This window comes from Drosophila eugracilis, unplaced genomic scaffold, assembly GCF_018153835.1.
Source record: "Drosophila eugracilis isolate 14026-0451.02 unplaced genomic scaffold, ASM1815383v1 contig_1873, whole genome shotgun sequence".
Taxonomy (NCBI): domain Eukaryota; kingdom Metazoa; phylum Arthropoda; class Insecta; order Diptera; family Drosophilidae; genus Drosophila; species Drosophila eugracilis.
This window is the reverse complement of record NW_024572725.1, coordinates 91047-230446: the sequence shown is the minus strand read 5'-3', so window position 1 is coordinate 230446 and position 139400 is coordinate 91047. Positions and strand designations below refer to the sequence as shown.

At 40.0% G+C, this 139400-nt stretch overlaps 6 protein-coding genes and 1 non-coding gene across 11 annotated transcripts; 2 read left to right on the top strand and 5 right to left on the bottom strand.

Annotated features, from left to right (window-relative positions):
* The first annotated feature begins 20864 nt into the window (after positions 1-20864).
* Positions 20865-20937, top strand: Trnam-cau. The gene has a single exon. It is a non-coding gene; the product is annotated as a tRNA-Met (tRNA).
* Positions 20938-21966: 1029 nt separating this feature from the next.
* LOC108116143 (verprolin) lies at positions 21967-30756 on the bottom strand. The gene is given in 9 exon segments (XM_041817726.1): positions 21967-23342; positions 23473-23685; positions 23687-24211; positions 25627-26114; positions 26184-26193; positions 26195-26632; positions 26711-26934; positions 27405-27493; positions 30423-30756. Coding segments are annotated over 9 exon segments (2784 nt in total). The 5' UTR covers positions 30503-30756; the 3' UTR covers positions 21967-22625.
* Positions 30757-47904: 17148 nt separating this feature from the next.
* LOC108116144 (neurochondrin homolog) lies at positions 47905-50509 on the bottom strand. Its single transcript, XM_017227880.2, has one exon. It carries the CDS (start codon positions 50239-50241, stop codon positions 48070-48072), a length of 2172 nt encoding a protein of 723 aa, XP_017083369.2. The 5' UTR covers positions 50242-50509; the 3' UTR covers positions 47905-48069.
* Positions 50510-61477: 10968 nt separating this feature from the next.
* Positions 61478-63246, bottom strand: LOC108116117 (zinc finger protein 155). The gene is made up of 4 exons (XM_017227841.2): positions 62970-63246; positions 62297-62913; positions 61989-62123; positions 61478-61924 (listed from the first exon to the last, which is right to left on the bottom strand). Exons 1-4 carry the CDS (start codon positions 63111-63113, stop codon positions 61654-61656), a joined length of 1167 nt encoding a protein of 388 aa, XP_017083330.2. The 5' UTR covers positions 63114-63246; the 3' UTR covers positions 61478-61653.
* A 559-nt stretch (positions 63247-63805) lies between these two features.
* On the top strand, positions 63806-70640 carry LOC108116135. Its single transcript, XM_017227863.2, has 4 exons — positions 63806-65052; positions 65110-65352; positions 65648-66083; positions 66140-70640. Exons 1-4 carry the CDS (start codon positions 64286-64288, stop codon positions 68540-68542), a joined length of 3849 nt encoding a protein of 1282 aa, XP_017083352.2. The 5' UTR covers positions 63806-64285; the 3' UTR covers positions 68543-70640.
* Positions 70641-72382: 1742 nt separating this feature from the next.
* LOC108116134 (histone-lysine N-methyltransferase, H3 lysine-79 specific) lies at positions 72383-115852 on the bottom strand. Of its 5 annotated transcripts, XR_005993632.1 has the most exons (10): positions 115639-115852; positions 114941-115257; positions 82606-83964; positions 81802-82385; positions 81549-81724; positions 77152-80796; positions 76870-77088; positions 76271-76789; positions 74364-74939; positions 73818-73929 (listed from the first exon to the last, which is right to left on the bottom strand). XR_005993632.1 is itself a non-coding variant. In XM_041817721.1 (9 exons), exons 3-9 carry the CDS (start codon positions 82882-82884, stop codon positions 72899-72901), a joined length of 6453 nt encoding a protein of 2150 aa, XP_041673655.1. In that variant the 5' UTR covers positions 82885-83964; positions 114941-115257; positions 115628-115852; the 3' UTR covers positions 72383-72898. The 5 variants fall into 5 exon arrangements, 4 of the variants coding, with proteins under 4 accessions (XP_041673655.1, XP_017083349.2, XP_041673656.1 ...); XM_041817721.1 differs by lacking the exon at positions 74364-74939 and having other exon boundaries at positions 72383-73929; positions 115628-115852; XM_017227860.2 differs by lacking the exon at positions 74364-74939 and having other exon boundaries at positions 72383-73929.
* A 12769-nt stretch (positions 115853-128621) lies between these two features.
* LOC121529771 lies at positions 128622-135134 on the bottom strand. The gene has a single exon (XM_041817727.1). The coding sequence runs from the start codon at positions 134127-134129 to the stop codon at positions 128622-128624; it is 5508 nt and encodes a 1835-aa protein (XP_041673661.1). The 5' UTR covers positions 134130-135134.
* Positions 135135-139400: the final 4266 nt, after the last annotated feature.

The following is a 139400-nucleotide window of genomic DNA, read 5'->3' as shown; positions in this document are numbered from 1 at the left end:
CCCTGGGTCACCACCCACAATGCTACACACATGACCATGCTCAGCTCCCGTGCGTTGGCATGACAGTGAGCTGCTGCTCCTGCTGATGCTCAGTTCGCCTGGCATTTTGCTACTTATTTTTGTTTTGCCCCAAGGCGCTGCATTCCATGGGCGGCGTGGGTAAAAGGGTCGACGGGGGGCTGGGGCATAGCTTAGACGACGCCTAATCTTACATTCGCTGCATATCGAGGTTAAAACTTGACAATAGTTCAACTCGACTCGGCTGCCGCTCACCCGTATCTTTGTTGTCCTTAGACGTTTTTAGCCTGGCCCTGTTCAGGGGTTACGTATACGCAGCGTTAACTTGTCAGCTGCTGTATGGCGTACAATCTTTGGTAGGGTGGGTCGAATTTGGTGGACAGAAATCATTGGCACACAACTTTAAGAACTCTTTCCATTTAGTGTGTTTTTGAAGTGTGTTTTTTTCATCAAATAAATCTTTAAGATAATTAAAACCTTTTGAGTCCTAAATTTATCAAAATAAATTTTAAAAATATTTTTATTTTAATTTGGAGAAAGTTAAATATTTGATCCATATTGCGATCTACAAATACTGAAATTGCATTCGATCAAGGTTACTATTAGTATGACTTTTATAGTACCTTCGTTGAATGAAACCCTTGCATCGGTATCACCCTCCTGCTTGCCCCTCCCTTATCCTAATCCGTATCCCTGTTGCTTGCTCAGCTCGTGACCCAAATTATTTGCACAAACACAAGCACAACGCAACGCAACGAAAGATGGTGACTCCCTCGATTTTCGGGGTGTCTCTGCAATTGCAAATGTCTTCAAGTTGCACACAGATTTTCGAGGTTAATGCGTGCGAAACTTTGAAATTAGTAAATTTCCGTTCTGGCATTCGTTTGCCAAGTTTTTCGTATAAGAAACCAAGACAAGCCAAGCCGAGCCAGCCAAGCAACCCAAGCAATCTCTACGTCTTTGCCAATCCCATCCGCCTTGAGTGCAACTAATTTATTTGTACTTTGTGTTACACTGCGTATACGTGATGTTGTCGGGTCCTTTGCCCGCAACAACAAGACCAACAAAGAAGGCACAACAAGTATCAACACACAGCAGACCAAAGACGACAACAACACTTGTTTAAATTAAACTTTTTGACCCAAATTTATGTTTCGAGTTGATATGCATTTTCTTGTCCTTTGGCTGCTGCTGTGGTAATATTCTAAAAAGCAAAACATACGTGACAGTATTTCGTAATTTTGCAACACGAACCAAATGAGTTACTTTTAAGTTTCGGAAAACTTTGGAACACAAAAAGGGATAGCAGTCGTCTTGCAATGTTGCCAATGTTTGCTTGAATTTAATGAGATTTTTGCTTAAGCAAGGGCCATTCGCCTGCAAGCCATAACTAAGCCCATATTAAACCAAGATCAATATGAATTTAGTTTGGCTCATATTACTCAACCAATTAATGCGATGAAAGCCAATGGATATCAAAAGACAAAATTGCCTCATTTGAGCTTGAGCCATCTTCATTGGGTTGACTTTTCCGCCCTGATTTCATTATGATTTCCATTAAACAGAGACTCCAGCATATTTAAGAGAATTTCTATCTATTCGCTCAATTAACGGACAGGGGGCGGGGAAAAACTGCCAGAGGGGGAAGGGCGATGTCGCAAATTGTTGAAAATAAGTTAGTCAAAGGGCCCAAGGCCATGGAAAACAAGAACAAAGAACATGTAAAAATAAGAGCATAAAAAATTGGATAAAAAGGGAGAGGAAAAAAATTCCAAAACGAAAATGATGCGAAAACAGGGCACGACGCGAACTCACACACATATATATTCGAGTATATATCTACATATATATATATATATGTATGACGGCTATATACATGTGTATATATGTATGCGTAGTGGACAACTATACGTTGGAGGACGGTCCACGCCCCTGCCACACCAACCGCCCCTTTTCGCGCTTTGGCGCGTGCCTGCGCCGCGTGCTAATTATGATGAAAGATTTCTGCATCTTTTAGCGTTAATCCATTTGGAAAATTAGAAATGAAAATTTAATGAAATTTCCACCAACTTCCACTGCGTTTTCCATACGATTTTTTCTCTCTTTTTTAATTGAGAAGAGGTCAAAAAAAAAAGAATGGAAGGTTAGAGCTGAGAACCGATGGCTGAGCTACTCTTCTCGGTAAATAGTAACTATGTAGAAGAGTGCCTAACAAATTTACATTGCCATTAATAGAATTGTAATTAAGCAACCTTGTCAATTTGGCTTGTATTAGTTAACTTTATAGATCCCATAAAGGTTATTTTTTAAAACAAAAACTCGGGATGTCTCTTATATGGCATTAATATACCCATTAAAACTGGAGCAATGGGAGGTCCCTAAAATCGATTTCCTGTTAGAAAGAAGAAATATTTACGTAACCACCGGTTCTTTCTTTATAGTTTCATTTGTGCGTTTATTGGCGCCGGAAATAATTTATAACCTCATCAGTCATTCGGTTTATGCAGTAAATTCTCGAAAAATGAACATTTATTTCTGCCAAGACTGGCAATTAACGCTTCCCTCTGTTTGCCCAACCAGCCAAGTTTTTTCCAACTTCTTCCGTTCCTTTCCCACTTCATAACACGTTTTTAATTACCCATTCTTGGACAAGGCCCTCCCCGAGGGGGTGGGTAATAGAAGGGCAATGGTGCTACAGGATGACAACTATACTGGCATTTCTATATAGCGCTATATAGCGCGACTTGAAAACAATTAAAAACATCGTAATTGTCGCATTAATGTTTTTCTGATCACATTTTCGCCCGCGCTCTGGGCACTTGGAAACCGGCCAAGGACAGGACGACAATGCAGGATCCAGCAGGACTCGGCACGCACAGCAATTCGAGGGCAATAAAATTACACAAAATTCGAATTAAAGTCGACCAGTTGAAGTGCTTGTACCAAAAATGTATTTAACTGTCAAAAATCATGCACACTTCCCCGTCAGCCCCTGTCCGCTCTCATTTTAAAATAGCAAAAAAAAAGTTTTTCGGTTCAAAGAGGCGGCTGGTATTCAATTTGAACGTGTTCCCGTGGCCATAAAACATGGCCGGGGCCTGTAGTTAATGGCCTATCCGATGGTCTAGCTGGACTAGCTTTGAATCATTAAACGCACTTGCGGCATCGACGAAGCGGTGGTCGGCGGGCTTCTCCTCCGATATTCAGTGACCAGCAGCCGCTGGTTTGGCCTAATGGATTCAAAGATTCTGCCATGGAACTCCAAAAAATGTTAAATTTTTTTAGTTCATAGGGATTTATTGTATATTCTTAAAACTAATGGCCTTTTTTATAGTTTTTTTTAGAGCAATATAGCAATATAGCTAGCAGCATTTACAAAGCAGCCCACTTTCCGACTTTAGTTGTAGATATAAAAAAAAAATACTAAAATTAATTTCTGATTGTATTTTTTTTTTTTTTTTTTTAAAAATTGAATTATTCACACATCTTATACATCAAATTCTCCCCAATTGAAATACATTTATCAAAAAACATTTGAATTTCTTTCATTTCTAAATTAAATACTTCATAAATCTCAGCAAAATAGTAGTTTTAAGACAGGTAAAAGATAGTAATAATTAAATCGATTAATCGTTTATATAAGCATTCACATAAAGCAAACCCCTTGAATGTCCTCAATCTGAACGACTTCCTACGACAGTTTATATATTTCATTCTTAATGAGAATGGTTTCACTTTCCCCACTCCTTCGTTGGGTGCCTATGTGTGCTGCATTAAATGTAATTACCGCAACATTTTTCATACCTCATGCAAGAATGGAAGGACACGAGCCACGCAATAAGGAGTATTTCCTCAAAGGACACACACATGCCGAAGGCAAGAATCTCTTTAAGAGTCGCAGCGGTTCGATTGGCAGGATGGACTTATATGTGCCACACACACTGGCTTTCCCTTCTGACCTTTTCCCCTCTCGCACACACACACACACATGTCAGTGTGATTCCCCTTCTTATGTATTCCCATTAAAATTAAGCAACCATTATGGAAGAAACGTGCCCATCCGACTCTGCCTGACCTGGTACATTATTTATAGCATGTGAACTCCTTTCGGTCTCGCATTTTATTGTATTCCTTTCTGCTGGCTGCGCTGTATTTATTTAGTATTTTAACAGCTTCATTAACTGCAATTACATTGTCTTGGCCCTCTCGTTATCTTATTTTTTGCAGTTTTAACCCCTTGTGCCCCCTTGTGGGCAGAAAAATATTTAAACTCGCTAAATGAAATTGCTGTCTGATAATGCAATGAAAATTATGAAGCGATGCTGCGAAACTTTTCCAACTGAAAGTGGAAACGTTTTGACTTGCGATAATCCCAGGAGATTACTTATGAGATTGAGTTGAACAAGATCGAAAAACATTTGTCAGACTCACCGACCGGCGATTTAAATTCCACAAATATTTTCACACTGAACGCGAGGGGAGAAACACAAACCATTTGGCTTTTGTTTGATTTGGAAGAGCCACAGCCACAGGCACAGGCAAAGCCAAAGCCAAGGGCAGGACTTCAATTGGGCGCCTACATCAAAAGTGACGTGTCTGCACTGAATGCCATTTCGGTCGAATTTTTATAAATCATTTGGCGTTTCCATGGCCTCTTTTTATGGGCAGAGCTCGCCGGCAAGCACAAGCCACAAAACACATTCATCAAATCCGCAGAGTCATTCATCATGGGCAATATATTTGACATTGTCAGTGATGGATAAATACTACGCACAGAAACTGCTAAAACGCCATGGAATGGGATTGGATGGGCGATGGTAAGGGATTTGGGAAACGGGATAGCAGAGGCAACAGGATAAACAAAAGGCAGAAAGGGCAGACAGGATAAGGAACACCGGAAGCACATGCTCGTCTGCATGTTGAGCTCTGAAATTTGCACGATTCGATGCATGAAAATTGGCCCTAAATGAATTCGTTTTGGCCAGCTAAACAGCAGGTGTTTCGACTGCAATCCAATTCCGCATGTAGGATTGCTCTCTAAGACTAAGCCATCACAAATATTTCATTTCATACATGGCAAGTTGATTTATTAGTTTGCTGCCAATGTGATAAATAAAAGGCAAGAAAAATATTTTTTGAAAAATAATTTATAAAGGGAATCTTAGAATTGCTTGTAAAGGAAAAAATAGTTTCCATTTCTTTTTTATTTATTCTTCTTAAAGGTGGATTTCCAAAACTAAACAAAAAACCATTTCCATTTAAGCACTCTCTTTATTCTAGTTTTACTCTTAGACTTTTTAACGTAGCCATGGCACTGGGAAAGTAGAAAGCTTGTGAAATATCTTAAAGTCGAAGAAAGCGAAAGTTGTAAGAAAATCAAAGTTAGTTGGTATGCATTTTTTCTGCTCTTTGATGGCAACAGCTCGCGAAAAGTTTCCCATCTTCTTGTGTGTATTGCGCAACGAGGATGTTGGAAATATATATTCGAATCGCAGGCCTGGAACTCATCGTGCTCCAAAAATGTCCCCCAATTCGGTCCAACTTACGTCGTATCTGCCCCACCCGCCGTTTTCCTTCTCACTAACCCTGGGAAATCATCGCTGTTTTTCCGACGCGCTGCCACATTAATTTTACTTCTTATAAATCTCGCTAGATGTTTCAGTGGCCCATCTAGATGGCCTGACATTAAAGTTGTTTGGGGCCTTAAAGTCGCGAACTGTGGGGCCATAATTTATATCCTTATCGCCTGAACTTAAGCCAGCAGAATTTTGTTTGCCCGACTTTCAATTAGTGTCAATACTTTAATCGCTTTCGATTAATTTCGATTTGATGTATGTTATTTTTAAGCGCTCTGCAGAGATATGTTGCTGTTTTTCACCATTAACTGACAAATATTTACAGAAATGTAATTTAAGCTAAACACAGCTGCGGGCTCTGTCTCATCCCGATGCCCTACCTCTGCAGATGTTAGGGGATTTGTAGGGTATATACATTTGGGGTTTGGCCAAAACCCATCTTTTGAACCTGGCTAACCGTAAACTGCAAAAAGAGAAAACATTTTTGCTTGCATGTTTACATTGGCATGTGTACGTAAATTCATATTGTCTAGTTAGCAAAAAATGTAGCATGCTTTTAAGGGTCGTTTAATTCTTGTTTGTTCCGAGGCCAGGCTGGAGTGTTTTGTGTGTTTAAATCGCATGAATTCCTTTTAGGTGGTCCATTTTGTAGTATCACAATCAAAAACCTAAAAAAATTTTTCTAGCCATTTATTTTTATATTTAATATATGCACAAAAGTCATCTATGTACCAAATTTGAAAACTGAAATTTGATTTTTCGTTTCTGGTTATTGGCTTAATTTGCAATTACTTTCAGTGTATGCCTACAAAATAGATATTTCGAGGAAATAATAATTCTTTCAGTATTCAAATATGAAAGTGTAACCAAAATACGGCTTATAACTATTCCACCCCAATTGCCCTCGTCTGTCAATGTTTAATTTGCTCATTTGAAAATAAACAAAGAAATCTAATTTAAATGCATTCACAGGACATTGTTTTGGATTTTTTCCGTAACCTCAAACAGAATATAAAAAACACTGTAAATAAAACAGCTTTAAGGGCGGTAAATAATATTTTCGGGTAACTAGGTTCCTTTTTTTAACAGGTTCCGAAAAACCTATAAAAGTGTATAGCTTTTGTACACAATTGACATGTTAAATGTGAGATAGGGAAACTATTAACAGTGGGCAATAAAAACTATATAATGACGTTCGGCAGTGAAAAAATATTGAGCAATAAAAGTCGTACAAAGTCTAATGAAAACAAACAGAACTATAAATAAATTCGAGAGCATAAAACTCGCGATTGGCAAAGCATTTAATAGTACAAATAAACATTTAAGTTAAGTGCCATTATCCCCCTCTCAACCTAATCATGTTAAGAGCCAGTCAGTGTAACTTCGTGCCAATGAAGTCACTACAACTTCATCTTAGTAACGAACTAAAAAAAAATGCATTAGGGACTGTCCCGAAAACCGAGGCATTTTCAATCCAACTCTGACAAGCTAAAGTCACTCAGCTCAGGCGGAAAAACAGCTTCCAGAACGTTTCCCAAAAATCAACTGATGCCACATCTGCTTTTCATTCCACTCCACTATTGCATTTCTTTTTGTTATTCCTTTCGATTGACTTGTGGTTGCTGAATTGTATGGTTACAGATACAAATTGTTCTCGAAATACATATAGATATGTATACTCGTGCAGATGTATATATGGGTCAGTCGGCCAAGGAATGGCGATTGTTCGGCATGTCGAGCTGACAATATGATTCCTTCTATCTGCCAATGTGGGTTCTTGATTTTATGTGGTGAAACGTAAAATAAATACTCTGAACACGAAATTTTATTTGGATGACAGTTTTAAAATTGCAAGTTGTTGTTCTTTAAGCAATTAATAAAGAGGTATTCTGAATTATTATTCAGATATTTTATAACAAAATCTCTACTTTCTCGTAGTTTAAATAATATTAAAGTTCTTTATGGACCCCTTTGGTCAATATCAGTCATTCAATTTCCCTAATAGAGTTGAGCAGGAAGAAAAGCTTTAAATACTATTTGTCGAGAGGCTTCTTAATGGCAGCAGACCCAAATCAAATGACTACTACTTCCCCGTGCCCAAGACATATCAAGTCAGGCTACCTCAACTATTAGGCTTAAACGGTTGTTTGTGGTCTCGGCGACCGTAATTATAAGTTAAGCCGCTATTAATTATGGCGCCCAATCAGTGGAGTGGGGGGCCCTTTCATACTCCACATATATGCATTAGCCAAGAATACAAGGATACACACAACGACACACACACACACATAAACCATGCCATGATGCTGGCATCGGCTAATCGCTTCGACAGGCAAAAGTCGCATTTCGGGGGCGCAACCCAAACGAACCCGCAATTAATTTGCGAGTTCGGTATCAAATTTGCATGGTTGTGTGGGTCTGCGGACACGTGTGTGTGTGTGTGTGGGTGTGAGTGGGACAGGACTTTCGCGGTAATTAGCAATAAATTTGGTTTTTGAAAAGGAATTGATTGAGCCACCAAACTCCATTCTCGACGCATTATGATAAATTACTGTTGATGCAGGAGAGCTTTTTGCTGTCACTCAAATGGCATTTTAAGAGCTTTTAAATATATGTGTTTTCCGCTTTTTATACAAACTATATTTATTGACTTTATGTAAATATAAAAGCACTATATAAACAAAGTCGATTCACACAAGAAACATATTCAGGATCTGTAATAATATTGATACCAATATTTTTCAAATGATTCAAGCACAAGCAAATTAAATTTCTATCGGTTATGTATTTATTTTTAATACATTTCTATATATCTTTGCTTTATTTTCAGGAATAGCAACCTTAAGTTACTTTTAAATCAACTTTTTTGTCACATTATTGACTATCTACTATTTTTGTACATTTGACGCTATCTTTGGGCACCTGTCCTTGGCAGACTTCTTTCCCGGAACGCGTCTGCTGCCGGCTGCTGCCGTAGCCTTGATTACCACCACCGTCAGCTGCCGGGCCAACCAATTCCGAACGTAATCAAGCATACGGGGCCCAAACTCTCCGCAAGTTGAGGGCCGGAAAGGAAAAGGAAAGCAGGGAAAGTCTCGCATAAATCAATTTGAAATGAAACGTACACTTCGTGTACTTTGTCGCTACTTGTAGTCATCCCCTTCCTGTAATTCCCCTCCTTCTTCTTCACAGATAGAGGGGAATCCGCGGATCGGCAACAATGTATCCGCGTAGCTCTACATAAATTTACCGTGGAAATCTGCATAAAATCAGCGCTAACAAGCAGCCGCCTCCGCGGCTAAAGCAGCCGACATCTTTTCCAGCTACACAAGACTTTCCGTCTGACTGAGCCGGAGAATTGGTTGAGGGGGAGTGGGAAATACGGCGTACAACGTCTCAATATTGCAATCTTGTCAAGGCCGTGAAATTGACTGAATGAAACTCACAAAACTGTCGAGCGAGCCCAGCAGTTGACAGAGTGCCAAGACAGCCAGAGGAATTAACCATGTGTAGAGCATTGATGGGTGCACTGCGAGAAATGGGAATTAACTTTGTACATTTATTCATGAACTTATTGGAAGATGAAAATATTAAAGAATACCATATCCATTTATATGTATAAATATTATAAAAAAAATATAATTTAAACTTGAAAGTAAAAGCATTAACTATGATGATGTAAGATCATCCTCACTATAGAATTATTCCAGATTATTTTATTGAGTTCAAAATATTATTATTTCTAATTTTACGAACTTAATCGATATCTTCTATATATCAGTATCAAACTAATATATGATTTTAAGACCAACTTAGCTCTTACAACTTGTACCTGTGCAGCACTAAAGATTCCCCCTGCCATGACCAACGTTTGTGCAATTTTCAAGCGTAAAACCATTGCAACCGTAAGCAAATGGAAAGCGATATAAATTACGGTTTCATGGGCGGAACGCAACTGAATTGGGCCTTTGGAATTGGGTGAGAACGGTTTTGTTTGCACTGAGTCTGATGCCTGTGACAGCAATCACTAATTGCCAATGCGGTGTCCGATGGCCAGAGGGCTGAGGGTAAATGGGTTCCTGGGGGGAGGGCTACAAAATGGGTGACAACTTGTTTACAGACCATTGGATACATGGAGGGGACACTGCCATTCGAAACTGGCCATCCGAGGCTCTTAACACTGCGGCTTGTTGACATGGAAACTGACTTAAGGTTAGCTGCTGCTGCCGTAATCCGAATGTAACACAAACTCCGCTGGCAAGTTTACGACAATTTGCAAAGTCATAAACTTGGCCCACAGAGCAAAACACTAGACCCGAAGTAGAAGTCCATGGATACGGGGCCAAAACTGGAAGCTGGAACTAAGGAACGGGACTGGGATTCGGGACTGGCCTGATGTCCCTGCGGCTGCAGGGCAAACAAACATACGGTAACTGGCAGCTGGTCCTGGAGGATGTGGACTTTATGCTTATGCAAATTACCATTTCTTCCGGAGAGTGCGAAATATGATACACACACATAAACCTTAAAGCGCAGCACTCCCAAGTAATTCCGATGGAAATAAATAGTTGAGCTGGCTAATAAAACAAAGGCGGCAATACATCAGAATTCCATTTGCCCAGCGAGACATGCAAAGTGAGTTGCTCCTAGTAACTGGCGAAATATGCATAATCCCTGTATCTTTGTGTGCATGCCAAAATTTCCGCCCATCCCTACGTTTCCTCCCCGGATCGGGACACTCTCGAAGTGTGAGTGCTCGAAAAACAAGTTTGTCATTACCAGGACAGCCCGAGACGGAGATGAAGTTCTCCGTGTTTGCCCTGCCACTACTTTACTTTATTCAGCTTGTTTTTTATTTCGTTAAGCCAAGGCTACATTTGCATTTGCATTTGACAATTGCGCCCGTGTTGTAAAATTTGCAATGTAAAAGTGTACAATGGGCCGCAGGACAAAACAGTGGGATTTCCCGGGGTAAGACGGAATTTGATATTAAAATTAAAAAATATAAAATTATTAAAACAAGTTTACTTCACTCGTGATCGAGTTAAATTCCAAATTGAGGACTCCTTCTAATGATAATTTTTAGATTTCAATAAGCCCTTCCACGGTACAAAGGCAAAACCTGACACACTTTCGCAGCAAGAGGAAGTGGGAGGATGGGATCGTGGGGTGTAGAGTGGATGTGGATGTGGGTTGGGAAGATAGGAAGAATAGGGGACTAAGCGGAAACTGGAATCGAGACACCGACTGGCAGATGCTAATCCAGTTGCGCTTTTGTGTCATTCGCATTGTCACATTTGCTGGGCCCTCGTTGATAATGGCCCCGGGCTTTATTGTTCCTCCGCAGCCAGACGACGGCCGTTTCCCCCCGTGGAACACCCAGTCACGCCTCCTCGTCACCCACCTCCCCTGTCACATTACACACGCCACTTGGCAGAACTCATCTCATTAAGCTCTGCATGTGCACATGCTGAAGTTGTTCTTCAATTTGCGTTTGCTTTCAATCTACAAGCCAACTTACAAGCCCGAACAAAGCATTTTTAAAATTCCGTTTTTACAGCCTTCAGCAGTATTTTTAGTTTTTTCGGAATTTAATGTTTTTGAAAGTCTCCTCAGTCTGTTATTTTCATCAACTAATGCGGCTTAAGGGAAGTCAAAACGGCAAGACCCTTAAGAAAAAATAATCTTGATTGCAAATAAATATCTTTATTTAAGGGCTTAGGCTGTTCAGAAAATATTTCCTGATATCGAAGCATTTTCACTTAAGAGTAGAAAGAACGAATAACAAATTTATTTAACAGTACAGGTTCTCTTATTTGAACTTTTCGGAGAGTTAAAAAATTGTTCATAATACTTTAGAATGTTTAGGAAAGAAGTTTGTGTTGTGAGTCGTTGGAGTGAATGTTGGCAATCGACGTTTAAAACTTTAAAAATGTAACTAAACCATTTTTAATTAGTTTAAAGAAGGGTCATTTATCTTCAGAAGTTAATGATTACTAATTACATAAAAATAATGAATATTTATATATTGTTTGTAAACAGAAATATATATCCTGACATGCTAACAATCATGGTTTCTCTCTCTGTTAAGGCACACCTTTTCTCCTGCTGTTGATGGAGACAAAAGGTAATTTATTTATTTTGTTTCATATTAATCGCAACGCATGCGAGAATCTCCAGTGTGCAATTTCCATTATGGGAAAGGAGAGGGGAATGAAACAATCTTCGGGACATAAAAAACTATCTGACCATATATATCTGGGGTTATATGCGAACGCACACATGGCATCAGCAATTACACGGGATCCAGGCCTTTTTACGATATCTTACTTATTTGCTGAAGCGGGTCAACGCTGCGGCTACTCAATCAATATTGGCTTTTCCCCCGCACACTTCGTCGTATTTCGTATTTCGTATTTCGCATTACGTATACGTAGTCGAACGTCTATACATTATGTGCCTTCTGTTTGCTGGCCAAACATCAGACCCATCGGAACCCAACCAACCAGGCAAGAACAACATCGAATAGAAGTGAAATGAACAAATATTCCGACTCGGGCAAATAAATTAAATTAAAATGTATACAAACATAAATTATTTAGAGATAATGTACTGAGGTCAGTCGACCGGCTAACAATAACCAGCAGTCAGCAAGGAGCAGACGCAGCCACCACAATAAATGCAATAAAACCAAATTCAATTGGCGGCCATAACAAAGTAGAAGAAGACAAAGTGGGAAGAAGCTAGAGTGGGCGAAGAAATGGTGGGTGAGGTGATGTCCAGAGGGCGGTGGACGGTGGACGGTGGGCGGTGAACAAGGCCAGCAAACAAAGACAAATAAGCGAGCGGCAGAGTGAGTCCCAAAAGTAAATTCCAAATAAATCACCGGGAATGAGAGAAAAAGTTGGCTAGTAGCCTGCTGGAAGTTGGCCTGATTCGCCATTTGTTTTTCAGCCGCTGTACATTTCACTTTGTGTGTTTTCTGGTTTACTGACTTTGACCTGGCAGCAGAAATCATTTATTGAATTGTCTCTTTCCCGAGGAAAAAGAAATGTTTATTAACTAGCTGCGGGAACTTGCTGACTTTCTATTCGCTTCTAAGCCTTTAAGATCTGGCAGGAAAAGGATCATCTTGAATGTCATATATTTGTATTTATTTATCGCTTTACTCAGCCACATTTGCACATTTGATTTTATGTATTTTCCGATTTTGTGACTTTTAACAAACCTGTGAAATATTTAATTGAATTGTCCAGCCAGTTGATATTCATTTTTCTCAGCTGTACAATTTAAGGCTTTTATGCGAATAAATTCATTTTTCGGGAATATTTGTGGGAAGCATCTGCTGTAGAATTTTACATTTACTCGTATTTTCTCCATTTGGTAGCAAAAAGTGAGGTAAGTAGCTGGCATAAGCTCCTTTGCGATTGTTGCAGCAGAAACTTATTTAAATGCAAAACACCGAGAACAGAGCACTGCCATTGAGTGGGACTCCTCTTCATATCCTTTCTTTTCCAACTAAATCTCGAAATTTCTGCATTACATTTGCCTACATTCAATTTGAATGTCAAAGTGTGTGCTCAGACAGATTTTTCCAGGGAATTTTCTCTTGTAAGTCCAGCCTTTCATAGCGCTTCTAAAAGTTTTACCTTAAGAAATACAAAACTTCGATTGACTGCATTGGATTTGCTTTTATTATTTTAAGAAATAGAAAGTTCTGCGTATAACAAAAAACCATAATTGCAGTTCCTGTTATTTTTAATGGCTTTTTGTATGCATTCGATTTTGGTAAGAAGTATTTAAGGTAGTAAAGTTAATAGTGAATTTTATTTATATTATTGAAGAGATAAATCGAATCTTTGAAATCCATTAAGTACTTCCAACTTAGTCAATGCCTCTCCATCTGCTAGCTCGCCTTTTTAAACCATTTTTCCTGGTCATCCATCATGGCCATTTCTGCATCAGTAAAGGCTTATTTATTTATTGGACCCGACATATTCTATGCGACAACTCGCCGCTGTAAGCTTTTCCCGCCGCTGTTGTAACTCCACTTTTCTTGTGGTCCCAGCAGTCGTCCTTGAAGGACGTGGAGTGGGCATTTGGAGTAAAGACGAAGTGCTCGCCGAGTTCATAAAATATTCAGCTGCACTTTAGCCAACAAACTGCCGCTAAGAAGTTGCCTGCAATAATGTTATTTTCCCGACCGGAGTCCGGGTGACTGGAGTACGGGGTAACGGAGTTCTGATCCCTGCTCCGGGCGGAAGTTTTGCGGTGGGTGGTTCACGGAAGTGGTGCCAAATGGCAGATTAAAACGGTGTTAAGTTGCGGCTGACGGAGATTTCACTTGCGGCAGTCAGGTGCTTAAGATTACGCAAAGCGAATAAATAAGCTCAGTCCGCAGAGGATAAACGGCTGTCTCTACCGCTTGGTCCTTTGCCCAGCTCCCGCAGGACTCGCTACGCATTCCAACTCCTTTCGGCCGAGTTGAGTTATGTGTCCTTGTGCAATGAGGTAAATGCCTGGCAGGTCCCTGGCATTTGGCCCTCACCACTTGGCACTAATTGCGCTGAAAATGCGATGCGACTCTGCTGTTGCTCCTTTGTTTGAGCATTTAAATGAAAACTCCAAACATGTGACACCCCATTCATGTATGCAGCTCCCAACGCCAAATGCCCAGGGAACATCGGAGGCTGAATGGGCCCGTACAAGTGCCAACACACTGGGAGAATTAAGTATTATAATAATTTAACAATAAATATCACGAAATACGTTACATAAGTTAAACCTGCTGATAATACCATTAAAAAAATCTTAAGAAATTCATCACTTTAATATATTATTTAGTGTCAAACATTCATGAATATTAAATGTTATATTACTCAAACCATTCTGAACTATTTAAGATTTTCATTATGCTGTCAAAGTGCCAATTGAAAAGATGAAAATTCATATTTTTAATTGTTTATTTTGCCCCTCTCCTGTTGTGATAATTTTGTGTGCTTACTGAGTACCCATTTCTAAAGCAAACATAAACATTGACATTTATATTTCTGTGTAGGAAGAACAAGGGCGAAGGTGTCGCCTCAGCCACGTCACTGGCAGGATAATGTTTGATGCTGAAGGACACCGAGAGCCTGAATGCTAAAACGTCGTTGGCATTCGGTTGTGTAAACATTTTAATTTCTGCTGCTGCTAACAAATGTGCAGCTCGGGCCAGGGAGCTGGGACCCAAGAACCGCAGGAACCAAAGCCAAAGGCAGCAGCCAAGTCACCTTGCATTCCCTTCCCAATGTTCCATACTCCATATTCCGTATCCGCCATGTGGACCATGGTCGACCGAAATGCCTTTGTCCCTTTCGGCACCTCTCTCCCTAACCCTCCTCTTCCTCCCTCATCTGCGGGACATGGCCAAGACAAGTGCTGATGCTGATGTTGGCTCTACAATGCTGGGAATTCACAGCTTCAATTTCAGTGGTAAAACGGATGTCAGGGATGTGATAAATTGCTCGTTTCGATGGCAACCGAAAACCGGAACTCTCGAGGGAATAATCAGGTGCGATCTGATTTGATTTGGTGATTTCTGTTTTTGGACCCAGGCTCACGACTCACGCTGCCATCGCTGCCCATGGATCAGGCTGCGGGGGTCCTTGGGCAGTGTATGAAATCTGAGGCTTTTGTACATTTTTGCTGCAGTCTCAAAATGCCGTTTATGCTGCATGCCTGGACCCACTCGCTCACACTCGCTTGCAGGCGGCAGAATGTGTTTTTGTTCATTTTATGGCCTTTTCTGCTGCCATAAACACCAACACACCAACACCTCCCTCCGCCAAAACGTTTCGTCGTGCATGGGTAAAGTGCAAAAAAGAGAACAGAGAAGACATCTGAAAACCGCATTGGGTTTCAACAAACGCACATACACAGCCAGGGAATCTAATGTTTAGATGTGTTTGCATATAATATTTATAAAATAGAGGAGGGGCGATGGCTCTAAGCTCTTTGCAAAAATATCAGATATGCATTTCAAGGATACAATTACAAAAGCGAGCCCCACAAAGCCCCACAGCTACCAAAAACAGAAGCACACCCAGGATGAGTACCAGTAACAGAACCAGAACCAGAAAACTTTTGCAGTTGCTCATCCTCATTGTGCAATTAATGTTGAAATTTGAAATTTAGCAACAGGAGGAGAAACTGAAGAGGCGCCAGTATTTGCCATTCGCCTTCATTTGGCTGACAGTTTATTATTTTTAATGAGGCATATTATAATCAGAATGCCACAGCCGCAGATGCATATACATTTCCAAAGTGAAAGAGAAACCCTTTGCTAGTTGCCACCAATTTTGACAGCGAAATTAAAAACAATGACAACAGCCATTAAAATATTTATGTTAAAACTGTAACGCAAATTGCGCAAAATAGAGTATATACCACCGCTCTGGATAAAGCCCGAAGGTCACTGCAATGCAAATGCCGAGATCTTTAACGGAGGGGCGAAAAGTGCTCCAAATAGGTAGCGGCTGTAATTTATGTGGGCCAAATACTTTGCCCTACCTCCACACAGGATTCACGGCAATAATATTCACCCGGGAAAGTTTCGCACCATAAATTAAATCTCAATGTGGCGTTAGGTAAGTGCAATGACATTTATTATAATTTAGCAGGCAACAAAAGAAAGAAAGAAGAAACAAAACAAGGCAAGGCGTAGAGAAAGTGTAATCGGAATTGGGTATACACTTTCCTTTGAAACTTAAAAGAAATGTTGGCTTAAAAACACTTTCTAGTACACAAAGACGATGTCTTTAAAAATCTTAAATATATAATAATTAAGGTACGTAGAGGACTGAAAACTATAGCTATACATTTATAACTATATAGCTTGATATTGACTTAAGATCCTTAAACTAATGTTCACAAAATGATTAAATTTTTTGTGCATTTCAAAAAAACTTAAAAACAAATACTTCTTTCAGCCGTTTCCTCTCGAAAGACTGGGCTATGGAAAAACCAAGCGAAATATATTCATGAATCATGATAAATTTGAATGTATTTAGAAGGGAGCCTTGAACTTTTTCCTGCTCGTTCTTAGCGCAGACCACTTCATGTTGGGAAACTAGAGACGCCTGTAAACATGGACCCACATACAGGCCATTTGATCTTGAGCAAACAATTCGAATGGGTCAGCACGGAGTACACGACGATTCCGGGCGACCTGTGACCCCAAGGCAATCCAGCCGAGAACAGTGTGCGACTATTATCCTTTGACCAGTGGCCCTAACCATAAATTGGCCACATACCCAAGTCCTGGCCAGGGGTTGACAGCGGGTTTACTACGCCTGACCGCCGATATGAATGTTGGCCCGAAGGACTCCTCCCTGTGTGTGTGTGTAGTCCAATCAATTTATCACTCGAGCAGCGTCAAGGAAGCAGCTTCGACATGCACAAACACCAAAAAGGAAAAATAATAATTTGCCCTCCATTAGAACATTTATAAACAATGGATATTAGGGTGGGTGGTGGCACGAGGAGGAGGAGGAGAAGGAGGCGGTGGCCAGAGACAAGGTATTAGGGAACACGTTATGGGGCTCATTGAATGTGTCGCCAAAGATTTAATGGAGCACGAGAATGATGGCAGCCAAGGTGAAATTGCTCGGACCACGTCCACTGGCCAAACACAATAAATCATAAAAAGGAGTCTGCCATTGGGTTTATTGATATTGCATGTCCTTGCTCTTGTATTATGATTATACAGCGGGGGTAAGGAAAATAGAATATGAATAACAAAAATTTAGTTAAATGAAAAATAAGGAATGGAATTTCACGTTTGTTTGCCTAAAAACTTTCTTCGCTAACATATATTATATATTTTTTAGACATTCTTATTTAACATTTCCTTTTGACCTTAAATGTATTTCTGCAGCACTAGCATTAATATTAATCAAATTCATTCTCTATCCCCGTCGTCCAATCACATGTGTGTATTAAAGAGGAGTGTATATACAAGAAGTGATGATCATCGGTTGGATGGGAAAAGTTTTTCCGCTCGCCTTATTGACTTTCAGCTGTGGCCTTATCAATACATTTTCTTCTCCGCAAAAGTTTTACAATTTATTTGCTTCGGGATGAACGGACAGCCTGTCCTGCTAGCGACTAAATTATGTTAATTTTGTTTTTATATACGTCGCCTGCCTGCCTGAAAGGGCGGGTCATAAGTCATAACTAACAGCCAAGCGAAAGTTATTATAGCTCAGCCAGATTAAGCATACGCAGCGTGTAGACTAGACACTGGACACTGAACAGGAAACGTGCGCATTCCACATACCGAATCGCATCATTTGCAGCATTTAGTCAAATGAAAAACGGGTGCAACAAATCACCAGTAGGAAACAGCGCACTTTCTGGCGACCAGTTAGCAGCTGACAAATTGCCCCTCGGCTTAGAGGGTTCGAGGCGAAAGCATTGTTTATTTGGTTTTCATGTCGCGCATGTTAAATGCAAATTATTCAGAGGCACTCTTAACCTGCTCCTGCTTCTGCTCCACCGCCCACAAAGCCGTATATATGCACTTGAAATAATTGTTATCTTTAATCATGAACTTTTTACTGATAAAATCAGGAAGATTAAAGGTACCGCAACCTTACTTTTAACTCAGACTGTGGACAATTTTTTCATTAAGTCGAACTAAGGGGTATACTCTTAAAGTTAAGTGATGTAAGTAATATTTTTAATACTTAAATAATTTGTGCTTTATAGAAGACCCCCCGTTTTCTCCAAGTGCCTGTCCATGGCTTAGTACACGAATTCTGCGCATTGACCGAGGATTTCCACGAAGTCCCCACGTTGTATGTAATTCCTGACATTTTCTGATGTACCTTGCTTGGCTTTTATTTTACAAATACGCTTCACGCGATTATGCAAATTCAGTGAACAACAAAGGCTCAGGCGGGACAAGAAGGAACCTGGCTTGTTAGGCATTCGAAAGGTCACTTAACTTAACTTAACGCTTGACGTGAACCGCGCGACTCGTATGAATAAATTTGCAATTTGAGATCCAATATTTGGAATTTCAACTGGCAAAGAAGAGGTGACTGAGCGCCAGCTCAATCATGGCATTTAGGGCTTAATTTAATAGAATCCCGCATAACAATGAAAATAATAATAAAGTGTCATTTGGCTAGCTCCCAAGTCCCTAGCGGGTTATATATGGCAGCTGGGAATGTGTGCATTATGTGCATTTGATATATTTCTTAATAAAAATATCACGCAAGTCCGACGCTGTCAGCCCCCCTCTCCCACACACACGTCCAGGAATCCTGGAATCCAGCTGCAGACATCATCCTGCTAGATGGGTTGGGAGAGCTCATGTGTCGCTTTGGAAAATGAAAAATGATCAAAGTGAGTGTTTGGCTCAAAGCGGAAAAAGTGCTGCACCAGCAGATGGTGCTGCCCATCTGCCGCTCATGTGGGCAAGGGAGGCGCATCGCCTGGGACGTCATCAGTTGCTAGTTGCAATTTTTAGCAGCTCCCCATAGAGCTCCCTAGCCCAGGACATCTGTGGATGCCCACTGGATGGGTTGTCCACTCAGTTAATGCGGGCAAACAAAGCAGCGCCAGCTGGTTTGGGCGACATCAGTTGGGGCGTGTCACATCTGCTCTGGCTGAGTAATCAGCAGATGCACTTTCAAAAAATTCTCTATTATAGGAGATTTTTGTAGATAATTACTCAAGATTTTATTGCAATAAAACAAAAATGTGTTAAATGTTTTAAAATTATTGTATTGCATTTTGTAAGCGTATTCATTAACTTAACCTTAGTTAGTAAAAAATGTAAATGAAATATTTATTTTGGGTATAAAAGGCTGTAATAAATTCTTTAATACATTAATCAAGAAAAATGGTACTCCATAAAATTTAAATCAATCTTTTTAGCCTATTTTCTTTCAGTGTTCAGTAAATGCAACTCAGACAGAAAAACATTCTTAGCCAGCAAGTAATTAGTTAGCATGCATTGATTTTTATCCTGCTGCTGGTAAATTTCGCTTGACAAATTGTTAATACGTCAAAGCTCGGCGGCTAAAACAATGAAAAACCATCGTAAAACAAGAGTGAGTGGGTTGGGCAAAAAGGCGACAGAATTTATGGTAATAAAAGCAGTAGACATTCCCTCCGCAACAAAAGCAACAAACAAGCGTCATAAAAACTCATATATATACATATGAAAGAGCGTGGTATTGTCTGAAAACTCGGAATGATTGAGAAATATGTGCAGACACAGCTCATTGAAGGCGCCAAGCCAGGGCACATCAAAAAACGAAAACTAAACAAGAACCATAAAATAAGTATACGCTATGTTGAGCGCATAAATCAAAAGAGCAATGCTGGGATACCTGTCAGTCTGAGTCGGTCTCGGTCCCAGGAATAAACCTTTTTTTACGATACGCAGAAACAAAAGTTTCCTCATTAACGTCAAAGCAATTACAAATTTTATAAGGGAATCACGCCGCAGGATATATTGGATCATAATTACTTATTGCTGTTTTGAGCTCATCGTTTTCATTGAGGTATTATGTCTATAATAGAAGGCTAATAAACCATATTGTGTGCATGCGATTAAGTTCTGATAGTGCATTCATAAGAAGCTTATGCTTAAATAACTTTTTTTTCTTATTTTCAATAAGTTACCTTTTCACTTTTTTTAAGTTAATGACAAAAATGTTGAAATCAGCCTTTAAATTATTTAATATTGTTTGTGTTTTTCTTTAAGTAGACGTCAAAAATTTGATTGAAATTGTAAACTACGATTTTGTAAGGAAAATATTTAAAGGACACTATCTTTCTGTTGACCTAATATTTGAAATATTTCTGTATTTTTGAGGTATAACAAATATATTTTTCTGACTAAAATTATACTTGTTTCTATGAAACTATAAAAAATTAATTGGATGAACCGAAATTATCATATCCTGATATTAAAAAAAACAATGTTTTTCTTCCTTATTACAAAATATATGAAGTTAATGTCTTAAGAACATAATATACGAGTATATTTCCAACAATCATTTTAAAGAAATTTTCAAATTAAGAAAACGTCGCAAAAACGTTTGCGATGTTAATGATGTTAAGCCCATTAACAAAATAAACAACGTATATATTTAATGATAACAGCAAAGTTCAAGTGCATATGATTAGCACTGTCCAAATTAAGATTCCCAAATGTAGATCAGCTTATCCGCTTTCTTTCATTTTATCTCCATTGCCACGAGTGCACTCGAAGCCTCGGTGGCGCAGTTGGCAGCGCGTAAGTCTCATAATCTTAAGGTCGTGAGTTCGAGCCTCACCCGGGGCATGTAACTTTTTTTTTTTTATGATTACATTTAAATTAATAATTTTGCTGAGATAGTTAAAAGCTGACTCCTATATGATTTTCCATTGGCAAATAAACCAAGTCGTAATGATTACAAATTGATTTGTCATGTCCCTCTGAGATCAAAAACAAGATTGGGATGCATCTGGCAGCAGTAAATGGCCAAAACAAACACATTGCCATAAAATAAAACTCGCGGCAATCTGGCAAAAGTTGGCAACCAATCAATTAAACTAAGATGCCATAAGCTCTGTTATTTCTAAAATGAATTCAAGTGGCGCACAATTGATTGGCAGCTGGCCAGTGGTGGAGTCCAGTGTCCTTCAAATGTGGGATAAACAAGGGGAATACTACAATAAACTGTGCTCTGGCCCTTGGCTGGGTTACATTTTCTGGCGCACTGCGGTGGAGCACTCTGACCTGAGTCTTTTTTCATTTTGTATTTTTTTTACCACGATCCCATCACCTTCACGCCTTGCACTGCAACCGCAATTTGCACTGGTACATGGAGAAAATTTAATTTGTTTCCTGCATATATCCTAGAGGCGTTTTGTGTGTCATGCATTTTTACACCTTAATTTGCGGCTAATTTGCATATTGTATATTTTCGCTTGTTGCGCAATTTCAGTTGCAGTTGCAACCGGCGTTTCCTGCCCGCCACCCGTCGCGGCACTTCATCCTTATCCTCCCTCGCGTCGGCGTTAAAGTCAGCGGGATCCGTGCGGCCAAGTGCAACTTTAGAGCGGCTAACAAGCGTGAAATGAAATTTTGCTGAAAAAGTTCTGATGGCGGAATGAAAATGGAGAACAAGAGACGACTTAAGCCAACTTATGCTGCCATATTGTAATCTCAATATTATAATAACGGGCCACTATGCACAATTAATCAATACATGCTAGAAGCAATTTTAGTATAAATGCTTGTGATTACTTTTAAAGCCTTAGTTTAAAAAACCGCATTAATACAGCCATAAATTCTCCCTAAATGCAATGAAATAAAAACCACTTTCTATTTTATATTTCTGATTTGTATTCTCTCCGAATTCAGCAACAATTATAACATAGGTTTGTTTTTGTAGAATTCACATGACTTCCTTTTCGAGACCAACATTTAAATGCTACAACTTAATCGCGTCTATCAAAATATTTACAACAAAGTTCGGGGTTAATTTCGATTCAAGTTGGTTAAATTTCAAAGGTATTTTTGTACTTTGTTTCTAGAAACAAAATGCTGGGTCGCTTTCCTTAAACAATCTACACTAAGTCATATACAAACACGTAAATTGGTTATGCGAAGATCTAGAAATGTACACTCAATAATGGAATACAGGGTAATTCACTTAGCTGCAGTCGAATTCTTGGTCTTCGAACTATGGATTTCTTATGAAATTAACCTGTTAATGTGCAGAATAATTATAAAATTCAAAACTTAATACCTTTGGCTTCTTTTGTGTACTAATCATTAACATTCTTTTAAATATCCATTTAAATATAATTTGTAATTCAACAATCTTGGAAAAACTAAATGTTTAAAATTAAATCAATGAAACTAAATGCATATTTATTTTTAATTAATTAAGAAGGGGTTTTGAATCTCTTAAGAATTAAGAACTGCCAGCCAAGTGAATTCACTGAGTTTTGTTCCTGGACGGTAAATGAAGAACCCTCAATCTAGAGGCAGCCATTGCCCCAGCAGCCGCACCACGGAATCTTTCCACCCGTGTGCGAACTAACCGAAATCTTTCGGCGATTGGAGCGCATGCTGAAGCTCGTGGAGGACTCGCGGGAGGAGGCGAAGCTGTTGGAGTTACGATCGGACAGCGAGGTGACCGTTTCGTGGTTGCTGTCCTGATGGGAATGGTGGCTGTGGTGCGGGTTGCTACTGATCACCATTCCGCTATGCGGATGATGATGGCTATGGCTGTGATGGTGGTGACCTCCTCCTCCGCTGGCGGAGCTATTTCGATGGACGGTGTGAACTGTGCCCTCAGAATGCCGCCTGGAACACTTGGTCCGACTGACAGTGGCTGTCATGGGAACTGGATCACTGCCCTCCTTGCGATGGTGGTGATGGTGGGTGGTGCTGGGCGGTGCCGACGCAGTGGCCCCGAGCTCGGGGTGTCCACCATTTACCGGCAGTCCCGGTGGAGGTCCCATCGAGTTGCTGTTGGTGCGACGACGCGAGGAATGCGGCGAATTGGGAGTGCTGTGACTCATCTTGAAAGCCTTGATGGTCGGATGGGTGAGCACGGTGCTCAGATCTACGCAACTGGCGGTAGCCATGGGCACTGTGGTCACAGGCGTGGCCACGTCATCTTGCTGTGTCACCTGACCAGATGCGCAGACGATGGACACGCGTCGCGCCTTTCGTCTCGTCAATTCATCCAACTGAAAGTGTATTTAGAGATTAGTTTATAGGATTATCAACCTTTAAAATCTTTTTATTGCTTAATCAAGCCTAGTTAATACTGTGTTATTTTTTTTCCAAAATTATCGACTTATTGTTTTATAAACTCACATTTCCAGCAGCTCCCTGTTCCGTGCCCGCTTCCCCCTCCGTCCCCGTGAGATCCACATCCAGGGATCTGGTTAACTGCGATGGCGATGAGCGGAAGATGGCTCTCTTGGCCGCCGCCGAGGCGAGTGACTTGTACAGGTGGCTCTTATTGGGCGGCAGGCCAATGACTCCGGAAGTGGAAGTGGTGGGTGGCGGGGGCGGTGGCTCTGTCGGGCATGGTGGGCCTGCGGGCAGGTGGCAGCGGTGGCGGTGGCTTAAGTGGAACATTCGGCTTGGCCGCAATGGGGGGCCTCTGGCCATTCGGTGACTGAGGAGGCAATCCCGCTACACCGGCTGCCTGATTCACCTGTTCGAATCCCAGATAGGTGCACTTGTCGGGAAACGGTGCCATGGGATCCGGAATGTGCGGTGCAGGACTGTCTGTATGCTCCCTCTCTAGGGATCGGGTGCGACGCACTAATTTACCGCTCCCACTGTTTCCCGACTCACTGGACGTGGTCACCGCCGGTGTAGCCCCTTCCGTTGTGGCTGGTGAAATGGTCGGATTTGTGCCGTCATACTGCAAATACAGATTCATCTCGGAGCGATAGGGTTTCTTCACCCGATCGTCGTCCTTATTGTTATTGTGGTTAAGGTTGTCGCGCGACTTGCTTTTCTCCAGCTGAATGGCCAGTATGTCCTCCGAAATGGTCTCGATGTCGTTCAATATCGACTCCAAGTTAACTGAATCCGTCTGCTGCTGATGAGGTAAGACAATTATTTCCAAGTACTAAATTATTGTTGATATTCAAATATTAATTAAGAGCAAGCAATGGGAACAAAAGAGTTTAAGTTCATAAGCGGAAAAGGGAATATGATTTGAAAAATCGAATTTAACATTTTCATTTTATTGTCAAAACATTAAAATGACTGTCTAAGACATATGAAAAGGGAAACTTTACTAATCGGTTGTCACCTTTATTGGGACAATAGTAGTTATTGAACTTCGAAAAGATAATCGATTAGGTGGGTTAAAGACTATCCTATAAATATAAAAACAAGTCCATCAGGGGAAGTCTAGCTAAAAGAATGTTTTAAATATATTATCCATAAACTAAAACGAATAAAACATAGAAATACATTTTTTAAACATGAGTTTTTGAGAAAATACAATATATCAGTTATTTCGAGTTAAACATTTTCCTTCAATTTTAGTAATGGATTAAAGGGAGAGTGTTGCGAAATGAGATTAATGATAATTGACAATTTTCAAAGCTATCTAACATATTTGTTCTCATATAAAAAGGGAATTATATTACTCTCAAAGAGAAAGTAATTTCTTCTAATCTACTCTTATTGACATCATCGTTGATTTTACAATGATATAAACAAACGGGGAAAGTTATTGCTTTTACAATTTGTAAAAGTAACACCATCCAAATTAGGAACTTGGGAAAGTACTAAACACTAAATAGAATATTAAACAATCAAAATGAATTATATTTCTTTATCTATATCCTTTTAAGAAACTTCATAATGACAAATAAAATTAATGATTGGAGTATCTCTGAATATTCTACAGAAATATAAATGATTTTAACAAGAACAACAACATTAATACAAGCCAAATGGAAACTAAACATTGAACACTGAATCTAAGCCAATTTGAGATGAGCTAGTCTGAAGATCTATGTGACTATGACACGAGGATGATCGTCTGCTGGCCAGAGGATCCCTCACCTGACTGACGTTCTCCGCGGACTTGACCACCCTTTTCGCTTCGCCGACGGCCTTCTTTTTGCTGGCCAATTTCAGTGACGAAGAGGTGGTTTTGGTGGACTGTGTGGTGATGGTCATCACCGGCTGAGTGAAAGCCGTGGCCGAGATGCATGTATTCTGGCCAGGCTTTTGTGCTGTGGCGTAGATGGGATCTACCGATCTGGCCGTCGGAAGCGGAGAACACCTGGCAGCAGCGGCTGCTGCCAATGCAGCGGTGTATATATCGAGGACGCTGGAGCCCGGATGCGGACCCACTTCCCCCAAGCCAACAGCAGCTGCCACATCCACTACCGCCCGATGTAGGGAGCAGTGCGTGGGCTGTAAGCGTTGCCGGCTACGCTGGTGGCTGTGGGCGTGGCAATGCGAGTGAGTGGACCGTCGGTGTCGTGGACTTACTTGTGGGGAGACTCGCCGCTGATAGGGCGAGGCCAGGGCGTTATTGACGAAAATGTCTGGTGGATCTCGTATGGGAGGCGGCGGAGATCCTGGCGGCAGGTCATCCTGTTCCAGGTCCTGTCCCTGATTGGCCAACTTGGTGTTGAGCTTCAAACGCGGCTTGATCGGCGCAAAGAAGTGCTTCGGACTGTTGAGCGCATGTTGCGTGGCATTCGTGGTAATGGCCACCGTTTCGATGTCGCCACCCTCTGGCAGATGCGGTGGCGCATTCAGTGCGATCTTGGGCATCGTCTGCAGCGTGGACGTGGGCACAAACGTGGTCATCGTACTCACAGGCGGCGGTGGAGAGCGGGGCGGTGATGTCACCTCGGAGTACTTGCGCTGCGTGAAGGGCGACTGTAGGTTGTAGTCCCATCCATTCGTGTGCCGCATAGTCTTGCCGGTGGTGGTGCTAGAACTGGTTCCCAACTCCGGGGAAGGCGTTTGGGCTATAAAAATGTACTTTAGTAAATATTCATTCTTACTTTTAAGGTTATTATAGATCAAGGACAACTAACCTGCATTACGAGGCCCCCATATGTTGAGCCAGGATGTTCTCAAAATAAGACAGCGGTGGCACCATCGCCTGGAGATCATTCAGCTGGTTAGCCACCAGTTCAATGGGCGTCAGCGGGGTAAGTGGTCCCATCAAGCTCGGCAGCGTGCTTTGTGATCCATGGGAATCTGGCGGGCAGATGGTTAGGTGCTCCTGCTGCTGGGCGAGCATAAGCTCTGGATTACTGAGAGTCTCCTCGGAGACCACCGACAGATGATCGAAGTGCATGGGCTGCGGCTCCTTGTTCTGGGTGCCAGAGCCGTTCTCTTCGTTGTTAGATGGAGACGGATGGCTGGGCACCTCCGGTGGCAGCGGAGGCTTCAGCGGCGCACAGGATCCACCCTCCTGGCAACACTCGTCGCTGCATTGGCCATCGTCTGCCCCGCGACACGTATCACATGAGTCAGAGTCCTGTGAATAGGAGAACATTTTAAATAATTCTTATTTTTATTATTTGATAACCTTTTAGGTTTCGCCATTAGGTTACTCATCACTGTTTGCATCACAACCTCCGCTGCCACGCCCTCCGCCACTGCATCGATAAGCGTGACAGGTACCACCACTGCCTCCGCTGCCCCTGCATCCCCCAAACTCGTGTTCGCTGAGCTTCGCCTTGAAGCGTTTGTTGAGCCTATCGCACTCGTCCCGCAAAGTCCAGATTTCCCGACGCAGTTGCTCATTCTCTCGCCGCAGGCGCTTAATGTCCGATTGCCCTGGAAATGAGAAAGCATATTATTGGCCTTACTCGCCAAGGAGCCTAGGACAAGTCCAAGAATGGAAAACTTTAAAGAGTATTTGGATGAGTCTAAAGAACAGCACGTGGACATCACGCAGAGCTGTCAGACCTTTAGACACCTCAAATCGCATTGTTTACATTCGCTTATCTTGTGTTTTGGCAATGAAAACATTTTTAATGAATATTCCGACAGATATATCTGAAGAGGTGGGCAGATATTTATGTACGAGTAGGTGCGTGTAGAGATATTTCTTTAGCTATATTCTGTAGGATTATTTTGGTTTCCTTGGCCACCACCGTCTAATGTCTTTTTAATTGGCTGTTTTCAGTTTGTTTTCTGGGCCATTTATTTAACGATTATTTGATTTCCTGTTTGCTGTGGTATATCTAAATTAATGGCGCAATACTGGCCAGCTTTTGATCAGCTCTTATCATATTTGGCCATACCTCGTTCCACTTCTGCATTAATGTTAATGGTGCGCAGCCTGAGCTCCTCATTTTCGTATATCATGCCCCGCGATGACTTTCTGTCCAATCTGAAATTGTCCAAATCAATTTAGTTGTTATGTTTAGGAAGAGTTAGTATAAGGGAACTAAAACTAGTGATTTGCCTTCGATTGGTAAGCGGTTGCCATGGCGAACGGCAGCCAATCAACATTCCAAACTCTTTCCCAACTTTGTCTTGTGGAAAATATATATCTAAATCCCCAAAAAATGCGGGTCGTTCTTCAACGAATGCTGTAAGTCAACTGAACCGGATAGGTCCAGCATTGGTACCAATTGTTAGACGTTCTCCTCGACTATATGGCTGGGGCCTTTCAACACTCGCCACGTATAAATAAATAATAATAAAAAGCAGCGTTGTAGAAAAAATAAATATAAATATATCACCGATTTGGTGCGCTTGGAGGTGGTGCTGAAGAAAAAACACCAAGGAAGAGGAATATAAGTTCGGAAAAGCTATAAATTACAACTACGAAACATAAATAAATTATTATATCCAATCAACGGCTGTTGGCATACGTAAAAAAAACGTAAGGAAAAATTTTATCAGAATGGGGAATAGGAAAATAAACATGAATGGGGGGTCTACAAAAAAGAGTATTCCTAAGTTTCCCATCGACTTTTCATCGCACTTCCTCTTCTCCGCAAATCAAATTAAGTATTTTAAAAGATCTATTCAAATCCCAAATGATCCATAAAAATGGGATGCTTTGCAGATTTTCCATAACTTACGTTTTTTATACTAAGCGATTTGACACTCCTGTCTGCGTTGAGAATTTTTGACAAACTGCCGATCGCTTGAGAGACCCCAAGTCTTAGAGCCATCGCATATGCTCACATAAACAAATATTTATGAATTCTATACATATATCTTAACGCACATACGTATCTCGTCTGGGAGGCTGTCTCCCAACTGAATTGTGGAATGCGTAGATCTGAAAACATCGCCCCGTATTTATAAAGCGTCAAGAGTCTTTGGTCTTCACATATTTGGCCGACACACTCGCCTCGGACAAGTGTCATTTATTTTGTCTGATTGAAACAAAGTTTTCTTTTTAAATACTTTTTCGAACACTGAACAGGTTTTAATGCTCTCTCGAAAATCATATGGAACAATCAACAAAAGTGTGGCAGTCTTTTAGGCGTTAATAATAATAATCAGCCCTTAACCAAACATTTTTGAAGAAAATATGCACGATGATATTTGAAATAAATATTTCTTTAAAAGACATGTAAATAATACAAATAAACATAAGTTTATATTCTAACACTGCAGCGATCAGAAGGCCTTAGCTGTTCTTGCTCCTAGCCCTTTGTAAATTTTTGGCCTTAGATAAATAAAAAAATAACGATTTAAAAAGAACATTTTTAACGGACTTTTTAAAATTATTTGATCAGATGTTTACAAAAAGCGATGTTATAATGAAATTACGAGGCGATTTACGTATGGTGTGGTATATGTATTTTTAAGAGGCAAACATTGGAAACTATTTCCTATCCCAAATATACGTATAATTAAACAATAAGTTATTTCTTATGTTTTAAAATTTACACATACGATCACCCAGGTTTTATAATTGGAAATATTTCAAATCAATAGTATTAAAACTGATCTCGACCTAATTCAAAACAAAAGGACTTAACCAAACAAACTTAAGATAAACGTATATTACATTGAAATAAAGATTTCATTTCACAGGCAATACTTTTTATCTTTGCCTGTGTTTAGTCCAGCATAGAAAGTGCTCAAATTTTAAAATGTATATAAAAAGTTTTCTATTTATAATATTTAGCAAAAGAAGCACTGCTTTGTTAAGAGGACAGTCAAATTGTTTACACAAAATGGACGCAGTCCTTAATGATTTAGATTTAAAAAAAAATAAATAAAATAAATAAATAAAATAATAAAGAAAAGAAAAGTGCTATTAAACTTTTGCTAAATGCATCTTCTGATTTCACACCTCAAAGGTGTATGTGACACTCTGAATTTTCTATAATTTACAAACAAAATTTTATTAATTTAAAAATTTTAATTTGTTTTGAAAATTTTAAATTAATTGTCTTGATTGCTAAAAAATTACGTCTTACAATTGATTTCTTTAAATATTATTTTATAATTAAATATTATATTTATATTATCGTTAATCTATTGCTTAATACAAAGTAAAAATTAGCCGATTTTTATAATTGCTATAAGTAATTTCTTTATAATAATAACAGTAATAATAATTATTATTATTAACGTTATTAAACCATAATCTGATTCTAATAAAAATAAAGTTTATTTTGCCTGTTTAAATACGTTGACCAAAAGATAAATGTTTATAATCAACTACAAAAGACCTTTTAGCATTATAAAATGAGAAATTAACCATCTAACAATTACCGAAAACATTTATTTTTAATGAAAAATCAAACAATCTGGTTCAAATCTTCTGGTTCTGCTGGTTCTGCTGGTTCCGCTAAGCAGCCCAGCCCTAGTTTCTAAAATATAATATATCTCTTGAACTTTCATTGTACACAAAAAAACGCTCTGTAGCATCACGTTTGGCTCTGAATATACTAAACCATAAAATCGATAAACTGATGATCGATAGGAAAGCTAACTATGGCAGTTTTATTGAAGTCCACATACAGAGGCACTAAGGAAAATACAGACTTTAGATAGATCTGCATAAGTAAACATTTTTAGCGCGCTCTGTATACAACTTTGTAGTGTAAAATCAAGTTGGACAATGTACACGAATCGATGATAAACAAACTGGAATTATTTTTAGTTCTTGTCTGGCCATAAGCGAATATTGTTTATTTTACGACCACTAAAGAGTACGGATATTAGAAGAAATGTTAATGACTTTAAATAATATTCGAGGGCCAGATGTCCGTGCTCGGAATTAAAGTGCATTTGCGAGGAAAATGGAATGAAAAAGAGAAAGAATGACTGTTGCCCTTTTCGCTTACTTGGCCGACTTTTCCGAGCGTTTGTTGCTCTTACTCTTGCTCCTTTCATATTGAGTTCGAGTTGCCTTGGCGCCTTTCATTTATTGAAAAAGCTCGTAACTTTCCGATCACACTTTGCACTGGGTTTTCTTTGATTTATGCAATCATCGACGACAATTTCACTACCGAACTTTGCTCAGCGACTTCACATTAATTTGAAATAATTAATTATAGTTTTCGTTAACAACCAGCCGCGTGACAATGTGAGAAATGGGCGGACAGAAGACAATTTCACCGCAGCAAAACCGCACGAGTCGACTATAAACCGAAAACTGACAGTTAGGCGAGATCAGTTTTGGCCAAAAAACAAAGCGACTAGAACAACAAACGCCAACGACTGGCATTGAACGCTGCCGCCAAGAGCAACAAGCTTTGTCTGCATCAATTTTTATACAAATTAAAAGGAAAATTAAAAACGAAAACGAAAATGAAAATGAAAAGCGGGCGCAGCAAAAAAGTTTCATAAAGCAAATTCGGGCGAGTAAATCGAAGGAACAACAAATCATCGTTCTCAATGAAATGTACGCATGCTGTGTCGAGAATTCGTTTATAAGATTAACAAAAGCCCCAGTAAACCATATGACTAAAGAGCGCAGAAAGCTGAGGGGTCTGCTACAAATTTAAAGGACAACGAACTCTAGATGCTCTTCTCAGCCTAAATCTTGGGAAACAATGGCAAACTGAGTACTATAATTAGATTAATCAATTTAATTGATTTGATTGTTTACAGAAAGACGCCAATGTGTTTCGAAATTTTAATTATTTATCACTTTATTTGCATTGCTTAATTAAATTTCTAGCACGGAGATTTAAAATTTGTATACAAAATGTAATTTTATAAATTTTACATATTTTTTTTGGTTTTAGGAACGTAACCGAGGAAATGTACTTTATAGGGATTATATTATAATATTTCAGAAATAAAAGATTAATAAAGTTAAAACCTTATAGTGATAAGAAAAAAAAACAACTATTAAATAAGGAATTATTCTATTTTTATAATTATTTGGAATGATAACATTAAAATACATTAATAATTTTTGACAAATCAATATAGAAAGTGTATTAAGGGCAATCCCCTTGGTAGGTTTTTCAATTTCTCCATAAATCCCCTTGATAAATTATTAAAATTTTAATTAATTGACAAAAAAACCATAACAATTACACAAATATTTGAGATTTTTTGCACTCTCCTTAGGGCAGGCTAAAAAATAATATAATACGTATTGCTTGCATAATCAATTATCCATCTAATTATGCCAATATTGTTTTTAAGTTTTTTTGTTCCCAAGCACATTGACTATATTTACTCGCAAATTTATTTGTTGAATGAAATTTCCGTTTGGAGAGTTTTTTTGTGGGGACCCGACCGGTCGGTATTAATAACAGAGGAAATAAATGGAAATTAATCAAGCCTTTAATCGCATTCCGTGCTGCATTGGGTTTGGGTTTTGCCGACTGGCATTGTGGATGATGTAACCCTGGTGTAGAAGAAATTAATTTATTTCTTTGGTAAGCAGCAGATGATAGAGTAAATTAACAATAACCGCATTTTCAATTAAATTAACAGCTCTTTTATTGAGATCCGAATGGAATAAATTGCACGGCTGGCCCTGCCTTCTCTCTCATCTATTGATATGTATCGCGACATTGAAAGCCTAAATAAAACTATATCTGGCACCGACACATCACCCCGGCGGATCCCATTAAATCTTGGACATATGTGATCTTCTACGCGCAGCATTTTTAAAAATAAGTCCCACTCTTAGTTGCTCTCCGGCGTTTATTCATTATGTAAAGTTCACACGATGGCCCCCACTTTCAATAAATAATATTTTGTGCTTTTTTCGGATATGAGAAATGTGTGTGTGAATCCGCTTATTTATCAGCCAATTAGAAAATTAGCAAAGGTTAACTAAGCGCGGCAGAGGCATAAATATAAATATTATTTAAGAAGCCCGCAGTTTTTCCCAACTCGTGCCAATTTGTTTCAAAGCTAATCGCCGCTGTCATTTACCGCCGCTGTATCTATTGTTTATTTTGACATAAATCTGACGGGGACAGTTTAATCTTGGTCTTTAAAACTCACCAACTTGTTTGCCCAAGCAATAGTTTGCGTAATTTAAGTAAGTACCTGAGCATTTTGGAATGCGACTGGAATTTATGGCTCGCCGAGATGCAAATGGACATTAATGCTAGCCATTTATTAGATCAAAGAGATTATGGGTTAATTATTGGTATGCTTTAAATGAGTTTATATAGCTGGAAATCATATTTGTATATAGATGGGTTCATATTTATATATTCATAATTTTTGCAAACTAAAAACTTATAAACAAACAATACAGCTTTTATTTTTAATATAATTTACTATAAAATACAGTACTAAATGCCATATGTTGGTAAAGTTTCTCGGATCATAAAAGCTTTTTCATAATCTTAAATATAAGAGAAATCACATTTCCCCTCCTTCAAAGCTTCTTGCCAAAGCTTTTTCTCTTATACTTCCGATCGCTTTTTATAAGGAATACACCATCATCTGAGTTTTTGGGACGTAAGCTTAAAGCTAGTGCTTAAGGCTAGTAAAAGAAATTATTCAGTTAGGATTACCTGCTGTTTAGCTTATAGTGTGCATGACGTCTTCGTTCTCGGAGCATAGTCGTGCATTAGTTTTCCCGCATGTGAAAGAAAAACCAACAAACAAAAAACAAAATACACATAAAGTAAAACAAAAAAAATCCACAAAACCAAAACAAAACAGAAAAACAAGAGGGGGTGAGGATAAAAGTAGGAAAAACAGGGGCAAAGACAAAAGCATAATAATGAAAATTGAAAATTATTTTCTTGCTTATTTGATTTGGTTTTTGTTTGCCAGTGTGTGTGTTTTCTTTTATATTTTTTTTTTTTTTGGTTTTGAATTTATATTTTGGTTCTGTTTGGTTTTTGCTTCGATCGCTTTGTTTACAAATAGCTGAGAGCGTGTTTATTTAGACAAGAGCAGAGTATGTAAGCGCATTGAAAAATTGCATATTAGAAAAACATGGTCTGGGAAAAAATACTTCAGCAGGATGGCAATAAAGTAATAAACATAATTATTACACATGAAACATGAATAATAATTCATGGCTCTCTAAAAATATTACATTTGTCCATCTTTTTTCGATGTAACTAGCCCAATCTGTTTAGCTATCTTTATCAGAGACGGTTTCTTTCTAGGTTTACAAAAAGTATAAAGTAATATTTATTGATGTATAGTTATATGTATAAGGAGGGTGCCACAGAAACTTCTTACTTAAAATATTCTTTAAAGAACACTCCGACGTGAATTTGTCATTTTAAATCAGCATTAAAGACAACCTTAACCCTAACATCCATCTAAATAACTTTTTTTCCTCAGAAAAAATAAAAAAAAATATTCAGAATGGGTGATTATTGATTAACTATATGATATTACCTTCAGCTTATACTGACTACATTTTCCTATATTTGATAAGCTTTGAGCATTCGAGAGACATTCTTCCTGAAAACTTTTATACTTAAAGAAAACTTAAAAAACATTCTTTGGACCATAAAAAAACAAAACTAAAACTAAAGCAATCTTGGATGTTTTGTTTTTTAAATCTTTTCATTTTATAAAAAATAAAAAGGTCAAACATTTGGATAATTTTTCTTCTTTCAGACTATAAAATGAGTGTTTTTAAAATTGTTAGGGTATTCAGAAAATTTAAAACTAAATATTTTCAACATCTTTGATGAACAAACAGGAATAATTGTATTATTTTGGAAACCTTAGTAACACTTTTCAGTACTTTAAAGTCGTCAAGACTGATTGAACTCTTTGCATTGTGTAAATAAACTTTTCAAGTGCCTTTGAGTTTGGGGAAACTCGTTTTGTGGCACCTTGAAAATCTTGGGCTCGGCGGGTTGCCGTTCAGAATACTGATTCCCGTTTTAATATCTAGATGTTCAATGGCATTCCGTTCTTTATGTCTTTTGCGGCGACGCTGTCTGGACGGATTGTGGGCTGTCGTTGTCGGTTACACAATGTACCAGCGCCAGGATGTATGCTACACACGCACAGAATGCCACCCGAAGACCCAACCTCCTTACGAGACAGCCACAAAGGGCCAGACAAAAAAACTGTAGCGGAGCACACATTTTTTTTATTCAAAAGGGGTGAAGCATTATCTGGCAAGGCAATTGATTTATCGATTAAGTTGTCAAGTACACATTGTCATCCTTCATTAATATTTACATGTGTTACAATTCAGCCTCACTCCTTGACAGCCTACCCCTTAGCCATTCCATCCAGCCCACCCATTCCACCCTTACCACCCTCTTGGAGACTTTTTCTCTCGGGTAGCATTGAAAGGATTTTCTTTGTCCATTACATAACTGGCACACAGGACCCTATATAATGGAATATATATATATATATTTGTATATATTCCTTTCAGCTAATTTATGGCCGGGGATCGTAAATTTAACAAGGTAACAGATTCTCTAAAGATTCCGAAAAGATATTGCAGACACGTTTTAATTCCATTCAAAAGATGCCAATTGAAGGAAGATAAACTGCAGAGTTATGATTGAATTTGCGAATTCCGCAAATTTATATACAAAACAAAGAGAGAGAGAGAGTGAGTGAATTTATTTCATTTATAAACTTACTCAGTATCGTAATAAGAACTCATAAATATTTGTGTTAACTTTTATGAAAAGCTATTTTGAGGCGAGAATTATGACCACCGACAATCCGCAATTAACCAGCCGCGCATTAAAAAATCAATTCGTTTTATGGTAATTCATTTCGACCACTTGAGCATTATCTGGCGTTAAAGATGATGGCCAGGTGACTACATCTGCACTTTTGGACACATATATATATATTTATATTTCTGGAGAAGATATCTGGATATTTGCCACGACACCCACGCACCGTTGCAAGAGGTGACAAAGAGATACGCACTGCCCCGGATTGAAGATACTTGCCACGGACGGATTCGACTGCGGATTCAGATACGATGTGGCCTGCGAGGCACGCGACTGGGAACTGCAACCACTTGGCTTCACCATTGGATTTTGTGTATTCTGCGTTTTCGTGTTAAATATTTTGCGTAGCCACAGTTTATTTGTTGTTTCTCCTATGTGTGTGTGTGTTAGCTTTGGGGGCAGAGGGTGGATAACGGGAACGGGGGGCGGTGCATTCGAGCGGGCCAGCATACGGCATGCCAATAAACTGACGGAATGTGCGTGAGCTACTAAACCGTCTGCAGACAGTGCCTCTCATAAATATGTTCACTGGTAATAGAAATGGATTGGTTTTCCTCGGAACCGTTGCTGTTTACAAAATTCCAAATGCTGAATTTGAATTCTTGATGGGGAATAAAACAATTAAATTTTGTTAAAGGGGAAATAACTTTATTTAATTGTGGTGAACTATGCCTTGTCTTGATATTTTATTATAAATAAAGATGAATAGGAAAAGTATATAGCTAACGTTGGCCGAGAACTTAGGTATTTCGAGTATCATAAATGGTTTTACTTTACCCCTTTAGAATAATTGATATAGCCTTTATGTAAATAGCTAAACTTATAGAGGTTTGAACATTAAATATTAATTAAATATTTATAATCCTCAAATAAATCATTTATCTATATAAAAGCAAGTTCAACCTCTAGGAGTATAAATCAAAAATCTATTTAACCTTTTAATAGGGATAAAAAATACATAAATAACTTACAAATCCTAATCGTCCGCATAATAAAGATCAGCACTGTGCCGGCTAGACTAGAGCCCAAAAAGAACAAGAAAAATGTGAGAGAAATAGGGGAACACACTGGGATACAGAGAGAGAAAATAAATGATGCGTGAGACAGGGGCGAGTAAACAAAATGCACAGGCAAACTGTCGGACAAATAAGAAAAATGAACAAGTTTCTGTCTATTTCTGCCGCCGCCTGTTGCAGTTTATGGTTCTATTATGGGGCAGTGTGCCTCCTGGTGGCACTTCCATGTCTGTCAGGAGAGGATCTTCCGAACGATTTCATAAATACACATTATGTGCCTGTACTCGTTGGGCACAACTTTCGAGTTTGATGTGTGACCGCAGCAGTTAAAGTTTCTAATGGCCGGCATATGAATTTTCTAAATCACTGGTTGAAGTGCGGCAGGAAAGGGGGGACAGCGGTTTACTCTTATGGCCCATTGTGTTTTTAATTTTATTGGTCTTTCCGCGGTCTTAAGAGGCTTTCGTTTAATCAATAAATAAACGTATTTAATGACCTGCAAGAGCCTTCAAATACTAATCGAAACAGGCATTAAAATGAAAAACCGTTTTACATTTTTTCTGGGAGAAAGGTGACGGGCGGCACTCCTTAAAAATATTACCTTCAATGAAATGTAAAATGTATTAATTTTTCTATTAAATAGTAATGAAAACCATCTAATTCACTTTGAAGAAAAATTCATATTATTATTAACATAATTTCTTATTAAAAGATCAAACTAAAAATACAAACGCGTTTTCACTGACAGAAAGGAAAATATATTTAGGATTACCTAATAAAAGACTACTCTATAAAGCAGATGATCGTAAAAGAGTAATTTGAATGAAAGATATAAACATTTTATAGGCAATCTTACTATCAATGTAAATTGTAGTAAATCTGCTTATATGGAGACGATAGACTTTCAGATATCAAAGTTAGTCCCTCAAACAAAACAGACATTTATTCGTTTTTCTGTGTAATAATTTCCCCACAATAATAAGTCTCAACAACTAATTTAGATTCTCGAGATTTCCATGCTGACAAATGAGCTGCTGCTCCGTGGCATTACTGGGTCATCCGCAGTCGTTCCAAAGAGGTGAGAGACTTGTGTCTATTTTCAGCAACATGCCACAAGTTGTAATGTTTGGACGTGGCAAAGAAACGCTGCGATACAAAACGAAAGCAACAACGGGAATGTGTAAACAATAAATTACAAATTAAATTGCCATATGCCGGCCTTTTGCCGCCTTTGCTGAGATTTACAGGGGCCAGCACTTTGCAATTTGTTGTTGCCACGAATTATTTCCAAAATAAAATCAATGCGTCAAGCAATTTCGATCCGGCCGTGCTAATTGAAAGCTTGCGGAATATGGGATATTGGGTGAATAGCGAGCGGAAAATTTGGATCAATGCGGCCATTCCTGGTGTATGATCGATGGACGATCAAGGTAACGGAAGCGAGACCGATTTAATTGCCCCCACAAGTTTGCTGGGGTAATCGTTAGCCTAACGCCCGAATCGATTCATGAAGTATATTTTTAAAAACACCCACAAACAAGTTCAATGAGCCACATCCGCATAAAATCGAAACGGGAATGATGTACAAACGATTCTTCTATTTGCCTTTCATTCATCGCTAATTGCTCGGACTAAATGATGAATATGTTTTTAATAATTGAAACTGAATTATGAGCAAGCCGCGGATAAACACACGCGGGCGTGGGCTTGAAATCTATATAGCTGAAATAATTTGCTGGCCAATTAAAAATGAATACAATCCATTTTCCCCGCCTCCTTACTTTAATACCATTTTCCCCGCTCGGCCAAAGACAAATTTGGCTGGACTCCCGCTGATGGCAGCAGGCTGAGTAAATCGGGTAATTGGGTAAAATCGTTTTCAAGTATATTTTATGGCCTAATTGGAATATATTTTTCAGATAGTGCTTTTTTTCGCTTTGACCCGAATATACTTTTGCATTCTCCTTGCCGCACGTCTCTCGTTGCAATTCTTTTTAGCAAATGGCTGTTCATGGCAATTCAAAATGCATTTGTCTGTGGCAACAAAAATTCTGTTTTCATTTATTATTGCGTTTCACGTATATTTTTTAAACCAGTTTTATTCACTCACTATACGAGTATAAATACATTGAAGCCAAAGGAAATCTCATAAATAAAGGCAGTATCTATTTCGCACCAGGCCAATTATTTTATTTTATTAGATTATGAATAAAGAGAATTTATCCAGAATAGGAACTGCCAATTGTGGATTGACTTTTAAGCTGTTAACCTTTGTTAAAATAAGACTTAGCATACATCAAACTAATCTTCTTTGTTTTACTTAAACTGAAGTTTTAAAAATTGATTTTAATCTCTTAAGAACTAATGGTCCCTACATTATTTTGTTAAATAATGATAAATTGATTGAATTTAATTGAGTGCTGCTGCCATTATATTGCTCTTTAACTGTGAGAATGCAATTAAAATATATGTCCAATAATTTCTAAATTATTAGTCTATCACTTTCACAAATTGGTGATTTTTTGTTTAGCGCCATAGATGGCTATTATTAGTTAAGCAATCATAGAAGTTTGCTCTTCAAAAAGGAAATTTAGGAGACTCCTGCATTTAACTTCCTACTAGCTTCTGATTACATCAACCTAACCAAGTTCCAACTGGCACTCCTTGGGGATATAGATTACATGGATAGTTTACGCTTTCCTCTCGCTCTAAGCCAAATAAACACGCTCGGGTGGGTCACGCCAACAAATTAAAGCTTGTGGATGTATGTACATACTGCGGTGCTGCGGTGCGCTGTGGCACTGTGTAGCACTCTGGCACTGTGGTGCAACCTACTTGCTTTGGTGGGCGATGAGCTCGACTGCGTTGATTTCCGCTGATTGCCGTCGCTGTTGTCGCCGTTGCTGCCGCTGGCGCGTCCGCTAATTAAATTGTCATCCAAAGAAATGCCGTCGAGCCAATGCATGACATTATTTCCCTTTGTTTTCTACACGTACACACGCACTCACACACACACACACACACTAAACAGCACTTGGAGAACACCTCACCCGCAGGCAGGTGGATAAATCACATTTCAGCAGCAGCTTGGCCAATTGATAATTTCATCCCAAAACGCTGACACTTCATTTTCGTTTTCCCCGGTTTCCGATTTCGCTTGTGTTTTTCACATTCTCCCCGTTACATTCTCTCTCGGGGCATTGGCAGTTGACATTTGTTTGTTTCCACAATCGCGCACAGTCACACACACACACACACACACTCACAAAGAGCTAATAATTCAACAAGTATGGAATGGCCGTTTAGACCTTTTCCTTAGCCACCTTTTGCTTTTCTATTTTCCACTTCCCGTTTTGCGCCTTTTACTTTGGCTTTCACTTGCTATTGGCTTTCAACAGCACGCATACGCCCCGTGTGACATAATTAGCACATTGCACTTTAACACTTGTCACCTGCCTGGATGCCAGGCAAAGGTGTTTTCGAAAACTCAGCACGTTCGCCGCACACTTGGATACTGTTCGAGAACGAAAAATAAAAGGAAAATGGTTATCGATCTGATGAAAATTTCACTATTCTCGTACAAATATTTGTTATTTTAGTTTAACATATTAAATCGGAAATTAAGGCACTCTTTTAGATTCCTCACATTTTGACACAGGTATTTGACCTCAAAGACTATGAATAAAAAATCATGTCACTGACTCCTTCGCATAAACACAAAACTTGAATTTATTTCGGCACAGAAAGGTTTTTGAAATATATGATTCAATTTGATCGATTTTTTCGATATTTTATCGATTTTTATTTTTCTGATTCTTAAGGTAACACACACCGACGTATCACATAAGGATATAGACGTTATGTCAATTTCACTGACAATCAACTCTGAATATTACATACAGAAATTAAATAAAATTTAACATCGATAGGTTTCTAAACTGACTTCCATTCACCGATAGAATGTTATGATTACGTTTATCATTTCTATTGATTGGTTTACCGATCGCACTTTAGAATTGATCTTTCAATCTAGTCGTCTGATTCTCAGGACAAATATTTAACCCGTAAGACCTTTAAAATTCGAAACGATTATTTCGATAATTCCAATCGATTGCCTTTTCCCGCCTGCGACTTGTTGTGGGCCCTCCGGCTAGCCGGCTGCTTCTGACTGAGAATCGGACGCTGACCGGACTGGGCCAGAGATATTGAGATATAGACAGAGACCGAGACTGAGACAAGGCAAGAGAGGGCAACGTCGGTGGAGACAGCGTCAGCGACTGTGGCGCATTTCCAATCGTTTCGCACATTATTGTTTCCATTGTGTTCGATATTTGTATTTTCTTGTACTTTTGTTGCTCGGGCACACACACAAATAAGTTTGCCTCAATTTATTGTGCCTTCGCCTGTTTATTTTATACAAGTCCGGGCGTTCTAGTATTACGATACCCCCCGACCAGATCCGAGGAACAGAGGGAAACTCAAATAGTTAGCCGCTTCTGGCCAATTTCCTATTAGACATGTCGGCAGATACGATTCGTGTGCGTGTTTACCTCCGACCACGTATTAAATGTGAGCTCATTGGGGGCGGACTGGAGATAAATATTACCTGGCTGCCCTTCGGGGGCATTCTGCGATTTCTACATTAGCATTAGGGAATGAAAATCGAACTGAGAATTCAATGAAAATCCAAAATTCGAATAGAACACCTACACACGTTGCCCCAAGAGGCATAAAATAATGTTTGTAAAGTCGCCAAGATAACAGTTCCTATTATGTGAAATAAATATTCAGAAATCCAGAGCGAAGCCCACTCAATAAATCATTCATTAGCACTGAAGCTGTCTTGCTCCCAAAGCATTATGTCAGAATGTGTCAAACAAGAATTTAGCCATTTTGAAAACATTCATCTGCATTCTAGAAGGGTGTGTGGACTCAAGTAATAGAATTGTTTTATCGTTCAGTTAATTTGAGAAATTCAAAAACGATTTTCAATGGTCTTAAATGTCTAATTGCTTGGGTTGCTCCAATGCCGAATGCTTGTTTACCTAATAGCATGTGTAATTTATTTAAAACATCTGACTAAACAATCGAACCCGTCAATGAATGATACACAAAAGGCCAGAGTTTTGCTTTCTTGAAAATAACATATCGATGGTCGGCTGTCTGAAGGTTAAACTAAGCTAGAACTGTTGCATTTTGAGTTATGTCGCAAACTAATTTGTTGTTCTCTTTCATAATTTAATATAAAGATATTTAAACAAAGAAATATATCTATTTTTCAATTTGAATCTGATATTTTTCTACCCATTTGCTAAGATATCTCAACCACTGTGCACTTAATGGCAGCTCGTCAACAGTTCAAGATGGCTTGTTTCTTTCTCTCGATTTACTTTTGAAATACTGTATTTTGTCGGTAATTTAAAACCCAATGTTTATAAAAGTGGAACGCCCAGCGTAAGGCCATTAAATTATTCTTGTGAGAGTTTCATTTCAAATTGATATTTTAGTGAAATTAGAAAATGCACATTCTCAGAGCTGATTTATTAAAAGAGACGTCACGGCTGCAATGCATTTTCGATTTCGATGCCTGCGTCAATCAGCGGCCAGCACTTTCACATATTTTCGATGATAAACACGATATTTGTTTTGGCAGGCTTTGCTTATTTACATTTCAATCAGAAAACAATTTCACTTCCGCATCGCCAGTGATCGCGCCACGCGGCGTATGAGTAATATTTCGTTCAGGGGTATGAAAATTAAGGCACAAACAACGTCCGCTGGCGTTGAAAGACCGACTTATTCTGCAGTCGCATCGAACCCATTGCTACAAACAGCTGTCTTCCAGGCAGCCAGACACCCCGCCTCCAAAATACCACCCCCTCCCCCTTGGATACCCCTTGCCCATTGTAAATGTGTGCGTGCGTAGGCCGTAAGTACTGCCAGACGAGGTAGGCATCTGTATTAGTGGCCCCATCCAACGTCCCTTATGCTATGGAAAATTAAAAGAATCAAAGGCAACGGCAAAGAGCAAAATTAAGTATTTAGTTGTAGTATCGTATCTAGTGTAGACATGCATACTGGCTTGCATTCTGAGACCAAGGTGGCGGGAAATGTAGGGGTGGCAGGCGGATTGCCAATAGGTTGTCTTCTAAGGGTGGCACAGAATAGGAAATATATTTCATAGCTTAAATTACACTACTTTTTTTAATTGATTTCTGCTAATAACTACGTTGGATTGTTAGTTTCAACTGAAAGTTCTTCAACTCGTAGACTTCCCTTAAGTACCAATAATTGTGTTACTTTCATAATTTGAAAAAAATACATTAAACGTTCATCTATTCTGATTAGTTTCCAAATTAATGCAATAAATATTTATCACATAAGTTCCAAATGACTTTTTTAAATAATATTCCTTCCTGGCCATCTGAATTACCATTTGGTCCACCCCAAAATGCAAGACTCTCAGCTTCTGCTTCCATGTGCGTTTCCACGTTAAACTGTGTATGTGGGTGTGAGTGTGTGTGTTCTTATGTCAAAGCTGAATGGAAAAGAGTAAAAATAAAATGTGTAAGAGCCGAGATAAAATGCATTGTTTCAGGAAGGCGAGAGAAGCAAAAAAAAAAATGGGGAAAGGAAAATACTTTTACACAAAATGTGTAAGAATTATTGGGGGTGATGGTGCATGCAAGGCAAAGGAAATTGCCTTTAGGGTTGACAGGCCCTAAGGCTTTCCTTAGATATAAAAGACTAATGAATATTAGACTACTTACTAAGCGGACGATAAACTAATAGATTTAACAATATGTGTTTGATCAAATAATGAAATTAATATTCATCCGCTGAGCTGTAGGCAACCCTGGCTTATCTGATTGCCTGTTTCCTTGGCCTCCTTGGAATTGCGGCAATTAACACATCAATGTACGGCGATATCGATGGTGTGCCTCCACCATCCACCATCACCTCCCATTTCCAGACCCGTTCCCACGCCCAACATCAACCCACCGCCTACCACGCCCACGTTACAGAATCGCCTCCAGAGAGGGAAATAAATTATTCTATTTGAAAGCTTTTAAAGCGTCCACACTCGGCTAAGGCAGCTGGCATTAAAATGCATTTATTTGAATTTCTTGTTGATATCGAAGAGCACAGAGCTGGCAAACAAACAGAACCGACGCCCACTTGCAGTATTTATTGTGTTTTGAATTGGATGGAGGCATAAACTAACCTTTGACGCTGCCTTTTGAAGGGTGGAGAACCACAGCCAAGTGCCCCTCTACCCAACCCCTTCTGAAATTGAGCCCCTCCATCGAGCGGACTTTTTGGGTACCTTGATAATTTATTGTGTTACGTATACGCAGCGTGGGCGGGCAATTGAATTGAAATGAATTCCGGAAAAGCAATGGGGGAAAATGTTTCATAAATGTTGCCGAAGGACTACCAGCACTCCTCACTCTCCACTCCACGGCAAAAAACTGCAATCGTTTCGTTTTGTTTTCAACTTCGATTGCTAGGTAATTTAATCCTTGTTTTGCGTTGGGGGTTTAGTTTTAGTTCTGCCACCTCAAAACCCACCGAAACTGTAATAAAAATTATTTATTGAAAGGCAACAAGTGCACCTACTGGGTGGCCTCCTGGGCCAAAATGAAACTACTGCTTTCACAAATTCTGATTAAGATATATCATGGCCTAAGGGGTAATAGCAGCTATTACTGTAAGCATAATGGCATTCATAACTATGTAAATATTTCAAATTCCTCTGCCCAACTCTAAATAACCTTATAGATAATAACTTAAAAAGCAATTATCGTTAATTGTTATGGCCATTTAAATTTAACGCATCATTAACAGCGACCAAAAGAAGGAAATAAAATAACAGAAACAGAATCAAAATCAAATGGAGAGCTTTGCAATATGCAAAACAAGCTTTGGGACAAAAGCTTCTTCCTCCTCCGAAAATATAAACCAAAGAGAAAGTCAAAGAGAGAGGACTCTTCGTTGGTGAAATTCGCTTTCGTTGGCTCTTTAGAGCGTTGCCTACTTTTGGGCGTCAGTTTTTATGACCGTTGACCCACGACCAATTGCCAGCTGAGCGTGATGACAAATTTAATTACCAACACCCGAAATAATAAAAGAAACCCCCGTCCAAAAAGCCAAAAAAGAAAAACACCCACTGGTAAATATGATGGGAAGCTTCTGCTGACCGAAAGCGATAATCCAAGTTCAATGAGGCGCACACAATTTATGGGGGATTATAAAATTTGCCGACATGCCTTTCGTTTTCCGCCAAGGTCATGGCTTAAATTTGTGATCAAATTAAATTTGCTTAACTTAAGTTAACCCATCCGATATCTATTCGGGATTAAGTTTGAAGTCGTCTCCTTCAGCGGCATATGTTGCCTCTGCGAGAGGCAACTGAGCTCTGGGCCTGATGCTTGCCAGTTGGAGCTGACAAGTGTCCTGAATAATTTATGACTTGCCCAGTTTCGAGTGCAACATCTGCCACAGCTACCACGATTCCACGATGTCCACGAGCTCTGCATTAATTTTAATTTGTTGTGGGACTCCAAATTCTTCAAGACATCAAGCGGCGGACCAATTCCCCTTCGGCCAGCTAACCAGTTGGACAAAAGGTGTTAAGAGCATTCCTTTACGGCCATCCGCATCCACACCCCCTCATCGACCATTTACTTCAATTGGAAATTTGTGAGCAGCATTTACTTTATTTCGCATTATTATTGCCTGGGGTGGAATCCCAGAAGTCAGAGCTTTGTTTGGGGTGCGCATCTGTGCGTGCATCATCCGCACCCTTTTCACTTTAAGCAATTGCTTCTGCTGCGGGGCGATGCTTGCACCAACAAGTGGCAATTGAATCTGGCAATCAAAATCGCATGAAGTCGCTGATATTGTTATTGGATGTTAAGCAGGAAGGTTAAATGGTTCGAACTCCTTCTGCATAAACACCTCCGATGATCCTTCTACATCAGCTACTTTCGTATATTTATACGATTTACCAAAAGCTAAATAAAATTCAAAGCTTATGAAATTTGCTTTTACTTCGAAAACGTATTGAGAAAGTTTGTAGGAATAGAATATTATCTCAATAAAATGTTTTTTTTAAAGGAATTACAAACTATTAATAAGGCTTAAGGCTAATTAGCAAACTAAATTAAGCAGCAATCTAGTATTTAAGACCAGAACTGAAAAATTAGTTAGGCATTATAAAATAATCTATTTTTGTAAATCTTGCAAATTATTTATTAAACCCACAGCAGCTGTAGATATACTTAACCCATTGCCACAAAACAAAGCACAAAACTTACAACTTAAGAAGTTGACATTGTGGACGGGGATCCTTGTCAGCGAGTCGTCCTCGAAACGTTGCCATGAAGTGGGGACTTGTCTTGGATTTCTCCTGGCTGCGCCGTTTCATTACCTTTTTTCAACTTTGTTTTCATTTCATTAAGGTGGCAACAAAGTCGGAGAATGCTACTAATTGCAATCAAGGTGGCTTCAACTTGTTGCTGCAACAACCTCTTGAATCCAGTGCCATGAGCACATGAGCTCTAATTTTTTCCAGAGCTCGTCTGCGTTCTCTCTCGGCTGATTGAGGACTTCACTGGCTAAATTAATGGATCATTGAGGGCGATGCACCAGAATTGCACCTTGAACCGGGACTTTAAGTTATAGATATCTACTTGACATTTGGTGATTCCTTCCACGCAGTTGTTAGCCACAAAAACCTTTTAATTTTAATTAGAAGCAAACACATTTAAGCCAACAGAACACAAACAGAAACGAAAAATGCCAGCGCATGTTTGCTCGCCCAAAAAATGAGGTAAACAAACAGCAACAAAATAAAATAAAAATACATTTTCCCATACAAATATATATATATATATATTGTATATATTTGTATATATTTTATAGCTTTGAGCTGAACAAACAAAACAGAGCAACAAAATCAACAAGCAGGCGACGACGGCGCTTCAAAAGCCAAAGGCCCCTTTTTATTACCTTTGTCAAATGCACAAATAGCCGAAAATCCAAAGCCACTGCCTGGGTCACCAACTCACCCCTTTATTCCTCTCTGGAATACCCATGAATACCCAGGAATCGGCACAGCTAAGCAATTCCGGTGACAAAACACAACAAACGGCTCAGGCAAATTTACACATTCATTCTGTGGACGGTGAACCAGAAAAAGTGGGCTGCTGGCCGAAAAAAGGTTGAAAACTCAAATGTAGCGAGCTGCCAAATATCCAAACATCTAAAGGTACACAATAAAATATTATATCGTAATAAAACCCCACCCACGCCCATTTGAACTTCCACTTTCGCAGATATAGAAGAGAAATGGCTGGCAGGTGTTGGGCGGGCGGAGGACTCCCATAGTGGCAGATAGCACGATTGAGCGATACTTCTCGCATAATATGTATTCCTTGGGCCAGAAATGGAGCTGGAGTGGAGAGGCGGCGCAATATGTATTTAAGATTTATTGGAGATTTATGCCCGGCTTTTGCCTTGGTTAGCAGCTGCTGCCCCAACATCTTCTGCGGCTCTATTTTCATTCATTGCTAACAAGCAATTTAGCATCTCTCAGCGGGGCGAAATCCGCTCGGATAAGGATATGTTCTTGGTATATTCAGCCCAAATCTGAAAGCTAGCCGATAAGCTCTTTAACAACAACCATAAAAACACCTATCCAATATACTAATCGCCTATAAAAATATATATTTTATACATAATGAAGTGATGGGTTTTAAGTTATTTAAAATATGTCCTTGTATTAATGAAAGGTTAAAAAATCAGAACAAAAATGCAGCAAAAAAATGATATAAAGAATGCGAATGGAAATTTAAAAATAATGAAAAGGAATTATTATTGAGTGTGATAATATTTACTTTTTTTTTGTCCCATTATTGCCAGCTTTAAATCAAATAAATGGGATTAAACGGAGGACAATGATGTTTAAATTTAATCACTGCTTTCAAGGCTCAGTTAATACTTGATACTGAAACTAGACTTGAATCTACATTTTTCAATAAATAAAATGTTATAAGTACTGTAATTTTAATTAACCAAATCTAGATTCACCTACAATGTTTAATTTTCAGCGTTATGTTGGACCAACTAACTTACCCACGGAGCAAGTTGTCCCCAAAAATGTAACATGCATTTCCCACAGTCCACAGCTGCATACGGGTATAAGCCAAAAAGTTGTCTCTCCACGTCAGCACATTATTAATTCCCTGCTTCCGCTCCGTGTTTTGGTTGAAAAAGTTTAGCTGCATGTTTTTAATTAAATTTCACTTATTATTAGTATTATTTTCGGTCAGCCTTTGCACTCGTCATCGCTGTTTCACGCCACTATTTTATTTGTTAGTCTACAAAACACATATACATATGTATAGGAGAATGTGACGTGTTTTCCCCCTGTACATATTGCTTTTGTTCGAAAATAAAACGAACAGCAACAAAAATGGAAACAAGCAAAAGTTTCAACTTATTCCGTCGAGTTTTCCTGAACAAACGAAAACGAATCCGAATCTAAATCCAAATGAATGGCAAAACATTTTGATGAGAGGGAAAACTCGACGAAAAAAACGAAAAACTCAAAACTGAAAACGAAATTTATGTCCGGATGTACGAGTCTGTATTTTTAAAAACTGGTTGTATTTATTTTTAATAATTTTAGGTATTTAGTCATTAAAATAGAGCATATAAAATAGAATAAAATCCATACAAAATATTTCCCATTTTTCGCTTGTTCACAAATCACACACAAAAAATGCCTCTAGAAAGAAAGGAGAAAGTTTAGCTTAGTCGCCGAAGAGCTTCTTGCCCAGATCCATCATCCTGTGATTGCGGCAGACGCGCAGGGCATCGGCCTTCTTGAGCACGGCCTGGACATCGCCATTGACATCCACCAGTTGGGACAGGAAGTCCTCATAGGCGGATTTCACATTGGGTGGCAGGGTGCCAATCTTTACCTTCTTGAGGGTCTTTACAATACCCTCTGCCCAGCCGGATTCCAGGGCGAATTCGGAGAGCCAGGGCACCAGAGGTAAAACTCCACACATGGTCTGCATTCCCAGGAACCACAACTCCGACAGATCCGACCAATAGCCCTTGTAGGCGATGGACACCACCAAAGCAGTGGGATCGTTACTTTCGTCGATGTTGTAGGCATCCCAAAGGAAACGGATGGTGGCCTGGATGTAGCGACAAATGGAGAAGTCGTTCTGCTTCACCTTCTTGGACTGCTGCTTTAGCAACAACAAGCCCAGGACAGCCAGGTTACCATGGATTACCAGGTTATCGGGGGTGTCCTTCAACTCGGGCAGATTCTCGACCACGAACTTCAGCAGATTGGCAAAGGTTGCTCCATCTTCAGCCTTCTTGGGTTCCAGAACGGTAAAGTTCATCAGGATGTTGCAAAGGGCGACAATGGCACTCCTGGCCACCTTCATCTCTGCCTGCTGTTCGGGCGTTGGAACCGGATCGGGCTCATTCATTCTCTTTAAACGTTCAGCGCGTGGAATTGGCGGCCGCTTCCAGTGAGCAATGCTGAAGTAGAATTCCAGCGACTCCAAGAGAACCTCATCCTGTTTGTGGGTAAAGAGAACCCTCCTGGCCTCCTCCTCCACGGCAAAGTGGCACAGAGCAGGCAGCATGATCCTCAGAACATCAATGGGGGGTTCACCCTCCCTGGGACCTGCTCTCCAGGCCTTCAGCTCTTGGAAGCTCTCATTGGCCACCTTGAGCATGAAAGGCAGAAGTTTGTAGATGGCCGGTCTCATGGCAGTCGTCTCCTGGGCCAACCAAGCGGATAGAACCTTCACGATGGCAAATACAAACTTCTTATCCCTAGGATTGGCACTGTCCTTGATCTTATCCTGGCTGACTCTGGTCAAAACAGCCAGAATCTGGTTGAAAGCTCCCTTCAGTGCCGTGTATGTGGTTTGTTTCTCCTTGGGTTCCAGATCCAACTGATCCGTTGCCATATACTCAATGCAATACTCCAGGATGGAGAAGCAGCAGGTGAGCAGATCCGCCTGCTTGAAGGTGGTCTCCAGTTTTTTCTCATCCATTTGCATGCGCACCTCAATGGCTCCTAGTTGGAGGAGCTGCAGGAAGAACGTTTTCTGTTCGTCCATGAAGGCCCACTGGATTCCCAGCACCTGCAGAGTGGTGGCAATCAGATGCAGAGCAGGATCCCTTTGCTTGGGTCCAATCTTTGCCTTCAGAATATCTCCACAGCCCTTGAACAAGCTCTCTGGCCAGATTTGCCCCTCCAGAGAATTGATCACGATCTCACGACGGCAGGTGATAAGGATATCAGCCAGAATCCGGCAGAGTTCGTACTTCCTCTCCGTGTCATCGGTTTCCATATCCAAGGCAATCCTCTGGATCAAGGCGTGGAAGGCAGTGGGATCCTCGGGCCAAGAGAGCACGCCAAATTGCTTCACGAGCAGAACAATCAGATGCAGTGCCTCATCGGTCTGGAAACTCTGGGCGGAGTAGATCTGGGACATTTTCGGGATCGCTCCGGTGGCCAGGAGGGCCTGCTGACCTGGTTCATGGCTGGCGATGCTCTTGAGGCAACTGTACGCCTCGCTGACCACAATCAGATTATCCTCGTAGTCCTCGTCGTCGGCCTGCTCGACGATTTCCAAGAGAGTGGGTATGGCATCGATGATGTCCTTGTGGGTGGCTAACTCCTCCTCCTGGCAGAAGCAAGTGAGGATCGAGAGGGCTACACTTTTGTAAACCAATGGTGGGCAATCATTGGGAAGATCCTTGGAGACCAACAGTTTCTTTAGGAAGGGGAATCCAATGGCCTCGAAGAGCAGTTTCTTGCCCGCAGCATTGCAGTCCTTGCCCTTCACCAACTTGGTGACCATAAAGAGGGCAGCGAATTTTTCAGTGTCACTCTTTGTGCCCTTCAACAGGTTGGCGCACTTGCGCACGGGCTCCGGCACGTCCGTCATCCTGGTGTCCGACTCTCCGGGTGTGTATCTCACGGGCTGCCTATATACGGCCTATATATTTATCCGCTGCTTGGATATTCTACGTATATATGTCTGCGTCGTGGCTTTCTATAAATATCTCCTCACACTTTCACTTGGCTACAGCTTTCCCGTTGGTTCTTCCTCCGCCGGATTCGATTTTCTGTTTTTTCCTCTGGGTTTCAGATTTTCTGGGTTCCGTGTCTTCGCTCGACGACGCACTCTCGCTCACTGATCGCCGCCAGTGGAAAACTCGCGAGTGGCTTTCCCAGTTTTCCAAAAGCTGTGCAGCTGTTGCCGTTCGAACGGGGAAAACCTACACACAATTTATTTATACACGGATTCATACACTTTACCCGCGCCGGGGATCTGTCAATTGAGCATTGATAGGGAAATATTTGGGTTTATTTTTGAAATTATTTTTAATACATTTTGGGAATGTTTGCTCTTACTTATTTAACTTATTAGAAATGCTTAATATGTAGATTTGTTACTAATTGAATCCACAATTTAGTAATTCTTTACTTAATGTTTTAATCAAGTTGGTAAATTACAGATTTTAAAGTCTTTTAAAAGTCAAAAAGTTTTCATTTTCTACCTCAGCATATTTTTATATTTCCTGGCCAGTTTTCTTAATTTTTACTTTCATTTTTTTTGAAGAGCATTAAACATTTTCTCGAAACGACTTTTTGACATTCTCGGCCTATTGAATTTGAAAATCACTTGAAATCAAACGGATGACCAATGCAGTGGTCTTTGCTCTCGGCTTTTCCCTCGGCACTTTTCCACTCTCGCTCATTTTCCTCCCGCATTGCGCTCTGTTGAGAATCTCTGTTTATATTTAGAAAATGATTTTTCGTTTTTCGAATTTGTTCGTGTTTACATTTTAGTCAACTGTGAAATGTTCGCTGCCGGCTGCATTTCTTCCAGAATATTTTCAATACCTATTTGCATTCTCAGCGGCACATAAGCTCCTATGTGGCCACAAATACAGAATACTGATGTATATATGTATATACTATATATATCCGCATCAATATCCAAACTTATATATAAAAAAGCCACTCTGTGCAATGGGAAACAGGCAGAGGGACAAACAAAATTCACATATTTTTTTACACATAAATTATACATTAACTTAGTTATATAGACACATTGTTAAACACGAATATGGATCGGACATTTGCATATTTAATTTAAGTGCGATGCTTTTTGCCTTTTCACTTTGGGGTCAATGAATTTAATTGCACATTGCACTTTGTTTATAATTCAATTTATTCCTATGGCATTTATTTCAAAATATAGTTATTTTAAAACGAGCACACACGCTGATTTATTTTTTATTTTTACTAAATGACACACATTTACTCGCACGTTTTCATAAATTTGTGTATCACTTATAATAGTTATTAGTCATATACAATAGCGAGAATGTTTTCGCATTGTTTTTATTATTATATATTTACATTTTTGTTATGCCAAGATAAAAAAACATCTGTTTTATATATTTTACACTGACAACGTCGACAAAGAAAACATCATGCGGGCTATTTATTCTTTTGGCATTTAATTCTTTTAGCACAATTTTAGGTATTTATTCACTAATGAGCCATAGAATCTGACAAATTTTAGCAAAATCTGCTCAGAGGGAGAGAAATTTCTCGGCATTTTCAGCTATTTCCACAAACATATAGCCATTTAATCTTTAGCATGGCAAAGTCGGTTATTCGGACGCCATTGGTCATAATGCAAATGAAAAACTTTATCCATTCTGGATTATTTACTGTCACACAAAATGCAAATGCAAATTTGTCTGGACCCAGCAGCCGCTCTTGATTTTACCACACCAAAAACTTGTATGCATATTCGCCATATGGATATGGATATGGTTGCAGCTATATTCCACCCGCATTGGACCCAAATCGGATCCCATATCGCTGCTGTTTGCTTTTGTTATTATTATATTGGCGGTCCTCTTACCGACATGGACCAAGTGGTCGTTGAATGTGGCCAACTGACCGTTTTTGGGCAAACGCGGCTTAATTGCGTTGCTAGCAATTTCAATAATTGGGTTATAACGAAATTGATTAATTTTTACATTTCACTAATTATGTGCCGGGCAAATCCTCTGCCATTGTTATTATAATAATTATAAAGCGGAAATATGCTGGCCGCTCTCCGTCCATGTGTGTGTTTGTTTGTTCTCATTTGGATGTAGATGTGTGTGTTTCTCAGTTTCGTTGCCTACTTTAAGGCTGTAGTTAAATTTCCGTTTAAGTCTAGTAAACTAAATTGAAAAATGTCCCACAAAACGGACTTACTTACTTGCTCGGACACATCACAGTTGCCTTATCTAACTGGGTCCATAACCAGGAGAAGGCAGCATCAACATCAATAATTGAAATAAATCGCTTGACAAACGATGTTCGGACCAGAACCAAACCAGCCAAGGAAACTGAAAAACAGACCTCACAAACGGCACAGCTGAAAACAGAAAGGAAAACCAGGACAAAAACGAATACACTCCTTATCACTAATCACGGAACCAAGTCGAACTGAGGCAAAAAGCGAAAAACTAACCAATCAGTTGAGGGAGTTGGTAAACAGGACAGAGAAGAAGAAAATTATTTGATATGATATCACTTTTTATGTGCCACATTTAAATGCCATTTCTAAAACACAATAAATATTAATGATATTTGAATGATTATATAATTAATATCAAAAAAAGAAAGGTAGACGATTGTTCTTCATTTGAAGTTCCAAAAAGAGCTTAAACTTCCTTCCAACATAATTTGTATATTTTTAAAAATAAAAAGACACTTAACAAAAAACTACTTTATTCAAAATACTATTATTTGGTAAATATTAAATAAAAGTCTCTTATATATTCGGAATATGAATTTGACGCTATAGGCAAATCATTTTAAAAAATAAACTTGAAAAACCCAATTACTAGCCATATACTTTTTCCATGCTAAACAGTTTCAAATTTGTGGCTTTATTTTCTCTGTATTCGGACACTGGTGATGGACACCAGAACTCCTCCAGCTACTCAACGCAACTTACACTCGTCCTTCCGCTTCCAATTCCGCTTCCTTCTTCAACACGCCTCCTTTTGTGCGAATCGAAGGCTGCGAGCATCGATTTTCGGACAGCAATCCTGAGTTTGCAGAGCTGTTTCGAAATGTTTTGACAAATGATTTTGTTTATATTTTCCATTTCATCGAAGCCTCCGAAGGGGACATTTTTGTGGCGCCTCCACAACTACCGCCATCGCCCTAAATGCCGCCACACCAAACGTCCCATAGATAACAATGCAAAAGTTTGGACTTTCAGCTGGCCTAGAGATCATCAACATTGATTTCAACTTTTCGGCGGGAATGATTGTCATCATCACAGCATCTCGGCATCTCCGCCCAGACTAAGTTTATTTGTGGGCGTGGCCCTGGCCCAGAAAGCAAAAAATAAATTGTCTGTCATTACAAGCTTTAAGTTGGTCAACGAATCATTTTGCTTCCGATGAGCCGGAGACCCATTTAAGTTCACCCAAGTTGGGGCAGACGGAAATTAATCTTTATAATGTCGAAGTCATTTTGCACAGGCAAACTGCCTTCATTATATTCTTAATAATTGGACAATTTAGGCCAACAATTCAGTAAATACGAAATGATAATATTGTTATGATTTATGAGAGCAAATATTTGTCCCATTTATTATTAACAATGCAGGAGATTCCAAAATTTTGGTGGCCTATTCACCTGTTGATGTTGTTAATAGTTGGAGACAGACAAATCGGTTTGCCTAATTGCAGTAGGTTAATAAAACAAATTAAATGATTATCAAAATAAATTGCAATCGCTCTTAATTCGGCCAGCAGCAATTTAGGCTACATGGTTATATTGATTAGATAATTAATTTATTAAGGACTATCCATCAATAATTATATTTTGAACTAATTTTAATTGGTTTGGAATTGGGAGCTGCTACTTATATAAATCATTCGTAAGTACTTAAATGATTTAATATATAAGAACACATTTTTAAGGTGTCAAACATTGGTCTAAAAGTATATACACTTATAGATTTAATTCATTTAACTTGCCTTAAAAAACCAAATTTAAAGAGCATCTTGATGTGTCTACATCATTACAGCCATTTATAGTTTTAATAAAAGTTTAAATCGAACTTTAAACATATTTATATATTGCACTACATTTATTCCGTTTCAAATTCAAACTAGAACCATATATAATCCTTATAGAACTTTTGTGTTCCGATTGGGAACTCTCTAAAAACAAAACTTGAAAAGCTTCTTGATCTTGCTGCATCGTTAAGTAAATGCAACTTCTATATTCCTTTGAAAATTGTATTTTCCGATTACAAACATTTTAAACCCTATTAAAAAAGTTTTATGTGTTCATGTTTACTTTTGACATTTTACAACGAAATACAATTATATGAAATGAATTGTCTTAAAACAGATTCTGTAATCTCAGAATTTATCGGTTGAATCGGTTAGACCTTGCTTAAAAAAACCCCAGCAAGAGCTATGAAAATGTTTCACACTTTCAAATCCCAACTCCCTGTTATTCTGGTAAGTATGAAAAAAAAACCCAACAGCTGTGCCCAAGGACATGAAAGTAAACCACTTCGCCGCTCAAGCAGCCTGCACCACCCCAAGAAGTGTTCAAAATAATCAGTCATACACGTGCACATCCTTGTTCCTTGTTCCTCCGGCACCTTCGATTTGCCTCAGTTTTTGACCTTTTTTTCGCCGGCGAGCGTGCCCTGATTGTTTGCGAAGGCTGGCACGTGTCAATTTATATTTAAATTTAAATGCAAAAACCGAATCAAAATTCCAGCGAACAGAATAGAATTAAATTTCAAAAGGCGACAGCATCAGCAGCAGCAACAGAAAACAATCATATTTTCTGAAAAGCATCTGAAGGCTGTTAACGGTTTTGGTTTACACAATATTAATGGCTGATTAATGTGGGCGAAAGGCAGCTGCGGAGTGTAGTTTCCTGAAGGTTTCAGCCCGTTCACCCCGTTAACTGATTCACTGGAAACATCTTCGAACAGATTGACTTTCGGGCAGGATGAATCTGAGTGGGTGCACTTGGAAAAATATATTCGCTTACGTTTTTATGAAATTCTTTCTTACTAAGCTAAATATGTCTGTCTGTATAGTTCCATGTTGTGCAACCAATAAAACACACTTGCACATGAGATACTTTGATTGTCGCAAATAAATCAAAAAGATTATGCGAAGAAAATTCAGAAGCAAAAAGAAAATGTATAATGGGAAAACCGTATATGAGGTATTCATTTTAAGAATGTGATTTTTGTATTTTTAAATAATATATAGTTTTATTTTAGAAAATTCTGTTCCTTTGATTTTGCAGCATTTCCGATTTTAAACTTTAAAATGTATTTTTAACATTGCTCAAACTTGAAGCATTAAAATTAAACTTAAATTAAGCCAACTGACTTTTAAAGGGATTTTAAAGGTTATTCTTCAGCATTACTATTATTTATGAGTGGTATTTTTCAGTGTGTTTTTCATCGTATGGTTTTTGGTTGGTCGTCATCCCGTAGAACTTTTGTAATTGTGGCCCCATTGTTCACTTGAGTTGTATTGTGTGAGCAACAGAGATGTGGCAAAAGTGAAAGCTGAGGGGAGGAAACCGGTGGATATTGGGGGGTCCAGGAGTCAGCAACAAATTATGCAAATCCCCTTTTGAATGGCTTATCCTTCATGAATTTATATCGAAACGGAAAGCCAATGACGACGCGGCTTTAAGGCCTCGTCCATTGGAACAATAAAAGCTCATTTGTTGCTATTATCATTTGACTAACAAATAACAAATCATCGAGCAAACCGGCCGTTAGCCTTGGGAGTGTAAGGTGGCATCTTTGGGGTATTGGAGGCATTTGGTAACCCAAAACGTGTTTACCTCAACGGCAATAGCAACAACAACAACAACAACCATAAATACAGTAAAGGGACGGCACGCTGAGGCTGCAGAAACGGCTGCCAATAAATTCTGTTAATAAACCAAAAGTTGTTAATTTAAATGATTTATATCTGAAGAGGAGAAAGCGAGAGAGAGAGAGGAAGAAGCTGTTGCGGAAGTGGTGATGGAGACTTGGGGTATGGAAGATGGAGGAGCCATGGAATTCCTCCCGAAAGCCATGGCAATGCGCTTGTTATTGCTGAGCCTCAAAAATTCTCGTAATTTGGCATAACCTTTTGGGCAGCACCACAGGTCCAGGGAGCCCCATTTGCCCCAGCTTGTTTGCTTAGATACACTGAACAAAAATATTAATAGCAATTTGGAAGTTTTCGTAATAAAATTGATTCCGTAAAAACGGTTTTTGACTCTTTTCTATTAAGATCAAAAAGTCTTATCAAGGACTTCAACAAAAATAGGAAATAATTGAAGGAAAAATTTATTAGAGTTTGGTACTGAAAAAGTTTCTATTTCATTTAAATATAAATCAAAAACCAAAGAAACAATTAGGATGTCAGTTTTTTTCCTCTGTACCCTCCCTTACCCCTTGATATCCGGCACCCCCTTTCCTGTTCAAGTTTTGCGTGGTCGGGCAATAGGTCAAAGTCGGTGAGCCACTGGATGCCTGGTATGCTGGGAGCATGGAGATTGGGTGGGCTGTCCGTTGCCGTCAGCTTAAACCAATTTACGTGGCCGATGTCTTCATCGCCAGGCGTACCCGTGGGTTGTGTCCGGGTCCGGGTCCGGGTATGTATTCGCATCCGAATCCGTATCCGTGAGTCGTGCGCCGAGTGCCGTTCCGTGTGTCATGAATTATTGCGCCTCCCGCCGACGGCCCAACTGTGCGTATACGTAATTTGGCTAAGCGGACTGGACAAGGCCGCTTCCAGCCACGCCCCTTGTCTATGGGGCCTCACGCCTCTTTTCGGCTTATACATTATACATAGATACGCGTAGATATATGTATTTGGGAATCAAGCATTCCTGAAGCGGGGGAAGTATGATAGGATGTACACCCATAAACATATATATATAAATATATATAGATTTATGCCCTTTTGTTTGCAGTCGAAATTATTTCATTTGTTTCTGTTTATTACGGCCAAATCTCGTCGAATGTCGGGCCACGTTTAAAGGAAACATCGTTCGTTTTCCACAGCGTTTACTTTTAATGGCTCGACGGTTTTTTCAGGGGGATTTTCCACATCTTAACTTTGGCCGAGACCTACAAATATTTGATGCTCCAGAGCGCCAGTTGTTTCGGGTTTTATTGATTGGCGGTGGCGTGCCCGGTTTATGGGGCATCCTTCCTGCCTTCACCGCCGCCCCCAGTGCTTTCCACCGTTGATTGCTGCCCCTTGTTTTTGCGTGGCTGTCAAGCGTGAATGTTGCGCTACATTGAAAGGGATTTCTGAGTATTTAAATGGGGTTTCCCCTTCCACTGCCCAAACGTAGGGTATTTGTCAAGGGGTGCGATTAGAACTTAAAACATTTATTAATTCCATTTAGATAAATTGATCAGCGAGTTGTGAAAAGTTTTGGGTTCTGGGGTGTTGCAGAAACAAAGCAGCCAGCAATGTAATTAAAATAGGAAAGATCAACAATAAACCCAATAGGATTATATTTTCATAATAGAAAGGCTCATGAATACATTTTTATTACCATTTATAAATGTTAATAAATACTTAGGGGCCTATCTCTGGTCGAGGGATACCATTTGATGTTAAATCATTAGTCTCAAAATATAAAACTTCCGTAATTTATTTTCCCCTTCCATAACCAAAATAGATTGAATTTGCACTACAATATTTATGTCTAATAAATTGAATTATTTATTTTGCCAAGCAAATAAATGTTTTGTATAATTCAGCATGAAATTGTGTAAATAAAATCTACAACACTGTCCCTATCTGCCAACCCAATCCACTTTCTCTGGCCACTAATTTCCTTAGATGAGGCAACCGCAAGTGGAAGAGCATCCTGTTGCACATGCATTAACCATGGCATTCACAACATTATGCGAACTTACACACACATTCCGCACTGCACCACACTATATGTATATATATGTATATGTATACGAATATGGTGTATATAGATCCAGGCACAAGGAGCTCATCAAGTCTTCCGGTTTGCCGTTTGTCGAGGATGTTCACATTGTTTATGCTCCGGAATAAATGAATATAAAGCATTTAGTTTACAGCTGCCATTTGACAAGCACTCGCCCCAGTTTTTGAACTAGTGGGTGGGTTGAGAAGGGGAGGTGTGGGTTTGGCCGTTTGGCATACGAATCGTTGTTGGTTTTGCATTTTCTTTTAATAAAATACATGAATTATGCAGAATATTTGATGGGGAGCCAGTGAGAGTTGTACTAAACACAAAGACGAGTGCCGAAGAGTTGCTTTCTCAACTTTCGCCTAAGCCACTTGACATTGACACGCTGAACCTCCGGGGATGCAGTGATTAAAGCAGAACAGTAGTTATCAATTAACCAGAAATTAGCAATTTAGTATAATATAAATATTAACTTTCTATATTCTTTATATGTATTATTATTATATTCATTATATTTACAAAGATAAACAAAATTATGCAACGAATGTATTTATCGACTAATTTATTTGTGTATAAACAAGGATCCAAGGCTTCTTTTTAAAAGCGTATCTCATAGGTTTATCTGTACTATTTTGAGCTCCTTGCCTTGGCTACCAGAAAGTTCTTTGACTTCTCCACCTGACTTTTCATCCGTAAGAGAAAACTCTTCAAGATTTTCCAATGCCAACGCGGAATTTGCAATTCAGCTCGTAAACTTACTGATTTGTTTGCCACAAAAAAGGTGGCGGGACTTGCGTGATGAGTCAAGTCCTGACTTTCCCAGTCGATTTCCACAAATGCAAAGTCACGGCCAGGTCAAGGCCGGAGGTGAGCTTCTGAAAAGGGTTTCTTTCACTCTGTTTTCTGTTGGCGGAGTGGGGGAAATAAATTTGCAATTGATAGCCTGGACTGGCTCGTAATCAGTTTAAAAGGGCCGAATCTCAATTTGGCAATTGAGTTTGGCTGGCTGTGGCTCGCCGTTCACACCCATAATCCAATCGTTTGAAGCGCTTTTATGGATTCGACATGTCAAATCGCGTGCAAATTTGTTTGAATTGGTTTTCCCCATACTCCTTCACTTCCTATGTCTGGCACTTGGAGAAAAATCCTTATCGCACTAAAGTTTTAAAATATTTGAACACGAAGGCTGATAGGATTATTATTAAGAGAAAAATTTGAAAAATTTTATTTTTTAAGCTAAGATAGTTTCATGTTTCATAAATAATTTGAAAATTAATTATTAAAATAAAATCCTATAAACTAAATAAGCATTAAAAATTTCATATATTACACATATTATTTTATTAATTCTGAGTTTTACTTCTAATATGAAATATTTTTGGTAATAAAACTATTTTAGCCCTTGGGTATCTCCCATTTTATATTATTAATTCAATGCCAAATAATCTAACAATTTGTAGTTGCTGAGGTTCTGAGATCTCTTACTCTAATTTAACAAAATGCCTAAACATAAATATATATTTCGTTCCCATTTCAATATAAGTTATGCTTAAATCTCCCAGTATTAATTTTAGTGTAAGCCCCATGTAATCAAATACGTAAACCCTAGGGAGCCGAAAGGCTTCACCGTGTCCATAAGAACTTTTTTGTTGTTTGCACTAAAGTGGTAAAATTCACGGGGAGCCAAAAAATAAAAGATGAGGAGACAGCGGCCAATGAAAAAAAAACTTATTCAAGTCATGTAATTTGGGAACTTCCTTTGATATCGTACAATTCGTTCGTGTTTTGTATGCGTTCGGTGCAAATTGGGTTTTTTTCCAATTTCATTTTATTTACTCGCGGCGACATGTAGCCACCCATATTTATTACATAATTTTCAGCATAACTCCGCAATGCACACACACACACGCACATTGATTGTGCAAAGAAAGAACTCAAATAAAAAACTCAAATACTGCCCGGGAATTCAATAACGTTGTGATTTCTGCTCCCTAGGCAGTCAGTTGGCAGTTTACTTTTGTCCTCTCTCAATTCATTAATAAAATAAAAGCGTATTTAAGAACTTGTGGTTAAATTAAGTAGTGGAAAGGAAGGAAAGCTGAAATATTCTTAGTTTTGTTTTAGTTAAAAAAAAAAAAACAAATTGTCAAGGTAAAGCATTTTCTTCTCAATGATTTCTCTGAAATTTATTTTAATTATTTAATGATATTAGCAATTAAAGCTGATATATATGGAAATTTCCTTTTTTTTATTTAAAATGTCTTCGCATTTCATAGAATGTAATTTACAGCTTTACAACAATAATTATTTGAGAACTTCTATACTTTTTAAACATTAAACGCTGGTGATATGAATTTTGGTCTTCAATAATTTGTAAGTAATTAAACCCGTTACTCGTAGAGTAAAAGGGTTTACTAAATTCGTTTAAAAGTGTGTAACAGGTAGAAGAAAGCGTTTCCAACCCTATAAAGTATATATATTTTCGATCAGCATCAATAGCGTCCATGTCCGTCTGTCCGTCCATCCGTCCGTCTGTCCGTATGAACGCAGAGAACTCAGGAACTATAAGAGATACAGAGTTGAGATTAAACAGGCAGATTCTTGAGGCCCATATGCAGCAAGTTTATTTCAGCATCCTGCCACGCCCACTATATCTCCCACAAGCCGCGGATAACGGTGGAGCCCATAACATTATACTGTATGTCCTCGTTTAACCTTATATAACATATTTTTGTCAATATCAATCTATTCACCAAAGATTTTTTAAATCGGAATATTATTTATGAAGAAATGTATGTTATAAGGCCTCACATAGACAGTGACGTCACCATCACTTAGTCAACATGTTTTTTATGACAAAAGGTGGCGCGTTGTGAATTTCCACTAGCAAAATTAATATTTTAAAATTGTATAAAACAGTAACTGATATCTTTTAGTCACTCGACTATAGCGTTTCCTCTTGTTTTCGTATTAAACGTTTAGTGAAGATGTGGGAATTGAAACGAAAAAAAACTTCGTAGATTAACTGAAATAAGAATCGGGAAAAAGATCGAAAATTGCCAAGACTATACTAACCTTTTTGGATTAGTTTATATCCTTACCACATTACAGTAATTATTTTACAAAATAATCAGGGATATCGTACGTATCTTTTTAACAAAAATAACCTTTATTTATCGAAACGAGTTCCTAAAAAGTTCTTATATATATATATATATATGTGCATTCAATATAAGCTAACATTACTACACAAGGGATTAAGTATATTTGTAAATTAGAACCCAAAAAATAGGTAAAGCAGGATCTGATGGAATTTAATACATCAGTGGGCTTCAATCCTGACCTCGTGCCCGTCTTCCTCCTCGCCCACCATCTCCACCTTCATACTCTCGGCCAACATTACGGCGTTCTGGTGCAGCTTGGTCTCCTCGTGCTGGCGCATGTGATGCAGCAGTCGGAAGTCTTTATGGCAATATTCGCAGCGGTACAGCTTGATGTCGGTGTGGATGAGCTCGTGCTTGGTCAGCGAATGAGCATAAGCGAAGGCTTTGTCGCACACCTTGCACACGTAGGGCTTAATGCCACGGTGAACACTGAACAAGATAAAATTAATGTTTTAGAGCTGCAGAACATAATTTAATTTGATTTTCCCCTTACTTTTCATGGGACTTAAGGACACTCTCGTAGAAGAACTGTCGACTGCAGAAGCTGCATTTATAGGGTTTGCTGCCAGTGTGGGAGTACATATGTTTCCTCAGCTGTTCGCGCACCTGGAACTTAGCATCGCAGAGTCTATAAGGGTAAATAAAATATGAATGAAATATAAATTTCTTACATTTACTTAAGTAATTTTAAAAATAGAACAGTCCTAGAACAGATGGTCGAAATCTCTAATTAACTTAAAAAAACACCTATTAGAGTGTTATATATAGAATATTATTAAGTATTTTAGCATCTAGACTTACTCGCATGCATACTGACAGATGGCGTCGTGGCGCCTTCGGTGCTCCATCATCCGACCGCGCTTCTCGTAGAAGTTGCCGCAGACGTCGCAGATGTAGCCGCCTTTTTCGGTGCCGTCAGATGTGGTCAAAGAGTTGAGTCCGCGACGAAGACGACCGCGCCGCGCCTTTAGGCTGGCCTTTGCAGCTTCCTGGAGCGCCAATTGCTGCGTGGGCGTATCGTCAAATTGCGTCTCAGTCTCTAGGACGACCTCGGACTGCTCGGGAGTCATGTCGATAGTGTAGTTGTCCTCTAGGTACTCAATGGTGTCGCTAATGCACTCCGGATTCTCGCTGGCGTCCAACTCTACAAATTCATCTTGCTCCTTGCCGTCATGGTGTTCCTCTTCCCCCGTAGTTGTCTCCTCCAGAATATACATTTCTTCATCGCAAATTGTCTGCGAGCCGTCCTCCTCCTTGATTAGCAACTCATCGGCATCATCAAGCAAGCCCAGTTCCCTAAGGTATTCCTCGATCTCGCCCTGCTTGCGAAGCGCCTTCTCACGGAATTGATAGGCCATGTTGAGTTCCACTTTGCACGACTTACAGATGCCATCAGGGATCTGTTCCTTATCATTTAACTGCGGGATAATCGAACTAATAAGTTTGTTTTCGATATGAAAGTGAATACAGTTACCTTGCTGTAAGAGACACCCAAAAGTTGAATTAACATCTCGTTTGGTGTCTCCTCGCCCTCTTCACGGGATTCGTCCAGGCGCTGCAGACGCGCACTGGGCTCCAGGCAGACCCGGCACGTCTCCGGGGTTAGTTCGCCGCGCATTCTTAGTTCCTACTCACAATTTAATTAAAAGAACCGCTCGTACAGTATTTTAGTGTTAAAATTTGTGTTGCTAAAGTGTTGTGTAAAGCGACTGAAAAATAGATACGCAAAGGCATCGCCATTTTCTTTACCAGGGTTGCACAACAACAAGGCACAAGCACCGTGGTTCATTTCACTGGTTCCGAGCAGTCAGCTAAATGAATTTGTCACTAAACAAAAATTTCATATTATTTAGTTAATTGTTTAAATTATAATAATATACATGTATTTACAATTATATAATGACTTAGCTATACTATTAAAATAAAAATTTGATAATTCAATTTAGATTAAATCATGCTTTAACAATATTAATATATTAAAAAAAAATTAGTAATTTTTGATTTTTATGACTAACTTTGTGATGTTTATGTGCGACAAATTTTACATAGTCTGTAAATATTTCAGTAACATTAAAAACTAAAAGTATTAAATTCCCTCAGTTTGGCTGCTCTAGAGCACTAGCAATACCGATATATCGAGATCACCAAAATAATCATTATTACCGTTTATCATAAATTATTTAAAGCTTTTCGCATATATTTTTATAGTTATATAAAAATGAATTACAAATGGACTAATTAATTATGCAAATTAACAAATGCAACTCCGTGTTTACATCCGCAAGCTCTGGCAAAAAAAGACTATTTCTCAGCGCGACGATCTGGCAACGCCGCATATTTTTCGAGACGCAGAACGCAAGATATTTCTTATCTCTTGTAAAAAAAATGGATTATTTCGCTTTGATCGGTGCGTGTTCGAGAAAATCGCATGCTTTTTGGTATTAAAGATCGCCACACACTTTCTACGTCCTACGCCCAACGCCCCCCGCCAAAGGGGAAAATGGGAAAGCAACATTATCTGGCATCCGTATCTTCGTCCGTCGCAGCCGTCGAAATGTTCGTCGCGCCAGTTATCGACTCGGCAATCTCCATCTCCTAAAGCACACATACTCAATCGCACGCAGCCCAGCACACACACACAGGCATAGACCCACGTAACCTGCTAGCGAAAGCGCCCTTAATCTTGACCAGAAACCATAACAACAACAAAATCAGTAAAGCAGGAGGAGTAGTAGAAACAACAGCAGAAGGCGGAGGGAAACGGAGGCGCCGCTATCACTAGCACCTAACATGTCCGAGAAGCACGGCCAGCTGGGTGTGCAGTGGACGAAATCAGCGGCGCCAGCATCATCAGCACAAGCCTCCAATTCCATCCCAATACCTCTACCTATTCCTGTGGCCCTTCCCATCCAGAAACCCAATGCCCATCTCTACGGCAATTGCAGCCTGCAGCCAGCTGATATAGTTTACAATGCCACCCGATTTCAAGGACCTGCTATCCATGCCAAGGCCTCACCTTTAACCATTACGCCCGTTGGCCCTGGTGGTGGAGCTGCGGCAGCCGCCCAGATCTCGCCCACGAGCCTCACCCATGTACCTGTACCTGTAGCCACGCCCAGCGGCTTTGTGCCGCCTCCGTTTCCCAATACCGCCGGCGGCAATGGTGGTGTCTCCACTTCGGTGCTCACACCGAACCCCTTTGCCACCACAACTGGAAATACTGCTGCCGGACTGGCCTTCGCCAATGCCTTCAGCTTTAATACGGCCCAGCAACTAGGTCTGGGCAAGATCATGCACGCCATGGGCGGATCCCCAGGAGGTGTGCCAGCAGTAACAGTACCAGTCACTGGAACTCCAACAACTGCTGCTCCTTCGGCTCCCACAATAGTTGGTCAGCGGCATCCTAATGAAGCAGCGCCGGCGGCTAGTGGAGTGATAAATTCCACAATTGCTGAAAATGTGATGAATGCTTTAAGCAACTCGAACTCAGCCGGATCAGTAGTGCCCAGTGAGGAGAAGATGCGAAGGGTGCAGCAAGTGATTGAGGGCAGCTTGGAGTGAGTATTTAGCAATCTGTGATATTCCCTTCTTATTGGTATGATTTTTATTTTTAGTGACAATGCCAAGCTGCAGATCTCACAGATCCTGGAACGCGTTTCGGGATTAAAGCCCATTGAGAAGCTATTCCTTTACCTACGATTGCCTGGTGAGTGCGCGGACACAGATCCGTTGAGGCAACCACAGAACCCACTAGGAACGCGCTCCGAGATTAACCATACCATCAATTGGGTGCGTTCTCACCTGGAAAACGATCCACAGGTGTCTATACCTAAGCAGGACGTGTACAACGATTACATGTGAGTGATTCCTTGGTATAACCTATACTTTAGACGGGTTGTCTTTATAAAAACAAAAAAATCCATTTATATTTAGACTCTGTTATGTACAATGTAAATACAAGATCTTAAATCAAACCAAATGTGGCAATCTAATTGATGCTTTAACTTTGGCTTAATAAACATTTTTCTAAATTATTCATAACAAGATAGTTTATCAATGAACTACATAAAATGGTATTACTAATAGTCATATTAATCTTTATTTATAAATAACTCGATAATTATGAATAATATTAATTGTTCTTCCATATAGAGCTTATTGCGAACGGCTCAGCATCAAACCGCTTTCCACGGCCGATTTCGGAAAAGTGATGAAGCAGGTCTTTCCAGGCGTTCGACCTCGGAGATTGGGAACGCGTGGAAATTCCCGCTACTGCTATGCCGCCATGCGGAAAACCACCAAACTGACGCCGCCACAACTCCCCCAGCTGTGCAAGACTGAGCAAATCTCGGAAGGCGACACCATTGTCGACTCCAGTCAGCTAACTAGCTCTTCAAGTTTGGGTGGACAGTCGTCAACAGCAGGCGAGTCGGAGTGCTGGGAAGTGGTGCGGAGCTGGGCAGAGAAGTTGCTAAACACTAAGCTAGAAAGCGTGGCGGATCTAAGTTCCCGTATCAGGAGCAACAATGCAATAGTTCCAACTAAGAAATACACACCTCGGGAACCCAAAGAGAAGAGAGTTTTAGCAGTAAGTTTTTAGAAAACTCACGATCAGGGAATTTCTAATTTTCTATTTGTGATTAGGACATTGGACCACTCAAGAAGCGTCGCAAAAAGAAACGCAAGGGCTCCACATCCTCGGAATCCAGCTGCAATCAATTAGTTGCCAGTCAGGACGCGGGTAGCAGCCAGGAGGCTAGCGACGAACAGCTTTTGAAGATCAAGCAGGAGATTATAGACTCACCTATACAGCACCAACAGCCACCTATAGGATACCTTCAGCAGATTACGCCCATGAATTTGGCCACAGATCAGCGAAGCAGCAGCGCTGTGCGCAACCTTACACCGAAAATATTGGAAATGGGATCGCCGGCCGTAGTACTGACCCAGCAGGAGCCATCGCCCACGGGTATAGTGATCAAGGACGAGGTGGAAGACTACACAACCAACATTTTCTGCAAGAAAGTATTGAAGGCGCAGCAGACTAAAGGGTTTTGGGTTAATTCCCCAAGTAGTGGAACAACGGGCGGTAGTGGTCTTCTTGTTCCACCAACGATAACTACAACCTCGGCCACACCCCCTCCGCCAAACTCGGGCATTTCCCCAGTTCCAGGACCCGGACTTTCCATGGGCCCACCATCGCAAATGATGAACGCCAGTTCTGTAAGCCCTTCAAGTAGCATCGACACGACGCCGAAGGTTGCCTCTAGAAATCAAATGATGATCCTAAGGGCCAAGCGTTTAATGGCAGCGGAAAGTGCCTCCACCGATGACTCTGGACTGCCCGAAAATCTTGGATTGCCTAGAGAGCGAGTGATCAGCATCTGCAACATGGACAAGCACGAGCTGGATGACTACTTTCTGCCTGGCGAAGATGAAGAGAATTCTGAGGAGCCCGACAACGAGCTGCTCCAATATTTTCAGATGGGAGACGCTGAGGAAAAACAACTGAATTCCTTGGATGCTGCCGAACAGAACAGGAATCCACAAGAGCCAACGACGATGGGCTCTGCGCCGGAGGCGATGCCCGCTCCCGGACGCGGAGCAGCTGTCGTCGCCGCTGCAGCAGCGATGCTGGCGCCGGTGCCAGCACCTTCAATGCTGCCCGGACAGGCCGGCGTGGGTTCTGCCTCAGCGTCTCTGGCCCTTATGTCAAAAAAGCATCAACAGCAGCACCAGCACCCGAACCTGCAGCAGCAATTGCAGCGTTCCAAGCAGCTGCCGATAATCAGCAACAACAAGCGAAAAATCAGCCTGAGCAACGCCTCCAGCAATGGCAGCAACAAGAATTGTATTTTTCTGCCCATCTCACCAAACACCAACGGATCAGTGGCGACACCAGCAGCCACTGGAGCAACGGCAAATTCAAGTCAAAATTGCTTTGCTAGTCCGGGACTGACCAGAATGCGGCAAAGACCCAATTTGTTGAGCAAGCAGCAATCGCTGGACTGCGACAACCGAGATCCCATGATCGGAGCTCATCGCAAGGGCCGAGGCTATGTGTACAGCTATCCAACGAGCACGTCTGCCTCAGCTCCACCGAGTCCCTCCATTCTGCAGCAATGGATGGGTGGCAACTGGTCGTTTGGAGCCGGAAATACCTCCAGCTTTGCGGACTGCAGCCACAGTGCCGATCCGCTGGTTAACCAAAATTCAATGGATTTGGAAACAAGTCTGGCACTTACGGGTGGGAACGAACTAGATACGTCAGAGATGCAGCGCTCACAATCGGTGCCGCTGTCACAATTGCAGAGAAGGAGCAGTCAACAGTCACCTAACTTGAATTTCTACTCGGAGAACAGTAACAGTCAGCAGTCTGCTCCTCTAAAAGATACAGGATTGCTATACGAGGAGGTGGAGGTGGGATCTCTACTGTCACCCAATTTTAACAGAAAGTTCAATAGCATGACGCAGCAGACGGCCACTACGTGCAGCTCCTCAGCGGGGTCCTCGTCCGGCTACAGCAGTGGTGGCTCTGCGGGAATAGTGTCGCGATCGGTGCCTTCAACTCCGCTGCCACACCAGCAGCAAAACAGCCTTACATCTTTAAATGGAGGAGCAGGACCAGCAGCCAGCGGAGGAGCTCTTATGGGAATCGGAAATGGAGGCAGCTGCGGAACTGGAAACGGCTTCTTTACCATTTCGGACTCTTTTAACTGGGAGGGATCTGCTGGCAATGGTAGTCAGTTGGGCTATAGCACACATTCTTACAGTGCCCGCAATCCACTAGACATATCCAAGTCCATGCCAACGACGCCAATTGCAACACAACGTTTCCGCTACAGTCCTGCCGAGGTGCACCGTGACTTCCTGATAAATGGCAATACCATCGACAGCTTACCTTCATCCGCCTTTGCTGCGGTTGGAGTTACCACAGATCCTACGTTAGCTCTGAGCACGGACACTCTGATCGATGACAGTGCCCCCAGCAGCGCCGATGTGGTTGAGGCGATGATCGGTGTTCCGGGGATACTCGACGATTTTTAGAATTTGCATGAAGAGAAAGCTCAGGAGGAGATCGAAATACAAGAGCGACAGGAGACCGACGAAGTGGAGAATAATGAAGTCCCATCATCTGCAAAGGAGGGCGCCAATGTGGTGGCCTGTCTGTTGCAGCATGTTGATCAATTATAGAGCCTCCTATTATCCGTCTCCTGCCGCATTGACGTCTCGTTAATTCGTTTTTGTGTCTATCTATTAAGTCCTCTATCAATGTTCCTGTTTTGAGTATATAGGATTTTTGTTTTGCCTAACGTCTAACGTGCTATGTCCTTTCTAATGACATACAAAATTCAATTTCCCACGGTTACAAACTTTAAATTTATAAAAACTAAATACTTCCAGTTGATACAAAACTGAGATTCAATATAGTTAAGAAACTGGAACATGAACCTGTGAAAATCCTCCACACATGAGCTTTCTCTTCGTGACTCTCGCAAGCTAAGAAATATCCAACAAAATCCTATCTTCCCTCTTCTAAACTAATCAACAGCTTAACTGTGCCTCTAATTGGTTTCAAAAAGTGTCCAACAGCATTAGAGGTCTGTGCTTAAGCCGACTTCTATAATCTAACACTACCCTCAGGCCCTCGTTGTATGTATGTATGTATGCCATTGGCATATTGTTATAATTACTAAAAATTAACATTAACATTAATACACTGATGACGATGGTATGTAGCTGTATGTAGTTGCATAGTTTTATTGTTGAACAACATTACAAATGAAACGAACTTAAAGTCTGAATGAAGGAAACGTGTGCAGCGGTTTTAAAAACGAAAACAAATTTACAAAATGTAACGTAAACGAATGTACATCTAGAACTTTAGAACTAAATCTCGGCGCTCGACGAGTTTGTCTTCCTGCGACCCTCGACTGTACATATATAAGTATATAAAGTATATATATTTCTAGAGGGATTTCCAAACGGATTTTAAAGGGGGTCGCAGGAAACCTCAAGTCTCAGTTCAAAATTGTCAAATTTAATTGTGTGTTTGTATGGTGTTGTAAGGTATCGTGAGTAACGAGCTTCGTCAATTGTTCATCCAGTCAGTCGTTCAATTCTATTACTAAACCAGCCCCGAACTACATATTCTATTTGTTAAACTCTATCTTTATATTTATCTTAAGCTTAACATTAAAAGCTTTCGATTCTTCAATTAGTTATAAGTGTTTGTTTGTTATACCTGTTTATTATTTTTGTTTAATTCACGTGTAGTACTTTAGCTGTGCTATTAATGGATTTTGTACGATGTCTGTAATTCAAGTTTTCTGATGCCTGAATTTCTAGTTGTAATGTCGTTTCTTATACCCAGTCTAACAGTCTTTAGTTTCGGTTTAGCGTTTTGAACAAGTTTAGCCTTACTTCTTATTTTTAATTCGCATTGCAAATGAATGTTAGTTTGTTTGTAAAACAAAGTAAAACACAAACCTCTTTTCCTTTCAAAACAAATGATTTTCTTAAAAATGCATTGAAAATAAATCATAAATGTGCCTCAGGCTTTATTGTAAAACAATTAAATACCGCAACAACAACAAAATATTCATACAAACATACAAAATGCATTAAAAAATAAAAAAAAAAAAAAACAAAGAAAATGTTAGCTACGTATACACACATAAATAGATTAATAGAACGTTATACGAGTCTAATTAAATATACACTCATTTACAAGAAGCAAGGTAGGGAATCAAATGAATTTGTTAGAGCCTCAGATTCAACCAGTAAGTCAACAAGAACATAAATAACAATAACCAGAACAGCACCCATAGCCTACGATGAACATTGTCAGCTAAATTCTAAAATACAGAAAAAGCTAAAGTTTTAAAGATTATTTTTAAGCAATGTCACTTACCCCGCAGTCCGCTTTGAACAATACCAACCAACAACAATATACGAGTAAAATAACAATAGCCCTAAGTATGGTAAATAGATTAAACACATTGTCACCGGGAACACTTAGATGAGATATATGCAATTATACAGAAAGAATGCATTAAAGTTAAACGAACCAAAACTGTACTTTTTATAAGATATTTGAATGACATAAAATACAGATAACAGAAACGAAAAATTCGCAAATGTATTTTTGGCTTGGAGAGATTTTTTATTTCTTATCATTTCCTTCTTCGGCGACAGGAAATTTGGATTCTCATTGGGCTTATCAAATAACTATGGAAATTTTGGTGAATCAATATTTCGATAAGGTTTGGTATTATAATCATCCAAACTTTTTTGAGTTTCGATATCTGATTTTGGTTGGGATTTACGAGGACTAAACAGAGGATGAAAGATTTTACCAGTTATCAGATGTTAAAGCTTGTCCACTTCTTAACACTAATTAGATCTATTATTTATTTTTTGATTAGATTAAGATTGTCAATTTAACTTACCATTTAAACTCAGTTTTTGCGATTCGTCTTCCCACGTTTTGGTTATTTTTTAGTTAATTTAGAGTTTGGACTGGCTTAAAGTTTTATTAGTTGGTTACATTTTTGTTTAATATGTTTTATGAAGTTGCCCGCTACTTTGGTTTTGTTTTGCGGGAATAACTGCAATTTTCCATCCCATACTAACTAAAACCAACTTTCGTTTTAATTATATTTTAATATTTTTTATTAAACGTTTAAGTTTAAAATAATAATATGCAATTAATATTTGTTAAATATACATAATAATACCTTTAATTTTAATATGCGTGTGTGCTCATTTAATGTTTTCCTCCCCGAAAATTTGACTTTTACATTCATCGTTTATTGTTTTATGAATTTTACATGTAAATTTAACTATTTAATAATATATATTATTTTATATGCATTTTACATGTCATTTGTTTTAATAGCGCCAAAATAATATTCCATTTGCTACAACTCTTGTTCATTATGGCCAAATTCGTTACCGACTTAGCTCGGGATCAGTATATAATATTTTACGTATAAAAATCATTTTGCGCCTCATGACGTACATACTATACTTGACTGGTTTATATTATTATTATTATTATTATTTTACTCTTCTGGTAATCGTATATTACACTACGCTAATAGCACATTTGAAATTCCCTTTATTCGCTATAAGTACTGTTATTCATATATGTTTTTTTATATAGTTCTTTACGTTTTGCTAAATATTTTTTGGTTTATGCTGGTTTATTAAATGCTTGTAAATCATTTATTTCTTTGTTTACGATTTAATTGGTTTCCTGATATTTTTAGCTTCCCAACTGCTCGCTCGTATATAATATATATATGTATATATCTTGTATATGCCTGCTATAATATAATATAATTTATAAAATTGTTGTTTATCTCGCTGAGGTGGAAAATTCATTAATTTATAAGGTTACTTGTTGTTCTGCTTGTTTTTTTCTGCTGTTGCTGTTGCGAATGCATGTTGCATTTTGTATACGTTATCTAATTTCCTCTACTTCAGTTTAGATTTATTGTTTTGCGATTAATCTGTTAAAGTATTTGTATATCCTCCGCTTGCTAGTACTTCCTATTCGCGACCGGAAATATTAAAAACAATTATAAATAAATTTTAAAAAATGAACTTGTGCCATGCATGGATACATTTTCTATGTCGTTAAAGTGCTGCTCAAAAATTGAATAAACTGTTGCAAATTCCCTTAAAGCAAAGTAAAACTTTTGCAACATTTGACCTTTGCTTATTAAATTCTATATACATTCGATTCTTGGAAGCAACTTTCTTTGTCGTCTTGAAAACAGGAACGGGTTTTGGAATTCGAGGGTTGGTCCCAATTCAACGTGGCGAAACAGCATGTTTTATAAATAATAAAAAATGAAATAAGCAAGAAAACAAAATCTGTTTTAATTAGTTTACAATTTTATTTCAAAATAATAAAGACAAAACACACAACTTATGGAGAAACGTAGTTAAACAATAAATCAAATTAAATACAATAATCATAATAATTGGTAATCGGTACAAAGAAGTCAGTAACATTGTTCATCAGCAGTTGGGTGTTTGTATCCGGGTTCAACCTTATAAAAAAATACGAAAAACATGCCTAATCTAATTAGAATTAGAATTATCATTGAAATAAAAACACACTGGTGTAAAAAGAGTTGGATAGCAATAATCAAGTAAAACAAGGCAATTGGAGAGCTGGGCTGTACAATAAGTTATCTAAGCATATACAATTCATTTAGTTAAAATTACAAAAATCCTCATTAAATACATATTATAATTCATTCACAGGATCCGATCCACATTGCGCGATCCTTTTACAAATAATCTGGCTAAAAAGCATCAAAGCATTGCATACTTTTCTGGTTATCTCTCCGTTCCATTCAGCAAATTGAACTAAATTAGTTTACTAAATTAATTACTCGTTGTGGTGGTTGAGTTGTTGTTAATGCTCATGTTGTTATTGGGGGGCATCAGATCGCCCGTTTGGCTCCGACTATCCAGCGACCAGTCCCAATCCTTGCCCTTTGGCCGGAATTTGGACGATTTGTGATGGTGCTGCTGCTGTTGATGGTTGTTGCCGCTGTGGTGTGGTGATGATTTCTCCTTCGGTGACTTTCCAGATTTTCCCAGGAGTGGTGCCACCACTGCAACTACATTATTAACAGCATCCAAGGTAGCAGGTCCATTGCCCGCCGCATCAGCGGCCATGGGTGCTGCACTGGAGTTGGAGTAGGCCAGCAACTCATCGCAGTCGTACTCCCAGTTCCTTTCGCAGAATTTCTTCTTGTAATGCTTCTCCGAACTGCTCTTCGACTTGCGCTGATACTTAAGCGGTATTCCGCCCAATTCCCCGGCCAGAGGTGGTCCACTGGCCAAAGGTGGAGTGGCTACACTGGCAGCACTGGGACTGGGAGTTCTGGGCAATCCAACATCGGACAACGGTGGCGACTCGATGGCACTGGGATCCACAGGCGAAACAGTTTTTAGGGAGCTACCAGCATGCAGTGAGGATGAGGCAGAGGACTTGATGCTACTATCACTCAGGTGATCTGAAATGTGATGCTGTTGGTGCTGAGCCTGCAACTGTTGCTGTTGCTGCTGAAGGTGGTTGCTGCCAACTCCACTGCCTCCGATGTTATTATGCTGGGCATGATGGTTATACAGACTGTTGGTGCTGCTTCCACCGCTTCCAATGGGCAGTTCCAGTTGCGAGGAGCTAGACGAAGTTGACAAGAACGTGCGCGCCGCATCTGAGTTGCTGCTGCTGTGTGTAATACCCGAATCTGGCGATGTGTTGCAACTGATTGAGGCCGGAACCGTGTCGCCATCAATGCTTCGTCTGGTTTTGTCCAGTTCAGTGCTGGCGAAGGCCACCAGGCGGTCGAAACCAGAGCTGACCCGATGCTGCCAGTGAGTTTCATCATCGGCGGCTATGACATCATCTGTGGATAATTACCAAAAAGTTTCGTTAGTTTTAGTTATAAAAACTTATGATTATAGTGCGAATTTTTCGATTTGGTTTTGGGTGAGGTGATGAGTATTGAGTGGCTTTTTTTGGGGGTAAGTCAGTCGGAAAGGAGGTGTGTCGTAACGATAACGATAACACAGGCGATAACGTGTGTTCTAAAAGCTCTTTCCGTATTAAAATCTTGATCTTCTTGGTACAGTTGCGTTTCTCTTGGCGTGCAGAGGGATATGTTTTTGTGTTCTTTTGTTTTTATGGGTGGCCTTTATGTGTTTTTAATGTGTATGTATGTATGTGTAAGTGTAGTAAATGTTAAAACAAAGGTGTTAAGTAATGAAAGTAAAATAATAAATAAATCATAACTAAATCATAAATTAAAGAAAGAAACCAATTAGGCGCAACAGAACTTACCTCATGCTCGTTAAAATTTCAGAAATTTTGTTTCGGGATTTTTAATTATAATTTTGGCATATAAATTCTGTACTTTTAGTAGGTAAATTATTAAACGCAAAAATTAAAAGTTGTCTTTTGTAGGTTTCTGATTTGAAATCTTTGTTTTTCATCAGGTTTTTTTTTTTTTTTTTTTGTACTCTGCTTATATTATTATTTATGTTTATTATAAGATTGTTTCTTTCGCCCAACAACAAACATGTTTTCGGTTTTTGCTTTTTTTCGTTTGGTTTGTTTGAGGAATTTTGAGGTATGCAAGTCAATCAATTCAAGTTCAATTCAATTCAATATCAATTCAAGTTCAATTCAATATCAATTCAATTCAATTCAGTTCAATGCAAGTCAATTCAATGCAATCGATCATTGGTTATTGGGGTACTGTGGGGCAACTACTACTACTATCGGCCAGAACATATCCGTTCAGAGTCTGATTACTATTATGGGCAGCTGATAGTTTCGTTGGGCCAGACAAAGTCGTGCGAAGGCGACGTCTGGGATCGTAATTAGTTATAGTACGTTGCGTTGCCAAATCGTTAACTGTATGGAGTAGAGCATAATAGAAGGGATCATAAAGAAGGCTGGATAAGATGGGGCATAATTTGTTGGTTTTTGGGTTTGGTTTTTTTGTTTCGGTTCTTAGCATTACCAATTTGCAATTGCAGTTTTATTTTTTGTTTCGAATTTTAGTAAAATTGAAAATTAATTATGCATTATAATTATAACATTCCAGAAAGTTGCTTTTTTTTTTTTTGGTTAATTTTGAAATAAATGTTTGCTTATGGGGATGGGTGTGTGTGTTTGTGTATGTTTATGGTTTATACAAAGGAGCTTCTTAGCTTTATGTGTGTGTGTGTGTTTTTGTGTTGGCGGGTGGGTGGCTCTGGGTAACATATTGTATATATGTAATAGGTATATAGATGATTGATTTGGCATGACGCTTAGGATAAAAGAGGAGCTAGATTACTTTCAGCATGTTGGATGTTGTTTTGGCTTTTACTATTTTTGTTCATATAATACAATAATGTTTGCTTAGGCTTGGAAAATATTCGAGAAAAACAAACCCACTCAAGGTCCTGGGAAATATAAATAACTGATATACATTTCCCTCGCGATAAACTTTTGCTAAATTTGTCTAATGTTTTTCAGATTCGCTTGCGGTTAAACTTTAATAATACTTCTTTAGTTTAGGTTAAATTCGTTGATGTTCGCCGTTAGTATGCCCTTCAAATGTTTACAAAGTTCAATGTCGATGGCAGAAATAAGATTACAAAAAGCGTTAAAAATAAAAAAAAGTAAAATTAAAATAAAATAAAATAATCAAAGCTACTAAAACAAAGACAAGCAACAATTACAGTGACAGACAAGACTACAAAAACCAAACTACGATGAACACGCAACAGTGAAAATGAATTAAGATAATTTGTTTTGCATGTTGTATTTACATTAGATAAAATGTGTCCAAAAATATATGTATAAATGTAAGTATAATTTTTTTCAGATGTGTGCATGTGTGTGTGTGTGTGTGCGGCGAGTGTGATGTGTTTAATAAGCAAATCATGAGGAGTCTGAATTGAAATTGGATCCTGAGCCAGAGTTCGAGCTGAAAGTCGCCGATGACGCTCCGCCATCGGAATCGCCATCTTCGGTCGCAACTTCCTCCTCTTCCGGCTCAGATTCCAAGTCCGGTTCCGGCTCTGCTCGCTTCATGGTTAGATCTTCTGCCACCGTTTGGGCAGCTTGTCGAGTTTGGTATTTGCGCTGGTGAAGATTATGTGGTTCTAGCGGGTAGGCTACGTGTGCTGGTGGTGGTGCTTGTTGCTGTGTTGCATATTTGGTCGAGTTCTTAGCTTGGTTTACGTATAGCTTACCATCGTCGGCTGCATTGGCATTGCGCTGTCCGCCCAGAGTGGGCGTGGTGCTGTGACTATGGCCGTGTCCATGTCCGTGGCCCAGGCCATGTCCAAGGTGCGGCACTCTCAGTTGCTGCTGGGTCAGCTGCAGATGTTGTTGCTGCTGCTGCTGTTGCTGTTGTTGCGCCTGATGGTGGTGCAGCAGTTGCTGCTGCTGCTGTGGAAGGTGCGCCAGCTGCAAAGGTCGCTCATCGCCCAACAGGGAATTAATCTCGGGACTCATAAGCAATGGTGGATCCACCAGCAATTTCCCATTGTTACTGTTGCTGCGACGACCACATGACGATGAGGATGACGAGGGCGTTGGAGAGGGCGTGGTGGCGTCGTGAGCTGGAGGTGGCGGCAGCACTTGCCCGTTGGCATACAGGTGGGCATGGTGCTGTTGCTGCTGCGTCGGTGGCGGCTCGTAGTGGGCCAGTTTCGAGGGACGCGGCGGCTGTTGATGTGGCGCCAGCGGGGAGCTGCGTTTTATTCCCACTAAAAAAATTCATAAATTTAGAAATTTTGTTATAAAAACAAATTCAATTCACAATCTTTAACATGTTCTAAAAGCTTACGTTCGACTTTGTGCGGTGTCCCATTGAGGCTTGCACCATGGTGATGGTAGCTGTGTGCTGGCGGCGCCTGGTGAGCATAGTGCGCTGCCATGTCCAGGCTAGGAGGCGGCACTCCCGTTGAAGAGGAGGATGCGGCGGCTGCTGCGCGTCTTTGACGCTCCTCAGTCTCTTCTTTATACTTCCTGGCACGCACATGATCTTGCAGAGAGGCAGCTAGACCTAGAGATCAAGAGAATATCTTGTAATAAAATATTTATGCTAAAGTACAAAGGTCGTCGATACCTTCAAGTGGAGGATTGGCACCATTGAGACGCGGTCCCCGCAGGGATGCTGCTCCTGCCGGTCCTGCGCCCTTGGACTGTTTCTGCTGCTGCTCCTCGTGGAAATAGGCTTCGATGCTGCCCTTCAGTTCCGCTCTTGGCAAGGCCACCGGCTGATAATCCCGCGCAGAGCGAGCAGCAGCTGAGTGGGTTGTTGGCGGAGCTGTTCCTGCGTTGGCTCGAGCATTACCCTGTGCCTTCTGCACGTACGCCACATGGGCCAAAGTGGCCAGATTGCTGTTGCCTCCTGCTGCTGCTCCACCTGGAACTCCTCCAGGTCCTCTCTCCTGAGCATAACTTGTGGGATGCGGTTCCTGGGATTCCTCGGACAACGGTCGCACATGAACTCTTTCTGGTCGCTGGGCATTTAAGTTGATCAGCAGACGATCGTTGGATCGCTCGTTGAGGAAAGCCCGCTCCATGAAGTTGGCGCCACTGGTGCTCATGTTCACTGCTGCATTGATGATGCTCTGATGCGAGATCTCCAGAGTTCGCTCGATCTCCCCGTTGACCAAATCGCCAATGGTCTTGCCCGAAGTGGGAGCTCCTCCATGACCTGGAAGCGGGGGCGTGGCCTGCGGCGTCACATGCTGACTGAGCTTCTCCTGCGACAGATGACGACGCAGGGCCATCTTGGCCGGTGAAACCTGCGTGTAGTCTGGCTGAGAGGAGTTTGAGCTTGGCCTACTAGGCGGACGGATGCGATATCCACCGTAATCCGAGTTGGCGGAACTTGCTCGAGGCAACAGCTCCAGTGGCTGCTGCTGCGGCTCCACTATTAATTGCTCTCGGCTACCAGAACGCTGGAGATGATTATCGGCCGGAGGGGCCTTGAACTCATTGGGATGAAGCGGATGTTGATGCGAAACGTGCTGCGGCAGACGATGTTGCTGATGGTGTTGCTGCTGGTGATGATGCTGTTGTTGTTGCTCCTCCACTCGCATCTGCTGACGCTGTGCGGCATGAGCGGCTGCTGCCAGCATGAGCTGCTGTTGCTGGAGTTGCTGCTGCTGCTGCACCATGTAGTGTTCATAACTAGTTGCGCTAACGGAGCTGCGTCGCCTCTGGTAACCCAGATCCGTCGGAGCTGTCTGCTGTCCAGCTGCATACAAAGCAGCCATGTGAGAGGGAGGAGGCGGCGGTGGTGGTGGTGCCTGTCTGACCGGCGAATACTTCGGTTCCTTAGCTGCTTGGTACTTGTTCGAACCCGTGACCTTGCCCACTGATCCGCCGTAGGCTCCATATGGAAGATTGGCTGGCGGGGGCGGCGCCGTGGAAGCAGTAGCCCCGGCTCCTGGTCCCGGCAGTGGTGGTGTTATTGGAGATATAGTCGTATTGGCGTTCAGATGCATCAAGCCCTGCGTGGACACGGTGATGATGTTGTGCAGATTATTGGGCAGCGATTGGGCGGGGTTCATGGCTCCAGCCTGTTGCTGCTTTGATCGCTTAGGCGCCGGACTGTGAAGAGGAGAGGGAGATGGCGTCGGATCCACTGCCTTACTGCGCTGCTCCTGATCCTCGTTCAAGGCCGTGGTGATGATGCTCTTCAAACGATCCTCAAAGTTGGCAACCTTGGGGGATTCCTGCTTTCGACTGGCCGATAGCCCGGGTAACTCGCACTTGGGAAGCTGGGAAAGCGTAACTTGTTGCTGCTGTTGTTGTTTGGGTGCTGGCATCAGCGTGCTATCTTTGAAGTGGTGGCCAGGAGAGGACTTTATGTTGACTGGAGCAACTGTCTGAGGCGCTGGTGGTGGCTCCAAAGTGGCTTTATTCTTGCCATTCACTTGGTAAGTAGGCGCAGCTGCTCCTTGGAACTTGCCAGCTTCAATTTGGCGGCAGGTCTCTACGATTTTCTGTGCCAGCACTTCTGGATTGCTTTCCTGGATCTTGCCTACCTCGGGAACCTCTGGCCACTCCTGCGAACGAGCACGGTGTTCCCGACTGCGCCGAGAGTTCTTTGCGGAGTTCAACTTATTGTTTTGCAAGGGCACCGAATTCGTTGTTACTGTGGTGGTGGTAGACGAGGAGGAGGATGCAGAAGATGATAATCCAGTAGAGACAATCATGTTCGTTCCTTGCGCCAAAAGCGTCGCTGCGGTTGTTCGTTCCTCCGCTGTCTTCTGAAGCACCGTGGTCTCCTGCTCGATGGTGGACACCTGGGCGTAAAGTTTCTTGCGTTGGCTCAGCGTATTGGCAATCTCCTTTAACACCAGTTCCTGGGCCGTGGTCTCCGAAAGTTCCGGCGGCACCTCCAACTTCACCTTTCCGTTAACCGTTCCGCAAAGTTTTTGATATTCGGAAAGGTTCTTCAACTGCTTGTTAAGGAGCAGCTTCTGCTCACCCTCGTAGAAGGTAACTTCGTTCCGCATCCTGCTGGCAGTATGCTGCAGATCCTTATGCCTACCCACGATCTCCTTGGCCTGGGCGATCAAATCGTTGGGTGAATTCACATGGATACCCAGCTCGTTCATTCGCACTTTAAGCAGAGCAACACTATCGTCGATCAGGACTTTAATCTGCTTGTCCAACTGACTGGCACGGTTCTTTAGCCTGGCCATCCGCTCCTGCTCTTGGGCAATCTGCTTCTGAACCTGGGGAACGTAGGCACTGGACTTCATGTGCTCAATCATCGTCGTGTACTGCGAACGGAATACATCCAGGAGGATTTGCAGGGCATAAGGCGTATCCTGTGGCGCCGCTGGAATATCCAACTCCGTATGCGCCATGTTTTCCGTCAGCAGAGCTGTTAACTGTTGATCCACAGTTCCAGGAGCTGCTGGCAGCTTCTTGGCCATCGTATCCAGGGAGGTACTTAGCACCGTTTGCTTGTGCAGTGCTTCCAGGCCAACAATCTTCAGGGATTTTCGGCCCCGTGCTCCCTTCTTCATGCGCCCTTTGCGACCTGGACCAGCGCTTGCTGCCCTTGGTTGATCCTCCTTAGAGCTGGAGTCCTTGCTTGCCACCGCAGCCGCCGCCGCTGCTGCCGCCTCCGCTTCTCTTTGTGCAGCTGCAGCAGACTTGCTGGCTATCGCAGCTTTCCTAGTCAACTTCTTACGCTTCTTCTGGGTGGTTGCTCGAGCCTGGCGGCCAACAGCTCCTCCACCCATTCCTCCTCCATTGCTGCCACCATTGCTGTTCGAGTTATTGTTTTCCTCGTCATCAGACTGAGAACTTTTGCCCTTGGAACTGCACCAGTCGGACCACACCTTCCTGGTCATCGGTCCATTCGAGGAGGTGGTATTGGTGGCCGTGGTGGTGTTGCCACCATTCCCATTCGTTGCCTCCCCATCGCTCTCCGTGCTGCTTTCCATGTCCAGGCTGCGCTGCTGCTGCTGATGCTGCTGGTGTTGTTGCTGGCGTGTCTTCGAGGCAGCTTGTTGCCCACTGGCAGCTGCTAGTCCCCCACCGCTGACATTGGCCGGCGACTGGGATTGATGGCGCTGCTGGTGGGCGGCAGTAGCGGCAGATCCGTTCGACTGCTCCCGCTCACGCTGATGGCTGTTGTTGTTGTTAGAGTGATTGTTGCTGTTGTTATGGTGGTTGTTGTGATGGTGCTGGCCAACGGTCGCCTCTCGCTTGGCGCGATCACGGGTGGTGCGAACTGATCCTGGAAGAAGGGAATATGATGTTAGTTAGTATCAAATTGATATAGATATTCTTTAAATTTAAGGATTATTCTGCAAAACAATCTTAAAATACAAAAGCCAATTTAAAAAAGTCATCGATTTGTTATGAAATAAGAGTTAATATTCTAAACCAGTAGATTATTTCATCAACTTGTCCAATACTAAAGATAAAACCTTGGCAGTAATCATACTAATAAGCATTTCTAACCCTTACACTTAAGATCAATTTGATGTGGGTTACTGGTATTAGTATATAGTCGAACAATCAATTCTGTTATTTATAATCATTTACGTTGTCTAAACTAATCTAACCCAAATTCGAAGATCCCAGGAAAGAAAGCTTTCATCTTAAACGCTAAAATTAACTTTTCTTTGAAAATATAGTGAAGAACTAACTTAACTTTCACATCAGTTCTTAATGGTGAAGACAAAATGTACTTATAACTGACTATTAAACCTTTTAACAACAATTCATCAATGACTGATAACCATGATTGAAGTGATAAGGCTTTGTGATTTCACAAAAAACGAAACTAACATTCCAAAAATGATTGATTGTAAAAATCATAAGAGATGAAAAGAGACTGCTTGACTTTGACTGTGATTGATTGGTTGGAAAATTTCACGATGACAAAGAGAAAATGACTGTTTTGTGTGTTTTGTGTCTTGGCTTGATTTCCGATTAGTGCATCCTTATCCTTATCTCCATGGCCCCTCGTCCTTCGGAACTTACCCACGCTCTCGTGATCGTTGCCGCCTTTCGTTTTCAGGCGCTGAAAGTATCGCTCCAATATGGTGCGATCGATCACATGCAGATAATACGAAACGGGCTTGCAGGTCCAGGAAACTGAGCCCTTCAGGGGCGGAATCTCACTGACGTGCATAATGGTTCCAATGTCGCTGAGGTTTCTGCAAAAAAATAATAAGAGTTAGAAAATTTGTAACATAATCTTTAAGATCATATTTAGGTAGAAACTTCAACCAACCTGTCCGTTATCCGAAAGTTCAGGGGACAGAACGACTTGGAGGACACGACCCTCGCTCCATCGCGAAGATCCGCAAACCGTTCTTTTAGCTGATGGTCCACTGTCGGGCCAAAGGCAAAGTTATTAACAAAAACCAGCGTCGATGAGGTAATCTTCTCGCGATGCTCATCGACCAGGAAATCGCCTTTGATCAGCTTGTACTCGCAGAACCGCTTGCCAAACCATCCCATATACTGGCGAAAGAACACATCCATGCGTTCCGCATAACGAGCCGGAGTATCCGCCTTCTCGATGCCGATGCAGGTTTTCAGGGGAAAGGATCCAGCCATCTGGAGTACAACCTGGCCCACTCCGGAGCCGAGATCGATGAATGTGTCCTCTTTGCTAACGGTGACATGCTTAAGCATCTGCTGTACCAGCTCATAGCTCGTCTCGCCGTATACCTCCGGCGAAAAGGGCTCGTACTGGTTGAGTTTATCCGGATCGAGTACGGCGGCATTGTAAACTAATTGCAAAATGTGTCTTAGAAGGCTAGGGTGAGCGAACTTGTTCAGGCGCTCGGCGGGCAGTGAAGTTCCTTTTTCCTGTGAGAGGAGAGAGTAATAAGTTAGGCATAGTTCTTAGAAAATATTAGTTTATATTATTGTTGGCAAAACAACCATCAAGAAAGAAAAATTTTAAATGATTTTATTATCAGCTTTGACCACTGTTTCTGGAAAAGATTACAGATTATAAATTTTCTGTTTTTCATTTCTGATACTTTTCTTTTGCTGTCATAACTACGTCTAAAAACAAACCACTTACCAATGCAACGATGCTGTCGACGGCCTTGTTAAAGCGATCGACCAGGCCGGTCATAGTCTTATAGCAGGCAGTGTCAATTTGGTGGAGATTGGTCTCCTCAAAGGCCGATGACATCGATGGCAGCTCATCGCAGACGAACTTGATGGTATCGATGATATCGATGCCATTGTCGTGCTTATCCTGTCCGTGTCCGATCTGCAGGGGCCAGGCGAAGGATATGACATCGGAGGAGCCAGCGGGCGAGCGCAACACCAAGTCCTTGACTTGGGGTGTGGCCATATTTTTGTCCGCTTTCCTTAGCCAGCCTCCTTTTTTTTTTTATTTTTGTCTATTGATGTTAATATTGCTGTTTTTGGTGTGCGTGGCAAAGGGGCGAGATCGGTGTGGTTCCTTTTCTTTCTTTTCTTTGTATTTGTGGAGAGTTATGGTTTTGGACTTTAAAACAACGTTTAATTTCCGTTGCTTTAGTTAATATTTTGCTTGTGTGTCGTTTGAGATTTTGACTATTGATGTGACGTTTATGGGGATGAGTCTATGATAGGTGCTAAACGATTTGATGATCAAAAATTGGCATAGGATTTGTGTTTCTTGTAGTGTATCTTGTGTAGAGGCGTTTGCGTTACGGTTTACGGTTACGTCTATGATCTACGTTTATCTTAAATTGTTTCTTCTTCTTCTTCTTCTGGTTATTGATGTCTTAGGAACAGTGGCAGCGTTGGGTTAATTTATTGGGCTAATAGAATAATATTATGCTTCAACTACTCTCTCTCTCTCTTTCTGTCTCTCTTAACGTTGCGTTGCGTTACGTTACGTTGCGTTTGTTTTTAACGTAAGAGTAACTTCTGCTGCTGCTGCTTCTCTGCTTCCTCTTCTGCGTTCTTCCGTTGCGAACGCTACTCTTGCCGGTTCCGTTTCCTCTCCTTCTGCCTCTCACTTCCGCTCTTCCTCCAGCAGCAGCCACAAAATACAAAAGTAACTGATGATAGTTGCGTAGTTTGTTATTTTGCTGGATGTTAAGAAAACGATGCATTTTCTTCAGTTTTCGGGAACAACATTTTCCAAATGTTTTCCTTTCTCCCAACAATTTCTGTTTCCTTTTCGAATTCTTCCAGCCGCCGTTGCTGTTGTTGCAGTTGCATTATTGATTCCCACCGTTCCGATGCGATTCAGTGCGTTCCTTGGCACGCGCTCGCTCCCGAATACCGTTGCGCATATTGCACGCGCCTCGGCCCACTTTTTTGTTTTTGGTTTTTGGCAAGTGTTTTAATGGAATTTGCTGTTTTTTAATGCTTTTACAACACACACGCCTTTTTATTGGGATTATGTACAGTTTTAAGTGTGTTTTTTTTTAGTTTGAGTCTGTAACAAGAGAGAGAAAAGAAGAGAATGGTAAAAACATAAATAAACAACATAATCAAAACAAATTGTTTAAACAAAAATGCAAGGTCTAGATTTCGATGATTTTTGTGGGTTGAAGAATGCAGATCAATGCTAAAAGTTCGATGGTTCATAAATATCAGTGCTAAGTAAAATGTGCTGGAACTAAACTTACATTCTATATTTAAACTAATTCACGTTGTAAATATAGCTATATTTAAATACTTTTTGAATGTTTTATAACTATTTGAAGGATAGATAATATTATATATTAAAAGTGTGTTCACTGGTTCTCTTCTTGAAGGTTATTAAATATTATATAACAGCAAAGATTAAAAAGATTACTTAAAATTTTAAGCCCAACGATAAAATTAAGATTCTTTAAATTCGAATTCTTTAAATACAGTTTCTTTAAATTTAATATCTATATCGTAAGGATACTTCATATTTTGATTGTATTTAAAAACATTTTTACATAACAACTACGTGGATTTAAACTTTTTTATAACTCCTATGTCTTCCCACACGGCGTTTGATTGTTTGAACGGATTGTCACAAAGACATTTCATCATTGATATGCAACACCTCTTTCGCCGTGGGTTTTGCTTTATTTCAGGGTGGCTTTCGTTAGGTTTGTTTATTATGCTAATTAGTCATGCAAGGCACGTTTCAGGGCTTTTTTAAAAGACTTTTTCACTTTGTATTTAATGTGAGATGCCATTCATTTTTTTTTTTGCTACTTCTATTTTTGGTGGGCGTAGACGCAGCAGGCCAGCGACAATGTGACTTCATTAGCATAAACAGTGCTGACGACAGCTTTCCCAGCTAGCTACCTCTAAGGGGGTTGGGAAAGCCAGCCAAAAGAAAATCGATAACAACCCCAAGGCAAGGGGCATGTGGTTAGAATTAAAGAACGACTGAAAATGTCCGTCATTCGGGTATTTACTAATTAAAGCTTACTCGCGCCATGGGCATTGAAAATCACCGTTGAAGCGGCTTAGTCTCAGCTTAAAGCTTCAATAGACACATTTAGAGTGGGAGATATCCAGTCTGGCGTTAACATTTTTGGCTAGACAAGCGTCACATTAAATTGAATGGGCGTTTGGCCTGCACTCATGCTAGGATGATAGCTATATATGTACTATATATATATCTTCTAGCTTCGTCTGGCAACTGCAAACAGAATTGCAGTACATTATATAAACAAGTGCCGTTATGTGGCAACTCGCATGGTTGTTGTTTATGCATGCACGTGTGCGCATCCGACCAACCTCCCCGCTTCGAAATATGTATCTTTATCCCGTGTGCGTGTGTATCTATATCTATATACATATATTCCGTATATATCTGCAACCATGACAGCCCCAACAGACAGCCAGACAAAAGCTCCATGTGGCATCTGTCTCCACCCTGATTTTCCACCCCTTTGGTCACTGCTCCTTTCCGAAAAACCCGCATATATATCTACATACCTACATATCGCCCCACAGGTCGCCCATTTCGCCGGTCAAGCCGACAAACATCAACAACAACATGAGCTATAACAACGATAGCGACAACGACGTTGGCAATTTATTGTTAATCAATATCGGGCAATGAATTTTATTTCCAGTATTTAAGCGCCATGGGGAATTTGCAGTTTAAGAGGAATGTGCGTGTGGCAATGGAAAGCTGATGGGAAAATGTCTGGCATTTAGTCGCCAGGGAGCGAGAAGAGAAAGTGATAAGAAGAAATCACAACTTTAAATAATAAACGAGGAAGCTATTAAATTCAATAGTAAAGATATAAAGATAAATTAGGACCAATAAATTAATATATTAAGGGCTGGTAGTTGCTAAGTTGCATTCAATTGTATTATAAAAGAATCAAATACTTATCGCACTTTGTTTGGTTTTTATAAATCTTCCCTTACAAGCTTCTCAAATTAATAACTAGACAGACATTAGTTTCCTTGCTCATCCCAATAGTATAGCTAAGGTACCCTTTTCGAACTTGCAAGTCCAAACATCACTGCTGGTCATAAAGTCTAGACCCTTCGACTTTGGCCAAACAAAACAAGCCCATTTAGCAGGCATTGAACTTACAGTCTGCCGCCAAAAACATTTGTTGTCGATTGTTGGCTATAACCGTAAATTGCGGCTTGCAACCGAAAATCAGAAATTCAAAGTCATTTCCATTTGGACAGCCCAGACAGACTACAACCAAAGATCCCATTCTATGGCCTATAGCACATCCCTTTGTGGTCCTTAGTCCTTTGGCAGCTGTCTAGCCGCAATACATGTGCGTGAATTCGCATATGTCTAATGAAAAACCATTGGAAAGATCAGAAGAGGATTCCACAAAGAAATTTTTCAGGGGTGAGTGAAGAGCCTTTTTTCATCTGCACTTTTGTCAAATTGGAATACACAGTTTGAGTAGAAAGTAACTGCCAAAAAATGGCAAGCACATGGCTAATATTGTATGTTTAAAATTTACTTCAGACATTAAATTTGGCATAATAAAACGTTAAAAATATTTAAACTTGAAAGGTATACAAATTTATACATATCTGTTTACTGATATTATATTATTTCTATCGTTATAGTAACAAAAGTTGCCCAGCTAATTAGACACCGCAGCGCTACTTATATCTTAAATTTGTTTTTATTTTTTTTTTAATTTTATTTTGCATTCCCATGGAGGCGTGACACACATTTCGCTGCTCTAGTATACACAAACATATACTGAGATAAGTTGACACAATTATGGGGCCCATAGAATAAAGATAAAGGGGGGTAAAAACAGCCATCGGCACATCGCGATTTTAATCAACTTAAAAAGAACATTTCCTCTTTGCTCTTTATAATCTACATTACAAAAAAGTTATTCTTTCAAACCAAAAAAATAATTTAATAAATGTTAAATAAGAAAACCTTTAATGTGATTAAATAATATGAAAATTGAGTTTTTTTTTCTAAAATGTTTAACTCTGATTTGTGAAGTTTTTCTCTTAGTGTAATAGCAGACAACGCCCACGCGAACCGCTATTATTATTATTCTTTTCTCCTCTTTTTTTGCAATATTATTTGCGTGTTGTTTTCTGTGTTCGCCTTTCCTTTTTTTTTTAATTTTATTACTCTGCCTGCCACGCTGTCTGCCGTGTTTTCTGTGCCCCCAACCCGTCCCCTCCCACTTTTCTGCTGTGCTTGGTGATATCCCAAACTAAAATAATAAAAACAAATTGCCTATAAAATGTGAGCTATGTACAACGGTTCTGCAAATGAATATTGCAAACGAGCAAAAGGGGGAGTCGTTTGGGTGGCAACTAGTCTTATTATCATGGCGATTCTGTGTCAAGGTCAGCCATTGTGGCGGCAATTAAAAAATTAGTTAAACAGAGCGGCACCTTACATGGCCAACGCTGTCTGTTATCCGATTATAAATAATATTTAGAATTATTTTCCCTATTTCATGGTGCAACAATATACACATTTCTATATATATTTATCATCTTCTTAATTTTCTTTTGTCTTAGTATTTATTTTATTTGCGTTTTTCCCGCCTTTAGAGTCACGTGTTGTAGTTGTTGCTGTTGCCCGAAGGTCAAATTAGTTTACGCTTTGATTTCTCGTTAATTATTGTTGTAGCAATGCAAATGCCAAATGCCAAATGAGTTTTTACTTTTGTTTTTTTTTTCGCTTTTTGTTGATTTTCATAGTCGACTGTTGGTATTTGTTAATATTTACTAATAAACATTAATCTAGGGGTTTTATTTCCTGGTTACCATAACGAGTCATCAGAGTTTGAGAGCGATTGTAAAGTAACTTCGAAGATCAAAGTGTTGCTTCTTGTTTTTCAACTACATTGAGGTCACATACTATCACTTTATTACGTAACCATATTGAATTACATAGAATGTAATTATATACTTCCAAAGAATGCAAGCTTTGATTCATTTTTAATATTTCCACTGATAAGAATGGGGACTCTAGTGTATGTGAAAAGCTCAACCTGCTGGCATGTGCGGCCATCGAATCAAATGTTTGTTCTATGACCGTAAACAAACAGCACAAAGCACTGATAAGATACGAAATTATTTGACCTACTTACGAATGCTTTTTATTAACAAAAAGCAAATAAATAAAACTTTTAACCATAACCATGTGACATTAACCGCATTCAAGAAGGAAGTGGAGTATTTTTTCCTGCTACCAGGTTGCAACTTGCAAGTCAAACACCTGCCAGGAAGAGCAGAAGAAAAAAACGTAAGGATCGTGGTACGTGCCAGGGGGAATTCCCCTCGTATTTTTTCTCTTGAGCTCCCCTTTTGAGATCCGACTGGAAGGTCATCAATCGCATTGCGTACATAAAATTTCTTGTCCTGCGGTTTTTTAACTTTATAAAGAAACAGCTGTCCCTTAAAACCACATGGCAAATGGTGGAGAAGAGGGGAATGCAGAGCTTTTGACATGAAAATGCAGTAAAAACATGTGCAAGATATTTAAGGAGCAAGTGCTAGGGTTGCCAACCAGCACTGTAATTAAATTTGCATAAAATATAGATTCTGTACTTGGATAAACCTTTTGAGGTAGATTTAATAAGTAGGGGTAAAATCGTAAAAGGATGTAGCCAATAACCCAAAGTGGTACTTAATGCACGTAAATATCTTGTTAAATAAAGTTAAAAGTATAGATTTACTAATCAATAACTAACGGAACTCAAAAGCTATTAAAGGTACAAAATAAGTAACTTCCGTTCTGCAGCTCAACATCCGTTCTCCAATCGGTTTTCTTACTTAACCACTCTCACCAAATCGTTTAAAGTCAAATGTTTGCCTTTAAGTCCCGTTCCCCCCATTACATTGTTGCCAAACTTCACCCAAGTACACACCATTAACGCATTTTCGAGCTGCCACACCCAGAACTTGAAATGCACAAAGAATCACTAAGAAACCTAAAATAAAAATAAAAAAGGCGGGTCGGGTCGGGGGATCAACGACCACCCCACCCACAAAAGTTGTTTGCTTTTCCTGGCAGCAAAGGTGAACAAAAGTTCAAAAAGAAGAGCACAAATTAGACAAGAGCTCTGAGAGTAATCGATTTTAAATTACCATAAAGCATTTGCCGCGGCAAACTTTCCACTTCAAAGCAAGAAGAACTGAACGAAAGCCTTCTCGGACTTTTCCCTTTAAATGGTCTTAAAGTAACGTCATAAAACGGAAAATCGGAGAGTTAAAGAGGGTAGTCTGTCCAAGTACTGTATCCAAGCAAAAGTCTCTTCCTTCAGAATTTCCCCTCATCTTTTGCGGGGTTGTGCTGGTAAAGCCAGTCCCCAAATTTCATCCCCAATTGGCCAGAAAATGTTGAAAATGCCAAAAGACCATGGGAAAAGGGAATCAAAGGCAGAAGCAGAGATGAGAAATAACTAAACTTAAGTAGGGGCTGAAGAAGTCCGAACTTATAAAATATACTGCCGGCATGAGGCGTTCTCCAGATCCCGAATGTGCAAAAAGTTGTGGAAAAGTTATGGCATATAAACGCAGGCTGGTCTGTCAAAAAAAGGGATGTTGGTAACTTATGGTTAGGAAAAACTCACTATGACTATATAAGTTTTTCCACTCTGACAAATCTTAAGGAATAGTAAATAATTAATAAAAAATTATAATTATGATTTAAACAAAAGTGAAGAATGATATATTTTAACTAATATATTTTATTTCCTATTTATTTCCTCAAATCCCAAAGAATAGACATTTAAAGGTCGTTTCCAACTATCTTCACATCCTTGTTTAAGTTCGAATGAAAGCCTAAAAGCTTTTGTTTAGGAAGAAGTAAGACGCCAGAGGAATGGTAAAAGGAAAATTCAGCCAGGATTTGGCCATTAAATAATGCCCTCAGCTCAATCAATAATGTTGGCAAGGCACACGAAACGGAATTTCAGATAAGCCTCGAGCTAAATTTGCGCTTAGAAATTTGAAATTCAAGCATGTGCTTTCCTTTTTGTTTTCCAAGGGGGCGAAGGCATTTTCTCCTTGAGGCTGAATATTAGCGAGTAACAATGGGTAATTTTCATGGAAATTTTACGACAAGAAAAGCAAAATGATTATGGTTGATGCTTTGCAAAAATGGTTTGGACAAGGCAAATAGTTTGCTATTGAAATTAAATTGGTTATGCTGAAAGGTGCTTTACATTGCCTTACGGTTTATTTTTTTAAATATCAATCGTACTTAAATCAGGTAATCATTATGCCCTCTCATAAATGTAATAACGTTTGCTTTAATATGACTTAAGTTTTGAGTAGAAAATAAATAAGGAAAATAAAGAATAATGAAAATTTAAATAAAACCTGAAAAATGTGTGTTTGTTAAACTTGAAGCCTCAGCCAACTATTCCCATAGTAACAGGGGCTGTAATAACAATACTTACAAATATTAATAAGAACTCTTAAGCAAATATGAAATATTATTCATTAAAAGATTTACAAATAAAGGTACTTGGCGAGCTCTAGAAACCTTAATTGTTAACAATAGGAGGGTGTAATTCGTACATAAAGTTACCCTGTATAAACCCAAGTATGTGGGTAAATACAAATTTTAAATGTTCTTAATGCTATCTTTTTTATTTATATACTCCGAAATAATGTGTTCCCTAGCTGTTTTTCATCTTTACTATCTCTTTAAACAATTTTCAGTTTAATTGATTCCTTAAATTGTTTAATTTTCATTGCTGTGACTAATTTAGACTAATGATATCCTCTAATTATTCAAATCAACTCCACGCGTGCTCACAATTATATGAAAAGTGATACCCGTTTTCCAAAGGGTATACAAGAACGGGAACTGTGAAAACTGCGGGTGGTTTGGGTTTGAGTTTGGGTTCGGGACTTCGTTGGGTAGGAGTATTGAACTGATGATGATGGGATGAGCGCTGCTCTTGGTGGTCGGTCATAGGGCGGTTTATTAACACAGACGACTAGTAGTCTACGTGTTTCCTGCGTTGGCTTCTGGTTTTCCCATCAACCTCCCAACCCCGCACGACCACCTCCCCCATCAACCCCCAAAACCTTCGTCACTGGTAACGTCATCATCACCATCATCATCGTCATCTTGTTTATTTTTGCGCACAGGGTTGCTCGGCTGCTGACTCTCGGATTCTCGATTCTCGTTCCCATTCTAACGCTCGGTAGGTGGAAATTGAAAGAGCCTGCTGCCACTCTTTTGGCATTAATTGCTTTATCGATTTTTTTGGAGCATTTCCCCCCCTAAAGCAAACACCACGAACAACCAACCAAACCAAAACCACCCACCCACCCTCTTTTTGTTGTTGTTTTAAGCACAAGGACGTGGAAAATAAAACAAAGCTGCTGAATTCCACTCGTTTGTTGCCCTTCTCTCGCTTTTCCACTCTTTCTGTCTGCCTTGGTTACTGTGTGAATGAATGCTAAGAAGCACTGGAAAAAAATAAGTGGGCGGCAGAGGGAATGGGGCGGCGACAGAAGAAAAGGCAGTGGAAAACATGGAAAGAAAATGCACACGCTGAATGGCGCTTTTGTGAAATAAAAGCGGAAAAAATGCACCTGCCGCAATTTTCAAAAGGTTCGCAAACAACATGGAGGAAAGCAAAATAAAAGCCGGGGAGAGAGCGAATGTAGGCCAACCTATTTTCCCGCCCACTCGGAAAAACCAAAACAGCGACAGAGTTGCCATCCCAAAACGAGGAAAATGCAACTTAAAAAATGAAAGAAAAAACAGAAATGCATGTAAAATGAGTTCAACGTCGGCAGAGGAATAACAGCTACCAACTACCAGTACAGGCCACCAGGCGGCGCCTCGGCAAAAACTTCTCTGTTATTGCAAAAATAAAAAATAAACCACCGAAGCAGGAAAAAAAAAACTGCAGTAAAAGTGTGTGCAAGCGCAAAAGCCCCAAAAAACGAGGTCAACTATTTCTGCAAGTGGAAAGAGGCGGGAGGCAGGAGAAGGCCGGGAGTGGGTGGCCGCCAGTCGACTGCATTTGTTTCAATTGCGTGCTTAGTTAGTAGGTTATGTTTATGTAAATTTGCATGATTACAGACACATAATATACCCACCACCACTCTCGCACAAAATGTAAATATAAATATTTTCCAACTTAAACCAAGCTCTCGACTTCATTTAAAGTTAGATAAGGCAAGCCTGCTGCTACAGAGGATAATAATTGAAGTGGGTCAGAAACTAATTACCTATAGAGATATATTAATATAAAATCATATTCTAAAATATCATATAAAATACGCTTTATAAATTTAAAGAGTTCATTTACATCTTCGAGAAATTTGGCAATCCGCAATATTACAATAAGTTAGGTAAGGATCTTAATTCTTAATAAATATTTTGAATTTATTTAAATACATCACAAGCATAGAAGGTTTTATTTTAACACTTAATAAAAAGGTAAATTAGGAAAATCAAAATTTACTTTTCCAAAGAATTTCTCTGTTCTACTCAACCTACTCTCACTGCCTTTAAACTCTAAGCCCAACCCAACTGAACTGCGGCAACATCGCTGAATAGGGGAAAATAACTGAAAATGGGTCAGTAATTAAAACTCATCGCCTGCAGGCTTCAATTGTTAAAAACCATTAAATCGCTAAAGAAATGTCCACCTAATATGTCGTGGGAAAAGAGAGAAAAAGGATCTGAGTTAGACAGAACTGGAACAGAAACGAAGTAGATGAAATCAAAGCATAAGAGAGAAACTAACTAATTGAAAACAGTCCAAGTGCCGGAAGGCTTTTAAAGATAAAAACCATAAATGGTTTTATGGTAACTAAATATTGTTTTCTGATGTTAAGAGAAACATTTTAGTTCTAACAAAGATTTTCATAGAAATGTAAACATTTTTGGTATATTAAAACATATTTTCAACCGAGGGCAGAAAAAATGTTAAACCATGAATAAATTTTTAACTGCAGCACCTTGTTCACGTATCTCAAAATAAAATATAGTAAACTCTACCAAAGCAAAACCCAGCCCAAACGGAATGGCACCGTTGGACCCAATAACATTACTAAAACATGCTGAAAATACAAAAGGGAACTCAAAGGAAATGGCAGAATGCCTTAAATAAATAAGAGAAAAACCTGGATAAATTACAGAGTTAAAAGAAAATAATGTAGAGCGAAATAACAACGTGAATAAAATACAAAAAAAGGAAAAAGAAAAGAAAATCAACAACCCAAATCAAAAGAACAGCGACAACATACACACCCTCGCTACGAGAACAACAAAATCAAAAGGGACAACGGCTGAATTGAATGAAAACCCCAAGAAGAGAAAGCGATGTTGCCAATTTTCACTATTCTAAGCACAGACAGGGTTGCCCTGCCACTTTCAGAAGCCAGAAGCTCAAACGACCGATAAAAACAGAATGAACGACGGGCAAAGCAAAGGGAAAAAAATTCATATAAAACAAAATAGAAATTGAAACATCCTTCCTGGGTAGCGTTTGTCAGGTTGGTGGTTGCCCAAACTACTGATGAAATTTATATGGGAAAAGCCGAACAATGGTGGCCCAGGGGATGGCTGAGTGGCGTGCGGGGGTGAGTTTTCCCTCAGCACCAGAAGTGCAACAATTTTCCATGGTCTGTATGTGTGCGTTTGGTAGCAGAAGAACCTGCCACAAGGGTTGCCAGCCAGAAATGTCAGAGACTCGGTAGTTGTCCCCGAGGGGATGGTCGAGGTGCAATGCTCTATTGGCCATGCAGAGAGAAAAAAAATTCTATTATATTGAAAACTTAATTCATGATTTAATATATTGATGGCAAACCAAAAAAGTATAAATATAATATAATAAAATTAAATAAATGCTTAAAAAGTAATAAAGAATAATAAATAAAATTAAATATATAAACCTTCATCAAAAATACTGACGTTTATTATCAAGATACTTTGTTCTCACTGTAAGGATGTGGAAAGAGCGCGACAAGTATTTCCGGAAAAGTAGCAAAAGCGCCGTAATAAAATCTGTCTAACATTATATGGTGGTTCGGGTCGAGTAGAGTTTGGATTTTGGGTTTGAGTTCTGGTTTAGGTTTATGGATCCTGATGATAGTCTAGAACTCAAGTTAGTGGGGCGAACAGTGGGTGGCTGCGCTCTTGAAACATTTTCTGTTGTTGCTGCCTGGCGACAGCGCAAAATAAAGTGGATATAAAGAAAAAGGGGGTGTTGGCGCTTCCGGGAGGAATGTCAGATGAAATATGGTAAAAAATGTAAATTGAAAAAAATTTGTTGTTTGAGGTTGTGACAGAAAATTTATGGTGAAACGCGCACACACAGAGAAAGAGAGCCATAAACTAAAGTAAAAGAAAAGTTCGGTGAGAAAATAATGGAAAAAAAATAAAATAGAGGAAGGCTAGGTACAAAGTAAGTTGAGAAAAGCGATTAAATTTCATGAATTATGGCTAGCAGCACACACAACTATATAGGATGGGAAGCTGTAAGCCGAGATGAGTTACTATAGATAAAACGTAACCATAGAGTAGAAAGTTTAAGTATGAAAAGCGAGTGAAGCTTTAACTAAATGTTTGAAGTGAAATTCGGCAACCACTCATGCGGTATAATGGTTTTTTCTTTTCGATATTATTTTGCATTTCATATTCATGCATTTAAAATAACCCACAAAAAAACAAAGAGAAATATTTTAAATGCGAAACATTTGTGTTTGCATTTAGCCCAAAAATGCGAGGGGAGTTTGTGGAACAAAAGGGAAAAATTAAAATTAAACACACAGCAGAGCAGACGTTGACAGTTTCGGTTCATTGAACCGAACTTAATTAAAAATCAAGTTGAAGGTCGCTCTCTCGATTCAAAGTGTGTGTAAGTAAATGTGACCACAAAGAAAATATGTATGTTTACGAATTTAATTTGAATATAAAACGTTTTCGAGCCAAAAACCCCAAAACAGTTCAGCCTTACACGATCAACAAAAACACATTTTTTGGGCAGAGAAACTGGTAATTCGGCAAAGGTCAGTGAACATATTTTACAATAATAACAATAAAAACAAAAAGAAAACACAAAAACCAGACACAACAAGTGAAGCCCAAAGCGAGACGGGAAGGAAAGTAGAAAGGAAGGGGCTGAGGAGGGGACTATCATTCCGATCATGATCATTTCTGAGCAATGTCTCACCAGAAAACCTGTTTTAATTGTAGCCAAGATTCGGCGGCTGGCTGCTGCCTGAAGTTCGGCAACAGCGCTCACGCAACAAACGAAAAATGTTAAGCAAACAAACATGACAGTTTGCAGCCCTGCACCGCCAGCGGCCAATCCCAATCAGAATTTCAAACATTTTAATATGAAAAACGTGACGCAGCTACAATAGGAAAACAAAAGGAGGAACAAATGGAAGACGGGAACATTTGGTAAATGAAACAACAACAGCATCATCACAGAAAAATAAAAAAATCATCAGCAGCTGCTTGTGACTACAATTGTGGTTGGAACAATAACACAGGTAGCAAGGTGTAATATGATCCGAGGATGATTTTTATTTGAGAAATCAATTATCTCGATTTTGTCTTGTGTTTGTCAGTTTTTAAAGATTGCGTTCTATTATTTACCTAATTTTCTCCAAAAATTTAAGGTTTAAAAACCTTGCTAAGTAATAAAAATGTATTTGTAAAATATATATATGTAGGTAAGAATAGGTTACAAGAATATATATTTTAGAGATCAATACAATAAATAAAAATCAGATAAATAAACAGGTGTAATAACTTTATAAATTTGATAAATTCATGTTTAAAAATTGAAAAATATTTGGAAAAGTGTTTGCTCTTTTAATAGACTATTCCTAATGTCTCTGAAAAGTTTACCATTAAAATCAACAAAAAATTTAAAAACATGAATAAAGAAATATATGTGTTTATAAATAAAATTCGCATTTCCTAATATCTGATTTGTATGCCAATCCAGGACATAGATTTAGAAACAACCTAATGATGTAACCCCTGCTGTATAAAGATGCGCGTTGATAGCTCGCGGCAATAGATCGTCGTTTACACCGTGAGTTTCTGATAGTGTGAATACGTTGAGTCTGTGTGTGTGACAGGTGTTCGTTCGTGCGTGTCTGCGTTTGTATCTGTATCTGAAAATGTATCGGTGCACTGGTGTGTGTTATTTGCACTTGCGTTGGTGTCTGTGAGTGCACAGACTACGTAATAGCAGCATAACTGCATCAAGTGATAGTCACGTACGCCACACACCTCACGGTGGGGCCCGAAAAAAAGAAGCAAAACCAACAAAACATAAAACAAAACAGACCAAACAAAGCCAAACGCAGGTGTTCATTTTCATTCGGAGAGCGGAGAAGCAGAAAAAACACACAGAAAAAACTATAGAGAGCTTCTCAATTTCAATGCAATTCAGTGCAAGCGCTGCTAACAAGTGTCACGTTAAATAAGGAAATGACAACAAGTTCTACTTGTATTTTTTTGTTGGCTTTGGCTCGGTTATGCAATGCATTTCACCTTGGTATTTTTATATTGCTAAAACACAACCTATTACTTATAATCACTCACTGCTATACGGTTTCACCTCTCGCGGTGGGGAACTTAAAGGTCGTTGCTTGATGTATTCGGCATTAACTACTCAATGTGCGTGTTCGCCGCCTTAAGGCTACATCTTTGAACTTGCAACTTCAACGGAATTTGGTTATTAACTTTTGCTTGTTGGGGTTCTCTGCTCGCTAGAAGATTTTGCATGAGGTCATCGCAGCCACTTATGTGCCACTGACAAGTTTTAACTCATTTTCCAAGGTCTCTATCAGTTCTTTTGTCCAATTTAAGCTGATCAAGCTTTAATAAGATAATTCTGTTAAAATTTCTTAAATAATACTATACTTACGTAACATTTTAATAAATGCTAATAAGGCAAAATCATAATGGATCACCCCTTATAACAAATGTATCACAAAAACCAAGGTTTATCTAATATTGATTGGGTTATTAAAAAGAGATGTAACATTGTATCTATTGATTGTAACTAAAGAATTTATAACATCTTTAAAGATGATCTGAGTTTATGAATAGTTTTTAAAGAGGTTAACATAAAATCTGTTTATCTCAGAAAGTAACAATATTTTAAATAAATTATCTAAGGAATTTCATTCAATTTAGAATTCTTAAATGACTTGAACTTGGATTCCCATTAGCACGTTTCTCGGAGCTTTTATAGGTTCGCCCTGGATAATAGGACCATATTTTGTAGGTTTTTAAAGCCCTTCGCTTTGCATGCCCATTCTGATATGGCCTTAAAGGCTGCCAAACACACCCACACAAAGGTGAGTTAGCCGTTTCTCTCTCTCTAACCGTTTCACATTCCCTCTCTTTCGACGTCTGCGTTTTGTGGGTTTGTTGGCTTTGTCTATTCAGTTTGTTGGTGTTGGTTGGAGTTGCTGTTGCTGTTGCTGTTGGTGCAGGGAACGTGTTTTTTTAGACGACCAAAAACCAACGCGGCCTATACATAGCACACAACACAACAGCAACAGCAAAAGCAACAACATATACCGTCTGACAAAAACCTGCAATACATTTCATGCCCTTAGGCTAAATGAGTCGCCGTGTGTTTGTTGCTCATCGCCAGTATTCTCTGTGTCGCTATCTCTCTTTCTCCTCCTCTGTTCCGTTCTCTTCCAACTTTGTTTTTGTTGTCGCTGCTTGGCCAACGACCTTTATCACGCTCGCACACACACAAAACCACTCGTATTCGGTTGCTCTTCCTCTTCTGCTCGCTCACTCATTTTATAACCCAACAAATTACAGTGCTACTTCCGTAACTTGAACTTCTTAAGGGCTTTTACCTAACCAATTTCATTAAAAATGAATCAATAATGTATACCAAAAACTTGGAAAATATCAAATAATCAATGAGCTACTTCAAGCAAAACGTTTTCGAAATAGGAAAGGTACAATATTTAAGGGAAATACTTATTAAGTATATATATGTACCTAACCTGGATTATATCCAAAAGATATTTTGGGTAAAGTAGTTTCGAAATAAAAAGTATAATTGAAAATTTATTAAATAACCTGTAGTATGTATGTTTTAGCGATTTATTAATAAATATACACTAATTTTCCTTTGGACCAAAAGAAACACGTTTTAATTAATAATTTGGAAGAAATATTAGAAACTTTGGACTGAAACCTTCCCCTTTATAAGTATCTCCCAGACGAAAGAAAGGAAGTGCTGGTTATAATTTTGTTGTTATAGTTTCAGATTTAGGATTTCATTTTCATTTTACACACACTAAAAGTTACTTGGAATGTTGGTTTTATTGGTAAACTGTAGCCTTTTACTGTAAAAGGTAAATCATTTAAAATAGAAAGCAATCAAATAGATATTCATTAATATTGAGTATGGATACATATATGAATTACCATTTAAAACCTTCAAATTATAAGACTCGATCTATAGAAGTTCGACTGTAACTCCAGTTCAGTCAGACGTATTTAGCCTTTTCTCGTCTCTGCTCTCTTTCGCCTCGTTCGCTTTTTGCCCAGGGTTGCTGCCTCGCCTTCTTCGTTCGTTTTGTGCGTGACTGGCCTCCCCCCGCCCTCTGTGCTTCTATGCCGCCTAACCCCCAATCCCGTCCTTCTTACTGGAGCGTCGTCTGCAATTTAATAATTTCGAGTTTGGGTCTCATTTGAGCCTCTTTTTTTCTGCACACACACACACACACACAAGCACACGCTTAGCAACAACCTGTCTGGCACACTCATGCTTTTTTTGTATGCGTCGTTTTGCTTCAGTTTTTTCTGGTTTTATTTATATTTTTCCTTTTGCCTTGGCATGTTTTCCAATTAAATTGCAAGCGGCGGTGGCAAAATTTCAGTTTCCTCTAATGCCATCTCTGTTGCTCGCGCAGATCACCTGTCCACGTAAGCGCGTATGTGTGTGTTGTAATAGCCGCTTACAATTTACCGTTATGTGCCGGTGTAATAAAAAAAAAGAAGAAAAACCAACAACAAATGGCAGACAACAGTTGTTTTTCTATTTTTTCCGCCCATTTCAAGTTTTATTTTTTTCTGCAGAACGTTTCGTGAGCGATTTTTATCGCATTTTGCACGCACACACGAAAATCAGAGTGGCGCCATCTGTTGGGGCGAAAAACATATATAAAATTGCAATTTCATACGCAACATTTTTGTATACATTAGTTTTGGTTTTATTTTCGTGCGCTCGTTCGTTGCTCTTTTATTCTTTTATTCCACCTGAACTTGGTACCGCTTTCGTGAATCACGCGTCGCTTTAAAAAGCAGGTCAACCGCACCGCTCGGCTCCTTCCATCTCGCTTGTTTCCCCTTAACAAAGTATATTAAATATATATGTATGCATATGTACATATGAGACAGAAAAGCAACAGCTAAATAAAAAAAAAAAACAATAATAAAATTGCCAAGCGCAGAGAATTCGCCATAAACATGCCAAGTTTATTTGACACAGATTTTATTTATGTGCTAAATGTGTATAAATAGTCACTGACGTTGTTGCTGCTTTTGTTAGTGGGTGTAAATAAATTATTTATTATCAATGCCCAATAATTACTATTCAAAATAGGGCTTTAAATAAATTAAACGAAATATTTTCAAATAAATGGATAACATTTTAAAAACACATCATCCATACTTTTCATTGAATTGTTAGCTCTGAAAAATACAGATTGTTGAAACTTTGAACTTTTTTATTTTAATCTGTCATTATTCCGAGTTTTTTGTTTATTACTCTTATACGACGTCATTCATGACACATTTTTAATAAAAATAAGTAGTTAAAAAAAATACTAAAAACAAGAAATATTATTATCAAGAATTTTAAAGCGAAATAAACGAAATTCCCTACGAAATATTACTCATCATTATTAATACGAAACTTTGAAAAAAAAAACCTTCCGACTTAATCAAATTTTTCTCCGACAACTCACTGGGTTTTATAACCATTGACTCATTTCAGGCATGGAAAATTGCAAAACCAGTGATATAAAACGGTTTAGATTCTTAGAAATCCAGCAGAAATTCCATGCAACTTTTTTTTTTTCTTTTTTTACTGCTGTTCTATAATAACTATCTTGATACTATAGTACAGTACTTTGTTTACCATATCGATTACAACAATTTGTGGTTGATTTAGATGAATAGAAACGAGAAAACACAAGCAGACAGCAAAAAACAGTTGTGAACCACAAAAAAGTTACGCAGTTGTTGCAACTGCATGGCTGATGAAAAAGGTCAAATGGAAAGTAAGTAATTAACTAGTCGGGTCCTCTAATTACAGACCGAAAGAAAACCTATTGAACTGAGTCCTCTCATCGCTTGAGTAATTTATGGTATTTGTTAAGGGAAAGGGAGCAACTCATTCAGCTGGCTCTTTAAATGGATAGTGCAGAGTACTATTATTAAGTAAACTCATTATATATTACAGGCAGGGAGCCTCCTGTGACATTTTAAACGAATTCTATATGAAAATTGAAGGTAGAAAATGAAACATCTGGCAACAAAGTGGAATTACTATATAGTCTATTCATTTAGTCTGGATTACTTGATTGCTAGTTTGTTTTTAGTTCTATTTAAGACTCAATTATAGTTTAAAATTTAAAAGGATTTCACGACCTAGGCATGTAAAGTAAGACTCCAATAAAGTTTAATATTATTGTTCTATAAAATATTCTTACCAAAACATTACCGTATTCGATATCAACTCAAATATTACATGACATGAACTGAGGTTCGGCTCAGGGATTATATCGATTATTGACTCATTTGTGCTTTGATTTTTCCCCTTTGGACCTGACCTACACCTACCTCTTTGTATCATTTTAAATCTCTTTCCCTCCGGCATCTCTCTCGCTCCCTGGATCGCGGGTCTGCTCAACGGATATTACGCAACACATGCAAAATGGAAACGAAGCACAGTCACAGCTAATAAATAATGCAAATGCATTGCAGTGGCGGAGTGGAACGGGTTCCCATTTGGGATGAGAGGGGGCTTTCGGTCGGTTAGCCAGGGAATTGAACTTTTGCTGCAGTAACTTTCTTAAGTCAAACAGCTGTTGCTGCAAAAGAAAGAGAGACAGACGGCCAGCCAGCAAGAGTGAGATGGCGAGTGATGGAGTGCAATAACTTTTCGCTTGTGTCCCGCCACATTTATTATCGCTTTATTTTTATCGCATAAATAAAAGTGCAAAAGCGTAAAAAAGGGCTTGTCAGCGCAGCAGAGTCGCGACGCTGAGTGGAATGAAATGAAATGAATGAGTTCAGGCAGCGAGTTGACTTGAGCCAAGAGCGAGACAGGAAATGAGAAACCAAAAGAGAGAGAGAAGGGGAGAGAGAAGTGTGTGCAAAAAGTTTAAGGACATGTTTGTCATGTTTACATTTCACTTCAAGTGCTTTGCACTTTAAGAACTTTACCTTGGCATTTCTTATATGCGAGAAAGGGAGGTCAGGGGCGGTTTTTACGAAGGGTTAACTTGCCTCTTCCTGTGAGTTTTATATTTATGATGCCCGAGCACGCGACTCGCATTTTATTACACTCAACATGCTGTGTTTTGTTTCAACTGAAAGGTAAGAAGAAAAAACATAAACCATATAAAAACCTGAACCACACCCAACTCATAGAACTGTCTGACTGCTGTCCATAGAACCGGGGCCCTCATTTTCCCGCCTTCTTACCGGCTTTACCGTTTAATGGTGTTAATAGCCTTTTGTCAAAAATGGGCGTGTTCGGCAGACAGTTTTCGCTGTTAGCCTTTGTTTCACGCTGATCTAAGCAGGGGCCAACATACTCGTTTAAAGAGGGTAGAAAAGAGGTGTGATCTTAAACTGATAAGCAAACCAACCAAACCAGAAATATGAGACGGTAAGAAAATCATTGGACTGGGTTAGGATTTGCAATTTATTCGAGGTTTTTATGTGCATGAAAGAAACTAGGGATATATGCTTTTCAGTTCTAGCAGCTTGAAAGTTGGTTTCTGTATACCATTTTTTAGGTCAAGAATCTTGAAGGCAGGACATAATATTAACATTTATTTAATCACAGTTTATTTCAAAATGTAGGTTCCAGTTTTTGTCATTTCTATCTTTGGGGTAATCATCCCTTTAGACTAGACATTCCCATTATTATCCCTTTTTAATTTTGGTGATGACATTTGGGTTTCTTTTTTTTAATGAATAAAACATATGAAATGGATACTCTACTAAGAGAATCGAATGATAAATTATCACAAAAGTTCATACCAGCTGATTCTAAAAAATATTTTGGAATTTAAAATTAATTTTTCGTTCAAAGTTATTATAAAATATGAAATACTATACTAATAGTATGAATATGTATGTTTTAAAGAATCTTTTTTTTAAATGAAAAGACAAATTTATTGGTATTGATAAATGGCTTATATGAACTTTCTTTAAGAATAAAAGGTATTTTTGGTTTAGTTTTTCTATAGTTATTACAATTACAAATACTTAAAACCAATAAAGCTGCACAAATAAACGAAGTTTGTAGTCCAGCAAATACTTTTAAATGGTACATTCTGGCACACTTAAGTAGCATTGAAATCTGGCTCTTGTTCCGCTTTAACTATTCCATTTCCCAATTGATTGCCTCACTTTAACACACAATACGTATAAATTAAATTGGCTGACCAGAAAAACACACACAAAATGCACCTGCACACACACATCGATGCATATAAACCAAAATAAAACTAGCAAGGCATTTGAAAATTAATTGCAAAGCCATTTGGACCAGACCTCGGACAACATTTTGCATTAAAAAAAATAGTGTGAGAGTGAGAGAGGGAGAGAGGCAGAGGGGCAATGAAAGAGTGAGAGCGAGAAACGAGGGCGTTGGTCACTTAAACGGAAAAATTTAAAAACTTAAATGGACCGAAAATGGTCAATGGAAGCCACGAATTTAAGTGCTGCAAAATATTTGCCGGCAAAAGATTAAAGCGCACGCATACACTCGCCGAATGTAAATGTTCGTGTGTGCTTGCGTCTGTGTATCGGGTTGAATAAAGCAATTTCAGTGAGTGGCTGGGTGGGTTAGTGGGTGGTTGGGCGCTGGGTGGCTCGTCGTCCGTGTGGGGTTAAATGCCATAAATAACGAAACAGGCGGCAGTCAGCACATAAAATACAAGCCAAGCACATAATATACAAAACACAGAGAGTGTGAGAGAGAGAGAGAGGGAAGGATTGGGGCAGGGAAACTGAGAGAAAGGCAGAGAGAAAGAGCCGGCCGGGGAATTGACAAACACATTCACAAAAAGCTTAGCCTGTATGTGTGCTCCGGTTTTTGGGTGTGAGCCGACATAGAAGAAGAGAAACTGAGATAGACAGCGAGGATGTGCAGCAAATTTAGCTATCTTTCAGTCGAATCTTCCCAATTTTAAGGTAAAATAATAGCTAGATATTAATTTAAAAAAATGATTCCAAAAAGAAGAATTTAGAATCTAATACATTCTTATAAATGTTTGATGAAGTTTTAAGACAGGACAAACCTTGGTCAGAATTTTATTTTGCAATATGTTTTTCTCCCACGTAAGCCTTTTTTATTACGATCTTTAATACGACATCAATTGCTATTATCAGTACCAAATGAATAAAGAAACGATTTGAACGTATAAAGTAAAAACATAAGCAGTAAGAAAAGAACTGAACTCTTAACATTATATAATGCTTTCCCGACATCAAAGCAGTTAAAACTTTGAAAAAGTATTGAATTCCATGATGGTTCAAGTGTTCATCCCAACTAATTTGAACGAGTGAAAAATGTGCGCTTCCTATCTACAGTTTCAACGGAACCTTATCCCTCTGATTCGCTAGGTAATCCACAGTGGGCAGCACTAGTTTTCGAGTGGTGGTGACGTCGCTGCCAGCAGCCGAAAAAGGCCAAAGGGCGGGGGGTGAGGCGAGCGAAAATCGATAAAATCAAGGGCAGACAATGCTGATGCCGCTGCCGACGTCGCTGCTTTCGATGGCAGCGCACGTGAGGCTGCCGTTTGTTCTTCTTCTTCTGCCTCTGGTGGGGTATTGCTTTAGAGTGGGTGGGGTGTTCTGCTGGCTGCGGCAGAAGCAGCAGCAGCAACCCCCAAGGCAGCATTATTGTGAAAGTTTCCGACTGCGCGACTGTATGTGTGTTTCTGTTTGAGTTTTGGTTTGTGCTTGTGTGCGAGCGAAGGCAGTAAAACGAAATGAGAAAGCATGAAAAATAATCATTTTGCGGAGTTACTCCCACAATGCCCACCACCTTCCTATCCCTTAATACCACCTCCCTTAAATCCCTAAGAAACTTTTTTCCTTTTTTTTTGGGCGGTGCCTGGCAAAATATTTCAAATTGCAGAGCAGCAGCTGAAAAAGTAGAGTCCTTAGGGGTTGTGGGCTCTTCTCTTTACAGATGGGGTCAAGATTCTAGATTTGGGGACTTTGCTAGGAGGTAATTTATATTTTAGAATATTTAGATTTATATGGTAGAATAATATCTATAAGGTACGGATTCAACTTCAATTTGAAGTTTGCAGCTTTCTTCAACATTTAATAGTCCATTTAACTAAAGGCTCGATATGGACATCTTGATAATAGATTTTTTATACCCGTTACTCGTAGAGTAAAAGGGTATACTAGATTCGTTGAAAAGTATGTAACAGATAGAAGGAAGCTTTTGCGACCCTATAAAGTATATATATTCTTGATCAGGATCAATAGCGAAGTCGATTGAGCCATGTCCGTCTGTCCGTCCGTCCGTCCGTCCGTCCGTCCGTCCGTCCGTCCGTCCGTCCGTCCGTCCGTCCGTCCGTATGAACGCTGAGATCTCAGGAACTATAGCAGATACAAAGCTGAGATTAGGCATGAAGATTCTTGAGGTCCCGGGACAGCGCAAGTTTATTACAGCATCCTGCCACGCCCACTCTAACGCCCACAAATCGCAAAAAACTAAAATTGCTGAAATCTCAGGAACTATTGCAGTTAGAAAGTTGAAATTCAAAAAGTATAATCTTTAGATGGCAGCGCATCTTATAGTGGTACTACTATCCGGCCACACCCACCCATACGCCCACAAGGCTCAAAAGACGGTTTTCGGATTTTCTAGAAAGCTGATATCTCGGTAACTATAAGAGATAGAAAGTTCGGATCAAGCATGTATGTTTCTATAATGCTCCCAATGCGAGTTTTTTTTCCAATCACGCCACGCCCACTCTAACGCCCACAAAACCCGAAAAACCAAAAATGCAAAACTCTCGAAAACTATAAAAGCTACACAATTTTGCTTAAGAACACGTATTTAGGAGATGCCTCTGCAACTTGCCACGAAGTTGCATCCGGCCACGCCCACTCTAACGCCCACAAACCGCGGAAAACTGTGGAGCCTACAATATTATTATGAATGCCTTCGTTTGACCTTGTGTAACTTATTTCTGTTAATATCTATCGACTTACAAAAGATTTTTCAAATCGGAACATTATTTCGCTATTTATGAAGAAATTAAGGTTATCAGGCTCCACATGGGCAGTGACGTCACTATAAGCATACTCAACATACTTCCTCTGACAATAGGTGGCGCCTTGTGAATTTCCACTAGCAAAATTAAGATTTTAAAATTGTGTAAAACAGTAACGGGTATCTTATAGTCGCGACACTCGACTATAGCGTTTCCTCTTGTTTAGTATTTAAATTCGAATATAATCCTTTTTTCAATTATTGTACGAGGGGAATGTTGATCTGTTTTTGGCCCTTTAAGTGCTATTACTGTGCCCAAAACTGTACAATGGGAAGGTGGTACGCCCACTCTTCGTTTTGCTTTCTTCGTCTCTGTCTTGGTGCTGCTTTTTGGGTGCTGTCAGCGGCAGAAAGGACGAAGATGGCTGAAAAGGAGCAGCTGGAGGAGCAAGAAGAAGCGGCTTCTGTTTCGCTTGCTTTTATTTTCGGCTCGCAAAACTTTTTTTGGGAGCAGATAAGATGGTGTTGTGGGTGCGGCTGTCCTGGCAGGATATTGTTTTTTCTTTGGGTTTTGTTGGCAGAAGAAGGCGCGCCATCAAATTTAATGTGCGGCATAATAGAAAATGGCGTCTGCATTTAAATTTCCCTCAACCTTTTGGCAAGGACGTCAAGGCGGATTCCCTTGGTTTCTTTTTGGTTTCTTAATTTAAGTTAAGTTATCCGTTGTTTTTCTATTAAATTAATGTGAAAACGTCAAATTTATAGATGAGGAGGCGGTGTCCTGGAAACTGGCGTTGAGTTGGCCCTTCTTATTATTGGTAATGTGATACATAGCAGAGAAGGAGAATGGGCGTGGCAAATGTTCTTTCTTCCTTTGGCGTACTTCTTGTACTACAAAATTCCTTTAATAGGTTTTTTAATGATTGATTTAAGAATCTTTAGATGAAATAACAAGAAAATCATTAGATTAAACTTAATTAGCATAAAATTAATTAATTGGGATTAAAAGATACTTGACATCTTTCTAAATATTCATTCAATCAATCTGTTTAAACCTATAACAAAAACCCATTAATCTTCACACATGACAAATACCTGAATTTAAAAGTCAAATGGCTCTTGAATTATAGATTAAATTCTCTCTAAGCCATTAAACTCTAAACCAAGTTTCATTTTCATGGATAGGCTATCAGCATTCGGCCCATCTAACTGGCCATTAGGAACTTGTCTACAATCTCACTCTCATTTCATCCTGTTTTCCTTTTTCACGCTGCTATCGACACAAATTATCTTGAAATAACTTAAAGCTTCGCCGAAAAGTTTCAAACATTTGACTTTTGGATTTAAATCTAAACTGACAGGAGATTAGAAGAAGCTGAAACAACAATTAGTGGGCAAAACTTTTGTCAACCTTTCCGCAAACTTGATTAGGCATATTAGCAAACAAGGAGTTGTTATCAAATTAAAAATATCATTATTCCGCAAAGTAAAAGTAATTTAATTTAAATTGAATGGAAAAGCCTGCGCAATCTATCTTCATATTCAATGAATTAAATTATCGGCCTCAAAGTGAGCCGGAGCAAGATGGCTTATACGAAGAGCCTTTACAGCTTCAAGCTTTTGCACTTAGAAAAATGATTTTAAGTATAAGAAGTTTAACAATTTAATTATGCAAATTTTATAAGATACAGTTATTATATGAATAAACATTAAACTGCCCTTCTTTTTCAGATGTTAAAGATATGAAATTATGTTTGTATTAGGATTAAGATTTATTAAGATCACCTAACAAGTAAAGACGCGAATTTTACGCTTTTAATGGTTTTAAATCTTTGATTTTAACCAATCTTTATTTTTTTTGAAACCCAATAATAAATAGGATTATCTGTTGACTACCTTGCTACTGTTTATAGAAAATTCATTCACCAATTTACTTTTTTATTTAAATATATAAAGGTTTCTAATGAAATCCCTTTAAATAAAGATTTCTTTCTGTGCGCGAAGTGCGGCAACGGCGCAGCGTCAAGAATGCCAAAGTAAAAATGGGCGCAAAAACTAGTTACACAAACACAAACGCACAGCTACAGCTGCAGACAAGATGCCAGCCCACCCAACCGCCACCCACTGACCTGGCACGTTTCCCCAACTCCCCTTTTCGCCCTCTCAGTAGACAGTGCCCGCCTACCATTCCACCCAAAAGTTGAGCTTGGGGCGTTGTTGCCGCATTATTTTTATCAAAAATGTTATCAAAATGTGCGTTGCCAGCTGCGGCTTCAGGGCAGAGGGGGGTGAACGTTGGGGGAAAAGGGATTTTCCGAGCGGCGAGGGGATTGAGAAAAGTGTGCTGAGCTTTTCACTGTGTGAATGAGGTCGAACAGTGGGTGGTTTTTTGCTGGCTTAGATGGCACAAGAAAAAGTTGAAAATGAAAATAATGACAGCGTTGACTGAGAAAGAGGGGGAGGGAGAAATAGGGGAAAGGAGGAGCGCAAAAGGGAGAAGTCAAAGTAGGGGGTGTAAAAGTGTGGGCGGCATTTGAGTGGGCGTTTTGGGGGTGGTAAAGTAGGTGGTGTGTTGGATTTCCAGCTTTTGTCCGTTGCTTTTTGTTTTGTTTTGTCTACGAGAAAAAGTTGCAGTTAGTGTGTGTGTCTGTGTGTGTCGTTATGTGTGTGTTGGCTGTGGAATTTTGCGCATGTACAGCGAACACATAATACATAAGTTATGTGCCCAAGTATATATACACAACGCAACGTAAATTGCTATCGATTTTCCCTGTTGCCATGTAAGAGGAAGGTGGCCCCAAAGGGGGCACGCGGGGGATCTGGGGAATATAGATGAGGTACACCGTACATGTGTGTGTCTTGTTTATGTTTATGGCATTTTAGCATAACGGCAGCGGCTAAGTAAGTCCATCTATCCAACCGCAGCAACGGCATCCGTTGAGATACAGCATCTCACAGATACACAACGTCGGGCGTTGAAAATAATAGTGATAAGGAATAGAGTTTAAGGTTTTATGGCAAAATTTCGAAAATTGTTAAGGAAAATTGTTTCTGTTAATGCTTAAGATTGTTAAAAGCTATCATGTTATATCAATATAGAAAAAAAATTATACTCATGTTCTCCAATAACTTTAAAGATGATAAAGAAATCTTAATTTTTATCATAAAAATGATCGATGTAATACAATTTTTTATTATTTTTTTATTTATAAAATAAGAGATAGAGTTCTTAAGACTTTTTTCATAAAATATAAAAAGAAAAAACTGTTTTTTTAGTTGAGTATTTCCTTTAATATTTAAACGTCGAGTGCTACTATCTTGACCACAGCGTGTGTTAGTTTTTACCGTTGCACGCCCTAATGGCTACAGCAACAAGAAGAAGAAAAAACTAAGTTAAAGTGAAAGAAGCTGTATCCGTGTATCTGCCAGAAACTTTTACCTATCTTGACTTCTCATCGAGCTAAGCCACATAGCCGTGAATGAAAGAAATAATGTAATTTCATGCCTCGACTGGAAAAGGGCAAAGTTTTTCTAAGGATTCCCCATCTATCCCATTTGATTCCATATCCTAACCACTAATTAAGGTTGTTTTCTCTCTGGGTATTCCTTCGCTGACATCTTGGGTATTTATGGGATTGGCCATTGAATCTGCGAAACCTTAAGAAAATGTAATTTGTCAACTTTTGACGGCATGTTTAACTGACTGAAGGAGCGTTAAACAAGAGCAACTTAAAGGAAATGCTTTATTTTAATTCAAAGATAAAGAAAATATATTTAAGCCAAACTATTTTACTAATAATCACTATAATCAAAATCTCAAAAATTATTCTTTCCAGGGCTTTCCTTGTTTCCTTTCCGTCCTTCTCCTATCACCATCTTTCAAGCCAACTGAAGCCAAAAAGAGGGAATAGGCAACAGCCTGTTCTGACAAGGAGTCACATGCCAAAATCCTTGATAAATCAGTCAATCACGCCATTTGATCAAAGATTACGGTTCCAAAATGGAAACCCAAGAAGCTCCCAATTTTCTCACCCTGTACGTGTTGCAAGGAAAAGGAAAACCGAAGGAATATATATATATATATATTGCAGTGCTGTTTCCCTGCCGTACGTGCGTGTTTTCATCGGGAAAAATGGCAAAACTGTAGGAAGTAATGAAAATAGAAGGCAAGCCAAAAGTCTGACTGGTAAGCCAAAAAGGCTTTATTTTGTACACAGAAGTGTACTTTAATATACCCTTATTAAATTGAATGAATGAATTACTATATAAACTAGAAATGAGTTTTTTCTCAGTGGTTTATTGCAATGTTTTAGTTACTAGCTATATCTTAAAGTTTGTTTAAAAACGTACAAGTTGTAAGCCAGTCCATTTAAGTTCAAATTGAAATCTACAAATATTGAATAAAAACTTAAATCCAAGCCTAAAGACCCTTAGGATAGGGCATGAGTAAACCTTTTTTGGCAGACAGCAGCAAAAGCAATTTTATTAGTTTCCTTAGCTCCCGACACCCTGCATTTTGTTTTTATCCCTGAAAGGGTCCATCGGACCGGGACCCCCTTATATTTTGTTTTCTTTTTTCTGTTTCTTTTTTTTTTGCGATTTTTAAGACTTATTCACTCTGACAGGCGACGCCAGTTTGTCTTGGCTTCGCTTTCAAACACATGTTTTGCTGTTTTGGCTTTTCTTTGGCAGCTGCTGCCACAGTGGAAAATCAGGCAGCAGGAAAATCTAGAGCAAAACAACAACAAGAAGAGAAACAGAAAACGAAAAGCTGTTTGCATCCTGGAGAGGCAAAAGGTGTGGCCTATGAGAAAAAGAATTAAGCAAACATTTATCGATTTATGTGCCACAGAGAACTTAAAGCTTAAACTGGAACAGCACGAAAATCGCGCGCGTCATGCGTTTTGGAAAAACAGCGACCAAAAATTGCCAACGACCCAATAAGGGGGATATATACCGTATACATATATTGAATATGCATATAAACGTATGTATATATATATATATTTTTGTGTGTCCCTGGTTGATTCAATTCGATTTTAAGCGAAGCCCATTAAGCGACGAATCAGCAGGAAAAACTGGGAAAGAGAAATGAAGGGACAGGCCCAAGAACGACCTCAATTTATAACATTGATTGGAGCTGATTCGATGAATGAATTACACACATGAACATATTTAAGACCACGTGAGACCAAACAAATATTATTAATATACAAGCCAAGAAGAGCCCCCTTCTCTTTTGAGAAATCTCGAAAAAAAAAAATTCCACCCACATCCACTCAAACCCACTTCAAAAGAGAGTGAAAATGCATTAGGTATTAGACATACACACTCGCACACACAAAAAGAAGACTGGCAACAGCGCACGAAGAGGCCTTCGAGTGGAACCAAATCATTATCTTTGGATTCAAAGACGAAGATAAAAGGCTTTGTCAGGAAGTTTATTAAATTTAAACTACACATGGTCGATTAGACAGTTCTCAAATACAATCTTTTATAAAGCATAAAACATTTATTATTTATATAGCATTCGTATATTTTCATAATAATAATAATGGCAAAATTAAATAGGAAGTATCACAAGATACTTTTAAGAGCCAAACAAATAAATGTTTTTTGAACAATTTTGACCAATTTGACCGTATTTTGCTAGTATGGTCCGATTTCCTCTTTGCCATTCGAAATCCAACAATGAACTTAAACTATTTTTCATTCTGTGCTATTTCTGTGACCAAAAACCGATTCTCTGTATCTAATGTCCCATACAAAGTTGCAAGCCCTGCGTATCTGAGCATAATAAAACAACAAATAATATATAAAGCTGCAAACAGCAAAACAATACAGAAAGAGAGGCAAAGGAAAACCAATAAAGGCAACAAACATTGCCGGCCAACAACTCCACGTAAACTTCATTTACTGTCTGGCTGTAGACCCCAATTCATTCCTCCCACCCCTTTTTCCACCCCTCTGCTCCTCTTTGCCCATTTTTTTCTCCCCCCTTAGCGCCGACCATGCCACCATTTATTGAAAGGCCTGCACGCAGTGTTTTTTTTTTTTTGGTTTGTTTTTCCTCTTTTTTCTAGCTCCAACACAAAATTACTTTTTGTGGCTTGACTGGTGAGGTCTCTCCATCTCGCTTTTCTGCCTTTATCTCACTCTCTTTCCCCTATTTCTGCCATGCTTCCTCTCACTATCTATGCTACAACTAAGGCCAACAAAATAGTGAGTATTCGAATATGCTTAATTACTCGTAATAATTTCAATTTTAATTAATCCACATTTTATATTATTTTAAACGCACAGTAATATTAGATTCTATAATAAAATGAATATTCATAAATATTTTATTAATATTAACATTCAATATTAATGTGTAAGGCATTAATATAACAGAATTAAATAATGAATTATTAATGGGCTTGTAAATAATTTTTTCAATTGTATCCATTGCCCTCAAGTGTAGCCTTTCGTTTATCTTGCATGCTCTTTCTGTTTGTTAATGTGTGTGATAGCTTTTTTTTAGTTTTTGTTTTTCTTTTCTTTTTTTTTAATAAATGCTTGAGTTCATTCAACTGTCAAAAAAAACACTATACACACACGTGAAAAGAAGCAGAGATAGACAAATAAAAAAGAGAGGGAAATAAACAAGATCGAAGCTCACGACGTGCATACAAAAAGATGTAAAACAACAAAACTTGGAGCATCTTCTTCTTCCCGAAACATTTTAAATATTTATATATGTATGTATGTATCGTTTATTCCCGATTTGCTATATATGTAGATATATACCTTACCCGATTTTCCGGCAGCTGCGTTCGAACTTTCGGTTCTAAATTTAAGTTTAATTTCTAAACAGTCAACAACATTTTACAGCAGGCCATTTACCGCACTCCCTCCTCCCACAGAATCTTCCCACCTTTGTTCACCAAATTCCCTCTGCACTCGCATTCTGTAAAAGTTTTTCCTTGTTCTTTTCCGAATTTATTTATATATTTTGGTTTTTGTGACCGTGTGTGTATATGTATGTGTGTTTTTGTTGTATTTATGGCATTGTTTCGCTTTCGAGTTTCCGCCATGAAAGTGCAGACCTCCAAAATGCAACTATTTCTGTCCCACATAGATACACAGCCAATTCGCAGGAGTGTGAGTGTATGCCATGACACAGGCGGCACACGAATTTGTTCGTAGGATGTATCTAAACAAATATTTATAATCGAGCAAGGTGAACAGTAACTTTATATTTTTTTTGGCATCTAGCATTTGATTTGTCTTTTAGAAAGACTAAAGGGTATGGAAAACTGAAAGGTTATTTTACTTGCAATTGGTATTTCGTTTGGATAATTATTTACTTTTACTATTAGTATTAATTTGCATATTTAAGTAGACATTTTGTATTAAAAATATTGGTTTTGTGACAGATAAATTCACTAATTGAATTCAAATCATTAAGGAAATGACATGTTTTAAATTGTGATTTCTTAATTAATTCCCACCATAATTTTATCGAGTAAAAATTATCTTTAAACATAGTTAGGTAAATAATTTAATAAGTTTTAATACTTGAATCCATATTTGTTAATAATAATATTATTATAAACAAAAATGTGTGTTTTTCTTTATATTATTGATTTATTTATTTGTTTATTATTAAATTTCTATAGCTTGTAGCTAACTTTTTTTAAAGAAATCTTAAATAATTGCTCGGTTATTATTACAAATTAATTTTTCCAAAAAAGATACCAACAAAATAGATTACAAATACATGTACATTTTTTATTCTGTGAGTGTAAAAACAGCGCCAAAAACGAACGTTGTAATCCGTATAAGAAGACTTAACCAGGAAGAGAAGCGGAAGATAAGAAGCAGCAGAGAGACAAGAAGCACACAAACAGAATAAAAAACGTTACTAACACAAATAAACATTTACTGGCAACGGTATCTCTTTTACATTTACACATATGTAAGTACATACATATGTATGCTGGCATCAAAAGTTAACAGGGGGAAGAAGATGAAGAGACAGGCTAGAAAACGAAGAAGAAGCAGTAGGCGGAATGGAGAGCGGAGTGCAATGGCAACAATAAAATAAAACAACAACACCAAACTCAAGGAGATAAAGTGGGAAGCAAAAGCTGTCTGTTTTTCTTCTTTTATTTGTTTCTTTTTTTATTTTGACTATGTGTGTGTATCCAATGCAGCAGCCGCAACCAAAACAACAACAATACAAGTACAGTAATCGCCTGATACAGTGAACCAAAAAAGTTAAAATTAGAAGTGCTATATAAATTTTAAAGGCAATTTTGATTCTATATTAATTTCAGTTATGTCAGGCATCAGTATTATTTATTTATATTCGAATTTTTAAAACATCAAATTACAAATAGAAAATATTCCCGATGATCATTTGCTGTGTATGCATAAAAAAGCCAAAACGGAAAACTTAGAACAAACGAAACTATTGCAACAATTTTTAATTGACAGAAAACTTGCGGTAAGGATAAATGGCTAAATGGGCAAAGTCGAAGTGGCCAAATGGCACGCATGTTTCCAGACCCCTCAAGTCCCTCAATCTACATATGTATGTATGTATGACAGACACACGTACATATAGCCAGTCCAACTAGTTGGCCATAATTGGTTTTTTGGTTTTCGGGTCTTTTGCCTGTAATCAACAAGAAAAAAGCCTCTCTAACTCGCCTTCGGACATTTTTACGTCTTTTTTGTTTGTCGTGAGTTCCTTTAATTGGATTTCATAGACTGAAACTGACAGACTGCAAAACTCTTAATGGCCAAACGCAATCACATCACAAAAATCATATGTGAATGCCTGAATCCTTTTGAAATTTCACAGGCTAACAAATGAGTTTGTAGAGTGTGAGTTTTGTATCAAAACAATTTAAAAGAACCCTTTTCTTATTATTTTAAAAGAGTGTAACTTTCAAATAAAAATTCTATATATTTTAAGATTTAAGGTTAATTCAATGTTATCAAAAATAAAGTAAAAATGAAGGAGTTATTTATAAATATTTCTTTTGTGTTAGTTACAGAAAATAGAAAACAGTTTATGTTTAACAATAAGAATTTCAAAAAAATCAACATTTTTTAAGGTGTTAAAAGTGTTTTTAAGCATATGTATTTAATTTCGCTGATTTTTTAAATTAGTTTTCTTAAAATAGAAAACACATATACGACATTTCTGTTAAAGCAAACGCCCACTGTCTTCCCACTGGCAATTATAATTAACTGCCCCAGATTCCAAAGTATCCGGCACATGGGAAACCGATAAATAAATACGTTTGACTTTCCCCAAGGTCTGAATTACACTTCCGCTCTTATCAATCCAGTAAAATGAAATAAAAACACAACCACCAGTGAACACACTTTCTTGCTCTGCAAGCTTACATTTCATATGCATTTGCTATAGGAATATGAAAAGCGTTCTACGAATTTTCCTGATTTTAATTATTTAGCTTATGTTTCTTTTTTTTTAAGATTACTCACATTTCGCGCACTCAGCGCTCTGCTTCTTTTTCCTCCTCTTTCACGCCTTCTTTTTCCTCGCGCTTTGCCAATTGATAAGCCGTTAGCCGACGCCTCTCTCTCTCGCACGCTCAACGCTCTCTTAAAAGTTCTTTTATTTTATATTATTCCATTCGTTGTTGTGTTGTAAATTTTGGTTTATGTTGCTGGCATTCCGGTTAAGAAAATGCAGAGAAGGGGAAGACGAAGACGATTGAAACCGCAGTTCACTGATTAAGCAATATAATTAACTTTTGTTGTATTTTTCATTTAGTAAATATTATTTTCGTTGTCAAGCGCTGTAAGAATTATAAAATATAATAAGATTACTTTGCACACATTTTTTGCTTTTTCTTATTCCTATTCTTTATTCATATATATTTGTATGCACACTAACACACGCGCGAAAAAAACTCGCGGCGGCGACTGCTTCATTCTCTTCTTCTTTAGCAGCAGCCTCTTCTTTCTTTATGGCTTTTGCCCTGCTCTTTGCTTCGTATATTTCATACACTTTTCTTTGTTGCAATTTAGGCATTTGTTTTAGCACACATGGACACTAAACACAGACACGTACACACACACACAGAAGCAATCGCATCGAATTATATTTTGCTGCTCTTTCTCTTTCCCGCCGCACAGATTTGCCGCCTCGCTCTTGCTCGCACACACCAGCTACTCACGTAATTCAGCAAACTTTTCGTATTCTTCCTTTGCCTTACTTCGATTTGCTGCGAGAACAAACACGAGTATTGTAGTTGTATAATTAAGAATTTTTCTCCGATTTGCTGCGACCCCAAAATATTTCAGTACACACAGACACAACACACACACGCGCGCGACGAAGAGGACGACGCGACGACACGTCCGTTATGTTCCAGCGAAAGAGAGAAACAAAAACACTAGAGGAAGATGACAATAAGAGAAACGAAAAATCCCTAACGGGTGGCACAAAATCACCTAATGCCTGCGTAATATCGAATATTCGATTGATGACGTCAGCTCATATGGTATTTTAAATTTTCGTTGGTATTTTTTAAATTAAGTGTGGTATTTGCAAGGTATCTCGCACTGGGTATTATTAAAATAAAACATCATGACTGCCAATTCCGCAGGAGTTAAAAAACGCAGGAGCTTCCTATAACAATATCGGAACAGAAAAATTATTTGATTTGTATATTTATTCTTTATGATTAAAAATATTCAACATATTAAATTTATTAGAAAGCTTTTTAAGAAGTTTAGATATTTATTTGTACTAAGGCTTAGACAATGCAGATTTAAGTTTATAATCTTTATAATCTGATATACAGATCCATCACATAATTGGACAAGTACTTTTAAACTGCCTTAAATCTAATCAGGCTAATTCGGAACATACAGTGGCTCCAAGCTTATTTCCTGCAAGAATAAATCAAAGTTTAAATTTGACACTGCTACTAAACTAGCAAAGATATCAAAAAAAATTTAAACGCAGAAATGTTAAGAATGTTGCATATTATTAAAATAACAATTTTTTATGATTTCAGTTAACATTGAAACTTAAGGAGACCATCGACAGGCTAATTTGTTCGATTCGACGAACTTTTCGTCGTTTTTGGCGGTGTTCGCGGCCAAATTTCGAGTTCGAAGTTTTGTTCGACTAAGATATGTACAGTGGATCCAAGCTTATTTCGTGCAAGAAAAAATCGAATTTTTAATTTGATAGTGCTACTAAACCAGCAGAGATATCAAAAAAATTTAAACGCAGTAATGTTAAGAATGTCGCATATTATCAAAATAATAACAAAAGTTTTTACTAATTTAAAAAACAAAAAAATTTTTTATACAAAAACTAAAAAATAGGGCAACTCCGACGCACAAGCTTATTTCGTGCAAGCACTTTAACGGTTAATAACTCTAAACTAGGACTTTTAAATCCATTTTTTTTTCTTAATACTAGAAAAAACACTGTATGTAGAAACGATGTTATCTAACAAATTTGACACTGGATGGCAATGTTTTCACGAACATTTTAGTTTAGATCGAATTTATATGTACATATGTATGTACATATGTATGTACATATGTATACATCCATACGTATAATTCCTGCAAGATGCAAAGAAAAGCATATAAAACAGATATGCTTTCTCTTTTACTCTTTTTCCCGTTTTTATTTTTGTTCTCATTAAAAGTATGAATTGGCGTCAAGGCAATTACTGCTTTGCTTCCGTCAGCGAACAAATGTTCGCCAAAAAGTTGGTGGGAAAATAAAATTCGCCTGTGGATCAGTGCTGCCAACTTTTCCGGACAATAAAATGCTAATGTTGTAACCTGCTCAACCTGCTAGAAACGGCTAGATGAAATTAATAAAACCCAGAAAAAAGGCATTTTAGGTTTGATGTAGTTTTAATGAATATTTTTTAATATATTGGTAATTGAAAATTGTAAGACAATTATCGAGCTCAGTGAAATCGATATTCCCATCAGAAGTGTACGACTAGTGAATTACCTCCCGGATCCGCAGACCTTTTTGCTTCAGCGCAAAATGTCAAAGTGCAATCCGTATTTTCCCGTTTTATAAGATATACATACATTATTTCCTGTTTAAGGATTTTAATAACAGAATCCTTTTTAGCATTCAACATTTTATCAACAGAAAACATTTTGATTTGCTGTAGTATTTGGAAGTGTTCTGGTAATCAGAAAAATTACAAATTTCCCACCAGCAGCTAGCTCACAATTTTTCCTGCATTTGGTTGAAAAATACCAGATTTGGCCAGAAAAAGGTTAAGCTGGCAGCACAGATGTGTATGGCCAGCTTTAACAGATACCTGTTACGAAGCTGTTAAATAAGGTGTAACCAGAGTAAGAAATCGCTTGGTGCTAAAAAAGGTAAAGTATAAAGGGTATAAAAAGCCATCTGTTACGCGTTTTACACCAGTCCATTTCAAGTCTCTCAACAACATGGACTCATCTTCAGCTGTCAAATGGTTGGGAAACATTAAATAATTTTTTTTTTTTTTTTAAATTATGTAGACTGTTTAATTTATTTACTTGCTTGAATATATTCTATTACCATATATCTGTTTTTAATTTATATTGAAATATCATAATATTTTGTTTCTGATCACAGCTTATCTAAGGAGGTAATCATAATAATATCCAAAATTGTACAAAACTTGTATAGCTAGATTTTTATTTGCTTTCTTCGAATCGTAATTGAGTTTTTTTTTTCAAATTAGCTCCCGATTATAGTGTGCAAATCGGTATCCAGGGAACACCACGTGGAGGACGTTGTTTTGCAACGTGGCTTTCAAACCAAAATAATTTTTGAGGACCTACGAGTATTTTCCGTAACATAAGGAAGGCATACTAAAATAAACTATAAGTAGTAGTAGTAGTAGTAGTCGTAGATAGTAGTGGCCCTACTATCAAATGTATTTGAAAACGCCCAATCATTATGAGTATTGCAATTGGTTGTTGTCGAATTCAAATCTAATAGAGACCGAAAACCTTTTATTTCAACTAGAAAATCATAAATTCTTCTACAGCAGCCAGAGGTGGAGTGAAGGCATAAATTAAAATCTCCTAACACTAAACAATTCGTATTTAAAAACGAATGCCGCTCCCTAAATTCTGTCACAAACTTTTTTAATGGGTAAGTCGGACTATACAACAAAAATCCCTAAATATCGATACTTGAAGATTGCAAACTCGAGCACAGGAGAGGCCAAATTTAAAACATTAGCAAAAAACCGATCGCATGTGCAAAGACTAACATTCTCTAAAAGTTCGTTTCGAACTGATCGGAACATACATCGCTAATGTGGCAGTGCAAGCTTTACGTATTATGGAAAAAAATATGAAGGTTCAGAATATTGTGTAAACAATCGAAATGGGTATTCAATAGCTTAGAGGAACGTAATTCTGGGAGCTCTACTTCTGGAGCTGAATTCTGAGCGGGTCTTGGGGGTTCAAAAGATCCCACAACATAAAGTCCTGCCGCACTTGTGGCTCTACTACAGGCTACATACAGCGCAGCTCTCTGCATGCCAAGATTAGTGTGGACCACCACTTTGCTGTATGTAGCTCCTTGACTGTTGTGAATAGTTATAGCTTCTGCAGGGACCACTGGAAACTGCTTTCGGTCAGTAGAAGTGGTCTTATTTGAATTAATTTGAAAACTTTTAATAACCTTAAAAATTGGGGTCTAAGAAGCTTCTTGTCTATGTCTGCACTTTGGTCGTAATCTAAGACCTATACTTTCAATTGGAAATTGCAAGTTCCGCTCGGAGAGCGGAGTGGAGATCCTTAATAGTGCGAGAGAGTGAGATGGGGTGTTGACTCTGGCTTCGAACTGACCCATCCTATCGGTTATGGTCATGAATTTCATCCCTCAGCTTTAGCCATTCTTCCAGATGATCTAGTAACGTGGGGAGACGGTGGAACTTCGAGCGACGTGCTCGTAGATTTAAGTGGTTGTCAATGGGCTTTTGCTTTGAGAGGGATTATCGCTTTCGGAAGGCGCAGAGGATTCACTCGTTGCTCTGACTCTGTGAGACGCCTCCGCCTTAGAAACGGTCAGAAGGGATTTTGGTTCCTCACCGTCGCCGATTGGCATGGTAAACTCTTGTTGGGGCCGCTGTATAAGCGCAAGAAAAATCGAGATAATCCAGAAATTATGTTTATCGATTTGGAAGTGCAGGGACGGTGGATAAGAGTAAATAAACAAATATTAATCGAAAAAGCTGTTATCGATTCGGAAAAGTATGAGGACGCTGGATAACGCTTAGACCAAATTAATCGAAAAAAAAAACTATACAAATTGATCAAAGAAAAGATCCTCTCTCTCCCTGAATCTGGACATCACGGGCATTGGCGACCAACGGGTGTGCACCACCGAATGTTCATGATGAACTAAGTCGCCATTTTTTCTTGTACGATATTTTTCACTTATAAATAAAACCCGAACGAAGACGGATCGTCATCACGAAGCATCATCATCACCAATTTTTTGCGCGTTTTCCACAATTTCGCTCCTCTCATCGTTATTTAAAAAATCCTTGACGGCCAGTTGCAAGGAGTGAGCAGCACATCGTATAGAAGCGATGGAAAAAATTCTTACTTCTTGCACTAGCTCCTCATTTTCATCCTCAGAGCTTAGCGCACTTTCTGGGTCTTCATTTAAATGCTCTATTGCCTTCAAAATATTTGCTGCTTAGAAATTGAAAAATCTGCCAAAATATTTTCAATTTCACTGCTCAAATTGAGCCCAGTATGTTTTTTATGCAGCTCAATAACACCTAACGTCTTGATCTCAATGGCTTTATTATGATAATACTGCACGTTTAAGCCCAGTATGCATTTGGAATGCCTTGAAGCGATATCAATTTTCAGCGAAACGACCTTATTTTTTAGCCGCCTTATTAACAAGGCCTTTTCGCGTTCATACTTTTCCGACACATGCTGCATCACATTCCGCGCTGTTACGGGAGTCATGTCCAAGCCCTTAAAAAATTGCTCCGTCAATGTCTTAAAAGGTGCAGAATCAAAAATTTGAAATGACGATTGTTCGTCTGTCACAAATTGCACGCAAGCCTCTTTCACTTGACTGGCCGACATCTTTATGACAATTTTTTTTTGCTTTTCCACAGGCTCCACAGGCATCACATTCCGCGCTGTTACGGGAGTCATGTGCAAGCCCTTATAAATTTATTAGGAATAATGCTTATTGAATCGGTCAATGCGGAGAATTTAATCTCGAACTAAACTAAATAGGCATATCAAATGGGATTATATAGAGTGAACTGTAAGGAATATATATTCTCACCAAAGTATGCATGATGAGAGTGGTTATGTTAAGATATAAATTACGTTAAATTCCTTCAAATTATACATGATAGGAGTGTACATGTAGACTGAAAGTAATATAATTATTTCATAAGAATAGGATATATAGTGTGTTCAATTACACATGACACTTAAATAAGATGCAAATAACGTCTAAACTCATCAAATTGTGCATGATGAGTATGTATTAGAAGATTAAATGTAAAGTGAGTAATTTTAAAGCGTAGAATTAGAAGTATGTCAAAGTATGCATGACACTTTCTTCTTTCATCCCAAGGCGAAAAGACTGATGCAAGATTAGACCCAATTATCCAGAAGCTTGGTGAGTTAATGTGAACAAGCTAGTCACATCAGTCTCAAAAACTTTCTTGAATTGATTTGTCCAGCTGACAGCTCTTGCCGAATCTATTGTTGCTAAAACTCTCAAGGCAGTTCTTGATGAGCCAGGCACTAGAACTGTATCAGAATTTATTACAGCAAGAGCGTATTTGGAAACAGAGATGACTTGATCAACCACAGGCCTCTGTCTAAAAGGTTCAGTTTTGTTTGTATCCAGAACCCTTGCTTCCATTACCATGTAGCCTAGAATGAAGCTAATGATTCCATACCTGACCTCTATGGGTAGCTCATCAGCCTGCATGTAAATCAATGCATACGGTCCTCGCAACATGTAGGGTTTCTTATCACTGTCCCATGAGAAGACTTTGTTGAGAGCAACCCATGTGACAGGGCGTTCAATCTTCTCTCCTCCACGATGCAAGCAGATAGCTGAGATATCTGGAAAGGCCGCTGCTACTCTAGACAAGGTTATGTCACTAGGAGATTTTGCCTTCTCAACGATCCCATAGGTTCTTATGAATTTGGCTACAAGAGCTTGGCCTTTCGCACTCATTCGCTCTCTTTTGGCTGTTTTAAAAATGGAGGGGCCTCTGCTCAACACAGTGCAAATGACTTCGAAAATATCCAATCCTAGTTTTGATACGTCTGGTTGCTTTTGGAACATTAATTGCTGAATCACTATGGGTTTGAAGCCTGTGTAAGCTATGACAGTGCAGAACTGCTGTATGCTCTCACTAGTGAATGATTCAATTTCACTCCAGAGATCTGTCAGCTGATTAGGAGTCAGACCAGTAGCAAAGGAAGGAGTTTCCGCAAGGTTATAAGAATCCAGCAAGGCTTGCAAAGTGGATGTTGCTCCACCGACTGCTCCTTCCTCCTCAACCGAGCTCTGTCCTCTAGGCATGGTCTCTTCTGTTGCTGTAGAGGTGTCTGAAATAAAAGATTCAGTCTCGTACTGATAAGATAAGTCTAGGGAAGGTAAGGATCCTAGTCTGGTTCTAAGAACTTTCTTTTCTTGAGAGCTAGCGTTAGAGCTATGTAGCTTCTTTAGAATCTCAGTTGCAGATTCAAAATCAGATGGTTTTTCTTTTAGCCTATCGAGTATGTCCAAATCGAGGATTGTTTTGTGAGTTTCTCTTAAAGCACTGAGGACCTGATTGGTTTGGTTGACATTGAGTTTGTAACCACGAATGTGAGGAAGAACCAATCTAAGAAAGCCTTCCAGTCTATGATTTTGCTGGTCCAATGGCGTGCTGGTAGTGGAAATCCAAATGGCTTCAAACTATTTGCATCTTTTTTGTAAAGTGTATAGATGTGTGAGTAAGCATTAGAAGAAAGTGATGCCACTTTGGAAGATGATGGTTGATACTGTCAGATAACGTTCTCTCTTATTTTTTATAAGTTAAAGGATCGTCTTTGTGTTTTTGATTTTTGGTCCGTCAATGTCTTAAAAGGTGCAGAATCAAACATTTGAAATGGCAATTTTTCGTCTGTCACAAATTGCACGCAAGCCTCTTTCACTTGACTGGCCGACAGCTTTATGACAATTTTTTTTGCTTTTCCACAGGCTCCACAGGCATCACATTCCGCGCTGTTACGGGAGTCATGTGCAAGCCCTTATAAATTTGGTCCGTCAATGTCTTAAAAGGTGCAGAATCAAACATTTGAAATGACAATTTTTCGTCTGTCACAAATTGCACGCAAGCCTCTTTCACTTGACTGGCCGACATCTTTATGACAATTTTCTGGCTTAACTCAGATGAGTAAGCTTCGGCATCCCGGTCTAGAAGATGCCTCCTTAAGTTTGTGAAGTATGAGCCCTGAAAAGGGCTGTTGCAGATTTTACACTTCGATTTATTCTTTTCGAAATTATCGAAAAAAAAATCGCGCACAATATCATCACGTTTACGTCCCATGGCAATCAATTTACTTGTGAAGCAAAGATCAACGCATACTAAAATGTTGACCTAGTTGCACTTCTTATCGGAAAGCGAATTGTAAAAATAGATTTTGTTTTCTTGTCTCTTTCTTATCACTATTAGCTTCTGGTAAGTTTAGGCATTAGGCACGAATTTGATCAAGTCAAAATGTTTAGTCTGTGCAGCTGTGTAATAAGACAATACTGCACAGGAACATATATACATACTTATTATATACCTTTTTTTTTTTTCGCGCGACTTTCGTTGCTTGACGTGCAACACACCTCCCGCCCAACCGACCGAGGGGAGCTGGCGTCTGACGTACGGCTCGGAACACGGGGATAGATCCGAGTGGATTAGGAGAGATACGAGGAAAGTTAGTTTTGTGCTAAATGGGTTAGTATCGAAACTTTCAAAGTGTTAGGAGAAGAGTTAGTAATTTTATAATGAAATGGTTCATGTTGGGCAAAGTTCGAAATACAATGTTCTAAGGATAGCGGAATATAGTTTCTAGTAATCCTAAGGGGTACATGGATATTCAAGCGGCCTAGACGGGCCTGGCTATCAATTTCACCCTTAAGAAGATTATGTATAAAGACGACCCCAAATTGATTAGTAAGAGTCTACTTTTATAAGAGGGAAGGTGTGTATTTGCGTCCCAGTTGAGACCGCGGAGAGCAAATACTAAAAAATTCTTTTGGATGGATTCAATAAGGCACTGGTGAACTCCATACTGGGGGTGCCAGATACATGATCCATATTCCATGTTTTGGTAACATAGGGGTCGTTAAATTCCTTCGAGCACCTTTTAATGAAACCAAGCACTCTTCTAGCTTTATTAACCATAGAGGAAATATGGTCGGAAAACTTAAGTTTTGCATCGAGTAAGATGTCAAGATCTTCAACTGCATTAATTCTTTCCAAAGCTACACCATGCTAAGTATAATTGGTAACTTTAGGTCATTGCTTTGCACTTAGAGCCATTAAGATTTAGGAAGTTTTCAGACCACCAGTTTTGAAAATTATAATATTAAGGTCAGATTGCAGTTTCACCTGGTAGGAGGCATCGGTATATTGCAGACAGAGTTTGAAATCGCCTGCATGCATACATAATAATAATACATGGCTCCCGTGAAGGATCCCGGAAGAAGCGTAGACTAAAAAGAACTCGTTGCGTTCTACCAGTGAGGTAACTGCTAATCCAACCCAGGAGATCAGTAGGAAAACCGATAAGATCGAGTTTTCTATAAGATTGCTGTGATTCACGGAGTCAAATGCTTTATGTAAATGATATCCGTCTGAAGTTTATTTTGGAAACCAGTGATCACGAAGGATGTTAGTTCCAGGAGATTGGTAGTGGTAGTCCGTTGTTTCATAAAGCCATGCTGGAATTCCACATTCCGACAAGGTGGGTCGGGAAATAAAATTAGACCGGGGGATATCATAAGCATAAGTCTGCGCGTTTGTTAACAAAGGTACATAGGTGGTTTGTAAAAACTGCGAAAAATCGGATCTTGAAAGATGCCATGTTCCTGGCGTATATATATATACACTTAGTGATATTTTCCACCCTAATATCGACTTAAAGTTTTGCTTGAATCTAAGCTAAGATGTGCGATTCGGACGTATCAGGGGGAAGCCGGGAAACAAAAATCTGTTTCTCTAGAGGAATATCAATCATAAATACTTTGGCGGGGCGGGTGGTTTACCCACGCTACCAGTGGGTGCCGGTAATCCGGACCCTAAGTTCCTATGGTGAGTCAAGGGTAAATTCTTTTGAGCTTGTAGAACATTTGGCACGGAAGGGTCCAATGCGACTACCTCGGACTGCTCATCGGGCAAATGCCTACCCACCTTAGCAACATTTTCGGGATCCGAAATATGGGCTGTTATCGGTGTCATCACGATTGGAGTGGTGGACGGGAGCGGTGATAATGAAGGAGACTGTTGAACATCAGACGGGGGGAGAAGGGAGTTATTCGCATTACTGGCGGTAACCGCCGGCGGCAAACGGGTCGTTTTTTTGGGCTTAGGAGACTCATTCAACAGTTTTAAATTGTTCAACTGAGTGTCCAGCGCAGAAAACAGGTCGTTAGCTTTGCGAAAAGCAACCAATACCAACTAAACCCAATTTTAGTCTGCCGCATAAACGATCTAAGATGTAAGCAGGGATTACATTGAATTTGTATATAGAGAGTAGTGGGGTTTTGGGAGATGGAGTTGTGGATTAGAAAGGCAGATCCTCCAAAGCAGTAGTGGTTGTTGATGCTAGTGTGAAGTGTATAATTAATTGGCGAGGGGAGTGAGGATGGTTTGAAAGGGGGGTTCTTGAAGGGCTAAAATGTGTGGATTCTGGGATTTAATTAGCATTTGAAGTTCTGTGTAGTTGTTCCTATAGCCATGTATGTTCCATTGAACAATTCTTAACATAAATATTTATTTGGTGTGGAGTAGGGAGATAACTTAGAGGTAAAATTAACGCTAATTATATTATGTGTTTTGGAGATGATGTGGGGGTTTGCGATCGATAGAGGAAAGGGATTTCAATTTTGATCTGGTAAGGACTGAGCTTTGTTCTTGTTTCAAAAGACGTTTCTAACTTTCTTTGCAGTGGGGTCAGCCTGGGAGGTGCTCGGTGTTTCTGATCCAGATGACGGTGGGTTGGTCTGTGAAATTTGATCTGTAGCTTACAGGTGTCCTGGTTGTTGGCTGAAGAGAGTGTTGATGTGAGGTGGTTCCGTTGGATTTTGCTGTCGAGGAGTATAGAGCACCGTCGTGGTGCCGCTTGTTGTAGATCGACCAAGCAGCCCTGGTGTCTACTTTTTGTAGAGTTTTGATGGCCTGGACTTCCTTGTTCGATAGGACAAGATTTGAAGCGGGAGTGGTGTGTTGTATCGGGCAGACTGTTAGAAGTGCAGTTGATGCAATTGGGCTCATTGCGGCAGATTTCGATAGATGAGTTGTCGATGTGGGCAGGGAGCCCACATTTGGCACAGGTAGCGGTTTCCTCTCAGGTCGTTTGAATAGATAACACCTTTGGTAAAATTGAGGCTCCTGTGTTCAGTTATTATGATTTTGATGTTATAGTAGGGGGTGTTTGAAGGCATTTGGTCGAGTTTCATTAGCTTTTCTGCCTGTAGTTTGTTTTTTGTTTTTGCAACTTTGTCCTTTGTTTTTTTGCAACTGGTGACTTCACCATGGATTGCGTTGTCGATTGTTTTTTTTACGATAAAAGGCGAGATCTCGGATAGCGATTTAACATTGTGGTCTGCACTAGAGGCGACTAGATACACACAGTGTCGGGGGGATGTTTCTTCCAAATGTCGGGAGGCGGTTCGAACATTTTGGGGTCAACGATCGATGAACTGTCTCATACTTGCGGAAATCGTCACTGCAGCGCTCGAAATCTAACTGGCCTTTTTTCGGTTTTGTTTTGGTTATTGCTGCACTGCGTGAGCGTATCGCGGAAGAACACAACCGATGGCTTTGGCGGTTGTTGTAGTTTGTTGGAGTGGGGCGGATTAAATGTACACACGGAAAATACCGTCTTCGTACAGTGTTAAATTAGAATAGGACTTAATTCTACGGGGGGAAAAAGCAAGTGCCGCTCGGAGAGCGGAGTGGAGACTCTTAACAGTGCGAGAGAGCGAGATGAGAGCGATCTGGAAGAACTGTTCTCACGACTGTTTAGGCCCCCAGGGCCGGTGGACTAGAGTGGACTGGCGGACTGGAATTGGGCCGCTTTGGCGTGTACATTCTCCCCCCCCTTGCGAGGGCGAGCGTAGCAAAGGATTAATGACGCTGATTTAGGCGTGTCCCTTCACGTTTATTTAGGAACCCGGGTCTGATTACCTCGGGGTATACATCCGAGCCTAACACCAGTGAGACTGTTGTCGGGCGATGGAACCTAGTCGGCAAGACGGATGTCTTTGAAATGGGCGCGCATGTTGAGGTGGCCGCATTGTCGTCGGACACGGCTAGCAAATCGGAGCAGCTCTCATCGCACTTCTCCACCTTCTCCCAGAGTGCCCGAATTTGGTCCCGATGGATTTCGCACATGTATTGGGAGCCTATTTCCGTTTCTGGGGCGCCCGGGGTATTTATGTTAGCCTCAAATTGGCTAATTCGATCTGTTGTGGCGATGAACTTTTTCAGTCTGCCTCTGTGAAGGACCGGGTATTGTATTGACGGATTCGTGAAATGGAGTGGGCGGAGTTGTCCAAAAAAAAAGCCCGGCTATCGTGGCGGATGTCGGCCGTAGAAGTTGGATGGGGGTGGTTGCAGCTGGAAATTCCCACAAGTCCAAAAAAGAAGAAAGCGGCGAGATCGACTTCACGATGGGATGGCACTTTATTGGCTCACTTCAGATTTTAGATTAAGTTAAACTAAGTTAAAACTAAAGAGGAACCCAAACTGGACCGCGGAGTGGTGGGTTTCGCCGGGAGCGGGAGAGCACCGGAGAGCGGGAGTGCAAGCGGGAGTGCAAGCGCCAGTGCAGCGCTCGCTCTTACACTGCCGCTCGAAACTAAGCGCCCTTATGGCGCGAACATTCTCCCCCCCCTTGCGGCAGCAAGAGTCAGGATTACTCCTCGTGGCATACTCCGGAGACGGTCCATCCAAACACGGTGCTCTGAGCGACGGGCAGCCCATCTTCCAGCTTCAGGAACCCCGGTTGGATCAGCTTGGGGAACAAGTCTGACCCCAACGCGAGGGAAATGGTCGATGGGCGATGGAACTGTTCATCCGCGAGCCGGATATCCTCGAACTTGGCCCGGATGGTGTCACTCAGAGCCCGTACTGGCGTGCGAATCCTAAGGCTGGGATCGAGCCTTAAAACGACGTCGAGCCTGAAGTCGCCCGTGCGGGATCGGATGGTCGCCGTGCAGACCTCCTCCTCGCCTGTCTGCGTGACGGGCAGCCGGTATGCCGTCGCCAACGACCGGTCAATACTGCTGACCGCCATGCACGGGTCGATCAGGGCCCCCATCTCAAACGTGGTGCTCCCGGTGTCGAGCAGCACGCAGGCGGTCGGGAGGATGTGAACCACCCTCTGTCGCAGATAAGCCGCCACGGTCGGAGATGGAGTGGGGGCCACTGAACGCGCTGGTTCCCTTGGGACGGGATGGCGAGCCGGCGCTGGAGTGGGGGCCGCCGGCCGAGCAGGATCACTGGAGACGGGCTGACGAGCGGGGCGTTCGGTGCGTGGACGAGAGGTTGATGGCACCGCCTCGTGCATGTGGAGCAGGGTGTGATGATCCCCCCCGCACGTTTTGCATCCCTCGGTGCTTCGGCAGGTCCCTCCTGAGTGCTCGTGGGCGAGGCAATTCGAGCAGTACTTATTAATCAGCACTGCCCGAAGGCGCTTCTCAGCGCTCAGTTTCTGGAACCTCTTGCACTTCCGAAGAGGATGGATGCCCCGGCAGACTCGGCAGCGGTAGGATTGAATACCTCGGGTACGTCTGCTATCCAAATCCTGGGCTGTGCGGGGACGCGGCACCATTATGTTGAAGTTGTTCTGCGAGGAAAAGAGACAAAAAGTTGGCTTAGTATGTGACCTCGCAGACGGAAATAGATTAATGGCTGGAAGTAGCCGGTTCCTTGCTCTCCATAGGGAGAAGGATAACCTTATGCACGGGCCGTTTTATTGTGCCGCGCGCCGTACGGACTTCAGCCACTCGAACTCGGCCATCGGCTCCGGGGAAAACAGAAACAATTCTGCCGAGCCGCCATTCGTTCGAGGGCAAATTATCCTCCTTAACTACCACCATATCGTCAATTTTGATGTTTCGGGTCGGAAATTGCCATTTGTTGCGTTTGTGGAGTTCCTTGAGATACTCCTCTTTCCACCGCGCACTAAACTGCTGATGTTGGGCTTTCAAATGTTGCCATCGATTGATTATCGACTTGGCTTCGCCCTTTATCTCAGGCTCAGCCGTGGAAAGCAACGGCCCGCCAATCAGGAAATGGCCAGGCGTGAGGGCTAGCAGATCGGAGGGATCTTCAGACATCGGGGATAGGGGTCTGGAGTTGAGGCAAGCTTCGATCTTGGCTAGGAGCGTCGCAAGTTCCTCAAATGTATACTTGCGCGTAGCCGTGGCTTTATAGAAAAGAGTTTTGAAACTTTTCACCCCTGCTTCCCACAGACCCCCCATATGCGGAGCCCCGGGCGGGATGAAGCGCCAGTCAAGTCCCTGATGGCTGTGTACATCAGTCACAGACTCTTTGACGGCTTGAAGGAAGTCCCGAGAAAGTAGAGAAGCTGCCCCCACAAACGTCTTGCCATTATCAGAATGAATCCGCCTTGGGCACCCGCGCCTAGCTACGAAACGAGCGAAGGCGGCTAGGAACTTTTCGGCGGTGAGATCGGATGTCGGCTCTAAATGGATAGCCTTCGTGGAAAAACACACAAATACACATACATATCCCTTGGTAATGAGACACGCTCTCCCGGTATAGTTTTTAATCTCGAACGGCCCGGCATAATCAATGCCCGTATATGTAAAAGGCCTCGAGAAGGACACTCTGTCCTTTGGAAGATCGCCCATCAGCTGAGTTTGCAGTCTCTTTTTGTAAATCGTGCAGATCTTACACGGATTCACCACTGCCTTGACCAGATTCTTGAGTTTAGGAATCCAATACTTCGATCGGATCAGGCGAACGATCAACTGACTACCGCCGTGAAGAGTAATCTGGTGGGTGAATTGGACGAGAAGGCGAGACAGTCTACAGCCGTAGGGCAGAATTATTGGATGCCGTTCATCATACTGGAGGGCTCTAGAAGCTGTGACGCGACCACACGCCCTTAGGAGGCCGAGTTGGTCCGTGAACGGAAACAAGTTTAAAATTGGACTTGCCCCCGGAAGGGGCTTCTTCTCTGCCAAGTGCTTCAGCTCTTGGCCGTATGCTCGACGTTGCGCGATGGAAATCAGCGTTTGTTCTGCCTCTCGGATTTCTTCCCTCGTGGGTCGGGAAGTAGAGGAGATCGCGCCCTTACGGCAGCGGCTAAGGAAGCGCCGAACATACGCCAGGACTCGCAGTGCTTTGTCCAGTTTAGAGAAGCGTTCGAGAAATTCGTCAGAAGGGACCTGGCTGAAATGCACCTTCACCGCGCGCTGCTCGAGCTCTGTGTTCGGTTGCACAATGCTTTGGGCTGGCCACAGCTCTTGTGGCCCTTGCAGCCACTCTGGCCCGTGCCACCAAAGTTGACTATCCGCTAACTCGAGTAGGGACACGCCTCGACTAGCTAAATCGGCGGAATTTTGTTCGGATCGAACGTGTGCCCAGCAGTCGACTGGTACTGCCTGCGTTATCTTGGCCACTCTGTTGGCAACAAACGTGGTCCAGTTGCACGCCGGCTTCCGTAACCAGGCCAGAACGATGGTCGAATCGGTCCAGCAGCGTATGTCGGAACTTGGTGTGGGCATATTAGGAAGAATAGCCGTTACCATTTCGGCTAACAACACGGCGCCACATAGCTCTAGCCGTGGAAGGGACACGGTCTTGACGGGAGCGACTCGGGTCTTGGATGTGAGGAGGTTAGAAAGTATTTTCTGACCCACCTCGACGCGCACGTAGATCGCCGCTCCATAAGCCTTTTGGGACGCATCACAGAATCCATGATACGCCACTTTGATCTCAGGCTGAAAACAGACCCATCTCGGGACGCGGATCTGGTTGAGGTCGGAATACTCATGAAGAAACGCCTGCCACCTCTGACTCATTTCGCTGGGAAGCTTATCATCCCAGCTGAAATCTTGTAGCCAAATCTCCTGCATAAACATTTTGGAACGTATTATAAACGGAGCGAGCCATCCGGCTGGATCAAACAACCTCGCGATTTGGGACAACACCTCCCGCTTTGTAAAGGAGGGTTCCACCACTATTTCTGGCGGCACGAAGTAGAATTCGTCGGACTTAGCCCTCCATCGAATCCCGAGCGTTTTGGCCGTGCTTTCGGTATCGATATCGAGGAACTCGCTATGAAGGAGGTGTTCGGCCGGAATATTTTGTAGTATGCTCGTGTGGTTTGAAGTCCACTTCCTCAACGGGAAACCAGCAGAGCTAAGAGCTGCTTGTAGCTCTTGGATTGAACTATGGGCCTCAGATATGGAATTTGCCCCTGCCAGAACGTCATCGACGTACATATGTTGTTGAAGAATGTGGCTGGCTTTTGGAAACGCCCCTTGGACATCCTCTGCTAGCTGCTGCAGCACTCGAATAGCGAGGAAGGGCGCACAGTTGACCCCGAAGGTAACTGTTTTCAACTCAAAGTCTCGAATATCCCCCTCCTTATCTCGGAACAGGATTCTTTGAAAGGGTGTATGTTTCGGATCGACCCAGATCTGACGGTACATCTTTGTGATGTCCGCGCTGAACACATATTGGAAATATCGCCATTTCAGAATTTGAATGGTCAGATCGGATTGCAGGACTGGACCAGCATGAAGAATATCATTTAAGCTGGTTCCATTCGCAGATGGACTGGAGGCGTTAAATACAACGCGAAGCTTTGTCGTAGTACTTTCGGGCTTGATTACCGCGTGATGTGGAAGATAGTAAGTGGGGGAACTATGAGTCGATGGAACTTCGTGCATATGACCCAGATCCAGATACTCCTGAATCACGCTGTCATATTGCTCTTTTAACGGAAAGTCTCTTTTTAAACGATTCTCGTTTCGAAGAAACTGAGCTAACGCAATGGACCTTGAATATCCCAGATCGGACCCCGAGTTTTCGGGGTCGCAGAATGGGAGCGTAACCACGTACCTCCCGCTTGCGTCTCTTTTGGTAGTCCGGAGGAAGTTCCTTTCGCAATAGGAATCCGACTCTTTCACCATCTGGAATGGTAGATCCTCCACCTCCCAGAACTTGCTAAGAAGCGAGTCTAACGAATCTTCCTTTTGGTGGTGTACTTGAGTCGTGAAGGATGCGACTCTGTTGGCCTTAGTATTGGAGATCGGCCCGGTAAGTACCCAGCCGAAGATGGTCTCTTGGCCTAGGAGGGAGCCACAAATGTTTCTCCGAGTGCCTTGCATCATCACCGACGGTAGAATATCAGCTCCGATCAGTAAATCGATTTGGGAACTTTCAAAGAAGTTTGGGTCTGCCCATTGGAGATCGGGCAGGTCTTGCAAAGAATTCCTGGGAACTGGATGGGAGGGCAGTTTGCCCGCTAATTCCGGAAGGACATAGGCTGCGGTATCTAGTTGAAGACCCGGCTTAGTAGGGGAGCGGATAGCAAACTGGCAGAGTCTCGTTGACTCTGCCGAAACCGATTGGTTTAGCCCTGAGACTTGTGTTTGGGTTTTTCGGAAAGGCAACTTAAGGAGTTTGAACATGCGTTCGGAGATGAAGGTGGCTTCCGATCCCGAGTCGAATAAAGCTCGGGCTCGGTAGCTCGTGCCCAGATGGCACACGTCAACAATTGCCGTGCTCAGCAGGACGGCTGTAGTATTTGCAGCGAAATAATTTTGCACCGTTGAGGTGCTCGCGGATGCATTGCGACTGGAGGATTGTTGCGCCGAGGGCGCCGAGGTTGGAGAGCTCGTGGGTCGAGCGTTTGAGGAAGTCGTGCTTGAGGAACTGGGGGAGCCGCGATGCAGCAATGTATGATGCCTCCCCCTACACGTGAAACAGCTATGTGTGCTCGTGCAATCACGTAGCTGGTGGCCTCTAGCGAAACAGTTCAGGCATAGCTGCTTCTTTTTGATGTAGCCGGAACGCGCGTCGACAGACATGTTGAGAAAGCGCGGGCACAATCTGATTGGATGATTTTCCTTAGAACATAAGTCACACCCCTTTTGTTTGGGGGTGACCTTGGTCTCGAAGGATTGCAGCCTTTTGGGAACTGACTGAGTCGGCTTCATATCCTCGATAGCCTCAAGTGTCCGATACCTTTCGCTTAGGAAGGTGTTCATCTCCTCCCAAGCCGGAATTTCGGACTTCGAAGTTAGCGACTGTTCCCATAAGGAAAGGGTTAACTTTGGCAGTTTGCTGGCGCACAGGAAGACCAACAGACAATCCCAGTTGTCAGTGGAGATATTGGAATGTGCTAGCGCTGTTAGACACCCCTGAATCGTAGACTGCAGCTCCTTTAGAGCATGTCCCGACTCTTGAGAAATGGAGCTCAAGTTGAACAAAAGCTTGAGTTGGCTGTTGACTAAAAGTCTTTTGTTTTGGAAACGGTCTTGAAGCGCTGCCCACGCTGACGCGAAGCCGTCATTTGTAAGCGGGGATTTGGACACTATGGCCTTTGCCTCGCCACTAGTTTTGGTGAGGAGATGGAAAAGCTTCTCGACCGGTGTCAGCCTGGGGTTGTTAACATAAACTGCCGTGAACAGGTCCCGGAAAGTGGGCCATCGGAGGTAGTCCCCATCGAAAACTTCTGTATCGCAGGGCGGTAGCCGGCAACCGGACGAAATAAGCGGTTGAGAGGGAAGAGCTGGATCGGCTTGAGGCGTCACTCTGTCTAGCGTTTCGCTAATCTGAGCTGCACATGTCTCGTATACGGAGTAGCAATAGTCATACTTTGCTTGTAGGAGAGGTAAGGTGCTGAGGGATCCTTCCTGGGCAATGAGGTCAGAGCAGATTTCGTACTCTTTTTCAACCTTCTCCCATAAGGCTCGCACTTGCTGCAGACGGACTTGCAATGTGTGTGAAGATTGCGAAGCCTGACCAGGAGTATTGATTTTGTCTTCGAAAGCGCTGACGCGATCGCTCACAGCGATGAATTTGTGCAACGCAGCGGTTGCGGCCGTTGGCTGCTCGGCTACCGACATTTTCCTACTAGCGCGCGTGACCCTCAGAAATTTAGTCCCGGATGCAGAGGGATTCTCTGGCTGTTCCACAAGTGAAGATTCGCTCGACGCTTTCGCCACCGGTTTGGAGACGACAATTCTCGGACTTGTTTTTGAGCCCGTCGTTGGGCGATCTCTGATCTTTGGCGTGGCACTCGAGCTTCTAGGTCTCGGGCTAGCGGACTTGGGCACTTGTTTGACGCGAGAAGGCAGCGGAGAGGAAAGGGTGGTCTTTGTTTCCTTTTTTGGTGTCGGCGTTGGCTTCTTGTCACCCTCAACGGGCATACTCAGCTACGCTGTTTAAATCGGAAGGCCTTCCCGCCGCCAAAAAATTAAGGAAACGAATAAAAAACTGACCCGCAGACTCGGTTTGGAGCAAATTAGCTGATATAGCTAGAAAAATAGCTAGAAAATAGCGACCGGTTACGAAACGCTTATTGGAAAAAATAGCTAAATATAGCTATGAGTTACGGAAACAACAAAAAATAGCTGAATGCCCACTGACAAAAATATAGCTAAATATAGCTAAGAGTTCTGGAAACAGCAAACAATAGCTGAATGCTCCCTGACGAAAAATATAGCTAAATATAGCTAAGAGTTCTGGAAACAGCAAACAATAGCTGAATGCTCCCTGACGAAAAATAGCTAAATCTCGCTGAGAGAATCAACCCAAACGACTAAAAAGGCTGAATAGCTAAACACAAAAAAAAAACAACCGAAACAATGGAAAAAAAAACCGACACATCAACCGCAAGAAAAACTTCGACAATCAATTTTAAAAAAAATTAAATAGCCAAAAAAAATTAAATGGCTGGTGGTACGATAGCCTAGGAGCAGAATTTAGATTTGGAATTCTCTGGCAAAAATTTTTCTGTAATTTAGGAACACAATCGAAGTTTAACCACTTTTGCGACACAAGAAAAAAGAAGCCAAAAAAAACTAGCTGAAAAACGAATCTAAAATAGCTATCGACCTTGAAATTTTCTTTGACGATTATTCGAAAAATATTAATTTTTTTTTTTTTTTTTGCTCGATTTTGAATTCCCGTATGGATGTAGGATTGGTGCCGTGTGTTTTGCTCGTTACTATTTGAATCGTGTAAGTGCCTATGCTTGCATATGAACAAAACGGAGACAAAATAAAAATTGCCCAAATATATGTATGTGTGTATATGGAGTTCGATGCTTAGCACAGAATAGCGCTAAGCTCTGCTCATGTATGTATGTATGTATTTGATGGAAAAATTTTGGCTGCTCGCAGAATAGCGGGGAGCTTATGTATGCGAATATATATGTATGCTTTTGAAAAATGTGGAAAAAAAGTAAAAATATCTAAAGGGAAAAAATTTTTAAACACTTTATATTTTAAAAATTTCAAAAAAGTTTAGGGTTATTTTTTTTTTTTTTTTTTTTTTTATTTTTTTTTTTTTTTTTTTTTTTTTTTTTTTTTTTTTTTTTTTTGGTTTGAATATAAATACTTTAAATAGGAAAATGAAAATGGGAAAGGAAGGGGTAAGATAAAAAATTTGATTAATATTATTTTTTTTGTTAAAAGGGGGGGGAAGGGGGGGGTAGATTAGGGGGGAGGGGAGGAAAAAAAACACCCGGCAAGTTCGGGGCAAAGGGACGATGAAGTGGGGGGGTTTAAAAAAAAAAAAATGCCCGCTATCGTGGCGGATGTCGGCCGTAGAAGTTGGAGGGGGTGGTTGCAGCTGGAAATTCCCACAAGTCCAAAAAAAGAAGAAAGCGGCGAGATCGACTTCACGATGGGATGGCACTTTATTGGCTCACTTCAGATTTTAGATTAAGTTAAACTAAGTTAAAACTAAAGAGGAACCCAAACTGGACCGCGGAGTGGTGGGTTTCGCCGGGAGCGGGAGAGCACCGGAGAGCGGGAGTGCAAGCGGGAGTGCAAGCGCCAGTGCAGCGCTCGCTCTTACACTGCCGCTCGAAACTAAGCGCCCTTATGGCGCGAACATTTGGAATGCCTTGAAGGGATGTCAATTTTCAGCGAAACGACCTTATTTTTTAGCCGCCTTATTAACAAGGCCTTTTCGCGTTCATACTTTTCCGACACATGCTGCATCACATTCCGCGTTGTTACGGGAGTTATGTCCAAGCCCTTAAAAATTTGCTCCGTCAATGTCTTAAAAGGTGCAGAATCAAACATTTGAAATGGCAATTTTTCGTCTGTCACAAATTGCACGCAAGCCTCTTTCACTTGACTGGCCGACATCTTTATGACAATTTTTTTTTGCTTTTCCACAGGCTCCACAGGCATCACATTCCGCGCTGTTACGGGAGTCATGTCCAAGCCCTTAAAAATTTGCTCCGTCAATGTCTTAAAAGGTGCAGAATCAAACATTTGAAATGGCAATTTTTCGTCTGTCACAAATTGCAAGCAAGCCTCTTTCACTTGACTGGCCGACATCTTCATGACAATTTTTTTTTGCTTTTCCACAGGTATCACACTCTGCGCGCTTCCGGGAGTCATGTCCAAGCCCTTAAAAATTTGCTCCGTCAATGTCTTAAAAGGTGCAAAATCAAACATTTGAAAAGGCAATTTTTCGTCTGTCACAAATTGCACGCAAGCCTCTTTCACTTGACTGGCCGACATCTTTATGACAATTTGCTGGCTTAACTCAGATGAGTAAGCTTCGGCATCCCGGTCTAGAAGATGCCTCCTTAAGTTTGTGAAGTATGAGCCCTGAAAAGGGCTGTTGCAGATTTTACACTTCGATTCATTTTTTTCAAAATTAAAGTCGAAAAAATCGCGCACAATATCATCACGTTTACGTCTCATGGCAATCAATTTACTTGTGAAGCAAAGATCAACGCATACTAAAATGTTGACCAAGTTGCAATTCTTATCGGAAAGCGAATTATAAAAATAGATTTTGTTTTCTTGTCTCTTTCTTATCACTATTCGCTTCTGGTAAGTTTAGGCATTAGACACGAATTTGATCAAGTCAAAATGTTTAGTCTGTGCAGCTGTGTAATAAGACAATACTGCACAGGAACATATATACATACTTATTATATACCATTTTTTTTTTTTTTTCGCGCGACTTTCGTTGCTTGACGTGCAACACACCTCCCGCCCAACCGACCGAGGGGAGCTGCCGTCTGACGTACGGCTCGGAACACGGGGATAGATCCGAGTGGATTAGGAAAGATACGATGAAAGTTAGTTTTGTGCTAAATGGGTTAGTATCGAAACTTTCAAAGTGTTAGGAGAAGAGTTAGAAGTAATTTTATAAAGATCATTGTAGTTTGAACATAGTACCCGAAATGGTTCATGTTGGGCAAAGTTCGAACTACAATGCTCTAAGGATAGAGGAATATAGTTTCTAGTAATCCTAAGAGGTACATGGATATTCAGGCGGCCTAGAAGGGCCTGGCTATCAATTTCACCCTTTAGAAGATTATGTATAAAGATTACCCCAAGCATCGTCCTACGATTAGCGAGGGATGGCAAATTGATTAGTAAGAGTCTACTTTGATAAGAGGGAAGGTGTATATTTGCATCCCAGTTAAGACCGCGGAGAGCAAATATTAAAAAATTCTTTTGGATGGATTCAATAAGGCACTGGTGAACCGCATACTGGGGGTCCCAGATACATTGATCCATATTCCAGAATCGGACGAACCAAAGAAATAAAAAGTGTTTTGGTAACATAGGGGTCGTTTAATTCCTTTGACCATCTTTTAATAAAACCAAGAACTTCTCTAGCTTTATTAACCATAGAGGAAATATGGTCGGAAAACTTAAGCTTTGCATCGAGTAGAATGCCAAGATCTTCAACTGCCTTAATTCTTTCCAGAGCTACACCATCCAAAGTATAAGTGGCAGCTTTAGGTCTTAGGCGACAGAAGGTCATTGCTTTGCACTTAGAGCCATTAAGACTTAGTAAGTTTTCAGACCACCAGTTTTTAAAATTATAATATTAAGGTCAGATTGCAGTTTCACCTGGTAGGAGGCATCGGTATATTGCAGACAGAGTGCATACATAATAATAATACATGGCTCCCCTGAAGGACCCCGGAAGAAGCGTAGACTAAAGCAGACACTGAATTTTTAAAAAGAACTCGTTGAGTTCTACCAGTGAGGTAACTGCTAATCCAACCCAGGAGATCAGTAGGAAAACCGATAAGATCGAGTTTTTCTATAAGATTGCTGTGATTCACGGAGTCAAATGCTTTATGTAAATGATATCCGTCTGAAGTTCATTTTAGAAACCAGTGATCACGAAGGATGTTAGTTCCAGGAGATTGGTAGTGGTAGTCCGTTGTTTCATATAGCCATGCTGGAATTCCACATTCCGACAAGGTGGGTCGGGTAATAAAATTAGACCGGGGGATATCATAAGCATAAGTCTGCGCGATTGTTAACAAAGGTACATAGGTGGTTTGAAAGATGCCATGTTCCTGGCGTATATATATATATACTTAGTGATATTTTCCACCCTAATATCGACTTTAAGTTTTGCTTTAATTCTTTTGAGCTTGTAGAACATTTGGCACATTTTTAAAACTTAAAGTTTTGGATGTACATTATGTATTCGGATCAAATTAAATTGTTTCTCAATCAGTTTAATGGAGTTCTACTAAATTCTCACTATCTGCGACTTCTCTTTATAAATACAAAACTACTTGAGTCTGAAGAAGTTGAAATGATAATTTTTATCCATGGTGTACGCCGAAAACATGTATCCACAGATATTGCGCTCATGGTGATTTTGGTGCTCCTGACGAACTGATGCTGAACAATTTGACTGCTCTCCTTTTTATACTTAAAGGGCATACAGATATGATATACTCCTAGACCTCCCAACAATCCAATTCAGTTTTTCAACTATATTGAAAGTCAAATATTAGAAATGTCTTAGAAATATGATCTCAGAAAACAATTACTGCAACGTTACACTCCTTGTATCCCCTTCCTCCTTCAGTTATTTGAGTTGGTCCATTTTTACCCAATAACTGTATGCATATGTATTGACATTTTTATTACGGTGAAATATGCGAGCGTTAAGAAACGACGACTGCCATGCAAACTATTTAGTCTGTGCAAACGAGAAGCTTACCGAGAATAAATTAGAAAGCTTAGCGCGTAAGCCTCTTGTGTTCTGGTACAAAAGAATAATGGATGATGTTAGTTTTTAGATTGGCGTCCTAAAGGGCTTCTTCTTTTTATTTTTAAGCTGATGTTCTTGAACGAAAATATGTTGCGGCCAGAAATTGGTCGCACAGGAATCGTCAAAAGCCATCCGAGGAACACGGATCTTGAAAGATGCCACGTTCCTGGCGGAGGAATATTTATACTTAGTGATATTTTTCACCCTAATATCGACTTTATGTTTTGCTTGAATGTAAGCTAAGATGTCCGATTCGGACGTATCAGGGGGAAGCCGGGAAACAAAAATGTGTTTCTCTAGAGGAATACCAATCAAGGGCTTTGGCGGGGAGGTTGGTTTACCCACGACACCAGTGGGTGCCGGTAAACCGGACCCCAAGTTGCTATGGTGAGTCAAGGGTAAATTCTTTTGAGCTTGTA

What these genes read in the sequence shown, in the direction of transcription:
- LOC108116144 (XM_017227880.2), bottom strand. Translation starts at nt 50,241, where the DNA reads ATGACGGACGTGCCGGAGCCCGTGCGCAAGTGCGCCAACCTGTTGAAG.
- LOC121529771 (XM_041817727.1), bottom strand. Translation starts at nt 134,129, where the DNA reads ATGCCCGTTGAGGGTGACAAGAAGCCAACGCCGACACCAAAAAAGGAA.
- LOC108116134 (XM_041817721.1), bottom strand. Translation starts at nt 82,884, where the DNA reads ATGGCCACACCCCAAGTCAAGGACTTGGTGTTGCGCTCGCCCGCTGGC. An exon ending in TCGACAGCATCGTTGCATTG is followed by an intron (nt 82,386 to 82,605) that starts GTAAGTGGTTTG and finishes CTCCTCTCACAG; the next exon opens with GAAAAAGGAACTTCACTGCC. An exon ending in TGCCAATCCTCCACTTGAAG is followed by an intron (nt 77,089 to 77,151) that starts GTATCGACGACC and finishes CTTGATCTCTAG; the next exon opens with GTCTAGCTGCCTCTCTGCAA.
- LOC108116117 (XM_017227841.2), bottom strand. Translation starts at nt 63,113, where the DNA reads ATGCGCGGCGAACTAACCCCGGAGACGTGCCGGGTCTGCCTGGAGCCC. An exon ending in TGGGTGTCTCTTACAGCAAG is followed by an intron (nt 62,914 to 62,969) that starts GTAACTGTATTC and finishes ATTATCCCGCAG; the next exon opens with TTAAATGATAAGGAACAGAT. An exon ending in GTCCTTAAGTCCCATGAAAA is followed by an intron (nt 61,925 to 61,988) that starts GTAAGGGGAAAA and finishes TATCTTGTTCAG; the next exon opens with TGTTCACCGTGGCATTAAGC.
- LOC108116135 (XM_017227863.2), top strand. Translation starts at nt 64,286, where the DNA reads ATGTCCGAGAAGCACGGCCAGCTGGGTGTGCAGTGGACGAAATCAGCG. An exon ending in GTGATTGAGGGCAGCTTGGA is followed by an intron (nt 65,053 to 65,109) that starts GTGAGTATTTAG and finishes TTTTATTTTTAG; the next exon opens with TGACAATGCCAAGCTGCAGA. An exon ending in AAGAGAAGAGAGTTTTAGCA is followed by an intron (nt 66,084 to 66,139) that starts GTAAGTTTTTAG and finishes ATTTGTGATTAG; the next exon opens with GACATTGGACCACTCAAGAA.